The following is a 116,735-nucleotide window of genomic DNA, read 5'->3' as shown; positions in this document are numbered from 1 at the left end:
CTCCCTAATCCAGGTTCCCAGACACTTGCAATCATCTAATTTTCCTCCCTTCTCTTTTATTAATTCTGTCAACTTTTCCTTGACTTGTAGAACCTGTGTTCCTTTTTTCTTTTCCTTTAATAAATCTTCAGCTGCCTTTTTTGCATTACTTGTTTCCCCAAACTTACCCATTTTCCAGGCGCCCACATGTCATCATTAAGTTCTCTCTCAAACTCCCCATCCATGATTCACTTTTTACCTGACTTTCCCTTATTTCACTTCTTATTTACTTCTTAAATGTTTGCTTACCTGTTCCGTTGCTTTAATTTTGTTTCCGATACGTCCATCACTACTTCTCTCTCCAACACCAGGTATTTTGTTAACACCGCAAGGTTTCCGTACCTAGGTGAGGCTTTTCGTGACCCCAACACCAGTTCACTGAGATGTCGGGTGTCCTGAATTCCCCGGGACTCTCTCAACTAGCCGTCATGCCGGACCTATTATCTCGTCAGGCGATAGTGGGGTTGCCAAATCAAGGACACAAATACACTTATTTAAACCTTTATCTTATGTACTTCTTTAAACCTTTATTCTATACACTTTTTAAACCATTATCCTATACCTTTTAATTCACTGTCCAGTTTAATTTACAGATTATTACGGGTAGACACTGATAGTTACTAATTTAAAGTAGTCAATAGGCAGAATTTAATAATAGGTATCTGCTTACCTTTTGTTATGGCTGGCCAGCGTAACACCTGCGTCCACCGTAAGATCTAGGTTCTCGAATCAGGCTTCTCACCCGTTACATCGGTGTCACCAAATTGTCGCAGCGTATTTTTTTGATGCGTGGAGATAGTGGGTGCACTCTTCAAACCTTTAATGGACAGAAATCTCTGGAGATGTCTCTTCACAGCGCAGTGCGAGTGAGATCTGACAGACAGTTGTTACACACACACATATATCCTCCCTCGACTTCCTCTATTGATAAGCTGTAATTTTTAATATTTTACTTAATGATGTCAGCATATTTTCTGCTCAGGACGTTATTCCTGTTTTGCATTTTTGCCAATCGTTTGGACATAATCTCTGTAGTCAAACGGTGCCCTTCGGGGGTTTCCTATTTTCACCTTGTGACTGGGTTCATGTCCTTTTGATATAAGAATTGACCTTTCCTAAGCAAGTAAGCATGATATATATATTCTTTGGCAGCAAAGCATTTTTGCGAAATGTTTGGACATAATCTCTGTAATCAAACGGTGCCCTTCGGGGGTTTGCTATTTTCACCTTGTGACTGAGTTCATGTCCTTTTGATATAAGAATTGACCTTTCCTAAGCAAGCAAGCATGATATGTATATCCTTTGGCAGCAAAGCTATCTACTTATTCAAAATAACCATATAATTCCAACACTTGTCAGCCAAGGGAAGCATGAAGTGCGCTAAAATTTCCTGGTAGATGACTGCACTGACTTTGGACTTATAACACAGTGGACCAACACCAGCAGATGCCTTGGCTCCCTAAACCATCACTGATTGTGGAAACTTCACACTAGACTCAAGCAGCTTGGACTGTGTGCCTCTCCACACTTCCTCCAAACTCTGGGTTGATTTCCAAATGTAATGTAGAATTTACTTTATTCTGAAAACAATATCTGGACCACTGAGCAACAGTCCAGTCTTTTTTTCCCCTCGTAAGTCTCTGGGTCATGGTTGCCGGGCATTGCCTCTGTGTCATGAGTGGCTTGACACAACAAATGCAATAGTTGTAGTCCATGTCCTGGTTATGTCTGTGTGTGGTGGCTCTTAAAGCTCTGAATCCAGCATCCTGCCTCTCTATGTGAAGCTCCCCCAAAATTTTGGAATGACCTTTTTTTTTGACAATTCTTTCAAGGTTGCAGTTATCCCTTTTGCTTTTTCTACCACACATTTCCTTCCACTTAACTTTCCATTAATATACTTGGATACAGCAGGAGGGTGACTTGACATTTGACATACTGAACCAGACAAAGGGACATAAAGGCTTAGGAATCATTTGCAGGTGTTTTGTGTTGATTATTCAAATTTTCTGAAATAATGACGTGTTTTCATAGTAAGCCATAATCATCTACATTAAAAGAAATAAACGATTGAAATATATCACTCTGCTTGTAATTAATCTATATAATATATGTGCTTTACTTTTTTAATTGAATTAACTTTTTGATATTCTATTTTATTGAGATGCCCCTGTAATTTTGTTTGCTGTTAGCAAATGATTTAAAAATCTTTGTTAATCTGGGATTACAGGTCTCACTCTGTTTTAAATGTGCTGCACCACAAATCTGTACAAATTATAAAAGAATTCACTGCAGGAACTAAATTTCATAGAGTAAATATAATGTAATTTTACATTAATTGACACTGAGGGCATGGTAATTTCCTGTGTAATTTTCTATTTAATTTTAAAAAGTGTAAGGTGGTACTATCTTAGAGTACAGTACACTTATATCCATTTTTACTCATGAGAGTACATGAGCCAACTCTTATGCTATTCCAGTCCAGCTAGGTACCTTATAAAAAGCTAGGGCAAAGGCTAATACTTTTGGTAAAACAGATTAGGGCAAAAGAGTTACAGACAGTAGAAAAAAATAGAATCACATCTTTATTTAGTGTTGCCAATTTTATCACTTTAAACCTTTAAATAAGATATTGTCTGTTGTAAGCCTTCTAATGAGATTTGAACACGTTTTAGTGGCACAGCCAGCCCACTGTTGTTGACGTGACGTGTGCATGCTTCAGTATACATCAGGTTCAAATGTATTTGGGATGGAAAAAAACAAAAGAGTAAAACTTTGCCTTGTTATTAGCATAATAATACTGTGCAAACATGTCTGTTAACAGTAGATAATCTCTGTCTGATTAATCCGTACCATATAAAGAATTGAGAATCACCTAGGACGTCTAGAAGAATCAAAAGAAAAATTGATTCAGAAAAAAAAAAACATTTGTAAATCAGCAGTTTTTCTTACTTTTCTTCTTTCTTTTTTTATACCAAACACTGGGTAAACATATCCGTTATATTTTTTTAAATAATCTGTAACATTACTACATACGCAATTCTGATGATTATATGAGGCTTGAAACTACAACCTTACCAATATTAACTCTTAGCTAAATCCATTTTATATGTGTGCACATGATCACTTAGGAAATTATTATAATGAACCAACAATAAATGCATTTTGTGCTACTTTTAGACAGTGATATACCCATGGACATGGCCCAACCAGTCTGTTGGCAGTTTGTAATTAATTAAAGACATTGGCCATTATTGGCAGTGTCATGTTAGCTAAGGATAACTGAGACACTGTGCCTTTGTGGTGGTGCTACAGTTTGTGTCTTAATCACAACGTGATTAAATGGAAACACAACAAAATTAAATGGATATCAGTGATGTCATGGATGCCATTAGATCATTGAAGTGCAGTGTTTTTGGCTCAATTTCTTGGTTAGTGTTCCTTCTCTTCAATGCTTGCTTACTCAGATCACCTCTGGGCCTATCTCCCTTTTTCTTTCTCTACATGCCTCCCTTTAAATAGAGCAAAGGTTATTCTGTGACAATATGGCAGCAGAGGCAGTAAGCTGATAAGATGTTGCTAGAGTCTATTTTTGTCTTAAAGAATATCCCCTTAAAAATAGACCAAGAGATCAAGAAAGAAGAGAGGTCATTTGTGGTCAAGAAGAAAGTTACCCCCAAACCCCAAGGCCTTCAGTACTACACTCTCAGAAAAAAAGGAACGGTACAGGTACATTATTGTTCAGTAAATGTACAAACTGTGTAAATGTACCTGTAAAAGTTCAACTGTGGTTTTAAAAAGCAGTTGTGTTCTGTAAAGGTACATTAAATTCTCTTCTCCAGAAGGACAAATGAATATTTTTAATGTTAATGTTTTTGTTACAGAACTGTGGTAAATAAAAACATATACATCCTGTAGATTAAATTGGGAATATGAAATCAACACAATTTTTTAAATCTAAACTTATAATAGAACGAGGTAAATTTATGTTCCTTAACTAAAGGTACAGAATATGTAACCTTGGATACCACCACAGTGACAGTTTTTCTAACAGTATGTCAAGGTTACATATTCTCAGGAATGCAAATTTAATAAGAAATGTATAACAGTCAGCCAAAAAAACATTAAAATTATCTTGTTTTTTACACTCATTATCCATTTAATCAGCTCCACTTACCATAAATGTGTACTTTGTAGTTTTAAAATAAAAAATTATGATCATGTTGTTTTGTGTTCCTCAGTACCTGTAAATTATTGGTCTGGACTATTGAAGAACAATTGTAGACTATTGTGAAATGGGACTAACAAAGTATGCAGAGCAACGGATGCTTGACAGTCTTTAATTTTAGAACTGTAAACTGCACATTTATTGTAAGTGGAGATTAAATAATAAATGTAAAAACAACGAGTTTATTTTAATATTATCACTGATCGGTGTGTAACACTTAAGGTTAGAAATTAGGGGTGGATTTAATACACATAGCTAGTCTTACAATGTACAAAGATTTTTTTTCTCATTGATTTTGAAACTTAAACTGTACATATTCTAAGGCTAACATGCCCAAGCTTGTAAAAGTATTTAATATTTTTGATTTTTAAGAACCTAATGAAACATGTATATACACTAATAGAGCATAATACTCTACAACGCAAAACATATAATATTCAGATCTAAGATGAACCTACCTGCAAAAATTCTGAAACTATGTATAAGAATATAGTTTTTTTTTCTAAAATAAACTTGCAAATGTTGTAGTGACAAACTCAAGAACCAAAACTCTTTAATATAAAAGATAACATATAATTGCCATAGGATAAATGTAATTTTAAAAAAATTACCTTTACACTGTGTCAAATTGTAAAAATGACTGGACCAATAAAGCAGGCCCAGGATTGGTCCAACTGCAGAATGCTGCCCACCCATTTACCTTTAGTCCCCATTTGGATTAAAACATCAAAATATACATTCTTCCAAATAAATATGAATATGAATGTCTTATGCGTTTGCATGTAGTTTTTAAGGAAATATGGACCATAGGTACATACAGAAATGAAACTAGAAAAATGCAGGTATTGTTAGAATTGAATAAGTGTACAAATATTTTAAATTAAAAATTAGAAAGAAAGTTAGTAATACCATACACGTTTATTCAGGGCCTCTTATAGCTGAGCCTAGTGAAATCCTTCTTAATTGACTTAAACCTACATGGATGTTTGGCTACCTCTATATCTCCTCCTTCTTTCAGTTGCAGTTCATTTTTACTTCAGTTCCTTGGGGCTGCCAGCTTTCCTAAACTGGTGAAGGTAAGAATAAGATTTCTTTTCTCTGTTTTAGCTAAATTAACACCCTTGTAATGTAATGTTCATGCATTTTTAAGCTTTGATGTTTTTTGATTACCCAAAATAAAAAATTTTCAAGTATTTTTATGGATGATTTTCCCCATGAGATAGTTTCCGGGAAAAAAAAAATTGTTTTTAAAATCTTTTAACTTTTAATCATCCTTAAATAACTACATAGAAATAATGAACAAAAATAGTTGAGATATTATTAAATTAAATTAAATTAAATAATTTATTTATTTACTTAAAGTTAAATTTAAAGAGAGTAGCAGAAGCGTGGACCTGCGACTTGAAAGTCAAAGGTACTGAATTTTTTCTAGTTGGCATAAGCCTAATTCAAACATAGTAAGACCTAATCAAACTCATCTAATCTCTGGTCCAGCCATCCACCAAAAGATCATGGGAAACTCACAAAGTGGCGTGGTATCCAGGGAGGTCCTTGATGACCTGAAGGTGAGCACCAAATTCTCTGAGGTGGAGATCACACAGTGGTACGAGAACTTCCAGAAGCAGTGTCCCACTGGCCGAATCACACCAAAACAATTTGAGGAAATTTACAGCCGCTTCTTTCCTGAAAGTGATGCAAAGGCCTATGCCCAACATGTCTTCCGATCTTTTGACACAAATGATGATGGGACACTGGATTTTAAGGAATATATTGTGGCCCTACACATGACTTCCTCAGGCAAGATGGCCTTGAAGCTGGAGTGGGCCTTCTCACTATTTGATGTGGACAAGAATGGTTATATCACCAAGAATGAAGTATGTGAAATTTGCCAGGTAAGAGAAAGAAAACTATAGAAAAATGGCTTAATGTAGCTGTTCAAATTCCTTTTCCAATATGATGATTTTGCACTGTATCAAAGGACTCTGTTTTGTTGTGATACGATTTGAGAATGTGTTTATCTGTCTATCCATCTTTTTACCAATCCAAAAACACCTACAAATATTTAAAAAATTTGTAAAAGGCAACAATGAAATATGTTATTTTTTTATTTTCTCAAACATTTATGTAACTGAAAAAGAAACCCACTAGTAAATGTCCTTCTTTCCCGACCATTTTGGAGTGTGAAAAAATAAAATTCTCAGTTTTCAAATTCTCACGACTTACCTGCATTCAGCAACAGGAGCAATACTAATTCATTTTCCTGTAAAGAGCTGTCTGCAAGGCATTTACATTTAAAAAAAACCAAAGGGCAAAAATCCCATACTAAGTTGTAGGATTCTTGCTAATGCTTGACAGTTACCGGGGCAGTAAATACTTGACAAATGCATCCATAGCAAACTATGTTGTTGAATTTGAATACATAATGACTGTGGTTCCCAAAATGATGGGATCATTTGCAGGAGGAACACAACAAGACAAACAATGAGATATATAATGCATGTCACTTGTAATGTGTCCACTGTAACCCCAAAAACAAGTTCCAGGGTATTTTATAATTATTTTTTATGAATTATTTAACTATGATCCCAACCTTCTCCAATATCAGTATCTGACGTCACAATTTTTTTTTAATGAATGGCCACATATTCCAATAGGCACATGACAAAATCATGTGGAAAGCATTTCCAGAAGAGTGGATACTTTTAAAACCACAAAGGTGTTTGTGTGGGCTTAATGCCCATGCTTTTGGAAAAGAATGTCTGATGAGCTTTCAGTTTTGTTTATTTCACACAAATAAATGTCTTCTTATGCATTAATTTATATTTTAATTGATTTGGCTAACTAGACAGGCTAATATGGCTGGTTTATTCATCAAATTTTGATAATGTTGATATCATTTAACCAAGGGAGAAAATTATAAATACATTGTATGGCTGAAGTGCTTAGAATCAGGAATGCAATTTTTTAGTAAAATCTACTTAATACGTACATGGTTTCCAGTCTCAGGCATCAGGCATTAATCTTCCATCCCTAGGATCAGTGTAGATTCGAATCTGAATCTGTGCCTCAGCGTTAGCACATTTGCTGTTTGTCATGTACTGTAAACACCTATCAAGAGCATTTCATATCAAAGCTGATCAGTGTCTCAGTGAGGGTCACCATGCTTAAGCCTGGGCTCTGCATCAACAACCATTATCCGTGTGTGTGTGTGTGTGTGTGTTGGGGGGTGGGGGGGTGGGAGTGGTGTTGGCACTGGGTGGGTGGGTAAGTGAGAGTGCGATAAGCTCCTCAACTCAGTGTGCAATCATGGATTTAAGATAAGATCATCTCCACAGAATTATGTGATGACATCATAGTGCCCTAGACCTGTTTTAAGAAACAGGCCTTCCAACAGAAATTGTGAAGCAGACAATTTACTCACTGATATAACACCATCTGGATAGACATGCTTCACTATTCATCATTACTATTGGGAAAAATCCCTTTGTATTTCCATTTTTGTCCATTTTTAATTCTTGGTAAAATTGGAAAACACAAGTCTTCTGCCCATTACAAAATTTATTACGCAACTACCAACAGAAGTATTCCAACTTATCTGTATAATATATATACTGCAAATTATCTACTATAAAATATTGTGGGTGAACTTTCAGGTCATAAGATTTAAGAGGTTATATATGGCCCAGTCTAACGACTGCCTTTCATAGCTTCCAGCTGACACTAGTAAAGACGCTCTTGGCAGCTTGTCGTTGGATAATCTTTGGTTTAATAAGATGCCTCGATTCATCAAGTAAATGCACTGCCATGACCTGGCTCTCAAGTGGGTGTTGAGAGGCTGAGGTGGTAAATATAGCACATGGACTATAGCACTGAAATGGAGCTGAATGCGGATTACACAAGAATAAAAAGGATTTAAAGATGTGCCTTTAAACGTCTGTGACAAACCATGGAATAGTAAAAGCGGCTTCAGACATAAAAGCTAGTATTAAATTTATTTGAAATGCACAAGAGTCTTGTTTTCAAGTCTGTTAGCTGTCAATTAATTAATTAATTAGTTAATTATTTCTTTCATTCTACATACAAAGTAGTTGATACTCCAACAGAATCTTGTTGAGACTCCAGCACAGGCAGAAAGCTTCACAAGGGATGAGCAGGAATTTAAGGCATGTTCAGGGAGACATGTCGATATTGTACATTGGTCAAAACTGGATGGCTGTCAGGCAGCCATCTTACATACAATCTTACAAGCCATCTTTGTACAATCTTACAGCAAGGTGGAATCAAATAGGCAGACTCCACAGATATAGGAAATGTTTGGACCCCTTTTTCTGCACAATATATTTGCAAAGACATTCATACATATCTATTAATATAAAATATAATGGGTGGGTGCATTTGTAGACCCAAGAGGTTTAAGGGGGTCTGTTTAGTGATTTTACTTTTCTATGGGTTTGCTGCCTCAAGAAACCATCATAACCCCTTTCTTACTTTGATTTCTTATTGTTCATGTACTCTATAATTCAAATTTCTTTAAGCAATGTTTTCAAAAATTTTGTTTACAGGTTTATTTTACAGGTTTTACGCTTAATATGATAGTGTTCATATAATTTTGTTTGCCCGCACAATGGATGCAAAAAATCAAAATGTTATCAAAAATTACATTGTGTTACTTAAACTAAAATAAAAGATAATTTTGGGCTGATCTAATATTTTTATCTAGGTTAAGGCATTGCATATCACTTGCTTATATAATTTTTATTTCAGTGTGATTGTGAAAAAATACAAATATTCAGAAAATTTTAGCCTGAAGTGCTCATGTATAGTTGCTTAATAATTAAATACATTAATGATTACAGTTTTTAACACTTTTCAATTGGGAAAATGTGATTAGTTTTAAACACAAATTGGTTTTTAAATGCCTTAAAATTTTATCATAAATGTATACATTTAGAAAAGGTTTGTACTCAACTCTCATAAAATCTGTATGTACCTGCAGCAAAGTATTACACTGTCCAGATTTGGAAGGTCAGCTCCAATGACTAACTCCCAATACCACAAGATTATGCAGTGGGAAAGGATGCTCTCAATGTTGCTGCGATAGATGTTAATCAGTAGTTTCTGTGTTAGCTGACTTAGGAAGTTTAGTCTCTGATGTGCCCTTTTATACAGGAATGAGGTGTTAGGAGCCCAAGCTCATTTTTTATTTAGGTGAACACCAAGGAATACAACACTGTCCACACATTCCACCACATCTCCAGATATGTGAAGGTAGAGGTGGACTAACTTCTGTGTTCTCCTGAAATACACAATTGTCTTGGAGGTGTTAAGTACTAGACCATTGACCTTGCATCATTTACCAGGCCATCTCATTCCTGTAGGCACTTTCATCACCATCTGAAATGAGGTAAACAATTTTGTCATTTGCAAATTTGATTAATGTATTAGTGTGTTTGGGATACATTCATATGTAAACAGACTGAAGAGCATCTGACTTAATACACATTTTTGTGGAGTTCCTGTGTTTAGAATAATGGTGAAGGAGGTGTGATTGCCAATCCTAACACTCTGTGATCTGTTAGACAAGAAGTCCTTGACCCAGTAACAGATGGAGTTGCTCAGGCCTATACTCCCCAGGTATTGACCAGCTTGTGAGTTGTTATGATGTTAAAGGCAGAGCTTAAGTCCAGAAATAACATTCTCACGTAGGTGATTGGTTGCTCCATATGTGATAATGCTGTGTGGAGTGTCAGGGAGACTGCTTCTGCCATGGATTGTTTTTCTCTGTAGGCAAACTCTCAATGATCCAGGTAGGGAGGGAATGCTTGCTTTGACATGGGTCAGTACTAGCCTCTTAAAACACTTCATGACTATTGGCTTTAGGGCTACTGGACGATAGTCATTAGTCAATCAGTAGGATGACTGTTGTGGTTTTAAAGCATTTAGGGACCTCAGTCTGACCTAGAGAGATGTTGAATATGTCTGTGAACACTTCAGCTTGTTGCTTTGCACATACCTTCAGTGGCCAGTCCACCGACCAGCATGTGGTTTTGGACTGTGGGAGTAAACCCACACAAACACAGGAAGAACATACCAAACTCCTCAAAGAGAGTGACCACAGACAGAATTTGTACCTGCAACCTCAGGAGCTGTGTAACAGTGACACTACAACCAGAATTCCAGCTGCCCAGAATTCAACATCATTCATTCATTGTCAGTAACTGCTTATTCAGTTCAGGTTTGCAGTGGGTCTGGAACCTACTCTGAATCACTGGGCGGAAGGTGGGAACACACTCTGAAGGTGGCGCCAGTGTATCACAGGGAGACACACACAAACACTCACACCTCTATCACACATGATCTCCAGATAATTTCTAGAAACACTCCAGAGTATCTGGCCTGGAGATATCCCAGAAGGGTCATTCAAACATGCAGCTTACAGCGGGAGAAAAACGTCCATCATTATTCAGTGCTCACAGCATGGGTGACTTGTATATGTGTGAAGATGTCATTTATGTAGAGGCATATATTGAGATTTTATTGAGACATATACTGCCATATTGGTGTAGTTTGTGTCCAAAAACATGGACTTCCCAGGAAAATAACTCACCCTGTAGTCTCTCTAAAATCCCAATACACACTTGTGGTACATTCAAACATATGCAAGCCATATCTCACAGTTTCGTGATGGGTTCCCTTGCTTTGTCATTTGACGGCTTGAAGTTCATGCTTATTAAGCAGAGGTTTCTGGCCTAGCTCTACATGGACTCTGTATAATGTACAAAGATTTATCTTTCCTTTTTAGCTTTCTGACAATTTGCTCATGACATTTTGCACATGTGATAAAACACATCCTCATCTTCACCTTCAAGAGATGGGCTGTGCTTTTTAGTGGATGCATCTTTTATATAACTTTTATATTCTTCTGCTAATTTTGTAAAATTGTGTAAAGTTGAATATTCTATGAAATTTTTGTTCTAATTTTGCCCCATCCCAACATTTTTTAGTTTGGTGAAAGCATCAAACAAATTATAAATTTTTATTTACAAAATACATTGCTCAAAAAAATAAAGGGAACACTAAAATAACACATCTTAGATCTCAATGTATTAAATATTCCTGCTGAAAATCTATTCATTAGATAGTGGAATGCGTTGAGTACAAATTCACATAAAAATGATCACTGTAAATCAAAATAATTATCCCATGGAGGTCTGGATTTGGAATCATATTCAAAATAAAAGTGGAAAATCAAATTACAGACTGATCCAGTGGAAATTACTCAAGTCGAGTTAAAATGCCTGAATGAACTCATTACAATGCCTGGGCATGCTCCTGATGAGGTATCGGATGTTCTCCTGAGGGATCTCCTCCCAGACTTGGGTTAAAACATCAGTCAACTCCTGGACAGTCTGTAGTGCAACGTGGCATTGGTGGATGGAATGAGACTTGATGTCCCAGATGTGTTCGATTGGATTCAGATCTGGGGAATGGACAGGCCAGTCCATAGCATCAATGCCTTCATCATGCAGGAACTGCTGACACACTTCAGCCACATGAGGCCTAGCATTATTATGCCTCAGAAGGAACCCAGGGCCCACTGCACCAGCATATGTTCTCACAATGGGTCTGAGGATCTCATCCCGGTACCTAATGGCAGTCAGGGTACCTCTGGCTAGTACATGGAGGGCTGTGCAGCCCCCTAAAGAAATGCCTCCCCCTACCATTACTGACCCACTGCCAAACTGGTCATGCTGGAAGATGTTCCAGGCAGCAGAATGTTCTCCACGGTGTCTCCAAACTCTGTCACATGTGCTTAGTGTAAACCTGCTCTCATCCATGAAGAGCAAACGGCGCCAATGGTGAATCTGCCAATCTTTGTGTTCTCTGGCAAATGCCAGTCGCCCTGCATGGTGCTGGGCTGTAAGCACAAGCCCCACTTGTGGACGTCAGGCCCTCATACTGTTTTTGACAGTTTGCGCAGAAACATTGATATTAGTGGCCTGCTGGAGGTCATTTTGTAGGGCTCTGCCACTGCTTCTCCTGTTCCTCCTTGCACAAAGGAGGTAGCGGTCCTGCTGCTGGGTTGTTGCCCTCCTATGGCCCCCTTCACATCTTCACATCTGTACTGGCCTGTCTCCTGGTATCTCCTCCATGCTCTGGACACTGTACTGACAGATACAGCAAACCACCTTCCCACAGCTTGCATTGATGTTCCATCCTGGATCAGCTGCACTACCCGAGCAACTTCTGTGAGTTGTAGACCCCACCTCATGCTACCTCTAGGGGTAAGGGCGCTGAAAAAATGCAAAAGTGACCAAAACATCAGCCAGAAAGGATGAGAACAGAGGAATTGTCTGTGGTCACCAGCTACAGAACCACTGCAATTTACATAAAATTAGTCAGTCAAAATATTGTGAAAAGAGTTACAGAGGTTATAATTGTGTGAAATATATAATTTCATATTTCTTTAATTAATATTTTATATTTAGGCATTACTCTTTAGTGCTTTCAAATTAATAAAAGCACATATTTATGATGATAACAGTGATGATGGCGATGATGGTTATTGTTATTGTCCAAGTTCTTTGTCATCTGTAATATTTTTCATCTAATTTATTTATGAGGCTATAGAACTTTCTCAGTCTTTCTAAAATTCAGATCAGCAGTTTTTTTTCCATCTTGCAAAATTGCAGTTGTTTGGAATTATTGGCCTGCATTGGTCTTACTGCTTGATCATAGTTAATTAATAATCCACCAGCACTGGCTTCTTGTAAATAATTTTAGATTATAATGTATATTGATTTGAAACCTTTCTGTGGGATGTAATTACTTCTTGGTGACAATCAGGATTTGTGGATGGATGAGATAAGAACACAATGAATGCACCATTACTTTTTGCCCTCTGTCAATAACTGAAAGGATTTATTTTCTCACAGTAAAAATTATAGTTCCATCCCCAACTGTAGATATACTTTATTTGTTCCTAGTTTTTTTTTTAAATGTAATATATTTTTATATAATATATTTATAATAGGGGCGGCACGGTGGCGCAGCAGGTAGTGTCACACGGCTCCAGGGGCCTGGAGGTTGTGGGTTCGATTCCCACTCCGGGTGACTGTCTGTGAGGAGTTGGTGTGTTCTCCCCGTGTCCGCGTGGGTTTCCTCCGGGTGCTCCGGTTTCCTCTCACAGTCCAAAAACACACGTTGCAGGTGGATTGGCGACTCCAAAGTGTCCATAGGTGTGAGTGAATGTGTGTGTGTCTGTGTTGCCCTGTGAAGGACTGGCGTCCCCTCCAGGGTGTATTCCCGCCTTGCGCCCAATGATTCCAGGTAGGCTCTGGACCCCCCGCGACCCTAAATTGGATAAGCGGTTACAGATAATGGATCGATGGATATTTATAATATATTTTTTGCATGTTACAACACTTAATAGAAGATAATAATTATAAAGTATACAATTTTATTATCAAAGGTTACTGATAATTTTCTATTATTAATAACTTATTGATTTCAAACATTTTAACAGTAATATATAAATTGATGTTCTCAGCATATCCCAGTGACAAATCTGATTTTGTTTTCACTGCATATTATTTCTTATCAGGCTATTTTCAAAATGATCCCCAAGGAGAAGCAAGAGAAGTTGCCCAGTGATGAAAACACAGCTGAAAAAAGAGCAGATAAACTTTGGAGCTTCTTTGGTAAAACAGACAGTGGTGAGATTGCTAGTTGCTAATAGATTAGTCATCTGATGGAATACTCTCCCCAACATGGTTTAGGTACCTTTAGGGTGTATTTATAAGTTGTTGTTTTTTGTTTTTCAAAATTGTTTAAATTTACTCCTCAGTTCCTTAGATATCAAGGCTATGCGTAAGAAATTATAGAACAAGATGTAATGGCTCATATTTTATGCTGTGCAATCAGCTGGTTAAACTGTTAGACCGGTATAGAATATGTTTGGCTTGAGTTTTAAGATTTGGCTCTCATACCAGCTTGATCAACTTTGTTATACTGGTCATGCTGGCCTTCCATCTTGCTTGTGCTGGTTATGATGGTCATATATGTGATACAATTTGTCCAGTCACTGATGTGTCAGTGTGAAGGATAGCAAACACGCACACATGCACACAAACACACACACACACACAAATATATTATGGCAAGCCAAACAGGAAATATTTAATGAACTTTGATATCTATGGAATGAACATAGTAGTAATATGAAAAAGTTTGGGCACCCCTGATAATTATCATGATTTTACTTTATAAAACTGAAAGCACTTCATATAGCAGATGAACGCAGTGATATCTGAGAAGTGAAATGAAGTTTATAGGATTCACAGAAAGTGTGCAATAATTATTGAAAAATTTGGCAGGTACATAAATCTGGGTACCCTTGTTTTTTGTTGATTTGAATACATTTAGCACTACTTATTGGAACACAAATTTGTTTTGTAAGTGCTTTGACCCTTGACCTACATACACAGCTGAATCCAATTCTGAGAAAGGGTTAGAGTGGCCAGTTGCAAGTTTTTTTTCCTCTTTGCATCTTCTCTGAAGAGTGGCAACATGGGAGCCTCAAACCAACTCTCGAATGATCTGAAAACAACATTTTTTCAACATCATGGTTTAGGGGAAGAATACATAAAACTATCTCAGAGATTTCAGCTGTCAGTTTCCAATGTGAGGAACATGTGAGGAAATGGAAGACCACAAGCACAGTTCTAGTTAAGGCCTGAATTGACAGGCCAAGAAAAATCTCAGATAGAAGGATAATCAGAACAGTCATAGTCAACCCACACACCAGCTCCAAAGACCTACAACATCATCTTGCTGCAGATGGTGTCACTGTGTATCATTGAACTATTCAGCTCACTTTGCAAAAGGAGAGGCTGTATGGGAGAGTAATGCAGAAGAAGCCTTTTCTGCGCACACGCCACATACAGAGTCACTTGAGGTATGCAAGCACATTTGGACAAGCCAGCTTCTTTTTGGAATACGCTGCTGTGGATTGATGAAACTAAAATGTTAAAGTGGGGCTGTGTGGCCAGTGCAGGTACTGGGAATCTTGTTAAAGTTGAAGGTCGCATGGATTCCAGTCAGTATCAGCAGATTCTTGAGAACAATGTTCAAGAATCAGTGACAAAGTTGAAGTTGCGCCGGGGCTGGATACTTCAACAAGACAACGACCCTAAACACTGCTCAAAATCTCAATGCTCAAAAGGCATTCACGCAGAGGAACAAGTACAGTGTTCTGGAATGGCCAACTCAGTCCACAGACCTGAATATTGTCCATGCTCAGAAACCATCAAACCTGACTGAAAGGAGATGTTTTGTAAAGAAGAATGGCCCAAAAAACCTTCACCCAGAATCCAGATTCTCATTGGAAGCTTTCTGTGAAAGCAGGATCTACTATATTGATGCTATTTTTCTGTTGGGCTGCTCAAATTTATGCACCTGCCTAATTTTGTTTAAATAATTATTGCACACTTTCTGTAAATCCTATAAACTTCATTTCACTTCTCAGATATCACTTTGTTTGTCTGCTATATGTTATATTTAACTGAAATTGCTGATCCAAACAACCAATGATTTATAAAGGAAAATCCTGAAAATTAACAGGGGAGCCCAAAGTTTTCATACCTCTATATATGGAATGAACCTCCAGGGTGTGTTCCTGCCTTGCGCCCAGTGATTCTACGTAGGCTCTGGACCCACTGCTACCCTGAACTGGATAAGCAGTTGCAGACAATAAATGAATGCATGTGAATGCATTTAATGAATAAATATAAATTGTGCACTGCAAATATCTCTATTTATAATGTTGATGTTCATTCAATATATATTGTTCATTCCATATAGGTCAGGTTCATTCCATATATATTAGGTTTCATTCAATATATACAAAAGTTCATACCATATACATCGATGTTCATTAAATATTTCCTGCTTGGCTTGCCTTTATATATAATTTTTCTTGCTGATTTTAGGGAATAAAATTACTTAAATATAATTTTAGGTCATGTAGTTTTACATTAATCAGTACTTCACTGTAACCATTTTTTTTTCTGACACAGAGAGGGTTGCAGAAGGAGAATTCATCAAAGGAGTGTTGGACAATGAAGATGCCCTGCGTCTTATTCAGTGTGATCCTTCAAAGTAAATCACATCTGGAAACTTCTTGAACGTGTTCTTAAATTCCTGAAACGTAAAAACGTAAAATGTGAGTAAATTAATGTTAACAGTAATTCATTTTTAAAACAACAAATATAAGTAGATGAAGCAAATGATAGTTTAAAGTTTATCTAAAGTTTTAAAAATTATCATTTTGTTCAGTTACTATACTTATCAGCTATGAAACATTTGAAATGATTCCATTTGCATTTTGCATTGTGTTCGGCTTTCAAGATGATTGAACCAACAGAAATGGCCTAAATAAATTTGAAAAAAATTCTGCAACTTGGGAAGAGGGTTTTTTAAAATAATGTTATGATTTAAAAATGAAAATGAAAAACAACATACAAAAAATATTGGCATAGAAAAAGTGAAGATACTGATTACAAAAAAATGTTTATACAATACATTTAGGATCACATGCATTTCCTAAATACAGTAGCAAGAAATAAACATCATCAAGACCGATAAAAAACAGGCTTTGTTACTAAATAAGTCTGCCATCCAGACATTCTGCCTGCTCTGGGTGGGTCGGTGTTGAATGTGCTAGCCTTTATTCTATAGTCTGATATCATCATGTGATAGGGAGAGATGGGTGGAACTGATAATGACAAAAATTTGGGGTGAAATCCACATCAGACAAAAAAACCAACACAAAAGCCAGCACAATTATTTGCTTTTATTGGTGTACATTAAGACTTTGCCATCTTGGCTTTGTAAATATTTGTACAATGCAAACTACACATTTATTTAACATATTAATATATTTGGATGCGACATATTGTCCCCTTGAAAAATGCTTAAGAAACCTTTAGAACTGTAGCTACGTATATGTGTGGAGGTTATATATTAAATATAATTATTAATAATTAATTAAAATTGCACAAAGCAAGCATTTATTTGAATACATTTTCAGCTGTTTTGTGGTAGGCAAATATAGATACAGCAGTTTGAGTGTCATGAAAAAATAAAAACCACAACAACAAAACCTCAAGTGCCAAATAGGGCCTGTCTTTGAATGATTTCCTTAATGATACAACTTGAAAACAACTGATCAGTGTCATGATTATAGGTCATTACTTGCTTTGGTATGAACCCGGTTTATGAATGACAGTAGTTTATTATCCATATGATATCCTTTTGTTGTACATAAAATATGTATATAATATTTTGCCTATTTATACTGTACATTATCTGACCTATTTAATATGTAGATGTGACACATTTAATAAACACCCTAAAAATTCATCAAAAAATTTTGTTTCAGTTATTCCATTATCCTTCAATACACTGTGAAATGGTCTGAGGGTTTAACCTAAATTGCTCTTCATGAGGTAATAATCGGTTGAAGTGGTTTTATTCCACAATGTTTTATTCAACTGCAAAGTATAAGCATGATTTAAGTGAATAGCCTTTTTGTTCTTTTAAGTACAGTGAAAACATTGTCTCTGTTAAGTGACTATATGTTACAGATGTAATAGAATAGTTCATATCCTTCATTTGCCTTGGGTTTAACTTAGTTTATTTAGGCTTAGAATTAATGCAGTTTATTTATTTAAAATACTACCATTAAACAATGTCCATAATCCAAAAATGCCAAAAGCATATAGTAAATGTCAGCAACAAATGAGCCCTGCCAGAAATAACAAGATTCAGAAAGTATCCAGAAACACAGAGACTTTGCCCTAACAAACAGACAGGTTAATGTATGTGTTTACTGAATCCAGTATAAACTGCTTCTTAAGGTCCAAATAAGTGGGTAGAGCCAGGGAAGAGCCAGTGCTGGAGCAAACCATTGAACTCCCTAAGTGAGAATATTAAAATCCAGTGCCCAGTTGCATAAATCACCTTAGGATTTTCCCGTTAAGTATAAACCTTAAGTGAAGATTTTCCCTTAGCCAAGGGAGTTACTTAAATTGTGTTACATAAAACCCATCAGAGGTTTTCTTGCAGTAAAGTTCCACTGTTTCCATGATGACTTATCAACAACTAAACAAACATTAATTGAACACGGTTATATGAGGCTTGATTTGCAGATTTTTAAATTAACTAAATGGAAAATAATGGAGAAAAAAAGAAACGAAAACCAAACTGGACTGAGGTGTAAAAGTGTATTCCCTTGGAAGGATACAATAAAAGAAAGGAAATTTTGAAGAACAAATTCAACATTATCCAACATTATCTGCATAGATAATTATGAGTTAGATTTTGAAAAAGTGGTGTTTAAAATATATTGGCAGTCTTTTTATGGTTTTAAAGTTTATTTGAAGTGATCATTTATTTGAGGTGAAAGACTAAATAAAAATGGGCATTTTTTAAAGGTGGAATTTTTATTAATATGGTGGTCAAAATGTATAAGCTGTCTTTTTAAGCTGGTGGTATTTTAAAGTTAATATTGTGTTGATTGTTTTAAAAATTTAACCTCTATTAAGCAGTATATAAGTTAATGTTGCAAGAATGTTAGCAATATGTGACAAGCCAAATTCAAAGTTCATTCATGAATTTTCCCCTTCTAGATATTATTATTAATAAATAAATTAGATCTCTTATTCATATTCTCTTATTAACTGTTCATCACTCAGATGGTATAGGATTTTAAGGGATTACTTAAGGGATATTCAATACTTAAGGGAACATTTAAGGGGATATAACAATTTCTCTTAAGAAAGCCCTTAGGTATCACGTAAGGCATTTTTTTCTGCAACAAATTTAACTTTAAGGGACAGCTACTCCAACTGCAGTCCAGTCTTTGTGAATCTCCCCCACATTTTTGAATGGGTTTTGTTTGACTATGCTCCCCAGGGTGTGGTTACCCCTATTGCTTGTACACTTTTTTCAACCACATCTTTTCCTTCCCTTCGCCTCTTTATTAATGTGCTTGGACACAGAGCTCTGTGAACAGCCAGACTCTATAGCAATGACTGTTTGTGTCTTGCCCTGCTTGTGTAAGTTGTCAATGGTCGTCTTTTGGACAATTGTCAAGTCAGCAGTATTCCCCATGATTGTGTAGCCTACAGAACTAGACTGAGAGAGCGTTTAAAGGCCTTTGCAGGTGTTTTGAGTTAATTAGCTGATTAGAGTGTGGCACCAGGTGTCTTCAATATTGAACCTTTTCACAGTATTCTAATTTTCTGAGATACTGAATTTGGGGTTTCCATTAGTTGTCAGTTATAATCATCAAATTAAAAGAAATGAACACTTGAAATATATCAGTCTGTGTGTAGTGATCAACTATAATATTCAAGTTTCACTTTTAGAATGGAATTACTGGAATAAATCAACTTATTCATGATATTCTAATTTTATGACCAGTGCCTGTATACAATAAAATATATACAAGAATGAAAACTATGTACAGCTCGTTCAGACTCTGATAAAGAACTATGCTGGACATAATGGATGCAGGATGTCACTCAGACTCCATGTCCTTGATGCCCATCTTGATAAATAAAGAGAACTTATTAGAGGTTATTCAGAGGAGAAAAGCAAGCACTTTCACCAGGACATAATGAACTTTGAACACCGTTACCAAGGACAGTATAACAAGAACATGATGGGAGACTATATTTTGGGACTGGTTCATAAAAGGGATTTGCATTAAAGTTGTAAATCTCAGAAAACCACACACTTCTGAATGTTTTTTGGTTATTTTTGTAAATTTGTAAAGCATACTGTTCTTTGTTGATGGGAAGTGATTGGGGTATTTTAAAATGCTGTCATTTTTGGTGGGCCTTCAAGGCCTTTACACAATTTTTCCATGTTTTCTTTGCCTCTGGGACAGCTGGGATACACGTGCACACTACTGCAGAAAGAATTGGCCTTGTCAGAAAAAGTGATATATAGTACATTTACAAATCCAGAAAATATATTCATTTTCAAGCTTTAATACGCACCATTGATTGAGTTTCATAATTACTGCATATTTGTAGCCAATTTTTGATTGTTTCTATGATAAAACAAGCAAAACCCAAAATTTTGTGTTTTATCTCAATAAATACAAAACTAATGTAGGTGTTTGTCACACAATCAAAGTTCATGAGGAATGTTTTTTATTTCTTAAGGTTATATGTGAGCATTTGAAATATAATAGTTATAACCTGGGAACAAAAATTGTGTTACAAAGTGGTTTCTAGCATTATTTATATAAAAGAGCAACATGATGTGTGATAAATCTCAATACATACAAAAAAACACCTATTTTCACCCAGCCACCCATGTTCCCTCACCTCAGCTGACAAGTCAGCGTACTTCGGTTTCTTCCTTTTGAATACTTTGTTTATTGCATCCTGAAATAGAATGTTAACTCTAATAAATAGCCTATATATTTACTTTCAGAGTACAGCACCATGTCTGGCCTCAGTTTAATTAATGCAATGCACTTTGGGACCTGCAGTTTTTTACCTACATACACCAGCAATTTCTTATCTCATACTTCACCCCATCTTCCAATATTGCAGCTTGCACACACTCTCAAATGTGTTCCTTGTCACACACAAACCTAATCACTTTACTACTAAAAATAGGTTTACTACTACAAAAACCTTTAAGTGTTTACTATCCAATAAACATGTTAAAACCCTTATCACCTGATTATGTCTCCATGTATACCAAATGTGCGACAAACTAATCTTACAAGCTGATAGAATATGTTTCAGCATGCCAACCCCTGTACATAACCTACAACGAGGGACTTCCCCTACACACAGTCCAAGATTTTGCATTGTCCTAGCAAAACTAGGACTTGCCTCCATTGTCCACAACTCTTGCCAAGTGATCTTCCAATTCTCTAGATACTCCCAATGAAGCCACAGGCCTTGTTTTTCATGTAACGCTCCTATTGCATGCTATGCTTCCTCTTCCTGCTTTCCACAGTTAAATCTAGTCATCATTTCCCTTCTCTCTGGTGATGTTGTCTTTCTAAAAGCTTTCCATTACACACCTGACCCAAGGCATGCTCTTCTGCATTTCACTTGGCCAAACACATCCCTTAGTTCTAATGAGATCCTGTGCTGCCACTTGCGGATTCCAGTTCCTTCCTGCTTTAGTGATGGGAATGCTCATTTTACCACTGCAACCTTCGATCCTGACAAAATCATCTTGTGACTCACTGTTGCACATTTAAATTTTTTAACAAAACTTGAGTGGTAGTTCCAGTACCCCTCTCCCATAAAATGCCATACTACTTAAACACTGTGACAACCCTAGACACTTCCTTATGGCCTTGTTCATAACTCTTTCCATCCTTTCTACTTCTGTGATCAGAACTTTAAACTTCATTCATTCATTATCTGTAACCGCTTATCCAATTCAGGGTCGCGGTGGGTCCAGAGCCTACCTGGAATCATTGGGCGCAAGGCGGGAATACACCCTGGAGGGGGCGCCAGTCCTTGACAGGGCAACACAGACACACATTCACTCACACACTCACACCTATGGACACTTTTTTGAGTTGCCAATCCACCTACCAACGTGTGTTTTTGGACTGTGGGAGGAAACCGGAGCACCTGGAGGAAACCCACGCAGACACGGGGAGAACACATCAACTCCTCACAGACAGTCACCCGGAGCGGGAATCGAACCCACAACCTCCAGGTCCCTGGAGCTGTGTGACTGCGGCACTACCTGCTGCGCCACCGTGCCGCCCAACTTTAAACTTGTAGTCACTATTTCATTTGTAATTCACAGACAAAGAACAAACCTACAACATATATGACACAGATGTTTTAAAGGATCTTTTTCAAATAAATCAAATGTTTAAATTAAGAGCTTCAAGCTCTTTCACTCCCCCTCTTTGAATCTGTCTTTCTCTTTGTTTTCTGTCACTGTGTCTCTGGCTGAGAGATTATTGAAATAATCTTCTGTGCAGCATTTGAAAGCATCTGTCCTGACCTTCTTCTGTAACTCTCCTCTGTTGTAATCTCTTCATCATTTAGTTTATCTGGTCATGGACACATTTCTGTGCCTGTACAATATGAGGAAACAACCAGACAGCCTAGGTCCATGTCTAGTGGGATTAAAGACATAAGTCAGAATGTATAATTTTTTCTGAACAGCATTCTGCTAGTACAGACCATGCCTGTAAAAGGCTAGAATGGAGAGATGAACTCAGAAGGAGGAGTTCAGGGTGGCTTATGTATGTGTATGCAGCTGGACCCCAAAAATTACTGGAATGCTACATTAAGTGCTACAGAATGGACAGGTTGAGGTACTCTGGTTGAGGGTTTGGTGCATTGATTTGGTGCATTTGGTACAACGCAATGGAGTCAGAGTTGATCATCATGCCAGTGGAAATCAAATAAAATGTATTTATATGGTGCTTGGTACAACTGATGTTGTCACAAACAGCTTTACATAATTAGTATTAGAACAGGTTTTTTGAAACAAATCCTAGTGTGAGCAAGCTGAAGGCTACAGTGGCAAGGAAAAACTCCCTTGAGGCTGAAGGAAGAAAACTTGGGAGGAACCAGGACTCACAAAGTGGATCCATCCTCCTCTGATCAAACTACTAAATTTAAAGTATCACCAGCTAAGTGTCATTATGATAAAGTGTAATAATAATAATAAAAATAATAATAATTATTATAGCTTTTCCAGTGGCATGGAGGGAATTGAAACATGGAAGTGTTATATAGAGGGATGACAGGTGAGGTGAAATAATCTGCTCTTCATTTTCTGCCCTTAAAACCCAGCTAAAGATTTCTTCTCTCAGTCCTTCTGCACTCTGCAGGCATAAGTGTATTCCCTTTTTTTCCTCCTCTTTGTGTAAAGCGACCTTGGGTATTAGAAAGGCGCTATATCTAAATCTAACTTATTATTATTATTATTATAATTATTATTATTATAAGCCCCAAAAGGGTAGCTGACAGTGAGCACTGCAGGACAGAGAGAAGGCGGCTCATTGCAGCCAACTCTGAAAGAGAAAAATTCTGAAAGGTGCTAAGGAGCAAACATGCTGGCAAGGTAGAACGTTGACTCACGGATGGCAGAGATGCCCATAAGGCAAAAAGCAGGTGCCAGAGGAGAGGCAGTATGTGTGAGGGTGAATTGAATTTCAGCTGGCATCGGGTGTCTAGAGTGCCAGGCATGGGGCTGGTCCAAGGCATTGCCTAAGGAAAGCGCATGAGCTGGAAATTAGGGGCTAGGAGCAGTGTGATTGTAAATGGGGAGAGGTCATGTTGAAGGCCCACAACAGCTGGAGGAAACGGTGCAAACTGAACCATAGGAGGCAGGGTGTGGTGCGATTGCTGGAGGAGAGATATGGACAAATGTCTTCAGTGGCACAAGCTAGAAAGTTAGAAGCTGGGAGCAGCATGACTACAAATAGGAGAGGATGGAATGAAGAACCACAGCAGTACCTGGTACAGAGTGGGGGCTGAAAAAGTTTAGGTTGGGAGAAGCATAGCTGGAAAGAAGAGAGGGTGGGCCGAAGGTCTGTGGTAGGAGAAAGCGCAAGTTGCAAAGCTAGGGCTGGGAGAAGCGTAGCTACAAGCAGAGGGCAGGAAGAAGATCCAGCAAGAGAGTGCAAACTGGACAGTGAATGCAGGGCATATGGACGAGAACCCACCGCAGCTTCAGAGGAGAAGGCACAAGCTGTGAAGCTGGAGGCAGGGAGTGGTGCAGCTGCAAAGTGAGGGGTTGGGATGAAGATTCACATCAGGAGAGAGGGAGGGCTGTAAAGTAAGAGGCAGGGTGTAGGACAGCTGCAAAGGGAAGTTGATTAGAGTGAAGATCCATGGCAGCACCTGAAAAGAGAATGAGGTGCAAAGCTAGAGTGTGAGCAACACAACAGCAGAGGGGAGGGGTTGGGACAGCAGCAGCACCTGAATAGAGACAGCATGACCTGGAAGCTGGAGGGTGGGTGAAGCACAGCTGCATAGGGGTCGGGATGAGGGTCCATAGCAGCACCTGAATGGGAAGTTGTAGTTAGAGGCTGGGTATGGCACAGCCACAGGGGGAAGGGGTTGGGACGAACATCCACAAGGCACACAAGCTGTCAAGTTACGATGAAGAAGCTGTGCAGCGAGGAGATTGTGTTGAGTGCCCAGAGTGCTGGGAAGGAGGCAGGACTGCAGCAGCACCTATAGAGGGGATGTGAGCTGGAACGTTTGAGGCATGGAGCGGCAGCTGCCTCAGAGGGAGAAGGTGGGATGATAAGGGAGAGGTGGGACAATAAGATGAGAGCGAATCAGCAATGAGGATGTCATACAGTGAGGAGACTGCTTTGAGTGCCCAGAGTGCACCTCTGTGGTGGGGTGTGAGCTAGAAAGTTGGAGGCATGGATTGGTGGCTGCCACAGGAGTAGAAGTTGGGATGGTAAATGGGAGGAGGTTGGGATGATAAAAGGGAGGAGGTATATATATATATATATATATATATATATATATATATATATATATATATACACACACTGATAAAGAATTTCCTATTTATATTGTTTTTGATCACGTCATGTATCTGCATTTGCCAAATTAATAAAACATTACCATTATGTTGTTAGCTAGATTTTATGAATTTTATGAATCCCTGGAAGGAAATTAATTTGGCATAGCAGCCAGGTGCTTTTAAATACAGAGCTATAATACCTCAAATAGAGAAATGTATAAAAATAATTGGTGCAGATTGAGTCATAAAACATAGGTAACAGTTAATCTTTTCATGCTTATTCTGTTTGTTAATGTTTTGTATTCTGTATTTGCTCTGTTTTGTATATCTTTGAATTTGTTCTATGTATTGACTATTGTAAGCATCTTTGAGTTCTTGAAAAGTGCTATATATATATATAATTTATTATTATTATTATTATTATTATTATTTCAGTAATACCAACCAATACCCATGTATTTTCTGTTCATTTGAGCCTCTTGCTAAAATAGGAAAATTATTTTCACTACCAATGCAACAGTAGTATTATTTAACCTACCTGTACATGACCTACATGTGCAGGTTTGATGTTGGGCTTTTATAAGCTGCTATTTCTCTATTAAACAACTTACACTGCATTATAAAGAAAGGCAATTCCAGTAATGGGAGTAAATGTAATTAGTTACTTTCCACTTCTGGTCAGGGGTCATATTACAGGAGCAGGTTAATGGTGCAGCAGTGGACAAAAGGTCTTTCATATGGAGAGAGATTAGTTTCAAAATACTTTACAAATGCATAAATGTTAATCCACAAATCAAACACAAGTCACAAATATTTTTCAATACATCACAATTTGTGTCTCACGGTCTGCAATTAGTACAAATACAGTTACATTCATAAATACATGTTTTTGGTTTTCATATATATATCACAATTTTATGCAAAAATAAATACATTTGTTTAAATTTACATTGCAAATATTTGTAATGTCGAAGTCTTGAATTTAGAATGAGCGGGCAGTGGTTTACTTGATAATGTAACTTTATTCGGCTTGACAACTCATAACAGGACAGCGAGGCAGCAGGTGAAACACAGCAACAGTGAGCCTACGCTTTTCGTTCATGTCGTAAAACAATACAGTGTTGTAAAGTGTGGTACACAACAGCAGTTCACAGTACACTTACTCAAACCAATATATGACATTTAAAATTTATTTGTAAATTGTAGAATCTGCATTTTTTGTGACGTACATTTGTTCATTTCTTCTCACAGGTTTTTGGATTTTGAGACTTTCCTTTCGCATTTCACCTGATCCAAATACAAATGACTGATCCACAAATGTGGCCAGTAGGCAAACAACGCATTTGCGCAACAAATGTGGAAGTTCAAATAAAAAGCCCCCAAGCCGCTGAATTCAGCTTCATATCACAGACAGTTAGGAGGGCGATCACTGTGGAATGGTTTTGAAGGTGCCCTAAATTTAACTGCATTAAAATCCAGCGGAACTTCCCTAATTTCACTGCAGACTAGGGTTGTCTAATAAAATACGTTAAAATCATCCCGTATTTGGACTAAAAGCTTGTTGCATTTTAGGACTGATACGGGACTGATATGTTTCGTAATTTTAATATTGGATTGTTGAAACAGGTGATTTGTTTCAGACAGATGCTCTCCCTCAGCAGGAGGGAGGGGCAGAAACCCCATGACTCTGAAACAGAATATGCGCTTCTCATTGGTCATCACTTTTATTTAGCCAATCAGCAGCCAGAGTTAGCTGTCTATCATTTACTGCGCCAGCCAATGGAGTCATAGTCCTGCCTACAGGGGTTGTTTTGCTGCAGCCCTGACAGCAACAGGTCAGTCCTGAGACACTGGGGAAAACAAGTGCCACGGAGCGGTGGCTTGTTCACCTTCTGGCCACATTTGTGGATCAGGCTGTATTTGTATTTGGACCGTGAAGGGAAATGAACAAATGCACGTCACAGAAAACACGTGAGTGACGACGCACAAATGCAGATTCTACATTTTACAAATAAATTTTAAATTCAAATTTACCCATTTGTAAAGTATTTTGAAACTAATCTCTCTCCATACTTTCAAGTCAGTCTCAATTCATGAAGAAATACATCATGTTTTATGGGGCAGATCGGGAACAACATCTTGGTATTGTAACCATCTCTGTATTATTGAATACTGGAATTAAACTTGGGTGGTTGAAGGTGATGAATGTATATTCAGTGTTTGTCTTTCCTCTTTGGGTTATTGTCATTGTTACTGACAATGTGAAGTCATCTACTTTAAAATACACAATTACCCCGTTATAGACACAAATTGTTTGAACATTCATAGCTTATATAATCTCCACAGCAAAGCATAGAACCAAACAGACAATCATGAAACAAAAGTGGATTGTTAAGAAAAGTTTTATCTGAGCTTAAAGTGACCGTGCACCTTCCCAAATGTCAGTTATGGGGCTGATATTTAATACACTTGTGGTTGAATGCAATAAAATTCTCAAAAAAACTGTTTTTCTTGACTGACACCACCTCAGGAAAGGCCTTCTGTAATAGCTGTGTACGAGGAACATTATGAGGCATATTAGCTGAGTTTCTTCCAACTTATCTTTCCTGAACTAATAACATATGACCTGGTCTAGGTCAGGCTGTAACATTCATTCATTAAAAACGTAAACATCCATACACTTACAATTAATTATTTACAGTTATCTTACAATTAAAGATATTATTTTTCTAGCTAGATATATTATGTACTGTGAAAACCAACTTTTTAACTTAATAACATTTCCATGTATTTTTTTTAAATGCAAGTAGGTGTATCATGTACTAAATATGCAGTCAATACCATACCTAGATCTGGTATATCAGGCATCTGGTATATCCACTTTGAGGCTTGAGAGTTCTTGTAGCAGCATAATTAAGTGGTGGTCAAAAAACTGATTCAGTACTGGACGTTTCAATGCAGTGATGGATCATTTAAGTCCAACGTGCAAAGTGTGGAATGCCATAGAAAAATCCTAAACTAAAAAAAAAAATATATATATATATATATATATATATATATATATATATATATATATAACAAGAAAAACAAGTCAAACTTAACCAATCAAAGTTAATGGAAACTTAATATAATGTGCTTTCAAATATAGCAATAAGGTTTGCACTCCCAACATTGGTGGGAACACTGGACTACATGACTCATTAACCCCCTGTGCTTGGGTCTTTTGTCTCGCAGCAGGCTGCTGGCATGCTGGTAGAAAACAGGTGAGTTAAACTCTCATTTCAAACACACTGTGATGCAATTATTTCAGTTATATATGCATAGATAATGATTATAAAAAACAGAAATAATCTATACCATCAATTGGCCATCCCTGAATAGTGTGAGATAATTTTGGTAATTTGTGTTTGATTTTAGAGTCTGGAAAATGGGTGTGTTTGACCGGCTTCGCTGCAGTCACTTGTAGTTGAATAAACGAGTCTTTAAAAACATGTAAATTGTCCGTGTGTTTGTTCCTGATTAACCATTTGTAAATGTTCTCAGGATGGAATGGATGAGAGCTCCCATTACATTTTCTTCCCCTTATGGGTATGGCAAATGCCATCCAGTGCAAACTCTACATCTCCGTACTCCAATCAATGGGAGCCTAGCTTGCTGACCAGCCTATTCTGCATCCTCTGGAATGTGGGACAGGCAATCGGCTACCTGGTTTGTAGACCCAGTCTAATAGTGAATAGTAAACTTGAAAAGCTGCAGAGAAAGGTACCACAGTGTACGAGCATTTGAATCTTCAATGTTTGCCACTGCAGAGCCCAGTGATAAGTCTCCAACACAAAAGAGCTCCCCAGGAGATATCTCAGTGAGTGCAGTGCCCATTTGATGGATAGGCACACCTTTTCTACAGATGAGTACCTTTGCTGCCTTGGAAATATCTTGCGACTCAGTAAAGCAAGAGGCCTGTGCGATCCTTTCATCTCCTGAATCAACACAGCTCCCAAGCCAACACCTTAAGCATCAGTCTGCAGGACAAATTGCTGGTCAAAATCTTGGATCAGCAGAACAGGTTCACAAAACTGTGCACCCTTCAAGTTCTGGAACATCTCTTCACACTGCTTCATCTAGACAACTTTGTTGGGAGCTGTTGTCATGGTTAGATCTGTAACGCTCTTGCAGAAAAGTAAGTATAACCCTGCAATAACATCCCACCAACCTCAAAAATGATTTCCAGCTTTTCCAGCTGTGGAGATATGCCAATGGCCAATGCCAATGACAAATTTCAGGTAACTGATTTCTTTCTTTTCCAGGGCACATTTCTTGGGATTAAATCCTACATCTTTGATCTGTCTCAAACATACAGACAAACAATTAGAATATCATGAAAAAGTTGATTTATTTCAGTTATTCCATTCAAAACGTGAAACTGGTATATTATACTCATTCATTACATACAGACTGATATATTTCAAGTGTTCATTTCTTTTAATTTGATGATTATAATGGACAACTAATGAAAACCCCAAATTCAGTATCTCAGAAAATTAGAACATCAATTAAGACCAATACAAAAAAAGGATTTTTAGAAATACTGGCCAACTGATAAGTATGTACATGAAAAGTATGAGCATGTACAGCACTCAATACTTAGTTGGGGCTCCTTTGGCCTGAATTACTGCAGCAATGTGGCGTGGCATAGAGTTGGTCAGTCTGTGGCACTACTCAGGTGTTATGAGAGCCCAGGTTGCTCTGATAGTGGCCTTCAGCTCTTATCACAATACCCCATAGATTTTCTATGGGGTTAAGGTCAGGCGAGTTTGCTGGCCAATTAAGAACAGGGATACCATGGTCCTTAAACACAGTGGACCACAGTGGACCAACACCAGCAGATGACATGGAACCTCAAACCATCACTGACTGTGGAACCGTTACATTGGACCTCAAGCAACATGATTTCTGTGCCTCTCCTCTCTTCCTCCAGACTCTGAGACCTTGATTTCCAAAGGAAATGCTAAATTTACTTTCATTAGAGAACATACCTTTGGACGACTCAGCAGCTGTCCAGTCCTTTTTGGAAGCAAGACGCTTCTGACACTGTCTCTTGTTTAAGAATGGCTTGACACAAGGAATGCGAAAGCTGAAACACATGTCTTGCATATGTTTGTGCTTGGTGGTTCTTGAAACACTGACTCCAGCTGCAGTCTAGTCTTTGTGAATCTCCTGAAGATTTTTGAATAGGTGTTGTTTCACAATCCTCTCCAGGATGTGATTATCACTATTGCTTGTACACTTTTTTCTAAAACATCTTTGTTTAAAACATCTAAAACAAAGGGAAGGCCCTTTGCCTCTCTATTAATGTGCTTGGACAGAGCTCTGTGAAAAGCCAGCCTCTTTAGCAGTGACATTTTTTGTCTTGTCCTGCTTTTGTCAGGTGTCAATGGTTGTCTTTTGGACAACTGTCAAGTCAGCAGTCTTCGCCATGATTGTGTAGCCTACAGAACTAGACTGAGAGACCATTTAAAGGCCTTTGCAGGTTTTAAGTTAATTAGCTGATTAGAGTGTGGCACCAGGTATCTTCAATATGGAACATTTTCACAGTATTCTCATTTTCTGAGATACTGAATTTTGGGTTTTCATTAGTGGTCAGTTATAATCATCAAATTAAAAGAAATAAACACTTGAAATATATCAGTCTGATACAAGTTTCACTGTTTGAAAGGAATTAGTCAAATAAACAAACTTTTTCACAATAATTATATATATATATATATATATATATATATATATATATATATATATATATATATATATATATATATATATATATATATAAACTAATGATTCTTAACAAACTCTGACCCAATGAATGAATGACAAATCCGCTTTGTAGCAGTATCCACCTGCAAACCTGTTTAGAATTTAAGTAGCTATCTATGCTCTTAATCACAATGATAAGTATAATAGCAGAAATATAGCACAAAAACATATTTTAACAAAAAAATTTAATATATTGTACTGGGCTTTGGTCCTCCAGGACTATCAAAGAGCAATATTCCATGTTATCTAAAAAGTCATGCAAAAGCATCATGAAATCATACTGTGTTCAATAATATTGTGTATTTCTTTTGGGGTGGTGTGATGTGGATGATAATTCAACAGAACTTACTAATCTTATATTAATTTTTGTAACCTTTTTGAAACCTGTACTGTTATCCCTGAGGTCTACTTGAGATGTCAGTTTGATTATATATACCAAAACACTCATACTTCATTTTCACACTCCATTCTCGTTTATACTTTTGAATGAAATGGAAACAATGGTGTTTAGGTGACTTATGTAAATGACCTCCGTTTTGACTAATTGAAAGGGCAGTCCAAGCTGAAACACTCCAAATATGAATTCTCTAGCTTTATGTTAATCTACTGTTTTTGTATGTTCACAAAACAGTGATTTCAAAGTAAAAAAGAATGGTGGTGTCATTATTTATGTCCTTATCTACTGTGTGTTATTTACCATGTGTCTTTTACCTAATGCTCACTAGTGTTTCTCTGTTCAGTACCATGAAGGAGTTAAATGCAGAGAATCATGTTCTGCCAAAAGAATTAGTAAGGTAACTCTAAATCTAACTTAATGTAAATTTAAACTATTTCATTTTAAGAAATCAAGGAAATTATTTTTTTGCAATACAAGGTTTTTAATAAAACTTATAGAATGTGCTGGAAGGCAAGGTAACATGAATAAATGCTTTAACTATGCTAAAATTGTGTTATCTGACATCTTAGAATCAGTACTATCAATTTTATTGGGCTTGTGGAAATAAAATTACACCTTGTGTTTGGAACTCTGGTCCTAATATAGCTTATATCTCCTAATATATAACAATAAATGTATTAATTTCGTCATACATATTGTTTTTAACTGTGAAATAATTTTAAAAGTCTTATACAAAAAATTGTGCTTCTGTTGAAAAGCTTTTGAGAAAAAACACAATTAATAGAGTCAGAGTCACCAATTCTTTTAATTAGGATTATTCAAAATATTCAGAACCATTCAATTGTCCTTCATATTGTACAACAAAGAAAGAGCTGCAGAAAGGACCATGGTCAGAAGCAGTATATTTTGGCTTATATAAGACTTCATTAACAAAATAAGCTCGTTCTTTAGCTTTAATTTAATTTAATTTAATTTAATTTAATGGCTCAATAACTTACGGTAGTACAGTATGTGCTGCATAGCGCTGCTTACCTCGATTGTACTATTTCTAGGGATCATACTTAGACATGCATCAAAATTTTTAACATCATAGCACATTTCCAATTATTTTATTTAGTGAAAGTCATGATTTGCATAGTTTTTTTTTCTTTTTTTGATCCAAAACAATTCTGTTTAATTTCAATTCTAAACATTCAGATTCAATGAACAACTTTTAGGTTTGTCATATGACTTATTATTATATATTTGAATTCAGTTTAACAGAATTCTTTTTGTCCCATTTCTCTTGTCTTCCTTAACCTCTAGCTTCAATTGTTCCATACCATTGCTTCATATTTAGACTTCTCTTTTCAAGTTCATTGTTGTCTTGTCTATCTCTCAGCAAATTTCATCATCCCCCTGCCTGTCCTCTGTCTCAATAGCATCCTCCATCTCATCCATCTCTCTCTCACAGTCCTCACAGCCCTGTGTTCCACAGGCCCCCATAAGCACTAGTCCATGGGGGTTCACTCCATCCATCACGACTCCAGCTGGTTCCTCAACCCTGGAAGGCCAGGGGGTGTTGATTGGTGAACTCTTCTGACACTGCTGGAGCAAGCGGTTGACAGAGTAAACGCTGGTCCCAGTGCGAGCTGTGATGACTTCATCGTAGGGAGGGGCATGGCTGGCTGCACGAGCTTCTTCCAGACGAATTCGAGTGCGATGCTTCATCTCAATTACTGTCTTAGTGTAGGAGTTCAGTGTGAATACAGCAGCTGCCATGCAGCAGCTGAAAGATATCCAGGCCAAACTAGGAGGAATAGGAGCAAAAATTTAGTTTTACTGTTAACAACTGTAAATACAAATCTACAATTTAACCATACATTTGTATACACATGTATGTTTTGTTGAATGTGAAAATAAATATACATTTTTAAGAAACTCTTAAGAAAAAAAGGCACAAAACTGTCTTGTGGGTATCCCTTGTATCATTGGGACACTTCTCAAGTATCTTTTAATATGTTATACTTTCTTCAAATTTTGTAGGCAGGATTTGGGCATACTTAAACAAATGGCAGATTTTGTTATTTGTTTTAAGATAAATGGAAACCATAAATACAACCATTGTACCTAATCATACACAAATCAATATGTTCCCCACATACTAATGCACAGTTTCATAATATAAAATATCTTAAAAATTAACATCACCAATGCAGCCTGTGTTTGGAAACTAAGTGTCCGAAAGATATATTTTCTCAAATTTAAGCTAATCAGGCCTAAGACATTTTACCACTTAGGAACTGTCAGCTGAATCCAGTACACAAACTTTATTAATTCTCAGACTTTTCAAACCTTTGACTAAACATGAAATTTCATGAACTTCTCTAAGCAACAATCTAAAAATCTGAATACTAAAGTAATTTGCTGCTGCTGCCAGCTGCATTGGCAATACTGCATGGATAGAGGGGAAAATATATTACACTTTATATCAGCAAATCAGTGAAAACAAATGTCAAACCATCAGTTAACATGCTGAGCATGAAAATGAAGATGTTGACTTCTACACCAAGTTAAAGATCTCAATTTTTGTCAATTTTTAGTTTACTACATCATATATGTGGAACATAGCAGCTGTCCTTCATACTGTGTAAAAAAATCATGACGAATGGATCATTCCATTCATGAACCTTCCATTGAAGGTTAAGAGGGTGTTTTCCTTCTATAAAGTTACTAATTTAGAAATACATTGTTACTTTGGACAGCAACAACATACACAACTCGCTGTCCCCTCAACTAAACCTTACAGAATATATTATGGAAAAATGGGTAGACATTAAGCAAGCTGGGCATACAAGATGACCCAGATATTTCTCAGAACTAGATGTCTTTTGTACAGAATATTGGAAAAAACTCCATTTGTAAGAATTCAAAGACTTAGGTAGTGACAAAAAGAATTTGCAAGCTCTGAATTATATCTATTGGGTATCAGACAGCAATGATGATAGACAGAGGGACATTTGGATTAGCGTTAGTATTTCCCTAAAATATAGCTTTTATATATTTTTTGAAGTTGTCTGAACTCCCTCATAACACTATATGTTGTCATGAACAAAAGAAACATTCCTATCCTGTATGCAAAATGTAGTAGCCCAAACTCCACATAGAGCTAATGCCATCAAGATACAAAAATACCTTTTTGTAGCCTACATGATGTTAGCTGATAATTCTCACAGCAGGGGTTTTTGAACTTGATCAATGATCAAAAATCATCCAAACCTAAATTTACACCTTACATTCGTTTTAAGCTCAGTTTTCTATCTAATTAAATTGGCACAAATCCTAATTAGCAAAGATGTCCTCAATCACACAATACTACAACATGGGAGGGTCCGGGCAAGCATGTGAAACACTGTTCAATATGTTTTTAAAACCCAAACTGTCCAAATCTGTATCTGATGTCTAACATTCTGCAGATTAGGGGGGGTCAGACAAATTGTTCTGCCTTAGGCACCTGGCTTTAGATGTCTGAGGCATCAATGGCAACATTCCAGTAACATGTATAATGCTTAACCTGCTGAGCCACTTGGGAGACCCTTGTTTATTCATTCATTCATTCATTGTCTGTAACCGCATATTCAGTTCAGGGTCGTGGTGGTGTCCAGAGCCTACATGGAATCACTGGATGCAAGGCAGTAACACACCCTGGAAGGGGTGCCAGTCCTTCACAGAGCGACACACATTCACACCTATGAACACTTATGAGTCACCAGTCCACCCACCAACATGTTTTTGGACAGTGGGAGGAAACAGACACGAGAAGAACACACCAAACTCCTCACAGAAACTTATACAAAAAATTATATTTTCCTCTATACATAAAAGTAATTTTTTTACATACTATTTTCATCTCATTTCATATAAAAAGTATCTCAAACTCTTCTGCCAAATCTCATCTACCCTGCAACATTAGAACTGCATTAAAAAGAAAAGAATACAGAATATCAAAGCTTGTCTTACGCAAATGACCAGCCATAGTCCCAGGTCTGTGGTCTCCAGTCTTTTGGTCCAATGCTGACTGTTAGCTGGAATACAGTAGTATACATCATGTGTGCCACCATTCCCATCATTCCTGAAAAAGGGGCAACAATATGTAAATATGTAAAAAAGAATAGAACAGAAGGAAAGCAAATATTAGACATTTATTCACACTTCAGTTTAGAAACATATTAATCATAGAAAAATAGGAACCCTTTAATGCATGTTTTTTATAGAAATTTGACATATATTCTAAAGTTTAAATAACATGATAAAATGGTTCTTTTCCAATTACAACTACAAAATATTCAAGTTAAGATATTTTCAAGAACAAATATTTTTTAAATAATAATCATTAAAGTGTATATATGCTTTTTTTATTTTGCTTATGTCCAAGAGTAGCTCACCAGACAGGACAGTGCAAATGGCAGCAAAGGCATTAATCTTCAGTGCATACATCTCCTTATTCAAGCACAATAACAGCATCTCAACCAACATCATGATGAATCCCATGGCCAATAGAGTGATATACATGAACTCTGAGACTACTGAGAGCCAAAGAACCCCTATGGACACAGAAAAAGGAATAAAAAAACTTCCAAACATTTTATTAATAACAGTTTTGTTTTATTAACAAGAAGAAAATGTGAGATGTTAGCATTTACATGAAATCATATGTTTATCATATATACATTTATGTAGCATTCATCCTCCTATACCTTGTGTTTCCCCAGGTGTCAATTCAATGAAACTTCGACACTTCTCTCCTGAAATGGATAAATAAAAATTACTTTATGTCTTTATCTTATAACAGTTATCAAAATATGGAAATATGGTGTACTTCCAATATTTTGGGTACAACTTAAATTAATTTCAACTTTATATGTCATGGAAACTTGGACTAAATTTAGCAACATGCAATATGTGCATGTACATCCACTACAAGCATTGAACATAAACCAAAAAGTTCAGTGCACTATGAGTTTTCTCTGTTTGTTAAAGGAGGAAAGTCTAATGTACACTATATTGCCAAAAGTAATCACTCACCCATCCAAACAATTGAATTCAGGTGTTCCAATCACTTCCATGGCCACATTTGTATAAAACCAAGCACCAAGGCATACACACTGCTTCGACAAACATTTGTGAAAGAATGGGTTGCTTAGTGCATTACAGTGTGGTACCATGATACACAACATCAGTGTCTGACCTCACAAATGCGCTTCTCAAAGAATGGTAAAAAAATTCCCATAACACACTCCTGATGTATGTGGAAAGCCTTCCTAGAATAAGTTAAGCTGTTAGCAAAAGGTGGGCTGGCATCATATTACACCCTATGGATTAAGAATGGGATGTCACTCAATTTCATATGTGTGTGAAGGCAGATGAGTGTATATTTTTGGCAATATATTGTATTTAATGTATACTCAATTATATATATCTAGGGTGTATCATCTTTTTTTAAGGAGAGTAGTGCTGAAGCCAGTATATTCTCTTTGAGAAGTGGGCATTCCTGAATGCAGCTCTATTACAGTTTCGGCCTGAGACCCTGACATCTGTATGATCACATTACAGTCCAAAACCAGGTTGTCAGGTAAACACAATTGCTGACACAATTACTGTATTCTTTAGCTATAAAGTTATCAGCATACAAAGAAAATGTTAGATTTTAATACGCAGAAACCAACCAAATTCTGTCAACCACATAAATAGGTGATGATACTAGTTTTTAATCACGATGAATTCATTTATATTGTCCCACAATTATAATTGTAGCACCCATTGTTTTGCAATCTACAAAATTATAGTCTAGAAAATGTTACTAGTCATGTAACTCTGTATATCTCTGTGTATCTTAAGGAAAAAATGCCAGATGCCAGTAAGTTGTAAACAGATGTGTATTGCAGCCACCTGCTTTCTGGCTCAATCTTCTGCTAAGCTTTTACTCAAACGCTTATGTCAGTGTTGAAATAAGAAGATAATTTCAAGGTTCCTGGATCGGGGATTTAAGAGGCTTCCCAGACTTTGCAGCTTCCAGGTCACTTTATATTATATTTAACTTCTAAACCAAATAAACAAACATCTTTAAATCAGTTGTATAACTGGACTTTAACTAGTAGTAAACTATTTTAGTGCTTATGTAATGAAATCACTTCAGTATACACAGATCAACCATAACATTATGACTACTTCCTTGTTTCTACACTCACTATCCATTTTCTCAGCTCCACTGACACAATGTGAAGCAGTGTAATCAGTAAGCAGAAAAACAGTATCATTGAAACAATGCTCACTGTGCTGACTTTTTTGTAACTAGTTGAATTCGCTTTGTAAATTGATGAGGAAAGTGTTCCTACTTCTTACGTTGCTCTGGAGAAAGACATTTTTGCTTTTTCCCAATCGCAACAAGTAATGCACAAATCAATACAATTGTACAATTCAGTACAACTCACTCATGAGACTTTCAAATATATGTTCAACAAAATTTTCTATTCACAGCATTGTGTTTCAAATATTTTCATTTTAAGTATAAATACTATATCAATGAAAATACTTATCATTTTAAGTGGTATAAATACCACTTTAAAACAAGACTACACTTATACATATTTAAAAATGATTTAAAATGTGTTTTATAAATGGTTATTAATTAGGTTGTAATTAATAAATACAATAAATATATTAATAATTATTAGTAACACATGTAGAAAGGGCAACAGTGAACTGATGTTTGCTAAATAGTCAGTGTCAGATATCTTGTCAAATAAAATGTCAAAGAAAATAATAACCAGATGTCTGAGAATGTGTATATGTTAAGGTGCACCACATGATCAATATTGTCTAATATTGTAGATAACTCATCAAATTTGGTGTATAAATAGTTAAACTTATTAACAAATATGTGATAAAGCCAAAATGATTAATGTTGACAAGGTAAGTATCTGGCGAGGTCCAACAATGTATATGGATGTGGATTCATTATTTGGCAAACAAGTCACTCTTGCCATTCCTACCTATGTGTTATAACTTATTATGTTTTTACATTATTAATAACCACTAATAAACAGATTTTAAAACAGGTACAGATGTTTGCATGAGTAGTCTTATTCTAAAGTGGTACAAATATTTTTTAAAACATAACTTTTGAAAAACAACAATTCACATGTTCTTATAAATAAAAAAGTTCAAAATCAAAGTTCTTACCTTCTGCACCCTCATGATGTTTCTCACAAGAAAGCCAAAAGCCAGTGTGAAAATATCTAAGCATGTACTTGTCTTCTCCTGTTTCCCAAATGTAATGGACTGCATTGGCCAATTTCTTTGCTCTTATTAGGGCTTGTTCCTCCTTCTGTTTTGGGGACAATGTCACATTTGATACATACTTCTTGGGGTCTGGAGTCGGTGTCTCTGTGAATGTTTAGGTGACAGAAGTAAAAAAAAACAAGCAATTAACATTTGTGAGTATTATTATTTCCCACATGGAAGACACAAACAAACAAATAAGAGAATCCCAACTGAAAATTCATTATTCATACAGTCTTAGATATTGGCCCTCTGTTGCACAAGGAGACTGCCAGTGTGAGCAAACCCAATTTAAAGACTATAAAAATAATTTCTTTAATGATTGCAAGTGAGTATTTAAGATATATTACATGTAAGTTGTTTTTTCTTAAAGAAGCAATCAGTTGTTTTCTGTTTAAAATTCAAATCCTAAACAAGCTGGTCATTTGTTTGGAAATAAATACAGTTAATATAAGATCATACATGTGAATATATTATTTATGATATTTTGCTAACATATCAAATGTACAACTGAAGTAATAAAAGCAGCATAGGAAGAATAGCTGGCGATTGCATTGTCTAAAGAAATGTGGGAGGAAAGAATTAAGTATTATTTATATTGTCCATGTCCAAATAAAATTCAGTTCATTCATTTGTTGTCTGTATCTGCTTATCCACTTCAAGGTTGCGCTTACCCACCGCAACCTACCCGGAATCATTGGGCACAAGGCAGGAACACACACTGAAGTGGGTGCCAGTCATTTGCAGGGCAACACACACTCACGCATTCACTCACACATAGAAACATTTTTTTGAGTAGCCAGTCCATCTACCTGGACCATGGAAGGAAATCTGTGCATGTGGAATAAACCCACACATACACAGGAAGAACATACCAAGCTCGTCACCCAGAGCAAGCCTCAAACCCATAAACCCATGACCCTATGTGACAGTGATACTACCTACTGTGCCACTGTGCCGCCCAATTGAAAACATGTATCTTCCAAAATAGTAACTTTACTGGAGAAAGAAAAAACCTTCAAAATTTTCAGTGGAAGTGAATGTATTACAAGATTGTATTATAAGTAATTTTGGAGAATTTCTATTGGTCTCTTCATCATGAAATGTTCACATAATTTGATGGACATCTGCTGTGTTAAAATTACGCAGTAAAATTGAGATACGTGTGTTGTTTTGGAACGTGTTCATTTACATTACAATACCTTTTGTTAAAAGTGTGTTTATTGTGAAACCATAGAAGAACAACTTTTGGTTCTCAAAAGCAATAGTACCCCTTCTTTTTAGTCCTTGTTCCCTTATATGGATAGCAAATGCCACTGTGCTTTCGACCCACATCTTCCACAGTCAGCACTTACACTGAAGGACCAGAAACTTAATTTAGACTCCTAGTTTTTACTTTTGGAATCTTAGTGCCCTCAGTTTGCGGACAACAACTGTATGAAGCCTATCAGTTTCAACCTTCACGGAGACAAGACAAGCTCCCAATAATGAAAATATTCCAAGTGTATGTTACCAGACTGCTGCTTACCAGTGGTGTAGGGCTGGCTATTGTTTTGGCCACAGTTTTTCATCTTCACAGGAGACAGACAGAGTGGTTTCACTACTTTGTGGGTTCCCTCGCACCAGTAGGAAGTGCAAAACGCCAGCACAGAGAGTGTGAGAGCCAGAGAAGTCAGAGAGAGTGACAAAAGAGAACGACTACGTCGAGACATGCTCTCAAGCATGATGGAATGTTAGAGAGAGAGAGACACAAAGAGAAGGACAAAGGAAGAGAGAGAGTGTGTGTGTGTGTGTGTGGGGGTGTGGGGGGGGGGGGGGGGGCAGAAGGGACAAAACGTCCCTCTTACAATTTCCTTACATTTTCTTATGGTTTCTCATAAAATCTGAATGGAATATTTCTAGGCCTGAGAAAAAACATTGTACAAAATACGGGCTAGAGGTGCAGGAAGTAGAAAAGGAGTAGAGAGGAGAACAACTACATGAGATTCAATGAGCAATATAGTAAATTAAGCACATGTATTTGAGGCGAATTAGTGTGCTCCCAGGACCAGACTGAAGGATGGTTAACATCAGGAGGAGAATCTACTATCAGCAGAGTAATAAAAAGTGGAACTGAAAAAGCTCAGAAGCGAAGGTCATCAATGCTCTGAAGGTAGAATTGGGGATTTAAAGGAAGGGAAGGCAAGAAAAGGAATGGCACTAAACCACTGAACCCAGTTGGTTTCCAGTTTGAGAAAAAAACTTCTGTATAGGTTATTTAGGTTCTTGTCTAAAGGTTTTAATGATTACAGATACTGGGGCCTAAATATCCTCAACTGAAAATCTTCTTATCACCTCTTGAAGTCCACTCAAGAATAGTTGTATTTTTTTTTCATAAATTTAAAAAAAACCAGGCTTCAACAACTCAGGCCTGAGAGATTCTCAATACCAAATCCATTTGAAGAATATTCCTTATGGATAATGGTCTTAGTCAAGCTTGCATTTCCAAGAAGGAGTTCCTGAAAGATTTTGCCTTTTTGAAGATTGCTCTAAACAATTGCTCTGATCCTTCTTTTCACCTTGTATTTCTTCTGTGATTAGTGTCCTGGAGTGATTAGGATTTTTCCCATTTTTTTCTTTTTCTGTGCAGAAAGAAATCTTGCCGGGTTGTTTGTGTGTGTGGATATCTGTAATCCTTTATTCTCTATGTTAATCTCTTAGAGAAAGGTACATCTGTTCTGTCTCTTGATCCTTTCTCTTCAGCAGCTGGCCAAGACACCTGAACCAAGACATGAAGTAAGAGAGGTTTGTATTAAAACATCAATCTCTGTGTCTGAAGATTTGTCAGAAATTGAAATAAATTCCTCTGTAATATATATCTCTATGGTCAAAGGTTTGCAGAGGCTCAAAAAAAGAATGTTTTCCAGGTTAGGGAATTTGAGCCACAACCTTGCTACTGTAGCAGGATAATACCTCTACAAAAAAGTAATGCAATGTAATGTGCAGCTGTATGTGATTGTACAAGGTACAAAGATTTTTCTTCCACATTTAACCCATTTGTGGCATGGAATACACACACACACTAGTGCACTAGGGACTAGAGCCAGACATCAGCTCCGGTGCCAGGGGAAAGTTTGGGAGTTCAGTGCCTTGCTCAAGGGCACTTCCTCCATGGATGTCTCTGCCAGTCCTGGGGATTGAACCGCTAACATTCCAGTACTTCCATAAGTCTGGAACCTGGTCCTTTAACCATTAGGCCAAGTAATTAAATAATATGAGGTGTGTTGTCTACTTTTAAATTTCACAGTGATAACACACTTATGAATCACTTTATTTGATCAAAAGTGATCACTAAAGAATCAATTTAGATGCAAATGAGTCTACTGCAAATGCAAACATTTTGGATGTTTTAATCTGGATATTTGGAGAGAGCATAAATGGAACGAATAATGAACAGGGCAGTGGTAAATTCAAAATGATGATGATAACATTAAGGCAAATAACCCAGAATTTATGCATTATACTCATTTTGTCTATCACAGCTTTTCCTGTTCGACATACATAAATATAAATACATACACAAATAATACATTTCATTTCATACATTCCCCCACAGAAATAATAGAAAATGAATTATTTAAACTATTGACATTATATAAACAACAACGTTTTCAATAAATATAAAATGGTATATATGGCAAGTGATTAAGTAAAAAGTGCACAGACATTTTAAATAAAAGAAAATAAAAGACTTTTTAAAATATAGATATGGTTTATTGCAAAAGAGCTATCTTGCACAAGCAATACTTAAGGTGCCCATTGCTCATACACTGCTTTAACAGAAAACCTTACTGACCTAGATGCTGTATCATGGAATTTTTCCTTCCATTTCCACCTTTATTGTCTAAAAATCATACACCAATAATCAAGAGTAACTCACCTTTTAAGAACATTACCATTATATCCTCATGGTCCCATTCACCCTCTCTTTCTTTCCTTCTGTTTTCTTTAGAATGAGTTTCTATCACAAACCCACAGAGATTCCACTTAATCCGCCTAAGTCCATCTGTTCCTTCTCCTCCCTTTTCTCCCTATATCAGCTGAACCTTCCACATCCTTTTATTTTCTCTCTTTTCATTTCTCTCTGTTTTTCAAAATAAAAAAAACAATAAGCTTGTACCTAATTTCCACATTATTTAAATTAATTACATGAATTATATATAATGCTAATATGTGCACATCTGGTTAAATAACGTATTTAAATAATGAAGTCAAAAGGCATAATTACTGATGTGCCTTTAATTGACAGAATTGCAAATGTAATGTGCCAAATATTTTGGAGCTCCCCATTAGCTTTTCATAGAATCATTATTCATTCGTTGTCTGTAACCACTTACCCAGGTTAGGTCCAAAAGTGTCTGTAGGTGTGACTGTGTCTGTGTTGCCCAGTGAACTACTGGCGCCCCCTCCAGTGTGTATTCCTGCCATTCGCACAATCGTTCCAGGTAGGCTCTGGGCCCACCATGACCCTGAACTGGATAAGTGGTTAGAGATAATGGATGAATGAATGAAGGTATGTAATATATACAAGAGAGTTACAGCTGGTGGGGGGGGAATAGATATTATGTTAACATTCAGTTTGCATAAGCCTCTTAAAACCACCCCAACAAATAGCACTTGCCAAGTAGTACTAACAGTTTAGAGGCATTGTTAGAGTACCAAATGTGACACTGGTTCAAGCGAATGATTTGCAAGGTCTAATGGACAGAAATCAGATATAAAATATCAAAAAGTATTTCCCATACCTGTACTCTTGGTAATTCTTTATCTTGATGTTCATCCTAAAAAGCATGCTCTTTCTGAGACCTAGGTTGTCAGATGATTAAATTTAAGTGTCCAGAAAACTTGCTATAGCTTGAGACCACTCACAGCTCCTCCCCTGCAATCCCTCTTGAAAAATCACAAATGCTAAATATCTCAGAAATCTAATCTGTATGTTTCAAAAATGAACACCTATGAGTTCATATGCAAATGAGTTTCTAGTTGGATTAAGTTTGTACACTGAAAGTGGTTTTAGTATCATAAGAAACAAAGTTATTCAGTAATATAATTTACTGTAGAGTAGCAACACCTACTGGTCAACCTGGATATGAACTGTATTAATAGCACTTACAGTGTAATATATGGAAAAGAGCTAGAGCTAGAGGGACATTTAGAGCTATAGTTGTAGTAATTCAAGTAGAGATGAAGTCAAAATTCTCTGGTTGCATAAGTCACTTAAAACTACCCCAACAAATAGCACTTACCAAGTAGTACTGACAGGTTAGAGCTATTGTTAGAGTACCAAATGTGATACTGGTTCCAGTGAATGATTTGCAAAAGCTAAGAAATCAGATATATAAAAAAAGCCAAGAAATCAGATATAAAATATCAAAAAGTATTTCCCATACATGTACAATTATAACTTAACAAGAGAAAGTTGCTAAAGTTGGAGCACATTTCAGTCAGTTGTTCTAGCAATGCATTACAGCTCATTCTAAATGTCCAAACAATCTCTGCTTCTATTTCTCCAATAGTTGCCCCAACTTAAAAAGTGTCTGTAGGTGTGACTGTGTCCCACGTTTCCCCTGAAACTACCCCAAATAGAAGCACTTATTCTATGTAAGACATAAATAATGCTCCTATTTGTGGTTACCTCAAAGGATTGTGTAGTAGTGGTTTTAGTATCATAAAAAACAAAGTTATTCAGTAATATAATTTACTGTAGAGTAGCAACACCTACTGGGCAACCTGGATATGAACTGTGCAGTAGATAGTAAATATGAGGAAGAAGTGTTTCCCATGAAACTACCCCAAATAGAAGCACTTATTCTGTGTAAGATATAATTAATGCTCCTATTTGTGGTTACCTCAAAGGATTATCAGATGCCTTAGCTGTCCTTTCTTCAGTTGTTCTCTGGTCAAGTATATACCACAACTTGATAGCACTTTCTTATAACTTAACAAGAGAAAGATGCTAAAGTTGGAGCACATTTCAGTCAATTGTTCTAACAATGCATTACAGCTCATTCTAAATGTCCAAACAATCTCTGCTTCTATATTTCTCCAATAGTTTCCCCAACTTAATAGCACTTACAGTCTAATATATGGAAAAGAGCTAGAGCTAAAGCTAGGGGGACATTTAGAGCTATAGTTGTAGTAATTCATACAGAGATGAAGTCAAAATTCTCTGGTTGCATAAATCACTTAAAACTACCCCAACAAATAGCACTTACCAAGTAGTATTGACAGGTTAGAGCTATTGTTAGAGTACCAAATGTGACACTGGTTCTAGCGAATGATTTGCAAAAGTATAAAAAAGCCAAGAAATCAGATATAAAATATCAAAAAGTATTTCCCATACCTGTACTCTTGGTAATATTTTATCTTGATGTTCATCCTAACAAGCATGCTCTTTCTGAGAGCTAGGTTGTCAGATGTTTAAATTTAAGTGCCCAGAAAGGTTGCTATGGCTTGAGACCATTCACAGCTCCTCCCCTGCAATTCCTCTTGAAACATCACAAATGCTAACTAACCCAGACATCTAATCTGCATGTTTTAAAGATGAACACCTATGAATTCATATGCAAACGAGTTTCTAGTTGGATTAAGTTTGTACACTGAAAGTGGTTTTAGTATCATAAAAAAAAAAAGTTATTCAGTAATATAATTTACTGTAGAGTAGCAACACCTACTGGTCAACCTGGATATGAACTGTATTAATAGCACTTACAGTGTAATATATGGAAAAGAGCTAGAGCTAGAGGGACATTTAGAGCTATAGATGTAGTAATTCAAGTAGAGATGAAGTCAAAATTCTCTGGTTGCATAAGTCACTTAAAACTACCCCAACAAATAGCACTTACCAAGTAGTACTGACAGGTTAGAGCTATTGTTAGAGTACCAAATGTGATACTGGTTCCAGTGAATGATTTGCAAAAGCTAAGAAATCAGATATATAAAAAAAGCTAAGAAATCAGATGTAAAATATCAAAAAGTATTTCCCATACATGTACAATTATAACTTAACAAGAGAAAGTTGCTAAAGTTGGAGCACATTTCAGTCAGTTGTTCTTGCAATGCATTACAGCTCATTCTAAATGTCCAAACAATCTCTGCTTCTATTTCTCCAATAGTTGCCCCAACTTAAAAAGTGTCTGTAGGTGTGACTGTGTCCCACGTTCCCCCTGAAACTACCCCAAATAGAAGCACTTATTCTGTGTAAGACATAAATAATGCTCCTATTTGTGGTTATCTCAAAGGATTGTGTAGTAGTGGTTTTAGTATCATAAAAAACAAAGTTATTCAGTAATATAATTTACTGTAGAGTAGCAACACCTACTGGGCAACTTGGATATGAACTGTGCAGTAGATAGTAAATATGAGGAAGAAGTGTTTCCCATGAAACTACCCCAAATAGAAGCACTTATTCTGTGTAAGATATAGATAATGCTCCTATTTGTGGTTACCTCAAAGGATTATCAGATGCCTTAGCTGTCCTTTCTTCAGTTGTTCTTTGGTCAAGTATATACCACAACTTGATAGCACTTTCTTATAACTTAACAAGAGAAAGATGCTAAAGTTGGAGCACATTTCAGTCAGTTGTTCTAACAATGCATTACAGCTCATTCTAAATGTCCAAACAATCTCTGCTTCTATATTTCTCCAATAGTTTCCCCAACTTAATAGCACTTAGAGTCTAATATATGGAAAAGAGCTAGAGCTAAAGCTAGGGGGACATTTAGAGCTATAGTTGTAGTAATTCATACAGAGATGAAGTCAAAATTCTCTGGTTGCATAAATCACTTAAAACTACCCCAACAAATAGCACTTACCAAGTAGTATTGACAGGTTAGAGCTATTGTTAGAGTACCAAATGTGACACTGGTTCTAGCGAATGATTTGCAAAAGTATAAAAAAACTAAGAAATCAGATATAAAATATCAAAAAGTATTTCCCATACCTGTACTCTTGGTAATTCTTCATCTTGATGTTCATCCTAAAAAGCATGCACTTTCTGAGACCTAGGTTGTCAGATGTTTAAATTTAAGTGCCCAGAAAGGTTGCTATGGCTTGAGACCATTCACAGGTCCTCCATTGCAATTCCGGTTGAAACATCACAAATGCTAACTAACCCAGACATCTAATCTGCATGTTTTAAAGAAGAACACCTATGAGTTCATATGCAAATGAGTTTCTAGTTGGATTAAGTTTGTACACTGAAAGTGGTTTTAGTATCATAAAAAAACAAAGTTATTCAGTAATATAATTTACTGTAGAGTAGCAACACCTACTGGGCAACCTGGATATGAACTGTGCAGTAGATAGTAAATATGAGGAAGAAGTGTTTCCCATGAAACTACCCCAAATAGAAGCACTTATTCTGTGTAAGATATAAATAATGCTCCTATTTGTGGTTACCTCAAAGGAATATCAGACGCCTTAGCTGTCCTTTCTTCAGTTGTTCTCTGGTCAAGAATATACCCCAACTTGATAGCACTTTCTTATAACTTAACAAGAGAAAGATGCTAAAGTTGGAGCACATTTCAGTCAGTTGTTCTAACAATGCATTACAGCTCATTCTAAATGTCCAAACAATCTCTGCTTCTATATGTCTCCAATACTTGCCCCAACTTAATACCACTTACAGTCTAATATATGGAAAAGAGCTAGAGCTAAAGCTAGGGGGACATTTAGAGCTATAGTTGTAGTAATTCATATAGAGATGAAGTCAAAATTATCTGGTTGCATAAGTCACTTAAAACTACCCCAACAAATAGCACTTACCAAATAGTACTGACAGGTTAGAGCTATTGTTAGAGTACCAAATGTGACACTGGTTCCAGCGAATGATTTGCAAAAGCTACGAAATCAGATATATATAAAAAAGCTAAGAAATCAGATATAAAATATCAAAAAGTATTTCCCATACCTGTACTCTTGGTAATTCTTTATCTTGATGTTCATCCTAACAAGCATGCTCTTTCTGAGACATAGGTGGTCAGATGTTTAAATTTAAGTGCCCAGAAAGGTTGCTATGGCTTGAGACCATTCAAAGCTCCTTCCCTGCAATTCCGGTTGAAACATCAGAAATGCTAACTAACCCAGACATCTAATCTGCATGTTTTAAAGAAGAACACCTATGAGTTCATATGCAAATGAGTTTCTAGTTGGATTAAGTTTGTACACTGAAAGTGGTTTTAGTATCATAAAAAACAAAGTTATTCAGTAATATAATTTACTGTAGAGTAGCAACACCTACTGGGCAACCTGGATATGAACTGTGCAGTAGATAGTAAATATGAGGAAGAAGTGTTTCCAATGAAACTACCCCAAATAGAAGCACTTATTCTGTGTAAGATATAAATAATGCTCCTATTTGTGGTTACCTCAAAAGATTATCAGACGCCTTAGCTGTCCTTTCTTCAGTTGTTCTCTGGTCAAGATTATAACCCAACTTGATAGCACTTTCTTATAGCTTAACAAGAGAAAGATGCTAAAGTTGCAGCACATTCCAGTCAGTTGTTCTAACAATGCATTACAGCTCATTCTAACTGTCCAAACAATCTCTGCTTCTATATTTCTCCAATAGTTGCCCCAACTTAATAGCACTTACAGTCTAATATATGGAAAAGAGCTAGAGCTAAAGCTAGGGGGACATTTAGAGCTATAGTTGTAGTAATTCATATAGAGATGAAGTCAAAATTATCTGGTTGCATAAGTCACTTAAAACTACCCAAACAAATAGCACTTACCAAGTAGTACTGACAGGTTAGAGCTATTATTAGAGTACCAAATGTGACACTGGTTCCAGCGAATGATTTGCAAAAGCCACCAAATCAGATATATAACAAAAACCTAAGAAATCAGATATAAAATATCAAAAAGTATTTCCCATACCTGTACTCTTGGTAATTCTTTATCTTGATGTTGATCCTAAAAAGCATGCTCTTTCTGAGACCTAGGTTGTCAGATGTTTAAATTTAAGTGCCCAGAAAGGTTACTATGGCTTGAGACCATTCACAGCTCCTCCCTTGCAATTCCTGTTGAAACATCACAAATGCTAACTAACCCAGACATCTAATCTGCATGTTTTAAAGAAGAACACCTATGAGTTCATATGCAAATGAGTTTCTAGTTGGATTAAGTTTTTACACTGAAAGTGGTTTTAGTATCATAAAAAAACAAAGTTATTCAGTAATATCATTTACTGTAGAGTAGCAACACCTACTGGGCAACCTGGATATGAACTGTGCAGTAGATAGTAAATATGAGGAAGAAGTGTTTCCCATGAAACTACCCCAAATAGAAGCACTTATTCTGTGTAAGATATAAATAATGCTCCTATTTGTGGTTACCTCAAATGAATATCAGATGCCTTAGCTGTCCTTTCTTCAGTTGTTCTCTGGTCAAGAATATACCCCAACTTGATAGCACTTTCTTATAACTTAACAAGAGAAAGATGCTAAAGTTGGAGCACATTTCAGTCAGTTGTTCTAACAATGCATTACAGCTCATTCTAAATGTCCAAACAATCTCTGCTTCTATATTTCTCCAATAGTTGCCCCAACTTAATAGCACTTACAGTCTAATATATGGAAAAGAGCTAGAGCTAAAGCTAGGGGGACATTTAGAGCTATAGTTGTAGTAATTCATATAGAGATGAAGTCAAAATTATCTGGTTGCATAAGTCACTTAAAACTACCCCAACAAATAGCACTTACCAAGTAGTACTTACAGGTTAGAGCTATTGTTAGAGTACCAAATATGACACTGGTTCCAGCGAATGATTTGCAAAAGCCACCAAATCAGATATATAACAAAAAGCTAAGAAATCAGATATAAAATATCAAAAAGTATTTCCCATACCTGTACTCTTGGTAATTCTTTATCTTGATGTTCATCCTAACAAGCATGCTCTTTCTGAGACATAGGTGGTCAGATGTTTAAATTTAAGTGCCCAGAAAGGTTGCTATGGCTTGAGACCATTCAAAGCTCCTTCCCTGCAATTCCGGTTGAAACATCAGAAATGCTAACTAACCCAGACATCTAATCTGCATGTTTTAAAGAAGAACACCTATGAGTTCATATGCAAATGAGTTTCTAGTTGGATTAAGTTTGTACACTGAAAGTGGTTTTAGTATCATAAAAAACAAAGTTATTCAGTAATATAATTTACTGTAGAGTAGCAACACCTACTGGGCAACCTGGATATGAACTGTGCAGTAGATAGTAAATATGAGGAAGAAGTGTTTCCAATGAAACTACCCCAAATAGAAGCACTTATTCTGTGTAAGATATAAATAATGCTCCTATTTGTGGTTACCTCAAAAGATTATCAGACGCCTTAGCTGTCCTTTCTTCAGTTGTTCTCTGGTCAAGATTATAACCCAACTTGATAGCACTTTCTTATAGCTTAACAAGAGAAAGATGCTAAAGTTGGAGCACATTCCAGTCAGTTGTTCTAACAATGCATTACAGCTCATTCTAACTGTCCAAACAATCTCTGCTTCTATATTTCTCCAATAGTTGCCCCAACTTAATAGCACTTACAGTCTAATATATGGAAAAGAGCTAGAGCTAAAGCTAGGGGGACATTTAGAGCTATAGTTGTAGTAATTCATATAGAGATGAAGTCAAAATTATCTGGTTGCATAAGTCACTTAAAACTACCCCAACAAATAGCACTTACCAAATAGTACTGACAGGTTAGAGCTATTGTTAGAGTACCAAATGTGACACTGGTTCCAGCGAATGATTTGCAAAAGCTACGAAATCAGATATATATAAAAAAGCTAAGAAATCAGATATAAAATATCAAAAAGTATTTCCCATACCTGTACTCTTGGTAATTCTTTTATCTTGATGTTCATCCTAACAAGCATGCTCTTTCTGAGACATAGGTGGTCAGATGTTTAAATTTAAGTGCCCAGAAAGGTTGCTATGGCTTGAGACCATTCAAAGCTCCTTCCCTGCAATTCCGGTTGAAACATCAGAAATGCTAACTAACCCAGACATCTAATCTGCATGTTTTAAAGAAGAACACCTATGAGTTCATATGCAAATGAGTTTCTAGTTGGATTAAGTTTGTACACTGAAAGTGGTTTTAGTATCATAAAAAACAAAGTTATTCAGTAATATAATTTACTGTAGAGTAGCAACACCTACTGGGCAACCTGGATATGAACTGTGCAGTAGATAGTAAATATGAGGAAGAAGTGTTTCCAATGAAACTACCCCAAATAGAAGCACTTATTCTGTGTAAGATATAAATAATGCTCCTATTTGTGGTTACCTCAAAAGATTATCAGACGCCTTAGCTGTCCTTTCTTCAGTTGTTCTCTGGTCAAGATTATAACCCAACTTGATAGCACTTTCTTATAGCTTAACAAGAGAAAGATGCTAAAGTTGGAGCACATTCCAGTCAGTTGTTCTAACAATGCATTACAGCTCATTCTAACTGTCCAAACAATCTCTGCTTCTATATTTCTCCAATAGTTGCCCCAACTTAATAGCACTTACAGTCTAATATATGGAAAAGAGCTAGAGCTAAAGCTAGGGGGACATTTAGAGCTATAGTTGTAGTAATTCATATAGAGATGAAGTCAAAATTATCTGGTTGCATAAGTCACTTAAAACTACCCAAACAAATAGCACTTACCAAGTAGTACTGACAGGTTAGAGCTATTATTAGAGTACCAAATGTGACACTGGTTCCAGCGAATGATTTGCAAAAGCCACCAAATCAGATATATAACAAAAACCTAAGAAATCAGATATAAAATATCAAAAAGTATTTCCCATACCTGTACTCTTGGTAATTCTTTATCTTGATGTTGATCCTAAAAAGCATGCTCTTTCTGAGACCTAGGTTGTCAGATGTTTAAATTTAAGTGCCCAGAAAGGTTACTATGGCTTGAGACCATTCACAGCTCCTCCCTTGCAATTCCTGTTGAAACATCACAAATGCTAACTAACCCAGACATCTAATCTGCATGTTTTAAAGAAGAACACCTATGAGTTCATATGCAAATGAGTTTCTAGTTGGATTAAGTTTTTACACTGAAAGTGGTTTTAGTATCATAAAAAAACAAAGTTATTCAGTAATATCATTTACTGTAGAGTAGCAACACCTACTGGGCAACCTGGATATGAACTGTGCAGTAGATAGTAAATATGAGGAAGAAGTGTTTCCCATGAAACTACCCCAAATAGAAGCACTTATTCTGTGTAAGATATAAATAATGCTCCTATTTGTGGTTACCTCAAATGAATATCAGATGCCTTAGCTGTCCTTTCTTCAGTTGTTCTCTGGTCAAGAATATACCCCAACTTGATAGCACTTTCTTATAACTTAACAAGAGAAAGATGCTAAAGTTGGAGCACATTTCAGTCAGTTGTTCTAACAATGCATTACAGCTCATTCTAAATGTCCAAACAATCTCTGCTTCTATATTTCTCCAATAGTTGCCCCAACTTAATAGCACTTACAGTCTAATATATGGAAAAGAGCTAGAGCTAAAGCTAGGGGGACATTTAGAGCTATAGTTGTAGTAATTCATATAGAGATGAAGTCAAAATTATCTGGTTGCATAAGTCACTTAAAACTACCCCAACAAATAGCACTTACCAAGTAGTACTTACAGGTTAGAGCTATTGTTAGAGTACCAAATATGACACTGGTTCCAGCGAATGATTTGCAAAAGCCACCAAATCAGATATATAACAAAAAGCTAAGAAATCAGATATAAAATATCAAAAAGTATTTCCCATACCTGTACTCTTGGTAATTCTTTATCTTGATGTTCATCCTAACAAGCATGCTCTTTCTGAGACATAGGTGGTCAGATGTTTAAATTTACGTGCCCAGAAAGGTTGCTATGGCTTGAGACCATTCAAAGCTCCTTCCCTGCAATTCCGGTTGAAACATCAGAAATGCTAACTAACCCAGACATCTAATCTGCATGTTTTAAAGAAGAACACCTATGAGTTCATATGCAAATGAGTTTCTAGTTGGATTAAGTTTGTACACTGAAAGTGGTTTTAGTATCATAAAAAACAAAGTTATTCAGTAATATAATTTACTGTAGAGTAGCAACACCTACTGGGCAACCTGGATATGAACTGTGCAGTAGATAGTAAATATGAGGAAGAAGTGTTTCCAATGAAACTACCCCAAATAGAAGCACTTATTCTGTGTAAGATATAAATAATGCTCCTATTTGTGGTTACCTCAAAAGATTATCAGACGCCTTAGCTGTCCTTTCTTCAGTTGTTCTCTGGTCAAGATTATAACCCAACTTGATAGCACTTTCTTATAGCTTAACAAGAGAAAGATGCTAAAGTTGGAGCACATTCCAGTCAGTTGTTCTAACAATGCATTACAGCTCATTCTAACTGTCCAAACAATCTCTGCTTCTATATTTCTCCAATAGTTGCCCCAACTTAATAGCACTTACAGTCTAATATATGGAAAAGAGCTAGAGCTAAAGCTAGGGGGACATTTAGAGCTATAGTTGTAGTAATTCATATAGAGATGAAGTCAAAATTATCTGGTTGCATAAGTCACTTAAAACTACCCCAACAAATAGCACTTACCAAATAGTACTGACAGGTTAGAGCTATTGTTAGAGTACCAAATGTGACACTGGTTCCAGCGAATGATTTGCAAAAGCTACGAAATCAGATATATATAAAAAAGCTAAGAAATCAGATATAAAATATCAAAAAGTATTTCCCATACCTGTACTCTTGGTAATTCTTTATCTTGATGTTCATCCTAACAAGCATGCTCTTTCTGAGACATAGGTGGTCAGATGTTTAAATTTAAGTGCCCAGAAAGGTTGCTATGGCTTGAGACCATTCAAAGCTCCTTCCCTGCAATTCCGGTTGAAACATCAGAAATGCTAACTAACCCAGACATCTAATCTGCATGTTTTAAAGAAGAACACCTATGAGTTCATATGCAAATGAGTTTCTAGTTGGATTAAGTTTGTACACTGAAAGTGGTTTTAGTATCATAAAAAACAAAGTTATTCAGTAATATAATTTACTGTAGAGTAGCAACACCTACTGGGCAACCTGGATATGAACTGTGCAGTAGATAGTAAATATGAGGAAGAAGTGTTTCCAATGAAACTACCCCAAATAGAAGCACTTATTCTGTGTAAGATATAAATAATGCTCCTATTTGTGGTTACCTCAAAAGATTATCAGACGCCTTAGCTGTCCTTTCTTCAGTTGTTCTCTGGTCAAGATTATAACCCAACTTGATAGCACTTTCTTATAGCTTAACAAGAGAAAGATGCTAAAGTTGGAGCACATTCCAGTCAGTTGTTCTAACAATGCATTACAGCTCATTCTAACTGTCCAAACAATCTCTGCTTCTATATTTCTCCAATAGTTGCCCCAACTTAATAGCACTTACAGTCTAATATATGGAAAAGAGCTAGAGCTAAAGCTAGGGGGACATTTAGAGCTATAGTTGTAGTAATTCATATAGAGATGAAGTCAAAATTATCTGGTTGCATAAGTCACTTAAAACTACCCAAACAAATAGCACTTACCAAGTAGTACTGACAGGTTAGAGCTATTATTAGAGTACCAAATGTGACACTGGTTCCAGCGAATGATTTGCAAAAGCCACCAAATCAGATATATAACAAAAACCTAAGAAATCAGATATAAAATATCAAAAAGTATTTCCCATACCTGTACTCTTGGTAATTCTTTATCTTGATGTTGATCCTAAAAAGCATGCTCTTTCTGAGACCTAGGTTGTCAGATGTTTAAATTTAAGTGCCCAGAAAGGTTACTATGGCTTGAGACCATTCACAGCTCCTCCCTTGCAATTCCTGTTGAAACATCACAAATGCTAACTAACCCAGACATCTAATCTGCATGTTTTAAAGAAGAACACCTATGAGTTCATATGCAAATGAGTTTCTAGTTGGATTAAGTTTTTACACTGAAAGTGGTTTTAGTATCATAAAAAAACAAAGTTATTCAGTAATATCATTTACTGTAGAGTAGCAACACCTACTGGGCAACCTGGATATGAACTGTGCAGTAGATAGTAAATATGAGGAAGAAGTGTTTCCCATGAAACTACCCCAAATAGAAGCACTTATTCTGTGTAAGATATAAATAATGCTCCTATTTGTGGTTACCTCAAATGAATATCAGATGCCTTAGCTGTCCTTTCTTCAGTTGTTCTCTGGTCAAGAATATACCCCAACTTGATAGCACTTTCTTATAACTTAACAAAAGAAAGATGCTAAAGTTGGAGCACATTTCAGTCAGTTGTTCTAACAATGCATTACAGCTCATTCTAAATGTCCAAACAATCTCTGCTTCTATATTTCTCCAATAGTTGCCCCAACTTAATAGCACTTACAGTCTAATATATGGAAAAGAGCTAGAGCTAAAGCTAGGGGGACATTTAGAGCTATAGTTGTAGTAATTCATATAGAGATGAAGTCAAAATTATCTGGTTGCATAAGTCACTTAAAACTACCCCAACAAATAGCACTTACCAAGTAGTACTTACAGGTTAGAGCTATTGTTAGAGTACCAAATATGACACTGGTTCCAGCGAATGATTTGCAAAAGCCACCAAATCAGATATATAACAAAAAGCTAAGAAATCAGATATAAAATATCAAAAAGTATTTCCCATACCTGTACTCTTGGTAATTCTTTATCTTGATGTTCATCCTAACAAGCATGCTCTTTCTGAGACATAGGTGGTCAGATGTTTAAATTTAAGTGCCCAGAAAGGTTGCTATGGCTTGAGACCATTCAAAGCTCCTTCCCTGCAATTCCGGTTGAAACATCAGAAATGCTAACTAACCCAGACATCTAATCTGCATGTTTTAAAGAAGAACACCTATGAGTTTATATGCAAATGAGTTTCTAGTTGGATTAAGTTTGTACACTGAAAGTGGTTTTAGTATCATAAAAAACAAAGTTATTCAGTAATATAATTTACTGTAGAGTAGCAACACCTACTGGGCAACCTGGATATGAACTGTGCAGTAGATAGTAAATATGAGGAAGAAGTGTTTCCAATGAAACTACCCCAAATAGAAGCACTTATTCTGTGTAAGATATAAATAATGCTCCTATTTGTGGTTACCTCAAAAGATTATCAGACGCCTTAGCTGTCCTTTCTTCAGTTGTTCTCTGGTCAAGATTATAACCCAACTTGATAGCACTTTCTTATAGCTTAACAAGAGAAAGATGCTAAAGTTGGAGCACATTCCAGTCAGTTGTTCTAACAATGCATTACAGCTCATTCTAACTGTCCAAACAATCTCTGCTTCTATATTTCTCCAATAGTTGCCCCAACTTAATAGCACTTACAGTCTAATATATGGAAAAGAGCTAGAGCTAAAGCTAGGGGGACATTTAGAGCTATAGTTGTAGTAATTCATATAGAGATGAAGTCAAAATTATCTGGTTGCATAAGTCACTTAAAACTACCCAAACAAATAGCACTTACCAAGTAGTACTGACAGGTTAGAGCTATTATTAGAGTACCAAATGTGACACTGGTTCCAGCGAATGATTTGCAAAAGCCACCAAATCAGATATATAACAAAAACCTAAGAAATCAGATATAAAATATCAAAAAGTATTTCCCATACCTGTACTCTTGGTAATTCTTTATCTTGATGTTGATCCTAAAAAGCATGCTCTTTCTGAGACCTAGGTTGTCAGATGTTTAAATTTAAGTGCCCAGAAAGGTTACTATGGCTTGAGACCATTCACAGCTCCTCCCTTGCAATTCCTGTTGAAACATCACAAATGCTAACTAACCCAGACATCTAATCTGCATGTTTTAAAGAAGAACACCTATGAGTTCATATGCAAATGAGTTTCTAGTTGGATTAAGTTTTTACACTGAAAGTGGTTTTAGTATCATAAAAAAACAAAGTTATTCAGTAATATCATTTACTGTAGAGTAGCAACACCTACTGGGCAACCTGGATATGAACTGTGCAGTAGATAGTAAATATGAGGAAGAAGTGTTTCCCATGAAACTACCCCAAATAGAAGCACTTATTCTGTGTAAGATATAAATAATGCTCCTATTTGTGGTTACCTCAAATGAATATCAGATGCCTTAGCTGTCCTTTCTTCAGTTGTTCTCTGGTCAAGAATATACCCCAACTTGATAGCACTTTCTTATAACTTAACAAGAGAAAGATGCTAAAGTTGGAGCACATTTCAGTCAGTTGTTCTAACAATGCATTACAGCTCATTCTAAATGTCCAAACAATCTCTGCTTCTATATTTCTCCAATAGTTGCCCCAACTTAATAGCACTTACAGTCTAATATATGGAAAAGAGCTAGAGCTAAAGCTAGGGGGACATTTAGAGCTATAGTTGTAGTAATTCATATAGAGATGAAGTCAAAATTATCTGGTTGCATAAGTCACTTAAAACTACCCCAACAAATAGCACTTACCAAGTAGTACTTACAGGTTAGAGCTATTGTTAGAGTACCAAATATGACACTGGTTCCAGCGAATGATTTGCAAAAGCCACCAAATCAGATATATAACAAAAAGCTAAGAAATCAGATATAAAATATCAAAAAGTATTTCCCATACCTGTACTCTTGGTAATTCTTTATCTTGATGTTCATCCTAAAAAGCATGCTCTTTCTGAGACCTAGGTTGTCAGATGTTTAAATTTAAGTGCCCAGAAAGGTTACTAAGGCTTGAGACCATTCACAGCTCCTCCCCTGCAATTCCGGTTGAAACATCACAAATGCTAACTAACCCAGACATCTAATCTGCATGTTTTAAAGAAGAACACCTATGAGTTCATATGCAAATGAGTTTCTAGTTGGATTAAGTTTGTACACTGAAAGTGGTTTTAGTATCATAAAAAAACAAAGTTATTCAGTAATATAATTTACTGTAGAGTAGCAACACCTACTGGGCAACCTGGATATGAACTGTGCAGTAGATAGTAAATATGAGGAAGAAGTGTTTCCCATGAAACTACCCCAAATAGAAGCACTTATTCTGTGTAAGATATAAATAATGCTCCTATTTGTGGTTACCTCAAAGGAATATCAGACGCCTTAGCTGTCCTTTCTTCAGCTGTTCTCTGGTCAAGAATATACCCCAACTTGATAGCACTTTCTTATAACTTAACAAGAGAAAGATGCTAAAGTTGGAGCACATTTCAGTCAGTTGTTCTAACAATGCATTACAGCTCATTCTAAATGTCCAAACAATCTCTGCTTCTATATGTCTCCAATACTTGCCCCAACTTAATACCACTTACAGTCTAATATATGGAAAAGAGCTAGAGCTAAAGCTAGGGGGACATTTAGAGCTATAGTTGTAGTAATTCATATAGAGATGAAGTCAAAATTATCTGGTTGCATAAGTCACTTAAAACTACCCCAACAAATAGCACTTACCAAGTAGTACTGACAGGTTAGAGCTATTGTTAGAGTACCAAATGTGACACTGGTTCCAGCGAATGATTTGCAAAAGCTACGAAATCAGATATATAAAAAAAGCTAAGAAATCAGATATAAAATATCAAAAAGTATTTCCCATACCTGTACTCTTGGTAATTCTTTATCTTGATGTTCATCCTAACAAGCATGCTCTTTCTGAGACATAGGTGGTCAGATGTTTAAATTTAAGTGCCCAGAAAGGTTGTTATGGCTTGAGACCATTCAAAGCTCCTCCCTTGCAATTCCGGTTGAAACATCACAAATGCTAACTAACCCAGACATCTAATCTGCATGTTTTAAAGAAGAACACCTATGAGTTCATATGCAAATGAGTTTCTAGTTGGATTAAGTTTGTACACTGAAAGTGGTTTTAGTATCATAAAAAACAAAGTTATTCAGTAATATAATTTACTGTAGAGTAGCAACACCTACTGGTCAACCTGGATATGAACTGTATTAATAGCACTTACAGTGTAATATATGGAAAAGAGCTAGAGCTAGAGGGACATTTAGAGCTATAGATGTAGTAATTCAAGTAGAGATGAAGTCAAAATTCTCTGGTTGCATAAGTCACTTAAAACTACCCCAACAAATAGCACTTACCAAGTAGTACTGACAGGTTAGAGCTATTGTTAGAGTACCAAATGTGATACTGGTTCCAGTGAATGATTTGCAAAAGCTAAGAAATCAGATATATAAAAAAAGCTAAGAAATCAGATGTAAAATATCAAAAAGTATTTCCCATACATGTACAATTATAACTTAACAAGAGAAAGTTGCTAAAGTTGGAGCACATTTCAGTCAGTTGTTCTTGCAATGCATTGCAGCTCATTCTAAATGTCCAAACAATCTCTGCTTCTATTTCTCCAATAGTTGCCCCAACTTAAAAAGTGTCTGTAGGTGTGACTGTGTCCCACGTTCCCCCTGAAACTACCCCAAATAGAAGCACTTATTCTGTGTAAGACATAAATAATGCTCCTATTTGTGGTTATCTCAAATGATTGTGTAGTAGTGGTTTTAGTATCATAAAAAACAAAGTTATTCAGTAATATAATTTACTGTAGAGTAGCAACACCTACTGGGCAACTTGGATATGAACTGTGCAGTAGATAGTAAATATGAGGAAGAAGTGTTTCCCATGAAACTACCCCAAATAGAAGCACTTATTCTGTGTAAGATATAGATAATGCTCCTATTTGTGGTTACCTCAAAGGATTATCAGATGCCTTAGCTGTCCTTTCTTCAGTTGTTCTTTGGTCAAGTATATACCACAACTTGATAGCACTTTCTTATAACTTAACAAGAGAAAGATGCTAAAGTTGGAGCACATTTCAGTCAGTTGTTCTAACAATGCATTACAGCTCATTCTAAATGTCCAAACAATCTCTGCTTCTATATTTCTCCAATAGTTTCCCCAACTTAATAGCACTTAGAGTCTAATATATGGGAAAGAGCTAGAGCTAAAGCTAGGGGGACATTTAGAGCTATAGTTGTAGTAATTCATACAGAGATGAAGTCAAAATTCTCTGGTTGCATAAATCACTTAAAACTACCCCAACAAATAGCACTTACCAAATAGTATTGACAGGTTAGAGCTATTGTTAGAGTACCAAATGTGACACTGGTTCTAGCGAATGATTTGCAAAAGTATAAAAAAACTAAGAAATCAGATATAAAATATCAAAAAGTATTTCCCATACCTGTACTCTTGGTAATTCTTCATCTTGATGTTCATCCTAAAAAGCATGCACTTTCTGAGACCTAGGTTGTCAGATGTTTAAATTTAAGTGCCCAGAAAGGTTGCTATGGCTTGAGACCATTCACAGGTCCTCCATTGCAATTCCGGTTGAAACATCACAAATGCTAACTAACCCAGACATCTAATCTGCATGTTTTAAAGAAGAACACCTATGAGTTCATATGCAAATGAGTTTCTAGTTGGATTAAGTTTGTACACTGAAAGTGGTTTTAGTATCATAAAAAAACAAAGTTATTCAGTAATATAATTTACTGTAGAGTAGCAACACCTACTGGGCAACCTGGATATGAACTGTGCAGTAGATAGTAAATATGAGGAAGAAGTGTTTCCCATGAAACTACCCCAAATAGAAGCACTTATTCTGTGTAAGATATAAATAATGCTCCTATTTGTGGTTACCTCAAAGGAATATCAGACGCCTTAGCTGTCCTTTCTTCAGTTGTTCTCTGGTCAAGAATATACCCCAACTTGATAGCACTTTCTTATAACTTAACAAGAGAAAGATGCTAAAGTTGGAGCACATTTCAGTCAGTTGTTCTAACAATGCATTACAGCTCATTCTAAATGTCCAAACAATCTCTGCTTCTATATGTCTCCAATACTTGCCCCAACTTAATACCACTTACAGTCTAATATATGGAAAAGAGCTAGAGCTAAAGCTAGGGGGACATTTAGAGCTATAGTTGTAGTAATTCATATAGAGATGAAGTCAAAATTATCTGGTTGCATAAGTCACTTAAAACTACCCCAACAAATAGCACTTACCAAGTAGTACTGACAGGTTAGAGCTATTGTTAGAGTACCAAATGTGACACTGGTTCCAGCGAATGATTTGCAAAAGCTACGAAATCAGATATATATAAAAAAGCTAAGAAATCAGATATAAAATATCAAAAAGTATTTCCCATACCTGTACTCTTGGTAATTCTTTATCTTGATGTTCATCCTAACAAGCATGCTCTTTCTGAGACATAGGTGGTCAGATGTTTAAATTTAAGTGCCCAGAAAGGTTGCTATGGCTTGAGACCATTCAAAGCTCCTCCCTTGCACTTCCGGTTGAAACTTCACAAATGCTAACTAACCCAGGCATCTAATCTGCATGTTTTAAAGAAGAACACCTATGAGTTCATATGCAAATGAGTTTCTAGTTGGATTAAGTTTGTACACTGAAAGTGGTTTTAGTATCATAAAAAACAAAGTTATTCAGTAATATAATTTACTGTAGAGTAGCAACACCTACTGGGCAACCTGGATATGAACTGTGCAGTAGATAGTAAATATGAGGAAGAAGTGTTTCCCATGAAACTACCCCAAATAGAAGCACTTATTCTGTGTAAGATATAAATAATGCTCCTATTTGTGGTTACCTCAAAGGATTATCAGACGCCTTAGCTGTCCTTTCTTCAGTTGTTCTCTGGTCAAGAATATACCCCAACTTGATAGCACTTTCTTATAACTTAACAAGAGAAAAAATGTCCAAACAATCTCTGCTTCTATATTTCTCCAATAGTTGCCCTAACTTAATAGCACTTACAGTCTAATATATGGAAAAGAGCTAGAGCTAAAGCTAGGGGGACATTTAGAGCTATAGTTGTAGTAATTCATATAGAGATGAAGTCAAAATTATCTGGTTGCATAAGTCACTTAAAACTACCCCAACAAATAGCACTTACCAAGTAGTACTGACAGGTTAGAGCTATTGTTAGAGTACCAAATGTGACACTGGTTCCAGCGAATGATTTGCAAAAGCTACGAAATCAGATATATATAAAAAAGCTAAGAAATCAGATATAAAATATCAAAAAGTATTTCCCATACCTGTACTCTTGGTAATTCTTTATCTTGATGTTCATCCTAACAAGCATGCTCTTTCTGAGACATAGGTGGTCAGATGTTTAAATTTAAGTGCCCAGAAAGGTTGCTATGGCTTGAGACCATTCAAAACTCCTTCCCTGCAATTCCGGTTGAAACATCAGAAATGCTAACTAACCCAGACATCTAATCTGCATGTTTTAAAGAAGAACACCTATGAGTTCATATGCAAATGAGTTTCTAGTTGGATTAAGTTTGTACACTGAAAGTGGTTTTAGTATCATAAAAAACAAAGTTATTCAGTAATATAATTTACTGTAGAGTAGCAACACCTACTGGGCAACCTGGATATGAACTGTGCAGTAGATAGTAAATATGAGGAAGAAGTGTTTCCAATGAAACTACCCCAAATAGAAGCACTTATTCTGTGTACGATATAAATAATGCTCCTATTTGTGGTTACCTCAAAAGATTATCAGACGCCTTAGCTGTCCTTTCTTCAGTTGTTCTCTGGTCAAGAATATAACCCAACTTGATAGCACTTTCTTATAGCTTAACAAGAGAAAGATGCTAAAGTTGGAGCACATTCCAGTCAGTTGTTCTAACAATGCATTACAGCTCATTCTAAATGTCCAAACAATCTCTGCTTCTATATTTCTCCAATAGTTGCCCCAACTTAATAGCACTTACAGTCTAATATATGGAAAAGAGCTAGAGCTAAAGCTAGGGGGACATTTAGAGCTATAGTTGTAGTAATTCATATAGAGATGAAGTCAAAATTATCTGGTTGCATAAGTCACTTAAAACTACCCAAACAAATAGCACTTACCAAGTAGTACTGACAGGTTAGAGCTATTATTAGAGTACCAAATGTGACACTGGTTCCAGCGAATGATTTGCAAAAGCCACCAAATCAGATATATAACAAAAACCTAAGAAATCAGATATAAAATATCAAAAAGTATTTCCCATACCTGTACTCTTGGTAATTCTTTATCTTGATGTTGATCCTAAAAAGCATGCTCTTTCTGAGACCTAGGTTGTCAGATGTTTAAATTTAAGTGCCCAGAAAGGTTACTATGGCTTGAGACCATTCACAGCTCCTCCCTTGCAATTCCTGTTGAAACATCACAAATGCTAACTAACCCAGACATCTAATCTGCATGTTTTAAAGAAGAACACCTATGAGTTCATATGCAAATGAGTTTCTAGTTGGATTAAGTTTTTACACTGAAAGTGGTTTTAGTATCATAAAAAACAAGGTTATTCAGTAATATAATTTACTGTAGAGTAGCAACACCTACTGGGCAACCTGGATATGAACTGTGCAGTAGATAGTAAATATGAGGAAGAAGTGTTTCCCATGAAACTACCCCAAATAGAAGCACTTATTCTGTGTAAGATATAAATAATGCTCCTATTTGTGGTTACCTCAAAGGAATATCAGACGCCTTAGCTGTCCTTTCTTCAGTTGTTCTCTGGTCAAGAATATACCCCAACTTGATAGCACTTTCTTATAACTTAACAAGAGAAAGATGCTAAAGTTGGAGCACATTTCAGTCAGTTGTTCTAACAATGCATTACAGCTCATTCTAAATGTCCAAACAATCTCTGCTTCTATATGTCTCCAATACTTGCCCCAACTTAATACCACTTACAGTCTAATATATGGAAAAGAGCTAGAGCTAAAGCTAGGGGGACATTTAGAGCTATAGTTGTAGTAATTCATATAGAGATGAAGTCAAAATTATCTGGTTGCATAAGTCACTTAAAACTACCCCAACAAATAGCACTTACCAAGTAGTACTGACAGGTTAGAGCTATTGTTAGAGTACCAAATGTGACACTGGTTCCAGCGAATGATTTGCAAAAGCTACGAAATCAGATATATAAAAAAGCTAAGAAATCAGATATAAAATATCAAAAAGTATTTCCCATACCTGTACTCTTGGTAATTCTTTATCTTGATGTTCATCCTAACAAGCATGCTCTTTCTGAGACATAGGTGGTCAGATGTTTAAATTTAAGTGCCCAGAAAGGTTGTTATGGCTTGAGACCATTCAAAGCTCCTCCCTTGCAATTCCGGTTGAAACATCACAAATGCTAACTAACCCAGACATCTAATCTGCATGTTTTAAAGAAGAACACCTATGAGTTCATATGCAAATGAGTTTCTAGTTGGATTAAGTTTGTACACTGAAAGTGGTTTTAGTATCATAAAAACAAAGTTATTCAGTAATATAATTTACTGTAGAGTAGCAACACCTACTGGGCAACCTGGATATGAACTGTGCAGTAGATAGTAAATATGAGGAAGAAGTGTTTCCCATGAAACTACCCCAAATAGAAGCACTTTTTTCTGTGTAAGATATAAATAATGCTCCTATTTGTGGTTACCTCAAAGGATTATCAGACGCCTTAGCTGTCCTTTCTTCAGTTGTTCTCTGGTCAAGAATATACCCCAACTTGATAGCACTTTCTTATAGCTTAACAAGAGAAAGATGCTAAAGTTGGAGCACATACAAGTCAGTTGTTCTAACAATGCATTACAGCTCATTCTAAATGTCCAAACAATCTCTGCTTCTATATTTCTCCAATAGTTGCCCCAACTTAATAGCACTTACAGTCTAATATATGGAAAAGAGCTAGAGCTAAAGCTAGGGGGACATTTAGAGCTATAGTTGTAGTAATTCATATAGAGATGAAGTCAAAATTATCTGGTTGCATAAGTCACATAAAACTACCCAAACAAATAGCACTTACCAAGTAGTACTGACAGGTTAGAGCTATTGTTAGAGTACCAAATGTGACACTGGTTCCAGCGAATGATTTGCAAAAGCCACCAAATCAGATATATAACAAAAACCTAAGAAATCAGATATAAAATATCAAAAGGTATTTCCCATACCTGTACTCTTGGTAATTCTTTATCTTGATGTTCATCCTAAAAAGCATGCACTTTCTGAGACCTAGGTTGTCAGATGTTTAAATTTAAGTGCCCAGAAAGGTTACTATAGCTTGAGACCATTCACAGCTCCTCCCTTGCAATTCCGGTTGAAACATCACAAATGCTAACTAACCCAGACATCTAATCTGCATGTTTTAAAGAAGAACACCTATGAGTTCATATGCAAATGAGTTTCTAGTTGGATTAAGTTTGTACACTGAAAGTGGTTTTAGTATCATAAAAAAACAAAGTTATTCAGTAATATAATTTACTGTAGAGTAGCAACACCTACTGGGCAACCTGGATATGAACTGTGCAGTAGATAGTAAATATGAGGAAGAAGTGTTTCCCATGAAACTACCCCAAATAGAAGCACTTTTTTCTGTGTAAGATATAAATAATGCTCCTATTTGTGGTTACCTCAAAGGATTATCAGACGCCTTAGCTGTCCTTTCTTCAGTTGTTCTCTGGTCAAGAATATACCCCAACTTGATAGCACTTTCTTATAGCTTAACAAGAGAAAGATGCTAAAGTTGGAGCACATACAAGTCAGTTGTTCTAACAATGCATTACAGCTCATTCTAAATGTCCAAACAATCTCTGCTTCTATATTTCTCCAATAGTTGCCCCAACTTAATAGCACTTACAGTCTAATATATGGAAAAGAGCTAGAGCTAAAGCTAGGGGGACATTTAGAGCTATAGTTGTAGTAATTCATATAGAGATGAAGTCAAAATTATCTGGTTGCATAAGTCACATAAAACTACCCAAACAAATAGCACTTACCAAGTAGTACTGACAGGTTAGAGCTATTGTTAGAGTACCAAATGTGACACTGGTTCCAGCGAATGATCTGCAAAAGCCACCAAATCAGATATATAACAAAAACCTAAGAAATCAGATATAAAATATCAAAAGGTATTTCCCATACCTGTACTCTTGGTAATTCTTTATCTTGATGTTCATCCTAAAAAGCATGCACTTTCTGAGACCTAGGTTGTCAGATGTTTAAATTTAAGTGCCCAGAAAGGTTACTATAGCTTGAGACCATGCACAGCTCCTCCCTTGCAATTCCGGTTGAAACATCACAAATGCTAACTAACCCAGACATCTAATCTGCATGTTTTAAAGAAGAACACCTATGAGTTCATATGCAAATGAGTTTCTAGTTGGATTAAGTTTGTACACTGAAAGTGGTTTTAGTATCATAAAAAAACAAAGTTATTCAGTAATATAATTTACTGTAGAGTAGCAACACCTACTGGGCAACCTGGATATGAACTGTGCAGTAGATAGTAAATATGAGGAAGAAGTGTTTCCCATGAAACTACCCCAAATAGAAGCACTTATTCTGTGTAAGATATAAATAATGCTCCTATTTGTGGTTACCTCAAAGGAATATCAGACGCCTTAGCTGTCCTTTCTTCAGTTGTTCTCTGGTCAAGAATATACCCCAACTTGATAGCACTTTCTTATAACTTAACAAGAGAAAGATGCTAAAGTTGGAGCACATTTCAGTCAGTTGTTCTAACAATGCATTACAGCTCATTCTAAATGTCCAAACAATCTCTGCTTCTATATGTCTCCAATACTTGCCCCAACTTAATACCACTTACAGTCTAATATATGGAAAAGAGCTAGAGCTAAAGCTAGGGGGACATTTAGAGCTATAGTTGTAGTAATTCATATAGAGATGAAGTCAAAATTATCTGGTTGCATAAGTCACTTAAAACTACCCCAACAAATAGCACTTACCAAGTAGTACTGACAGGTTAGAGCTATTGTTAGAGTACCAAATGTGACACTGGTTCCAGCGAATGATTTGCAAAAGCTACGAAATCAGATATATAAAAAAGCTAAGAAATCAGATATAAAATATCAAAAAGTATTTCCCATACCTGTACTCTTGGTAATTCTTTATCTTGATGTTCATCCTAACAAGCATGCTCTTTCTGAGACATAGGTGGTCAGATGTTTAAATTTAAGTGCCCAGAAAGGTTGTTATGGCTTGAGACCATTCAAAGCTCCTCCCTTGCAATTCCGGTTGAAACATCACAAATGCTAACTAACCCAGACATCTAATCTGCATGTTTTAAAGAAGAACACCTATGAGTTCATATGCAAATGAGTTTCTAGTTGGATTAAGTTTGTACACTGAAAGTGGTTTTAGTATCATAAAAACAAAGTTATTCAGTAATATAATTTACTGTAGAGTAGCAACACCTACTGGGCAACCTGGATATGAACTGTGCAGTAGATAGTAAATATGAGGAAGAAGTGTTTCCCATGAAACTACCCCAAATAGAAGCACTTTTTTCTGTGTAAGATATAAATAATGCTCCTATTTGTGGTTACCTCAAAGGATTATCAGACGCCTTAGCTGTCCTTTCTTCAGTTGTTCTCTGGTCAAGAATATACCCCAACTTGATAGCACTTTCTTATAGCTTAACAAGAGAAAGATGCTAAAGTTGGAGCACATACAAGTCAGTTGTTCTAACAATGCATTACAGCTCATTCTAAATGTCCAAACAATCTCTGCTTCTATATTTCTCCAATAGTTGCCCCAACTTAATAGCACTTACAGTCTAATATATGGAAAAGAGCTAGAGCTAAAGCTAGGGGGACATTTAGAGCTATAGTTGTAGTAATTCATATAGAGATGAAGTCAAAATTATCTGGTTGCATAAGTCACATAAAACTACCCAAACAAATAGCACTTACCAAGTAGTACTGACAGGTTAGAGCTATTGTTAGAGTACCAAATGTGACACTGGTTCCAGCGAATGATTTGCAAAAGCCACCAAATCAGATATATAACAAAAACCTAAGAAATCAGATATAAAATATCAAAAGGTATTTCCCATACCTGTACTCTTGGTAATTCTTTATCTTGATGTTCATCATAAAAAGCATGCTCTTTCTGAGACCTAGGTTGTCAGATGTTTAAATTTAAGTGCCCAGAAAGGTTACTATAGCTTGAGACCATTCACAGCTCCTCCCTTGCAATTCCGGTTGAAACATCACAAATGCTAACTAACCCAGACATCTAATCTGCATGTTTTAAAGAAGAACACCTATGAGTTCATATGCAAATGAGTTTCTAGTTGGATTAAGTTTGTACACTGAAAGTGGTTTTAGTATCATAAAAACAAAGTTATTCAGTAATATAATTTACTGTAGAGTAGCAACACCTACTGGGCAACCTGGATATGAACTGTGCAGTAGATAGTAAATATGAGGAAGAAGTGTTTCCCATGAAACTACCCCAAAGAGAAGCACTTTTTTCTGTGTAAGATATAAATAATGCTCCTATTTGTGGTTACCTCAAAGGATTATCAGACGCCTTAGCTGTCCTTTCTTCAGTTGTTCTCTGGTCAAGAATATACCCCAACTTGATAGCACTTTCTTATAGCTTAACAAGAGAAAGATGCTAAAGTTGGAGCACATACAAGTCAGTTGTTCTAACAATGCATTACAGCTCATTCTAAATGTCCAAACAATCTCTGCTTCTATATTTCTCCAATAGTTGCCCCAACTTAATAGCACTTACAGTCTAATATATGGAAAAGAGCTAGAGCTAAAGCTAGGGGGACATTTAGAGCTATAGTTGTAGTAATTCATATAGAGATGAAGTCAAAATTATCTGGTTGCATAAGTCACATAAAACTACCCAAACAAATAGCACTTACCAAGTAGTACTGACAGGTTAGAGCTATTGTTAGAGTACCAAATGTGACACTGGTTCCAGCGAATGATCTGCAAAAGCCACCAAATCAGATATATAACAAAAACCTAAGAAATCAGATATAAAATATCAAAATGTATTTCCCATACCTGTACTCTTGGTAATTCTTTATCTTGATGTTCATCCTAAAAAGCATGCACTTTCTGAGACCTAGGTTGTCAGATGTTTAAATTTAAGTGCCCAGAAAGGTTACTATAGCTTGAGACCATTCACAGCTCCTCCCTTGCAATTCCGGTTGAAACATCACAAATGCTAACTAACCCAGACATCTAATCTGCATGTTTTAAAGAAGAACACCTATGAGTTCATATGCAAATGAGTTTCTAGTTGGATTAAGTTTGTACACTGAAAGTGGTTTTAGTATCATAAAAAAACAAAGTTATTCAGTAATATAATTTACTGTAGAGTAGCAACACCTACTGGGCAACCTGGATATGAACTGTGCAGTAGATAGTAAATATGAGGAAGAAGTGTTTCCCATGAAACTACCCCAAATAGAAGCACTTATTCTGTGTAAGATATAAATAATGCTCCTATTTGTGGTTACCTCAAAGGAATATCAGACGCCTTAGCTGTCCTTTCTTCAGTTGTTCTCTGGTCAAGAATATACCCCAACTTGATAGCACTTTCTTATAACTTAACAAGAGAAAGATGCTAAAGTTGGAGCACATACAAGTCAGTTGTTCTAACAATGCATTACAGCTCATTCTAAATGTCCAAACAATCTCTGCTTCTATATGTCTCCAATACTTGCCCCAACTTAATACCACTTACAGTCTAATATATGGAAAAGAGCTAGAGCTAAAGCTAGGGGGACATTTAGAGCTATAGTTGTAGTAATTCATATAGAGATGAAGTCAAAATTATCTGGTTGCATAAGTCACTTAAAACTACCCCAACAAATAGCACTTACCAAGTAGTACTGACAGGTTAGAGCTATTGTTAGAGTACCAAATGTGACACTGGTTCCAGCGAATGATTTGCAAAAGCTACGAAATCAGATATATAAAAAAGCTAAGAAATCAGATATAAAATATCAAAAAGTATTTCCCATACCTGTACTCTTGGTAATTCTTTATCTTGATGTTCATCCTAACAAGCATGCTCTTTCTGAGACATAGGTGGTCAGATGTTTAAATTTAAGTGCCCAGAAAGGTTGTTATGGCTTGAGACCATTCAAAGCTCCTCCCTTGCAATTCCGGTTGAAACATCACAAATGCTAACTAACCCAGACATCTAATCTGCATGTTTTAAAGAAGAACACCTATGAGTTCATATGCAAATGAGTTTCTAGTTGGATTAAGTTTGTACACTGAAAGTGGTTTTAGTATCATAAAAACAAAGTTATTCAGTAATATAATTTACTGTAGAGTAGCAACACCTACTGGGCAACCTGGATATGAACTGTGCAGTAGATAGTAAATATGAGGAAGAAGTGTTTCCCATGAAACTACCCCAAATAGAAGCACTTTTTTCTGTGTAAGATATAAATAATGCTCCTATTTGTGGTTACCTCAAAGGATTATCAGACGCCTTAGCTGTCCTTTCTTCAGTTGTTCTCTGGTCAAGAATATACCCCAACTTGATAGCACTTTCTTATAGCTTAACAAGAGAAAGATGCTAAAGTTGGAGCACATACAAGTCAGTTGTTCTAACAATGCATTACAGCTCATTCTAAATGTCCAAACAATCTCTGCTTCTATATTTCTCCAATAGTTGCCCCAACTTAATAGCACTTACAGTCTAATATATGGAAAAGAGCTAGAGCTAAAGCTAGGGGGACATTTAGAGCTATAGTTGTAGTAATTCATATAGAGATGAAGTCAAAATTATCTGGTTGCATAAGTCACATAAAACTACCCAAACAAATAGCACTTACCAAGTAGTACTGACAGGTTAGAGCTATTGTTAGAGTACCAAATGTGACACTGGTTCCAGCGAATGATTTGCAAAAGCCACCAAATCAGATATATAACAAAAACCTAAGAAATCAGATATAAAATATCAAAAGGTATTTCCCATACCTGTACTCTTGGTAATTCTTTATCTTGATGTTCATCCTAAAAAGCATGCTCTTTCTGAGACCTAGGTTGTCAGATGTTTGAATTTAAGTGCCCAGAAAGGTTACTATAGCTTGAGACCATTCACAGCTCCTCCCTTGCAATTCCGGTTGAAACATCACAAATGCTAACTAACCCAGACATCTAATCTGCATGTTTTAAAGAAGAACACCTATGAGTTCATATGCAAATGAGTTTCTAGTTGGATTAAGTTTGTACACTGAAAGTGGTTTTAGTATCATAAAAACAAAGTTATTCAGTAATATAATTTACTGTAGAGTAGCAACACCTACTGGGCAACCTGGATATGAACTGTGCAGTAGATAGTAAATATGAGGAAGAAGTGTTTCCCATGAAACTACCCCAAATAGAAGCACTTTTTTCTGTGTAAGATATAAATAATGCTCCTATTTGTGGTTACCTCAAAGGATTATCAGACGCCTTAGCTGTCCTTTCTTCAGTTGTTCTCTGGTCAAGAATATACCCCAACTTGATAGCACTTTCTTATAGCTTAACAAGAGAAAGATGCTAAAGTTGGAGCACATACAAGTCAGTTGTTCTAACAATGCATTACAGCTCATTCTAAATGTCCAAACAATCTCTGCTTCTATATTTCTCCAATAGTTGCCCCAACTTAATAGCACTTACAGTCTAATATATGGAAAAGAGCTAGAGCTAAAGCTAGGGGGACATTTAGAGCTATAGTTGTAGTAATTCATATAGAGATGAAGTCAAAATTATCTGGTTGCATAAGTCACATAAAACTACCCAAACAAATAGCACTTACCAAGTAGTACTGACAGGTTAGAGCTATTGTTAGAGTACCAAATGTGACACTGGTTCCAGCGAATGATTTGCAAAAGCCACCAAATCAGATATATAACAAAAACCTAAGAAATCAGATATAAAATATCAAAAGGTATTTCCCATACCTGTACTCTTGGTAATTCTTTATCTTGATGTTCATCCTAAAAAGCATGCACTTTCTGAGACCTAGGTTGTCAGATGTTTAAATTTAAGTGCCCAGAAAGGTTACTATAGCTTGAGACCATTCACAGCTCCTCCCTTGCAATTCCGGTTGAAACATCACAAATGCTAACTAACCCAGACATCTAATCTGCATGTTTTAAAGAAGAACACCTATGAGTTCATATGCAAATGAGTTTCTAGTTGGATTAAGTTTGTACACTGAAAGTGGTTTTAGTATCATAAAAAAACAAAGTTATTCAGTAATATAATTTACTGTAGAGTAGCAACACCTACTGGGCAACCTGGATATGAACTGTGCAGTAGATAGTAAATATGAGGAAGAAGTGTTTCCCATGAAACTACCCCAAATAGAAGCACTTATTCTGTGTAAGATATAAATAATGCTCCTATTTGTGGTTACCTCAAAGGAATATCAGACGCCTTAGCTGTCCTTTCTTCAGTTGTTCTCTGGTCAAGAATATACCCCAACTTGATAGCACTTTCTTATAACTTAACAAGAGAAAGATGCTAAAGTTGGAGCACATTTCAGTCAGTTGTTCTAACAATGCATTACAGCTCATTCTAAATGTCCAAACAATCTCTGCTTCTATATGTCTCCAATACTTGCCCCAACTTAATACCACTTACAGTCTAATATATGGAAAAGAGCTAGAGCTAAAGCTAGGGGGACATTTAGAGCTATAGTTGTAGTAATTCATATAGAGATGAAGTCAAAATTATCTGGTTGCACAAGTCACTTAAAACTACCCCAACAAATAGCACTTACCAAGTAGTACTGACAGGTTAGAGCTATTGTTAGAGTACCAAATGTGACACTGGTTCCAGCGAATGATTTGCAAAAGCTACGAAATCAGATATATAAAAAAAGCTAAGAAATCAGATATAAAATATCAAAAAGTATTTCCCATACCTGTACTCTTGGTAATTCTTTATCTTGATGTTCATCCTAACAAGCATGCTCTTTCTGAGACATAGGTGGTCAGATGTTTAAATTTAAGTGCCCAGAAAGGTTGCTATTGCTTGAGACCATTCAAAGCTCCTCCCTTGCAATTCCGGTTGAAACATCACGAATGCTAACTAACCCAGACATCTAATCTGCATGTTTTAAAGAAGAACACCTATGAGTTCATATGCAAATGAGTTTCTAGTTGGATTAAGTTTGCACACTGAAAGTGGTTTTAGTATCATAAAAAACAAAGTTATTCAGTAATATAATTTACTGTAGAGTAGCAACACCTACTGGGCAACCTGGATATGAACTGTGCAGTAGATAGTAAATATGAGGAAGAAGTGTTTCCCATGAAACTACCCCAAATAGAAGCACTTTTTTCTGTGTAAGATATAAATAATGCTCCTATTTGTGGTTACCTCAAAGGATTATCAGACGCCTTAGCTGTCCTTTCTTCAGTTGTTCTCTGGTCAAGAATATACCCCAACTTGATAGCACTTTCTTATAGCTTAACAAGAGAAAGATGCTAAAGTTGGAGCACATTCCAGTCAGTTGTTCTAACAATGCATTACAGCTCATTCTAAATGTCCAAACAATCTCTGCTTCTATATTTCTCCAATAGTTGCCCCAACTTAATAGCACTTACAGTCTAATATATGGAAAAGAGCTAGAGCTAAAGCTAGGGGGACATTTAGAGCTATAGTTGTAGTAATTCATATAGAGATGAAGTCAAAATTATCTGGTTGCATAAGTCACATAAAACTACCCAAACAAATAGCACTTACCAAGTAGTACTGACAGGTTAGAGCTATTGTTAGAGTACCAAATGTGACACTGGTTCCAGCGAATGATTTGCAAAAGCCACCAAATCAGATATATAACAAAAACCTAAGAAATCAGATATAAAATATCAAAAGGTATTTCCCATACCTGTACTCTTGGTAATTCTTTATCTTGATGTTCATCCTAAAAAGCATGCTCTTTCTGAGACCTAGGTTGTCAGATGTTTAAATTTAAGTGCCCAGAAAGGTTACTATAGCTTGAGACCATTCACAGCTCCTCCCTTGCAATTCCGGTTGAAACATCACAAATGCTAACTAACCCAGACATCTAATCTGCATGTTTTAAAGAAGAACACCTATGAGATCATATGCAAATGAGTTTCTAGTTGGATTAAGTTTGTACACTGAAAGTGGTTTTAGTATCATAAAAAACAAAGTTATTCAGTAATATAATTTACTGTAGAGTAGCAACACCTACTGGGCAACCTGGATATGAACTGTGCAGTAGATAGTAAATATGAGGAAGAAGTGTTTCCCATGAAACTACCCCAAATAGAAGCACTTATTCTGTGTAAGATATAAATAATGCTCCTATTTGTGGTTACCTCAAAGGAATATCAGACGCCTTAGCTGTCCTTTCTTCAGTTGTTCTCTGGTCAAGAATATACCCCAACTTGATAGCACTTTCTTATAACTTAACAAGAGAAAGATGCTAAAGTTGGAGCACATTTCAGTCAGTTGTTCTAACAATGCATTACAGCTCATTCTAAATGTCCAAACAATCTCTGCTTCTATATTTCTCCAATAGTTGCCCCAACTTAATAGCACTTACAGTCTAATATATGGAAAAGAGCTAGAGCTAAAGCTAGGGGGACATTTAGAGCTATAGTTGTAGTAATTCATATAGAGATGAAGTCAAATTTATCTGGTTGCATAAGTCACTTAAAACTACCCCAACAAATAGCACTTACCAAGTAGTACTGACAGGTTAGAGCTATTGTTAGAGTACCAAATATGACACTGGTTCCAGCGAATGATTTGCAAAAGCCACCAACTCAGATATATAACAAAAACCTAAGAAATCAGATATAAAATATCAAAAAGTATTTCCCATACCTGTACTCATGGTAATTCTTTATCTTGATGTTCATCCTAAAAAGCATGCTCTTTCTGAGACCTAGGTTGTCAGATGTTTAAATTTAAGTGCCCAGAAAGGTTACTAAGGCTTGAGACCATTCACAGCTCCTCCCTTGCAATTCCGGTTGAAACATCACAAATGCTAACTAACCCAGACATCTAATCTGCATGTTTTAAAGAAGAACACCTATGAGTTCATATGCAAATGAGTTTCTAGTTGGATTAAGTTTGTACACTGAAAGTGGTTTTAGTATCATAAAAAAACAAAGTTATTCAGTAATATAATTTACTTTAGAGTAGCAACACCTACTGGGCAACCTGGATATGAACTGTGCAGTAGATAGTAAATATGAGGAAGAAGTGTTTCCCATGAAACTACCCCAAATAGAAGCACTTATTCTGTGTAAGATATAAATAATGCTCCTATTTGTGGTTACCTCAAAGGAATATCAGACGCCTTAGCTGTCCTTTCTTCAGTTGTTCTCTGGTCAAGAATATACCCCAACTTGATAGCACTTTCTTATAACTTAACAAGAGAAAAAATGTCCAAACAATCTCTGCTTCTATATTTCTCCAATAGTTGCCCCAACTTAATAGCACTTACAGTCTAATATATGGAAAAGAGCTAGAGCTAAAGCTAGGGGGACATTTAGAGCTATAGTTGTAGTAATTCATATAGAGATGAAGTCAAAATTCTCTGGTTGCATAAGTCACTTAAAACTACCCCAACAAATAGCACTTACCAAGTAGTACTGACAGGTTAGAGCTATTGTTAGAGTACCAAATGTGACACTGGTTCCAGCGAATGATTTGCAAAAGCTACGAAATCAGATATATAAAAAAAAGCTAAGAAATCAGATATAAAATATCAAAAAGTATTTCCCATACCTGTACTCTTGGTAATTCTTTATCTTGATGTTCATCCTAACAAGCATGCTCTTTCTGAGACATAGGTGGTCAGATGTTTAAATTTAAGTGCCCAGAAAGGTTGCCATGGCTTGATACCATTCAAAGCTCCTCCCCTGCAATTCCGGTTGAAACATCACAAATGCTAACTAACCCAGACATCTAATCTGCATGTTTTAAAGAAGAACACTTATGAGTTCATATGCAAATGAGTTTCTAGTTGGATTAAGTTTGTACACTGAAAGTGGTTTTAGTATCATAAAAAACAAAGTTATTCAGTAATATAATTTACTGTAGAGTAGCAACACCTACTGGGCAACCTGGATATGAACTGTGCAGTAGATAGTAAATATGAGGAAGAAGTGTTTCCCATGAAACTACCCCAAATAGAAGCACTTATTCTGTGTAAGATATAAATAATGCTCCTATTTGTGGTTACCTCAAAGGAATATCAGACGCCTTAGCTGTCCTTTCTTCAGTTGTTCTCTGGTCAAGAATATACCCCAACTTGATAGCACTTTCTTATAACTTAACAAGAGAAAAAATGTCCAAACAATCTCTGCTTCTATATTTCTCCAATAGTTGCCCCAACTTAATAGCACTTACAGTCTAATATATGGAAAAGAGCTAGAGCTAAAGCTAGGGGGACATTTAGAGCTATAGTTGTAGTAATTCATATAGAGATGAAGTCAAAATTCTCTGGTTGCATAAGTCACTTAAAACTACCCCAACAAATAGCACTTACCAAGTAGTACTGACAGGTTAGAGCTATTGTTAGAGTACCAAATGTGACACTGGTTCCAGCGAATGATTTGCAAAAGCTACGAAATCAGATATATAAAAAAAAGCTAAGAAATCAGATATAAAATATCAAAAAGTATTTCCCATACCTGTACTCTTGGTAATTCTTTATCTTGATGTTCATCCTAACAAGCATGCTCTTTCTGAGACATAGGTGGTCAGATGTTTAAATTTAAGTGCCCAGAAAGGTTGCCATGGCTTGATACCATTCAAAGCTCCTCCCCTGCAATTCCGGTTGAAACATCACAAATGCTAACTAACCCAGACATCTAATCTGCATGTTTTAAAGAAGAACACCTATGAGTTCATATGCAAATGAGTTTCTAGTTGGATTAAGTTTGTACACTGAAAGTGGTTTTAGTATCATAAAAAACAAAGTTATTCAGTAATATAATTTACTGTAGAGTAGCAACACCTACTGGGCAACCTGGATATGAACTGTGCAGTAGATAGTAAATATGAGGAAGAAGTGTTTCCCATGAAACTACCCCAAATAGAAGCACTTATTCTGTGTAAGATATAAATAATGCTCCTATTTGTGGTTACCTCAAAGGAATATCAGACGCCTTAGCTGTCCTTTCTTCAGTTGTTCTCTGGTCAAGAATATACCCCAACTTGATAGCACTTTCTTATAACTTAATAAGAGAAAAAATGTCCAAACAATCTCTGCTTCTATATTTCTCCAATAGTTGCCCCAACTTAATAGCACTTACAGTCTAATATATGGAAAAGAGCTAGAGCTAAAGCTAGGGGGACATTTAGAGCTATAGTTGTAGTAATTCATATAGAGATGAAGTCAAAATTCTCTGGTTGCATAAGTCACTTAAAACTACCCCAAAAAATAGCACTTACCAAGTAGTACTGACAGGTTAGAGCTATTGTTAGAGTACCAAATGTGACACTGGTTCCAGCGAATGATTTGCAAAAGCTACGAAATCAGATATATAAAAAAAAGCTAAGAAATCAGATATAAAATATCAAAAAGTATTTCCCATACCTGTACTCTTGGTAATTCTTTATCTTGATGTTCATCCTAACAAGCATGCTCTTTCTGAGACATAGGTGGTCAGATGTTTAAATTTAAGTGCCCAGAAAGGTTGCCATGGCTTGATACCATTCAAAGCTCCTCCCCTGCAATTCCGGTTGAAACATCACAAATGCTAACTAACCCAGACATCTAATCTGCATGTTTTAAAGAAGAACACCTATGAGTTCATATGCAAATGAGTTTCTAGTTGGATTAAGTTTGTACACTGAAAGTGGTTTTAGTATCATAAAAAACAAAGTTATTCAGTAATATAATTTACTGTAGAGTAGCAACACCTACTGGGCAACCTGGATATGAACTGTGCAGTAGATAGTAAATATGAGGAAGAAGTGTTTCCCATGAAACTACCCCAAATAGAAGCACTTATTCTGTGTAAGATATAAATAATGCTCCTATTTGTGGTTACCTCAAAGGAATATCAGACGCCTTAGCTGTCCTTTCTTCAGTTGTTCTCTGGTCAAGAATATACCCCAACTTGATAGCACTTTCTTATAACTTAACAAGAGAAAGATGCTAAAGTTGGAGCACATTTCAGTCAGTTGTTCTAACAATGCATTACAGCTCATTCTAAATGTCCAAACAATCTCTGCTTCTATATTTCTCCAATAGTTGCCCCAACTTAATAGCACTTACAGTCTAATATATGGAAAAGAGCTAGAGCTAAAGCTAGGGGGACATTTAGAGCTATAGTTGTAGTAATTCATACAGAGATGAAGTCAAAATTATCTGGTTGCATAAGTCACTTAAAACTACCCCAACAAATAGCACTTACCAAGTAGTACTGACAGGTTAGAGCTATTGTTAGAGTACCAAATATGACACTGGTTCCGGCGAATGATTTGCAAAAGCCACCAAATAAGATATATATATAAAAAAGCTAAGAAATCAGATATAAAATATCAAAAAGTATTTCCCATACCTGTACTCTTGGTAATTCTTTATCTTGATGTTCATCCTAAAAAGCATGCTCTTTCTGAGACCTAGGTTGTCAGATGTTTAAATATATGTGCCCAGAAAGGTTGCTATGGCTTGAGACCATTCACAGCTCCTCCCCTGCAATTCCTGTTGAAACATCACAAATGCTAACTAACCCAGACATCTAATCTGCATGTTTTAAAGAAGAACACCTATGAGTTCATATGCAAATGAGTTTCTAGTTGGATTAAGTTTGTACACTGAAAGTGGTTTTAGTATCATAAAAAACAAAGTTATTCAGTAATTTAATTTACTGTAGAGTAGCAACACCTACTGGGCAACCTGAATATGAACTGTGCAGTAGATAGTAAATATGAGGAAGAAGTGTTTCCCATGAAACTACCCCAAATAGAAGCACTTATTCTGTGTAAGATATAAATAATGCTCCTGTTTGTGGTTACCTCAAAGGAATATCAGACGCCTTAGCTGTCCTTTCTTCAGTTGTTCTCTGGTCAAGAATATACCCCAACTTGATAGCACTTTCTTATAAATTAACAAGAGAAAGATGCTAAAGTTGGAGCACATTTCAGTCAGTTGTTCTAACAATGCAATACAGCTCATTCTAAATGTCCAAACAATCTCTACCTTTATATTTCTCCAGTAGTTGCCCAAACTTAATAGCACTTACAGTCTAATATATGGAAAAGAGCTAGAGCTAAAGCTAGGGGGACATTTAGAGCTATAGTTGTAGTGATTCATATAGAGATGAAGTCAAAATTATCTGGTTGCATAAGTCACTTAAAACTACCCCAACAAATAGCACTTACCAAGTAGTACTGACAGGTTAGAGCTATTGTTAGAGTACCAAATATGACACTGGTTCCAGCGAATGATTTGCAAAAGCCACCAAATCAGATATATAACAAAAACCTAAGAAATCAGATATAAAATATCAAAAAGTATTTCCCATACCTGTACTCTTGGTAATTCTTAATCTTGATGTTCATCCTAAAAAGCATGCTCTTTCTGAGACCTAGGTTGTCAGATGTTTAAATTTAAGTGCCCAGAAAGGTTGCTATGGCTTGAGACCATTCACAGCTCCTCCCCTGCAATTCCTGTTGAAACATCACAAATGCTAACTAACCCAGACATCTAATCTGCATGTTTTAAAGAAGAACACCTATGAATTCATATGCAAATGAGTTTCTAGTTGGATTAAGTTTGTACACTGAAAGTGGTTTTAGTATCATAAAAAACAAGGTTATTCAGTAATATAATTTACTGTAGAGTAGCAACACCTACTGGGCAACCTGGATATGAACTGTGCAGTAGATAGTAAATATGAGGAAGAAGTGTTTCCCATGAAACTACCCCAAATAGAAGCACTTATTCTGTGTACGATATAAATAATGCTCCCATTTGTGGTTATCTCAAAGGATTATCAGACGCCTTAGCTGTCCTTTCTTCAGTTGTTCTCTGGTCAAGAATATACCCCAACTTGATAGCACTTTCTTGTAACTTAACAAGAGAAAGATGCTAAATTTGGAGCACATTTCAGTCAGTTGTTCTAACAATGCATTACAGCTCATTCTAAATGTCCAAACAATCTCTGCTTCTATATGTCTCCAATACTTGCCCCAACTTAATACCACTTACAGTCTAATATATGGAAAAGAGCTAGAGCTAAAGCTAGTGGGACATTTAGAGCTATAGTTGTAGTAATTCATATAGAGATGAAGTCAAAATTCTCTGGTAGCATAAGTCACTTAAAACTACCCCAACAAATAGCACTTACCAAGTAGTACTGACAGGTTAGAGTTATTATTAGAGTACCAAACGTGACACTGGTTCCAGCGATTGATTTGCAAAAGCTACAAAATCAGATATATAAAAAAAAAGCTAAGAAATCAGATATAAAATATCAAAAAGTATTTCCCATACCTGTACTCTTGGAAATTATTCATCTTGATGTTCATCCTAACAAGCATGCTCTTTCTGAGACCTAGGCTGTCAGATGTTTAAATTTAAGTGCCCAGAAAGGTTGCTATGGCTTGAGACCATTCACAGCTCCTCCCCTGCAATTCCTGTTGAAACATCACAAATGCTAACTAACCCAGACATCTAATCTGCATGTTTTAAAGAAGAACACCTATGAATTCATATGCAAATGAGTTTCTAGTTGGATTAAGTTTGTACACTGAAAGTGGTTTTAGTATCATAAAAAACAAAGTTATTCAGTAATATAATTTACTGTAGAGTAGCAACACCTACTGGGCAACCTGGATATGAACTGTGCAGTAGATAGTAAATATGAGGAAGAAGTGTTTCCCATGAAACTACCCCAAATAGAAGCACTTATTCTGTTTAAGATATAAATAATGCTCCTATTTGTGGTTACCTCAAAAGATTATCAGACGCCTTAGCTGTCCTTTCTTCAGTTGTTCTCTGGTCAAGAATATACCCCAACTTGATAGCACTTTCTTATAGCTTAACAAGAGAAAGATGCTAAAGTTGGAGCACATTTCAGTCAGTTGTTCTAACAATGCATTACAGCTCATTTTAAATGTCCAAACAATCTCTGCTTCTATATTTCTCCAATAGTTGCCCCAACTTAATACCACTTACAGTCTAATATATGGAAAAGAGCTAGAGCTAAAGCTAGTGGGACATTTAGAGCTATAGTTGTAGTAATTCATATAGAGATGAAGTCAAAATTCTCTGGTAGCATAAGTCACTTAAAACTACCCCAACAAATAGCACTTACCAAGTAGTACTGACAGGTTAGAGCTATTGTTAGAGTACCAAATGTGACACTGGTTCCAGCGAATGATTTGCAAAAGCTACCAAATCAGATATATAAAAAAAAAGCTAAGTAATCAGATATAAAATATCAAAAAGTATTTCCCATACCTGTACTCTTGGTAATTCTTAATCTTGATGTTCATCCTAAAAAGCATGCTCTTTCTGACACCTAGGTTGTCAGATGTTTAAATATATGTGCCCAGAAAGGTTGCTATGGCTTGAGACCATTCACAGCTCCTCCCCTGCAATTCCTGTTGAAACATCACAAATGCTAACTAACCCAGACATCTAATCTGCATGTTTTAAAGAAGAACACCTATGAATTCATATGCAAATGAGTTTCTAGTTGGATTAAGTTTGTACACTGAAAGTGGTTTTAGTATCATAAAAAACAAAGTTATTCAGTAATATAATTTACTGTAGAGTAGCAACACCTACTGGGCAACCTGGATATGAACTGTGCAGTAGATAGTAAATATGAGGAAGAAGTGTTTCCCATGAAACTACCCCAAAAAGAAGCACTTATTCTGTGTAAGATATAAATAATGCTCCTGTTTGTGGTTACCTCAAAGGAATATCAGACGCCTTAGCTGTCCTTTCTTCAGTTGTTCTCTGGTCAAGAATATACCCAACTCGATAGCACTTTCTTATAACTTAACAAGAGAAAGATGCTAAAGTTGGAGCACATTTCAGTTAGTTGTTCTAACAATGCATTACAGCTCATTCTAAATGTCCAAACAATCTCTGCTTCTATATTTCTCCAATAGTTGCCCCAACTTAATAGCACGTACAGTCTAATATATGGAAAAGAGCTAGAGCTAAAGCTAGGGGGACATTTAGAGCTATAGTTGTAGTAATTCATATAGAGATGAAGTCAAAATTATCTGGTTGCATAAGTCACTTAAAACTACCCAAACAAATAGCACTTACCAAGTAGTACTGACAGGTTAGAGCTATTGTTAGAGTACCAAATGTGACACTGGTTCCAGCGAATGATTTGCAAAAGCCACCAAATCAGATATATAACAAAAACCTAAGAAATCAAATATAAAACATCAAAAAGTATTTCCCATACCTGTACTCTTGGTAATTCTTTATCTTGATGTTCATCCTAAAAAGCATGCTCTTTCTGAGACCTAGGTTGTCAGATGTTTAAATTTAAGTGCCCAGAAAGGTTGCTATGGCTTGAGACCATTCCCAGCTCCTCCCTTGCAATTCCGGTTGAAACATCACAAATGCTAACTAACCCAGACATCTAATCTGCATGTTTTAAAGAAGAACACCTATGAGTTCATATGCAAATGAGTTTCTAGTTGGATTAAGTTTGTACACTGAAAGTTGTTTTAGTATCATAAAAAACAAATTTATTCAGTAATATAATTTACTGTAGAGTAGCAACACCTACTGGGCAACCTGGATATGAACTGTGCAGTAGATAGTAAATATGAGGAAGAAGTGTTTCCCATGAAACTACCCCAAATAGAAGCACTTATTCTCTGTATGATAAAAAAATGCTCCCATTTGTAGTTATCTCAAAGGATTATCAGACACCTTAGCTGTCCTTTCTTCAGTTGTTCTCTGGTCAAGAATATACCCCAACTTGATAGCACTTTCTTGTAACTTAACAAGAGAAAGATGCTAAAGTTGGAGCACATTTCAGTCAGTTGTTCTAACAATGCATTACAGCTCATTCTAAATGTCCAAACAATCTCTGCTTCTATATGTCTCCAATAGTTGCCCCAACTTAATACCACGTACAGTCTAATATATGGAAAAGAGCTAGAGCTAAAGCTAGGGGGACATTTAGAGCTATAGTTGTAGTAATTCATATAGAGATGAAGTCAAAATTATCTGGTTGCATAAGTCACTTAAAACTACCCAAACAAATAGCACTTACCAAGTAGTACTGACAGGTTAGAGCTATTGTTAGAGTACCAAATGTGACACTGGTTCCAGCGAATGATTTGCAAAAGCCACCAAATCAGATATATAACAAAAACCTAAGAAATCAAATATAAAACATCAAAAAGCATTTCCCATACCTGTACTCTTGGTAATTCTTTATCTTGATGTTCATCCTAAAAAGCATGCTCTTTCTGAGACCTAGGTTGTCAGATGTTTAAATTTAAGTGCCCAGAAAGGTTGCTATGGCTTGAGACCATTCCCAGCTCCTCCCTTGCAATTCCGGTTGAAACATCACAAATGCTAACTAACCCAGACATCTAATCTGCATGTTTTAAAGAAGAACACCTATGAGTTCATATGCAAATGAGTTTCTAGTTGGATTAAGTTTGTACACTGAAAGTTGTTTTAGTATCATAAAAAACACATTTATTCAGTAATATAATTTACTGTAGAGTAGCAACACCTACTGGGCAACCTGGATATGAACTGTGCAGTAGATAGTAAATATGAGGAAGAAGTGTTTCCCATGAAACTACCCCAAATAGAAGCACTTATTCTCTGTAAGATAAAAAAAATGCTCCCATTTGTGGTTATCTCAAAGGATTATCAGACACCTTAGCTGTCCTTTCTTCAATTGTTCTCTGGTCAAGAATATACCCCAACTTGATAGCACTTTCTTGTAACTTAACAAGAGAAAGATGCTAAGGTTGGAGCACATTTCAGTCAGTTGTTCTAACAATGCATTACAGCTCATTCTAAATGTCCAAACAATCTCTGCTTCTATATGTCTCCAATAGTTGCCCCAACTTAATACCACTTACAGTCTAATATATGGAAAAGAGCTAGAGCTAAAGCTAGTGGGGCATTTAGAGCTATAGTTGTAGTAATTCATATAGAGATGAAGTCAAAATTCTCTGGTAGCATAAGTCACTTAAAACTACCCCAACAAATAGCACTTACCAAGTAGTACTGACAGGTTAGAGCTATTGTTAGAGTACCAAATGTGACACTGGTTCCAGCGAATGATTTGCAAAAGCTACTAAATCAGATATATATAAAAAAAAAAGCTAAGAAATCAGATATAAAATATCAAAAAGTATTTCCCATACCTGTACTCTTGGTAATTCTTAATCTTGATGTTCATCCTAAAAAGCATGCTCTTTCTGACACCTAGGTTGTCAGATGTTTAAATATATGTGCCCAGAAAGGTTGCTATGGCTTGAGACCATTCACAGCTCCTCCCCTGCAATTCCTGTTGAAACATCACAAATGCTAACTAACCCAGACATCTAATCTGCATGTTTTAAAGAAGAACACCTATGAATTCATATGCAAATGAGTTTCTAGTTGGATTAAGTTTGTACACTGAAAGTGGTTTTAGTATCATAAAAAACAAAGTTATTCAGTAATATAATTTACTGTAGAGTAGCAACACCTACTGGGCAACCTGGATATGAACTGTGCAGTAGATAGTAAATATGAGGAAGAAGTGTTTCCCATGAAACTACCCCAAAAAGAAGCACTTACTCTGTGTAAGATATAAATAATGCTCCTGTTTGTGGTTACCTCAAAGGAATATCAGACGCCTTAGCTGTCCTTTCTTCAGTTGTTCTCTGGTCAAGAATATACCCAACTCGATAGCACTTTCTTATAACTTAACAAGAGAAAGATGCTAAAGTTGGAGCACATTTCAGTTAGTTGTTCTAACAATGCATTACAGCTCATTCTAAATGTCCAAACAATCTCTGCTTCTATATTTCTCCAATAGTTGCCCCAACTTAATAGCACGTACAGTCTAATATATGGAAAAGAGCTAGAGCTAAAGCTAGGGGGACATTTAGAGCTATAGTTGTAGTAATTCATATAGAGATGAAGTCAAAATTATCTGGTTGCATAAGTCACTTAAAACTACCCAAACAAATAGCACTTACCAAGTAGTACTGACAGGTTAGAGCTATTGTTAGAGTACCAAATGTGACACTGGTTCCAGCGAATGATTTGCAAAAGCCACCAAATCAGATATATAACAAAAACCTAAGAAATCAAATATAAAACATCAAAAAGTATTTCCCATACCTGTACTCTTGGTAATTCTTTATCTTGATGTTCATCCTAAAAACCATGCTCTTTCTGAGACCTAGGTTGTCAGATGTTTAAATTTAAGTGCCCAGAAAGGTTGCTATGGCTTGAGACCATTCCCAGCTCCTCCCTTGCAATTCCGGTTGAAACATCACAAATGCTAACTAACCCAGACATCTAATCTGCATGTTTTAAAGAAGAACACCTATGAGTTCATATGCAAATGAGTTTCTAGTTGGATTAAGTTTGTACACTGAAAGTTGTTTTAGTATCATAAAAAACAAATTTATTCAGTAATATAATTTACTGTAGAGTAGCAACACCTACTGGGCAACCTGGATATGAACTGTGCAGTAGATAGTAAATATGAGGAAGAAGTGTTTCCCATGAAACTACCCCAAATAGAAGCACTTATTCTCTGTATGATAAAAAAATGCTCCCATTTGTAGTTATCTCAAAGGATTATCAGACACCTTAGCTGTCCTTTCTTCAGTTGTTCTCTGGTCAAGAATATACCCCAACTTGATAGCACTTTCTTGTAACTTAACAAGAGAAAGATGCTAAAGTTGGAGCACATTTCAGTCAGTTGTTCTAACAATGCATTACAGCTCATTCTAAATGTCCAAACAATCTCTGCTTCTATATGTCTCCAATAGTTGCCCCAACTTAATACCACGTACAGTCTAATATATGGAAAAGAGCTAGAGCTAAAGCTAGGGGGACATTTAGAGCTATAGTTGTAGTAATTCATATAGAGATGAAGTCAAAATTATCTGGTTGCATAAGTCACTTAAAACTACCCAAACAAATAGCACTTACCAAGTAGTACTGACAGGTTAGAGCTATTGTTAGAGTACCAAATGTGACACTGGTTCCAGCGAATGATTTGCAAAAGCCACCAAATCAGATATATAACAAAAACCTAAGAAATCAAATATAAAACATCAAAAAGCATTTCCCATACCTGTACTCTTGGTAATTCTTTATCTTGATGTTCATCCTAAAAAGCATGCTCTTTCTGAGACCTAGGTTGTCAGATGTTTAAATTTAAGTGCCCAGAAAGGTTGCTATGGCTTGAGACCATTCCCAGCTCCTCCCTTGCAATTCCGGTTGAAACATCACAAATGCTAACTAACCCAGACATCTAATCTGCATGTTTTAAAGAAGAACACCTATGAGTTCATATGCAAATGAGTTTCTAGTTGGATTAAGTTTGTACACTGAAAGTTGTTTTAGTATCATAAAAAACACATTTATTCAGTAATATAATTTACTGTAGAGTAGCAACACCTACTGGGCAACCTGGATATGAACTGTGCAGTAGATAGTAAATATGAGGAAGAAGTGTTTCCCATGAAACTACCCCAAATAGAAGCACTTATTCTCTGTAAGATAAAAAAAATGCTCCCATTTGTGGTTATCTCAAAGGATTATCAGACACCTTAGCTGTCCTTTCTTCAATTGTTCTCTGGTCAAGAATATACCCCAACTTGATAGCACTTTCTTGTAACTTAACAAGAGAAAGATGCTAAGGTTGGAGCACATTTCAGTCAGTTGTTCTAACAATGCATTACAGCTCATTCTAAATGTCCAAACAATCTCTGCTTCTATATGTCTCCAATAGTTGCCCCAACTTAATACCACTTACAGTCTAATATATGGAAAAGAGCTAGAGCTAAAGCTAGTGGGGCATTTAGAGCTATAGTTGTAGTAATTCATATAGAGATGAAGTCAAAATTCTCTGGTAGCATAAGTCACTTAAAACTACCCCAACAAATAGCACTTACCAAGTAGTACTGACAGGTTAGAGCTATTGTTAGAGTACCAAATGTGACACTGGTTCCAGCGAATGATTTGCAAAAGCTACTAAATCAGATATATATAAAAAAAAGCTAAGAAATCAGATATAAAATATCAAAAAGTATTTCCCATACCTGTACTCTTGGTAATTCTTAATCTTGATGTTCATCCTAAAAAGCATGCTCTTTCTGAGACCTAGGTTGTCAGATGTTTAAATATATGTGCCCAGAAAGGTTGCTATGGCTTGAGACCATTCACAGCTCCTCCCCTGCAATTCCTGTTGAAACATCACAAATGCTAACTAACCCAGACATCTAATCTGCATGTTTTAAAGAAGAACACCTATGAATTCATATGCAAATGAGTTTCTAGTTGGATTAAGTTTGTACACTGAAAGTGGTTTTAGTATCATAAAAAACAAGGTTATTCAGTAATATAATTTACTGTAGAGTAGCAACACCTACTGGGCAACCTGGATATGAACTGTGCAGTAGATAGTAAATATGAGGAAGAAGTGTTTCCCATGAAACTACCCCAAATAGAAGCACTTATTCTGTGTAAGATATAAATAATGCTCCTATTTGTGGTTACCTCAAAAGATTATCAGACGCCTTAGCTGTCCTTTCTTCAGTTGTTCTCTGGTCAAGAATATACCCCAACTTGATAGCACTTTCTTATAGCTTAACAAGAGAAAGATGCTAAAGTTGGAGCACATTTCAGTCAGTTGTTCTAACAATGCATTACAGCTCATTTTAAATGTCCAAACAATCTCTGCTTCTATATTTCTCCAATAGTTGCCCCAACTTAATACCACTTACAGTCTAATATATGGAAAAGAGCTAGAGCTAAAGCTAGTGGGACATTTAGAGCTATAGTTGTAGTAATTCATATAGAGATGAAGTCAAAATTCTCTGGTAGCATAAGTCACTTAAAACTACCCCAACAAATAGCACTTACCAAGTAGTACTGACAGGTTAGAGCTATTGTTAGAGTACCAAATGTTACACTGGTTCCAGCGAATGATTTGCAAAAGCTACCAAATCAGATATATAAAAAAAAAGCTAAGAAATCAGATATAAAATATCAAAAAGTATTTCCCATACCTGTACTCTTGGTAATTCTTAATCTTGATGTTCATCCTAAAAAGCATGCTCTTTCTGAGACCTAGGTTGTCAGATGTTTAAATATATGTGCCCAGAAAGGTTGCTATGGCTTGAGACCATTCACAGCTCCTCCCCTGCAATTCCTGTTGAAACATCACAAATGCTAACTAACCCAGACATCTAATCTGCATGTTTTAAAGAAGAACACCTATGAGTTCATATGCAAATGAGTTTCTAGTTGGATTAAGTTTGTACACTGAAAGTGGTTTTAGTATCATAAAAAACAAAGTTATTCAGTAATATAATTTACTGTAGAGTAGCAACACCTACTGGGCAACCTGGATATGAACTGTGCAGTAGATAGTAAATATGAGGAAGAAGTGTTTCCCATGAAACTACCCCAAATAGAAGCACTTATTCTGTGTAAGATATAAATAATGCTCCTGTTTGTGGTTACCTCAAAGGAATATCAGACGCCTTAGCTGTCCTTTCTTCAGTTGTTCTCTGGTCAAGAATATACCCAACTCGATAGCACTTTCTTATAACTTAACAAGAGAAAGATGCTAAAGTTGGAGCACATTTCAGTTAGTTGTTCTAACAATGCATTACAGCTCATTCTAAATGTCCAAACAATCTCTGCTTCTATATGTCTCCAATAGTTGCCCCAACTTTATACCACTTACAGTCTAATATATGGAAAAGAGCTAGAGCTAAAGCTAGTGGGGCATTTAGAGCTATAGTTGTAGTAATTCATATAGAGATGAAGTCAAAATTCTCTGGTAGCATAAGTCACTTAAAACTACCCCAACAAATAGCACTTACCAAGTAGTACTGACAGGTTAGAGCTATTGTTAGAGTACCAAATGTGACACTGGTTCCAGCGAATGATTTGCAAAAGCTACGAAATCAGATATATAAAAAAAAAGCTAAGAAATCAGATATAAAATATCAAAAAGTATTTCCCATACCTGTACTCTTGGTAATTCTTAATCTTGATGTTCATCCTAAAAAGCATGCTCTTTCTGAGACCTAGGTTGTCAGATGTTTAAATATATGTGCCCAGAAAGGTTGCTATGGCTTGAGACCATTCACAGCTCCTCCCCTGCAATTCCTGTTGAAACATCACAAATGCTAACTAACCCAGACATCTAATCTGCATGTTTTAAAGAAGAACACCTATGAGTTCATATGCAAATGAGTTTCTAGTTGGATTAAGTTTGTACACTGAAAGTTGTTTTAGTATCATAAAAAACAAATTTATTCAGTAATATAATTTACTGTAGAGTAGCAACACCTACTGGGCAACCTGGATATGAACTGTGCAGTAGATAGTAAATATGAGGAAGAAGTGTTTCCCATGAAACTACCCCAAATAGAAGCACTTATTCTGTGTAAGATATAAATAATGCTCCTATTTGTGGTTACCTCAAAAGATTATCAGACGCCTTAGCTGTCCTTTCTTCAGTTTTTCTCTGGTCAAGAATATACCCCAACTCGATAGCACTTTCTTATAACTTAACAAGAGAAAGATGCTAAAGTTGGAGCACATTTCAGTTAGTTGTTCTAACAATGCATTACAGCTCATTCTAAATGTCCAAACAATCTCTGCTTCTATATGTCTCCAATAGTTGCCCCAACTTAATACCACGTACAGTCTAATATATGGAAAAGAGCTAGAGCTAAAGCTAGGGGGACATTTAGAGCTATAGTTGTAGTAATTCATATAGAGATGAAGTCAAAATTATCTGGTTGCATAAGTCACTTAAAACTACCCAAACAAATAGCACTTACCAAGTAGTACTGACAGGTTAGAGCTATTGTTAGAGTACCAAATGTGACACTGGTTCCAGCGAATGATTTGCAAAAGCCACCAAATCAGATATATAACAAAAACCTAAGAAATCAAATATAAAACATCAAAAAGCATTTCCCATACCTGTACTCTTGGTAATTCTTTATCTTGATGTTCATCCTAAAAAGCATGCTCTTTCTGAGACCTAGGTTGTCAGATGTTTAAATTTAAGTGCCCAGAAAGGTTGCTATGGCTTGAGACCATTCCCAGCTCCTCCCTTGCAATTCCGGTTGAAACATCACAAATGCTAACTAACCCAGACATCTAATCTGCATGTTTTAAAGAAGAACACCTATGAATTCATATGCAAATGAGTTTCTAGTTGGATTAAGTTTGTACACTGAAAGTTGTTTTAGTATCATAAAAAACACATTTATTCAGTAATATAATTTACTGTAGAGTAGCAACACCTACTGGGCAACCTGGATATGAACTGTGCAGTAGATAGTAAATATGAGGAAGAAGTGTTTCCCATGAAACTACCCCAAATAGAAGCACTTATTCTCTGTAAGATAAAAAAAATGCTCCCATTTGTGGTTATCTCAAAGGATTATCAGACACCTTAGCTGTCCTTTCTTCAATTGTTCTCTGGTCAAGAATATACCCCAACTTGATAGCACTTTCTTGTAACTTAACAAGAGAAAGATGCTAAGGTTGGAGCACATTTCAGTCAGTTGTTCTAACAATGCATTACAGCTCATTCTAAATGTCCAAACAATCTCTGCTTCTATATGTCTCCAATAGTTGCCCCAACTTAATACCACTTACAGTCTAATATATGGAAAAGAGCTAGAGCTAAAGCTAGTGGGGCATTTAGAGCTATAGTTGTAGTAATTCATATAGAGATGAAGTCAAAATTCTCTGGTAGCATAAGTCACTTAAAACTACCCCAACAAATAGCACTTACCAAGTAGTACTGACAGGTTAGAGCTATTGTTAGAGTACCAAATGTGACACTGGTTCCAGCGAATGATTTGCAAAAGCTACTAAATCAGATATAAAATATCAAAAAGTATTTCCCATACCTGTACTCTTGGTAATTCTTAATCTTGATGTTCATCCTAAAAAGCATGCTCTTTCTGAGACCTAGGTTGTCAGATGTTTAAATATATGTGCCCAGAAAGGTTGCTATGGCTTGAGACCATTCACAGCTCCTCCCCTGCAATTCCTGTTGAAACATCACAAATGCTAACTAACCCAGACATCTAATCTGCATGTTTTAAAGAAGAACACCTATGAATTCATATGCAAATGAGTTTCTAGTTGGATTAAGTTTGTACACTGAAAGTGGTTTTAGTATCATAAAAAACAAGGTTATTCAGTAATATAATTTACTGTAGAGTAGCAACACCTACTGGGCAACCTGGATATGAACTGTGCAGTAGATAGTAAATATGAGGAAGAAGTGTTTCCCATGAAACTACCCCAAATAGAAGCACTTATTCTGTGTAAGATATAAATAATGCTCCTATTTGTGGTTACCTCAAAAGATTATCAGACGCCTTAGCTGTCCTTTCTTCAGTTGTTCTCTGGTCAAGAATATACCCCAACTTGATAGCACTTTCTTATAGCTTAACAAGAGAAAGATGCTAAAGTTGGAGCACATTTCAGTCAGTTGTTCTAACAATGCATTACAGCTCATTTTAAATGTCCAAACAATCTCTGCTTCTATATTTCTCCAATAGTTGCCCCAACTTAATACCACTTACAGTCTAATATATGGAAAAGAGCTAGAGCTAAAGCTAGTGGGACATTTAGAGCTATAGTTGTAGTAATTCATATAGAGATGAAGTCAAAATTCTCTGGTAGCATAAGTCACTTAAAACTACCCCAACAAATAGCACTTACCAAGTAGTACTGACAGGTTAGAGCTATTGTTAGAGTACCAAATGTGACACTGGTTCCAGCGAATGATTTGCAAAAGCTACCAAATCAGATATATAAAAAAAAAGCTAAGAAATCAGATATAAAATATCAAAAAGTATTTCCCATACCTGTACTCTTGGTAATTCTTAATCTTGATGTTCATCCTAAAAAGCATGCTCTTTCTGAGACCTAGGTTGTCAGATGTTTAAATATATGTGCCCAGAAAGGTTGCTATGGCTTGAGACCATTCACAGCTCCTCCCCTGCAATTCCTGTTGAAACATCACAAATGCTAACTAACCCAGACATCTAATCTGCATGTTTTAAAGAAGAACACCTATGAGTTCATATGCAAATGAGTTTCTAGTTGGATTAAGTTTGTACACTGAAAGTGGTTTTAGTATCATAAAAAACAAGGTTATTCAGTAATATAATTTACTGTAGAGTAGCAACACCTACTGGGCAACCTGGATATGAACTGTGCAGTAGATAGTAAATATGAGGAAGAAGTGTTTCCCATGAAACTACCCCAAATAGAAGCACTTATTCTGTGTAAGATATAAATAATGCTCCTGTTTGTGGTTACCTCAAAGGAATATCAGACGCCTTAGCTGTCCTTTCTTCAGTTGTTCTCTGGTCAAGAATATACCCAACTCGATAGCACTTTCTTATAACTTAACAAGAGAAAGATGCTAAAGTTGGAGCACATTTCAGTTAGTTGTTCTAACAATGCATTACAGCTCATTCTAAATGTCCAAACAATCTCTGCTCCTATGTTTCTCCAATAGTTGCCCCAACTTAATAGCACGTACAGTCTAATATATGGAAAAGAGCTAGAGCTAAAGCTAGGGGGACATTTAGAGCTATAGTTGTAGTAATTCATATAGAGATGAAGTCAAAATTATCTGGTTGCATAAGTCACTTAAAACTACCCAAACAAATAGCACTTACCAAGTAGTACTGACAGGTTAGAGCTATTGTTAGAGTACCAAATGTGACACTGGTTCCAGGGAATGATTTGCAAAAGCCACCAAATCAGATATATAACAAAAACCTAAGAAATCAAATATAAAACATCAAAAAGTATTTCCCATACCTGTACTCTTGGTAATTCTTTATCTTGATGTTCATCCTAAAAAGCATGCTCTTTCTGAGACCTAGGTTGTCAGATGTTTAAATTTAAGTGCCCAGAAAGGTTGCTATGGCTTGAGACCATTCCCAGCTCCTCCCTTGCAATTCCGGTTGAAACATCACAAATGCTAACTAACCCAGACATCTAATCTGCATGTTTTAAAGAAGAACACCTATGAGTTCATATGCAAATGAGTTTCTAGTTGGATTAAGTTTGTACACTGAAAGTTGTTTTAGTATCATAAAAAACAAATTTATTCAGTAATATAATTTACTGTAGAGTAGCAACACCTACTGGGCAACCTGGATATGAACTGTGCAGTAGATAGTAAATATGAGGAAGAAGTGTTTCCCATGAAACTACCCCAAATAGAAGCACTTATTCTCTGTATGATAAAAAAATGCTCCCATTTGTGGTTATCTCAAAGGATTATCAGACACCTTAGCTGTCCTTTCTTCAGTTGTTCTCTGGTCAAGAATATACCCCAACTTGATAGCACTTTCTTGTAACTTAACAAGAGAAAGATGCTAAAGTTGGAGCACATTTCAGTCAGTTGTTCTAACAATGCATTACAGCTCATTCTAAATGTCCAAACAATCTCTGCTTCTATATGTCTCCAATAGTTGCCCCAACTTAATACCACTTACAGTCTAATATATGGAAAAGAGCTAGAGCTAAAGCTAGTGGGGCATTTAGAGCTATAGTTGTAGTAATTCATATAGAGATGAAGTCAAAATTCTCTGGTAGCATAAGTCACTTAAAACTACCCCAACAAATAGCACTTACCAAGTAGTACTGACAGGTTAGAGCTATTGTTAGAGTACCAAATGTGACACTGGTTCCAGCGAATGATTTGCAAAAGCTACGAAATCAGATATATAAAAAAAAAAGCTAAGAAATCAGATATAAAATATCAAAAAGTATTTCCCATACCTGTACTCTTGGTAATTCTTAATCTTGATGTTCATCCTAAAAAGCATGCTCTTTCTGAGACCTAGGTTGTCAGATGTTTAAATATATGTGCCCAGAAAGGTTGCTATGGCTTGAGACCATTCACAGCTCCTCCCCTGCAATTCCTGTTGAAACATCACAAATGCTAACTAACCCAGACATTTAATCTGCATATTTTAAAGAAGAACACCTATGAGTTCATATGCAAATGAGTTTCTAGTTGGATTAAGTTTGTACACTGAAAGTGGATTTAGTATCATAAAAAACAAAGTTATTCAGTAATATAATTTACTGTAGAGTAGCAACACCTACTGGGCAACCTGGATATGAACTGTGCAGTAGATAGTAAATATGAGGAAGAAGTGTTTCCCATGAAACTACCCCAAATAGAAGCACTTATTCTGTGTAAGATATAAATAATGCTCCTATTTGTGGTTAACTCAAAAGATTATCAGACGCCTTAGCTGTCCTTTCTTCAGTTTTTCTCTGGTCAAGAATATACCCCAACTCGATAGCACTTTCTTATAACTTAACAAAAGAAAGATGCTAAAGTTGGAGCACATTTCAGTTAGTTGTTCTAACAATGCATTACAGCTCATTCTAAATGTCCAAACAATCTCTGCTTCTATGTTTCTCCAATAGTTGCCCCAACTTAATAGCACGTACAGTCTAATATATGGAAAAGAGCTAGAGCTAAAGCTAGGGGGACATTTAGAGCTATAGTTGTAGTAATTCATATAGAGATGAAGTCAAAATTATCTGGTTGCATAAGTCACTTAAAACTACCCAAACAAATAGCACTTACCAAGTAGTACTGACAGGTTAGAGCTATTGTTAGAGTACCAAATGTGACACTGGTTCCAGCGAATGATTTGCAAAAGCTACCAAATCAGATATATAAAAAAAAAGCTAAGAAATCAGATATAAAATATCAAAAAGTATTTCCCATACCTGTACTCTTGGTAATTCTTAATCTTGATGTTCATCCTAAAAAGCATGCTCTTTCTGAGACCTAGGTTGTCAGATGTTTAAATATATGTGCCCAGAAAGGTTGCTATGGCTTGAGACCATTCACAGCTCCTCCCCTGCAATTCCTGTTGAAACATCACAAATGCTAACTAACCCAGACATCTAATCTGCACGTTTTAAAGAAGAACACCTATGAGTTCATATGCAAATGAGTTTCTAGTTGGATTAAGTTTGTACACTGAAAGTGGTTTTAGTATCATAAAAAACAAAGTTATTCAGTAATATAATTTACTGTAGAGTAGCAACACCTACTGGGCAACCTGGATATGAACTGTGCAGTAGATAGTAAATATGAGGAAGAAGTGTTTCCCATGAAACTACCCCAAATAGAAGCACTTATTCTGTGTAAGATATAAATAATGCTCCTGTTTGTGGTTACCTCAAAGGAATATCAGACGCCTTAGCTGTCCTTTCTTCAGTTGTTCTCTGGTCAAGAATATACCCAACTCGATAGCACTTTCTTATAACTTAACAAGAGAAAGATGCTAAAGTTGGAGCACATTTCAGTTAGTTGTTCTAACAATGCATTACAGCTCATTCTAAATGTCCAAACAATCTCTGCTTCTATGTTTCTCCAATAGTTGCCCCAACTTAATAGCACGTACAGTCTAATATATGGAAAAGAGCTAGAGCTAAAGCTAGGGGGACATTTAGAGCTATAGTTGTAGTAATTCATATAGAGATGAAGTTAAAATTATCTGGTTGCATAAGTCACTTAAAACTACCCAAACAAATAGCACTTACCAAGTAGTACTGACAGGTTAGAGCTATTGTTAGAGTACCAAATGTGACACTGGTTCCAGCGAATGATTTGCAAAAGCCACCAAATCAGATATATAACAAAAACCTAAGAAATCAAATATAAAACATCAAAAAGTATTTCCCATACCTGTACTCTTGGTAATTCTTTATCTTGATGTTCATCCTAAAAAGCATGCTCTTTCTGAGACCTAGGTTGTCAGATGTTTAAATTTAAGTGCCCAGAAAGGTTGCTATGGCTTGAGACCATTCCCAGCTCCTCCCTTGCAATTCCGGTTGAAACATCACAAATGCTAACTAACCCAGACATCTAATCTGCATGTTTTAAAGAAGAACACCTATGAGTTCATATGCAAATGAGTTTCTAGTTGGATTAAGTTTGTACACTGAAAGTTGTTTTAGTATCATAAAAAACAAATTTATTCAGTAATATAATTTACTGTAGAGTAGCAACACCTACTGGGCAACCTGGATATGAACTGTGCAGTAGATAGTAAATATGAGGAAGAAGTGTTTCCCATGAAACTACCCCAAATAGAAGCACTTATTCTCTGTATGATAAAAAAAATGCTCCCATTTGTGGTTATCTCAAAGGATTATCAGACACCTTAGCTGTCCTTTCTTCAGTTGTTCTCTGGTCAAGAATATACCCCAACTTGATAGCACTTTCTTGTAACTTAACAAGAGAAAGATGCTAAAGTTGGAGCACATTTCAGTCAGTTGTTCTAACAATGCATTACAGCTCATTCTAAATGTCCAAACAATCTCTGCTTCTATATGTCTCCAATAGTTGCCCCAACTTAATACCACTTACAGTCTAATATATGGAAAAAAGCTAGAGCTAAAGCTAGTGGGGCATTTAGAGCTATAGTTGTAGTAATTCATATAGAGATGAAGTCAAAATTCTCTGGTAGCATAAGTCACTTAAAACTACCCCAACAAATAGCACTTACCAAGTAGTACTGACAGGTTAGAGCTATTGTTAGAGTACCAAATGTGACACTGGTTCCAGCGAATGATTTGCAAAAGCTACGAAATCAGATATATAAAAAAAAAAGCTAAGAAATCAGATATAAAATATCAAAAAGTATTTCCCATACCTGTACTCTTGGTAATTCTTAATCTTGATGTTCATCCTAAAAAGCATGCTCTTTCTGAGACCTAGGTTGTCAGATGTTTAAATATATGTGCCCAGAAAGGTTGCTATGGCTTGAGACCATTCACAGCTCCTCCCCTGCAATTCCTGTTGAAACATCACAAATGCTAACTAACCCAGACATCTAATCTGCATGTTTTAAAGAAGAACACCTATGAGTTCATATGCAAATGAGTTTCTAGTTGGATTAAGTTTGTACACTGAAAGTGGTTTTAGTATCATAAAAAACAAAGTTATTCAGTAATATAATTTACTGTAGAGTAGCAACACCTACTGGGCAACCTGGATATGAACTGTGCAGTAGATAGTAAATATGAGGAAGAAGTGTTTCCCATGAAACTACCCCAAATAGAAGCACTTATTCTGTGTAAGATATAAATAATGCTCCTGTTTGTGGTTACCTCAAAGGAATATCAGACGCCTTAGCTGTCCTTTCTTCAGTTGTTCTCTGGTCAAGAATATACCCAACTCGATAGCACTTTCTTATAACTTAACAAGAGAAAGATGCTAAAGTTGGAGCACATTTCAGTTAGTTGTTCTAACAATGCATTACAGCTCATTCTAAATGTCCAAACAATCTCTGCTTCTATGTTTCTCCAATAGTTGCCCCAACTTAATAGCACGTACAGTCTAATATATGGAAAAGAGCTAGAGCTAAAGCTAGGGGGACATTTAGAGCTATAGTTGTAGTAATTCATATAGAGATGAAGTCAAAATTATCTGGTTGCATAAGTCACTTAAAACTACCCAAACAAATAGCACTTACCAAGTAGTACTGACAGGTTAGAGCTATTATTAGAGTACCAAATGTGACACTGGTTCCAGCGAATGATTTGCAAAAGCCACCAAATCAGATATATAACAAAAACTTAAGAAATCAGATATAAAATATCAAAAAGTATTTCCCATACCTGTACTCTTGGTAATTCTTAATCTTGATGTTCATCCTAAAAAGCATGCTCTTTCTGAGACCTAGGTTGTCAGATGTTTAAATTTAAGTGCCCAGAAAGGTTGCTATGGCTTGAGACAGTTCACAGCTCCTCCCCTGCAATTCCTGTTGAAACATCACAAATGCTAACTAACCCAGACATCTAATCTGCATGTTTTAAAGAAGAACACCTATGAATTCATATGCAAATGAGTTTCTAGTTGGATTAAGTTTGTACACTGAAAGTGGTTTTAGTATCATAAAAAACAAAGTTATTCAGTAATATAATTTACTGTAGAGTAGCAACACCTACTGGGCAACCTGGATATGAACTGTGCAGTAGATAGTAAATATGAGGAAGAAGTGTTTCCCATGAAACTACCCCAAATAGAAGCACTTATTCTGTGTAAGATATAAATAATGCTCCTGTTTGTGGTTACCTCAAAGGAATATCAGACGCCTTAGCTGTCCTTTCTTCAGTTGTTCTCTGGTCAAGAATAAACCCAACTCGATAGCACTTTCTTATAACTTAACAAGAGAAAGATGCTAAAGTTGGAGCACATTTCAGTTAGTTGTTCTAACAATGCATTACAGCTCATTCTAAATGTCCAAACAATCTCTGCTTCTATGTTTCTCCAATAGTTGCCCCAACTTAATAGCACGTACAGTCTAATATATGGAAAAGAGCTAGAGCTAAAGCTAGGGGGACATTTAGAGCTATAGCTGTAGTAATTCATATAGAGATGAAGTCAAAATTATCTGGTTGCATAAGTCACTTAAAACTACCCAAACAAATAGCACTTACCAAGTAGTACTGACAGGTTAGAGCTATTGTTAGAGTACCAAATGTGACACTGGTTCCAGCGAATGATTTGCAAAAGCTACCAAATCAGATATATTAAAAAAAAGCTAAGAAATCAGATATAAAATATCAAAAAGTATTTCCCATACCTGTACACTTGGTAATTCTTAATCTTGATGTTCATCCTAAAAAGCATGCTCTTTCTGAGACCTAGGTTGTCAGATGTTAAAATTTATCAAATCAAATCTAATTTAATTATATAGCGCTTTTCACAACTGATGTTGTCACAAAGCAGCTTCACAGAATTCAAGTAAGACAAGATTTGACATGAAATGTAAAGACAAATGTAAAACCCTCAAGTGAGCAAGCCAGGGGGGACAGTGGCAAGGAAAAACTCCCCCAGCTGAGGAAGAAACCTTGGGAGGAACCAAGGCTCACAAGGGGTGACCCATCCTCCTCTGGTCAATCTACTGGTGATGATACTTAGTAGTCCATGAGAACTAAATTTAAGTGCGCAGAAAGGTTGCTATGGCTTGAGACCTTTCACAGCTCCTCCCCTACAAGTCCTGTTGAATTATCACAAGTGCTAACTAACCCAGACTTCTAATCTGCATGTTTTAAAGAAGAACACCTATGAATTCATATGCAAATGAGTTTCTAGTTGTATTAAGTTTGTACACTGAAAGTGGTTTTAGTATCATAAAAACAAGGTTATTCAGTAATATAATTTACTGTAGAGTAGCAACACCTACTGGGCAACCTGGATATGAACTGTGCAGTAGATAGTAAATATGAGGAAGAAGTGTTTCCCATGAAACTACCCCAAATAGAAGCACTTATTCTCTGTAAGATATAAATAATGCTCCTATTTGTGGTTATCTCAAAGGATTATCAGACGCATTAGCTGTCCTTTCTTCAGTTGTTCTCTGGTCAAGAATATACCCCAACTTGATAGCACTTTCTTATAGCTTAACAAGAGAAAGATGCTAAAGTTGTTGCACATTTCAGTCCGTTGTTCTAACAATGCATTACAGCTCATTTTAAATGTCCAAACAATCTCTGCTTCTATATTTCTCCAATAGTTGCCCCAACTTAATACCACTTACAGTCTAATATATGGAAAAGAGCTAGAGCTAAAGCTAGTGGGACATTTAGAGCTATAGTTGTAGTAATTCATATAGAGATGAAGTCAAAATTCTCTGGTAGCATAAGTCACTTAAAACTACCCCAACAAATAGCACTTACCAAGTAGTACTGACAGGTTAGAGCTATTGTTAGAGTACCAAATGTGACACTGGTTCCAGTGAATGATTTGCAAAAGCTACAAAATCAGATATATATAAAAAAGCTAAGAAATCAGTTATAAAATATCAAAAAGTATTTCCCATACCTGTACTCTTGGTAATTCTTAATCTTGATGTTCATCCTAAAAAGCATGCTCTTTCTGAGACCTTGGTTGTCAGATGTTTAAATATATGTGCCCAGAAAGGTTGCTATGGCTTGAGACCATTCACAGCTCCTCCCCTGCAATTCCTGTTGAAACATCACAAATGCTAACTAACCCAGACATCTAATCTGCATGTTTTAAAGAAGAACACCTATGAATTCATATGCAAATGAGTTTCTAGTTGGATTAAGTTTGTACACTGAAAGTGGTTTTAGTATCATAAAAACAAGGTTATTCAGTAATATAATTTACTGTAGAATAGCAACACCTACTGGACAACCTGGATATGAACTGTGCAGTAGATAGTAAATATGAGGAAGAAGTGTTTCCCATGAAACTACCCCAAATAGAAGCACTTATTCTGTGTAAGATATAAATAATGCTCCCATTTGTGGTTATCTCAAAGGATTATAAGACGCCTTAGCTGTCCTTTCTTCAGTTGTTCTCTGGTCAAGAATATACCCCAACTTGATAGAACTTTCTTATGATTTAAAAAGAGAAAGATGCTAAAGTTGGAGCACATTTCAGTCAGTTGTTCTAACAATGCATTACAGCTCATTTTAAATGTCCAAACAATCTCTGCTTCTATATTTCTCCAATAGTTGCCCCAACTTAATACCACTTACAGTCTAATATATGGAAAAGAGCTAGAGCTAAAGCTAGTGGGACATTTAGAGCTATAGTTGTAGTAATTCATATAGAGATGAAGTCAAAATTCTCTGGTAGCATAAGTCACTTAAAACTACCCCAACAAATAGCACTTACCAAGTAGTACTGACAGGTTAGAGCTATTGTTAGAGTAGCAACACCTACTGGGCAACCTGGATATGAACTGTGCAGTAGATAGTAAATATGAGGAAGAAGTGTTTCCCATGAAACTACCCCAAATAGAAGCACTTATTCTGTGTAAGATATAAATAATGCTCCTGTTTGTGGTTACCTCAAAGGAATATCAGACGCCTTAGCTGTCCTTTCTAAAAGCTAAGAAATCAGATATAAAATATCAAAAAGTATTTCCCATACCTGTACTCTTGGTAATTCTTAATCTTGATGTTCATCCTAAAAAGCATGCTCTTTCTGAGACCTAGGTTGTCAGATGTTTAAATTTAAGTGCCCAGAAAGGTTGCTATGTCTTGAGACCATTCACAGCTCCTCCCCTGCAATTCCTGTTGAAACATCACAAATGCTAACTAACCCAGACATCTAATCTGCATGTTTTAAAGAAGAACACCTATGAATTCATATGCAAATGAGTTTCTAGTTGGATTAAGTTTGTACACTGAAAGTGGTTTTAGCATCATAAAAACAAGGTTATTCAGTAATATAATTTACTGTAGAGTAGCAACACCTACTGGGCAACCTGGATATGAACTGTGCAGTAGATAGTAAATATGAGGAAGAAGTGTTTCCCATGAAACTACCCCAAATAGAAGCACTTATTCTCTGTAAGATATAAATAATGCTCCTATTTGTGGTTATCTCAAAGGATTATCAGACGCATTAGCTGTCCTTTCTTCAGTTGTTCTCTGGTCAAGAATATACCCCAACTTGATAGCACTTTCTTATAGCTTAACAAGAGAAAGATGCTAAAGTTGTTGCACATTTCAGTCCGTTGTTCTAACAATGCATTACAGCTCATTTTAAATGTCCAAACAATCTCTGCTTCTATATTTCTCCAATAGTTGCCCCAACTTAATACCACTTACAGTCTAATATATGGAAAAGAGCTAGAGCTAAAGCTAGTGGGACATTTAGAGCTATAGTTGTAGTAATTCATATAGAGATGAAGTCAAAATTCTCTGGTAGCATAAGTCACTTAAAACTACCCCAACAAATAGCACTTACCAAGTAGTACTGACAGGTTAGAGCTATTGTTAGAGTACCAAATGTGACACTGGTTCCAGTGAATGATTTGCAAAAGCTACGAAATCAGATATATATAAAAAAGCTAAGAAATCAGATATAAAATATCAAAAAGTATTTCCCATACCTGTACTTTTGGTAATTCTTAATCTTGATGTTCATCCTAAAAAGCATGTTCTTTCTGAGACCTAGGTTGTCAGATGTTTAAATTTAAGTGCCCAGAAAGGTTGCTATGGCTTGAGACCATTCACAGCTCCTCCCCTGCAATTCCTGTTGAATTATCACAAGTGCTAACTAACCCAGACTTCTAATCTGCATGTTTTAAAGAAGAACACCTATGAATTCATATGCAAATGAGTTTCTAGTTGGATTAAGTTTGTACACTGAAAGTGGTTTTAGCATCATAAAAACAAGGTTATTCAGTAATATAATTTACTGTAGAGTAGCAACACCTACTGGGCAGCCTGGATATGAACTGTGCAGTAGATAGTAAATATGAGGAAGAAGTGTTTCCCATGAAACTACCCCAAATAGAAGCACTTATTCTCTGTAAGATAAAAAAAATGCTCCCATTTGTGGTTATCTCAAAGGATTATCAGACGCCTTAGCTGTCCTTTCCTCAGTTGTTCTCTGGTCAAGAATATACCCCAACTTGATAGCACTTTCTTATAATTTAAAAAGAGAAAGATGCTAAAGTTGGAGCACATTTCAGTCAGTTGTTCTAACAATGCATTACAGCTCATTTTAAATGTCCAAACAATCTCTGCTTCTATATTTCTCCAATAGTTGCCCCAACTTAATACCACTTACAGTCTAATATATGGAAAAGAGCTAGAGCTAAAGCTAGTGGGACATTTAGAGCTATAGTTGTAGTAATTCATATAGAGATGAAGTCAAAATTCTCTGGTAGCATAAGTCACTTAAAACTACCCCAACAAATAGCACTTACCAAGTAGTACTGACAGGTTAGAGCTATTGTTAGAGTACCAAATGTGACACTGGTTCCAGTGAATGATTTGCAAAAGCTACGAAATCAGATATATATAAAAAAAAGCTAAGAAATCAGTTATAAAATATCAAAAAGTATTTCCCATACCTGTACTCTTGGTAATTCTTAATCTTGATGTTCATCCTAAAAAGCATGCTCTTTCTGAGACCTTGGTTGTCAGATGTTTAAATATATGTGCCCAGAAAGGTTGCTATGGCTTGAGACCATTCACAGCTCCTCCCCTGCAATTCCTGTTGAATTATCACAAGTGCTAACTAACCCAGACTTCTAATCTGCATGTTTTAAAGAAGAACACCTATGAATTCATATGCAAATGAGTTTCTAGTTGGATTAAGTTTGTACACTGAAAGTGGTTTTAGTATCATAAAAACAAGGTTATTCAGTAATATAATTTACTGTAGAGTAGCAACACCTACTGGACAACCTGGATATGAACTGTGCAGTAGATAGTAAATATGAGGAAGAAGTGTTTCCCATGAAACTACCCCAAATAGAAGCACTTATTCTGTGTAAGATATAAATAATGCTCCCATTTGTGGTTATCTCAAAGGATTATAAGACGCCTTAGCTGTCCTTTCTTCAGTTGTTCTCTGGTCAAGAATATACCCCAACTTGATAGAACTTTCTTATGATTTAAAAAGAGAAAGATGCTAAAGTTGGAGCACATTTCAGTCAGTTGTTCTAACAATGCATTACAGCTCATTTTAAATGTCCAAACAATCTCTGCTTCTATATTTCTCCAATAGTTGCCCCAACTTAATACCACTTACAGTCTAATATATGGAAAAGAGCTAGAGCTAAAGCTAGTGGGACATTTAGAGCTATAGTTGTAGTAATTCATATAGAGATGAAGTCAAAATTCTCTGGTAGCATAAGTCACTTAAAACTACCCCAACAAATAGCACTTACCAAGTAGTACTGACAGGTTAGAGCTATTGTTAGAGTACCAAATGTGACACTGGTTCCAGCGAATGATTTGCAAAAGCTACGAAATCAGATATATATAAAAAAGCTAAGAAATCAGATATAAAATATCAAAAAGTATTTCCCACACCTGTACTCTTGGTAATTCTTAATCTTGATGTTCATCCTAAAAAGCATGCTCTTTCTGAGACCAAGGTTGTCATATGTTTAAATTTAAGTGCCCAGAAAGGTTGCTATGGCTTGAGACCATTCACAGCTCCTCCCCTACAAGTCCTGTTGAATTATCACAAGTGCTAACTGACCCAGACTTCTAATCTGCATGTTTTAAAGGAGAACACCTATGAATTCATATGCAAATGAGTTTCTAGTTGGATTAAGTTTGTACACTGAAAGTGGTTTTAGCATCATAAAAACAAGGTTATTCAGTAATATAATTTACTGTAGAGTAGCAACACCTACTGGGCAACCTGGATATGAACTGTGCAGTAGATAGTAAATATGAGGAAGAAGTGTTTCCCATGAAACTACCCCAAATAGAAGCACTTATTCTCTGTAAGATTAAAAAAATGCTCCCATTTGTGGTTATCTCAAAGGATTATCAGACGCCTTAGCTGTCCTTTCCTCAGTTGTTCTCTGGTCAAGAATATACCCCAACTTGGTAGCACTTTCTTATAATTTAAAAAGAGAAAGATGCTAAAGTTGGAGCACATTTCATTCAGTTGTTCTAACAATACATTACAGCTCATTTTAAATGTCCAAACAATCTCTGCTTCTATATTTCTCCAATAGTTGCCCCAACTTAATACCACTTACAGTCTAATATATGGAAAAGAGCTAGAGCTAAAGCTAGTGGGACATTTAGAGCTATAGTTGTAGTAATTCATATAGAGATGAAGTCAAAATTCTCTGGTAGCATAAGTCACTTAAAACTACCCCAACAAATAGCACTTACCAAGTAGTACTGACAGGTTAGAGCTATTGTTAGAGTACCAAATGTGACACTGGTTCCAGCGAATGATTTGCAAAAGCTACGAAATCAGATATATATAAAAAAAGCTAAGAAATCAGATATAAAATATCAAAAAGTATTTCCCATACCTGTACTCTTGGTAATTCTTAATCTTGATGTTCATCCTAAAAAGCATGCTCTTTCTGAGACCTAGGTTGTCAGATGTTTAAATTTAAGTGCCCAGAAAGGTTGCTATGTCTTGAGACCATTCACAGCTCCTCCCCTGCAATTCCTGTTGAAACATCACAAATGCTAACTAACCCAGACATCTAATCTGCATGTTTTAAAGAAGAACACCTATGAATTCATATGCAAATGAGTTTCTAGTTGGATTAAGTTTGTACACTGAAAGTGGTTTTAGCATCATAAAAACAAGGTTATTCAGTAATGTAATTTACTGTAGAGTAGCAACACCTACTGGGCAACCTGGATATGAACTGTGCAGTAGATAGTAAATATGAGGAAGAAGTGTTTCCCATGAAACTACCCCAAATAGAAGCACTTATTCTCTGTAAGATATAAATAATGCTCCTATTTGTGGTTATCTCAAAGGATTATCAGACGCATTAGCTGTCCTTTCTTCAGTTGTTCTCTGGTCAAGAATATACCCCAACTTGATAGCACTTTCTTATAATTTAAAAAGAGAAAGATGCTAAAGTTGGAGCACATTTCAGTCAGTTGTTCTAACAATGCATTACAGCTCATTTTAAATGTCCAAACAATCTCTGCTTCTATATTTCTCCAATAGTTGCCCCAACTTAATACCACTTACAGTCTAATATATGGAAAAGAGCTAGAGCTAAAGCTAGTGGGACATTTAGAGCTATAGTTGTAGTAATTCATATAGAGATGAAGTCAAAATTCTCTGGTAGCATAAGTCACTTAAAACTACCCCAACAAATAGCACTTACCAAGTAGTACTGACAGGTTAGAGCTATTGTTAGAGTACCAAATGTGACACTGGTTCCAGTGAATGATTTGCAAAAGCTACGAAATCAGATATATATAAAAAAAAGCTAAGAAATCAGTTATAAAATATCAAAAAGTATTTCCCATACCTGTACTCTTGGTAATTCTTAATCTTGATGTTCATCCTAAAAAGCATGCTCTTTCTGAGACCTTGGTTGTCAGATGTTTAAATATATGTGCCCAGAAAGGTTGCTATGGCTTGAGACCATTCACAGCTCCTCCCCTGCAATTCCTGTTGAATTATCACAAGTGCTAACTAACCCAGACTTCTAATCTGCATGTTTTAAAGAAGAACACCTATGAATTCATATGCAAATGAGTTTCTAGTTGGATTAAGTTTGTACACTGAAAGTGGTTTTAGTATCATAAAAACAAGGTTATTCAGTAATATAATTTACTGTAGAGTAGCAACACCTACTGGACAACCTGGATATGAACTGTGCAGTAGATAGTAAATATGAGGAAGAAGTGTTTCCCATGAAACTACCCCAAATAGAAGCACTTATTCTGTGTAAGATATAAATAATGCTCCCATTTGTGGTTATCTCAAAGGATTATAAGACGCCTTAGCTGTCCTTTCTTCAGTTGTTCTCTGGTCAAGAATATACCCCAACTTGATAGAACTTTCTTATGATTTAAAAAGAGAAAGATGCTAAAGTTGGAGCACATTTCAGTCAGTTGTTCTAACAATGCATTACAGCTCATTTTAAATGTCCAAACAATCTCTGCTTCTATATTTCTCCAATAGTTGCCCCAACTTAATACCACTTACAGTCTAATATATGGAAAAGAGCTAGAGCTAAAGCTAGTGGGACATTTAGAGCTATAGTTGTAGTAATTCATATAGAGATGAAGTCAAAATTCTCTGGTAGCATAAGTCACTTAAAACTACCCCAACAAATAGCACTTACCAAGTAGTACTGACAGGTTAGAGCTATTTTTAGAGTACCAAATGTGACACTGGTTCCAGCGAATGATTTGCAAAAGCTACGAAATCAGATATATATAAAAAAGCTAAGAAATCAGATATAAAATATCAAAAAGTATTTCCCACACCTGTACTCTTGGTAATTCTTAATCTTGATGTTCATCCTAAAAAGCATGCTCTTTCTGAGACCTAGGTTGTCATATGTTTAAATTTAAGTGCCCAGAAAGGTTGCTATGGCTTGAGACCATTCACAGCTCCTCCCCTACAAGTCCTGTTGAATTATCACAAGTGCTAACTGACCCAGACTTCTAATCTGCATGTTTTAAAGGAGAACACCTATGAATTCATATGCAAATGAGTTTCTAGTTGGATTAAGTTTGTACACTGAAAGTGGTTTTAGCATCATAAAAACAAGGTTATTCAGTAATATAATTTACTGTAGAGTAGCAACACCTACTGGGCAACCTGGATATGAACTGTGCAGTAGATAGTAAATATGAGGAAGAAGTGTTTCCCATGAAACTACCCCAAATAGAAGCACTTATTCTCTGTAAGATTAAAAAAATGCTCCCATTTGTGGTTATCTCAAAGGATTATCAGACGCCTTAGCTGTCCTTTCCTCAGTTGTTCTCTGGTCAAGAATATACCCCAACTTGGTAGCACTTTCTTATAATTTAAAAAGAGAAAGATGCTAAAGTTGGAGCACATTTCATTCAGTTGTTCTAACAATACATTACAGCTCATTTTAAATGTCCAAACAATCTCTGCTTCTATATTTCTCCAATAGTTGCCCCAACTTAATACCACTTACAGTCTAATATATGGAAAAGAGCTAGAGCTAAAGCTAGTGGGACATTTAGAGCTATAGTTGTAGTAATTCATATAGAGATGAAGTCAAAATTCTCTGGTAGCATAAGTCACTTAAAACTACCCCAACAAATAGCACTTACCAAGTAGTACTGACAGGTTAGAGCTATTGTTAGAGTACCAAATGTGACACTGGTTCCAGCGAATGATTTGCAAAAGCTACGAAATCAGATATATATAAAAAAAGCTAAGAAATCAGATATAAAATATCAAAAAGTATTTCCCATACCTGTACTCTTGGTAATTCTTAATCTTGATGTTCATCCTAAAAAGCATGCTCTTTCTGAGACCTAGGTTGTCAGATGTTTAAATTTAAGTGCCCAGAAAGGTTGCTATGTCTTGAGACCATTCACAGCTCCTCCCCTGCAATTCCTGTTGAAACATCACAAATGCTAACTAACCCAGACATCTAATCTGCATGTTTTAAAGAAGAACACCTATGAATTCATATGCAAATGAGTTTCTAGTTGGATTAAGTTTGTACACTGAAAGTGGTTTTAGCATCATAAAAACAAGGTTATTCAGTAATGTAATTTACTGTAGAGTAGCAACACCTACTGGGCAACCTGGATATGAACTGTGCAGTAGATAGTAAATATGAGGAAGAAGTGTTTCCCATGAAACTACCCCAAATAGAAGCACTTATTCTCTGTAAGATATAAATAATGCTCCTATTTGTGGTTATCTCAAAGGATTATCAGACGCATTAGCTGTCCTTTCTTCAGTTGTTCTCTGGTCAAGAATATACCCCAACTTGATAGCACTTTCTTATAGCTTAACAAGAGAAAGATGCTAAAGTTGTTGCACATTTCAGTCCGTTGTTCTAACAATGCATTACAGCTCATTTTAAATGTCCAAACAATCTCTGCTTCTATATTTCTCCAATAGTTGCCCCAACTTAATACCACTTACAGTCTAATATATGGAAAAGAGCTAGAGCTAAAGCTAGTGGGACATTTAGAGCTATAGTTGTAGTAATTCATATAGAGATGAAGTCAAAATTCTCTGGTAGCATAAGTCACTTAAAACTACCCCAACAAATAGCACTTACCAAGTAGTACTGACAGGTTAGAGCTATTGTTAGAGTACCAAATGTGACACTGGTTCCAGTGAATGATTTGCAAAAGCTACGAAATCAGATATATATAAAAAAGCTAAGAAATCAGATATAAAATATCAAAAAGTATTTCCCATACCTGTACTTTTGGTAATTCTTAATCTTGATGTTCATCCTAAAAAGCATGTTCTTTCTGAGACCTAGGTTGTCAGATGTTTAAATTTATCAAATCAAATCTACTTTAATTATATAGCGCTTTTCACAACTGATGTTGTCACAAAGCAGCTTCACAGAATTCAAGTAAGACAAGATTTGACATGAAATGTAAAGACAAATGTAAAACCCTCAAGTGAGCAAGCCAGGGGCGACAGTGGCAAGGAAAAACTCCCCCAGCTGAGGAAGAAACCTTGGGAGGAACCAAGGCTCACAAGGGGTGACCCATCCTCCTCTGGTCAATCTACTGGTGATGATACTTAGTAGTCCATGAGAACTAAATTTAAGTGCCCAGAAAGGTTGCTATGGCTTGAGACCTTTCACAGCTCCTCCCCTACAAGTCCTGTTGAATTATCACAAGTGCTAACTAACCCAGACTTCTAATCTGCATGTTTTAAAGAAGAACACCTATGAATTCATATGCAAATGAGTTTCTAGTTGGATTAAGTTTGTACACTGAAAGTGGTTTTAGCATCATAAAAAACAAGGTTATTCAGTAATATAATTTACTGTAGAGTAGCAACACCTACTGGGCAACCTGGATATGAACTGTGCAGTAGATAGTAAATATGAGGAAGAAGTGTTTCCCATGAAACTACCCCAAATAGAAGCACTTATTCTCTGTAAGATAAAAAAAATGCTCCCATTTGTGGTTATCTCAAAGGATTATCAGACGCCTTAGCTGTCCTTTCCTCAGTTGTTCTCTGGTCAAGAATATACCCCAACTTGATAGCACTTTCTTATAATTTAAAAAGAGAAAGATGCTAAAGTTGGAGCACATTTCAGTCAGTTGTTCTAACAATGCATTACAGCTCATTTTAAATGTCCAAACAATCTCTGCTTCTATATTTCTCCAATAGTTGCCCCAACTTAATACCACTTACAGTCTAATATATGGAAAAGAGCTAGAGCTAAAGCTAGTGGGACATTTAGAGCTATAGTTGTAGTAATTCATATAGAGATGAAGTCAAAATTCTCTGGTAGCATAAGTCACTTAAAACTACCCCAACAAATAGCACTTACCAAGTAGTACTGACAGGTTAGAGCTATTGTTAGAGTACCAAATGTGACACTGGTTCCAGCGAATGATTTGCAAAAGCTACGAAATCAGATATATATAAAAAAGCTAAGAAATCAGATATAAAATATCAAAAAGTATTTCCCACACCTGTACTCTTGGTAATTCTTAATCTTGATGTTCATCCTAAAAAGCATGCTCTTTCTGAGACCTAGGTTGTCATATGTTTAAATTTAAGTGCCCAGAAAGGTTGCTATGGCTTGAGACCATTCACAGCTCCTCCCCTACAAGTCCTGTTGAATTATCACAAGTGCTAACTGACCCAGACTTCTAATCTGCATGTTTTAAAGAAGAACACCTATGAATTCATATGCAAATGAGTTTCTAGTTGGATTAAGTTTGTACACTGAAAGTGGTTTTAGCATCATAAAAACAAGGTTATTCAGTAATATAATTTACTGTAGAGTAGCAACACCTACTGGGCAACCTGGATATGAACTGTGCAGTAGATAGTAAATATGAGGAAGAAGTGTTTCCCATGAAACTACCCCAAATAGAAGCACTTATTCTCTGTAAGATATAAATAATGCTCCTGTTTGTGGTTACCTCAAAGGAATATCAGACGCCTTAGCTGTCCTTTCTTCAGTTGTTCTCTGGTCAAGAATATACCCAACTCGATAGCACTTTCTTATAACTTAACAAGAGAAAGATGCTAAAGTTGGAGCACATTTCAGTTAGTTGTTCTAACAATGCATTACAGCTCATTCTAAATGTCCAAACAATCTCTGCTTCTATGTTTCTCCAATAGTTGCCCCAACTTAATAGCACGTACAGTCTAATATATGGAAAAGAGCTAGAGCTAAAGCTAGTGGGACATTTAGAGCTATAGTTGTAGTAATTCATATAGAGATGAAGTCAAAATTATCTGGTTGCATAAGTCACTTAAAACTACCCAAACAAATAGCACTTACCAAGTAGTACTGACAGGTTAGAGCTATTGTTAGAGTACCAAATGTGACACTGGTTCCAGCGAATGATTTGCAAAAGCTACGAAATCAGATATATTAAAAAAAAGCTAAGAAATCAGATATAAAATATCAAAAAGTATTTCCCATACCTGTACTCTTGGTAATTCTTAATCTTGATGTTCATCCTAAAAAGCATGCTCTTTCTGAGACCTAGGTTGTCAGATGTTTAAATTTATCAAATCAAATCTACTTTAATTATATAGCGCTTTTCACAACTGATGTTGTCACAAAGCAGCTTCACAGAATTCAAGTAAGACAAGATTTGACATGAAATGTAAAGACAAATGTAAAACCCTCAAGTGAGCAAGCCAGGGGCGACAGTGGCAAGGAAAAACTCCCCCAGCTGAGGAAGAAACCTTGGGAGGAACCAAGGCTCACAAGGGGTGACCCATCCTCCTCTGGTCAATCTACTGGTGATGATACTTAGTAGTCCATGAGAACTAAATTTAAGTGCCCAGAAAGGTTGCTATGGCTTGAGACCTTTCACAGCTCCTCCCCTACAAGTCCTGTTGAATTATCACAAGTGCTAACTAACCCAGACTTCTAATCTGCATGTTTTAAAGAAGAACACCTATGAATTCATATGCAAATGAGTTTCTAGTTGGATTAAGTTTGTACACTGAAAGTGGTTTTAGCATCATAAAAAACAAGGTTATTCAGTAATATAATTTACTGTAGAGTAGCAACACCTACTGGGCAACCTGGATATGAACTGTGCAGTAGATAGTAAATACGAGGAAGAAGTGTTTCCCATGAAACTACCCCAAATAGAAGCACTTATTCTCTGTAAGATAAAAAAAATGCTCCCATTTGTGGTTATCTCAAAGGATTATTAGACGTCTTAGCTGTCCTTTCCTCAGTTGTTCTCTGGTCAAGAATATACCCCAACTTGATAGCACTTTCTTATAATTTAAAAAGAGAAAGATGCTAAAGTTGGAGCACATTTCAGTCAGTTGTTCTAACAATGCATTACAGCTCATTTTAAATGTCCAAACAATCTCTGCTTCTATATTTCTCCAATAGTTGCCCCAACTTAATACCACTTACAGTCTAATATATGGAAAAGAGCTAGAGCTAAAGCTAGTGGGACATTTAGAGCTATAGTTGTAGTAATTCATATAGAGATGAAGTCAAAATTCTCTGGTAGCATAAGTCACTTAAAACTACCCCAACAAATAGCACTTACCAAGTAGTACTGACAGGTTAGAGCTATTGTTAGAGTACCAAATGTGACACTGGTTCCAGCGAATGATTTGCAAAAGCTACAAAATCAGATATATATAAAAAAGCTAAGAAATCAGATATAAAATATCAAAAAGTATTTCCCACACCTGTACTCTTGGTAATTCTTAATCTTGATGTTCATCCTAAAAAGCATGCTCTTTCTGAGACCTAGGTTGTCATATGTTTAAATTTAAGTGCCCAGAAAGGTTGCTATGGCTTGAGACCATTCACAGCTCCTCCCCTACAAGTCCTGTTGAATTATCACAAGTGCTAACTGACCCAGACTTCTAATCTGCATGTTTTAAAGAAGAACACCTATGAATTCATATGCAAATGAGTTTCTAGTTGGATTAAGTTTGTACACTGAAAGTGGTTTTAGCATCATAAAAACAAGGTTATTCAGTAATATAATTTACTGTAGAGTAGCAACACCTACAGGGCAACCTGGATATGAACTGTGCAGTAGATAGTAAATAAGAGGAAGAAGTGTTTCCCATGAAACTACCCCAAATAGAAGCACTTATTCTCTGTAAGATATAAATAATGCTCCTATTTGTGGTTATCTCAAAGGATTATCAGACGCCTTAGCTGTCCCTTCTTCAGTTGTTCTCTGGTCAAGAATATACCCCAACTTGATAGCACTTTCTTATAGCTTAACAAGAGAAAGATGCTAAAGTTGGAGCACATTTCAGTCCGTTGTTCTAACAATGCATTACAGCTCATTTTAAATGTCCAAACAATCTCTGCTTCTATATTTCTCCAATAGTTGCCCCAACTTAATACCACTTACAGTCTAATATATGGAAAAGAGCTAGAGCTAAAGCTAGTGGGACATTTAGAGCTATAGTTGTAGTAATTCATATAGAGATGAAGTCAAAATTCTCTGGTAGCATAAGTCACTTAAAACTACCCCAACAAATAGCACTTACCAAGTAGTACTGACAGGTTAGAGCTATTGTTAGAGTACCAAATGTGACACTGGTTCCAGCGAATGATTTGCAAAAGCTACGAAATCAGATATATATAAAAAAAAAGCTAAGAAATCAGATATAAAATATCAAAAAGTATTTCCCATACCTGTACTCTTGGTAATTCTTAATCTTGATGTTCATCCTAAAAAGCATGCTCTTTCTGAGACCTAGGTTGTCAGATGTTTAAATTTAAGTGCCCAGAAAGGTTGCTATGTCTTGAGACCATTCACAGCTCCTCCCCTGCAATTCCTGTTGAAACATCACAAATGCTAACTAACCCAGACATCTGCATGTTTTAAAGAAGAACACCTATGAATTCATATGCAAATGAGTTTCTAGTTGGATTAAGTTTGTACACTGAAAGTGGTTTTAGCATCATAAAAAACAAGGTTATTCAGTAATATAATTTACTGTAGAGTAGCAACACCTACTGGGCAACCTGGATATGAACTGTGCAGTAGATAGTAAATATGAGGAAGAAGTGTTTCCCATGAAACTACCCCAAATAGAAGCACTTATTCTCTGTAAGATAAAAAAAATGCTCCCATTTGTGGTTATCTCAAAGGATTATCAGACGCCTTAGCTGTCCTTTCCTCAGTTGTTCTCTGGTCAAGAATATACCCCAACTTGATAGCACTTTCTTATAATTTAAAAAGAGAAAGATGCTAAAGTTGGAGCACATTTCAGTCAGTTGTTCTAACAATGCATTACAGCTCATTTTAAATGTCCAAACAATCTCTGCTTCTATATTTCTCCAATAGTTGCCCCAACTTAATACCACTTACAGTCTAATATATGGAAAAGAGCTAGAGCTAAAGCTAGTGGGACATTTAGAGCTATAGTTGTAGTAATTCATATAGAGATGAAGTCAAAATTCTCTGGTAGCATAAGTCACTTAAAACTACCCCAACAAATAGCACTTACCAAGTAGTACTGACAGGTTAGAGCTATTGTTAGAGTACCAAATGTGACACTGGTTCCAGCGAATGATTTGCAAAAGCTACGAAATCAGATATATATAAAAAAGCTAAGAAATCAGATATAAAATATCAAAAAGTATTTCCCACACCTGTACTCTTGGTAATTCTTAATCTTGATGTTCATCCTAAAAAGCATGCTCTTTCTGAGACCTAGGTTGTCATATGTTTAAATTTAAGTGCCCAGAAAGGTTGCTATGGCTTGAGACCATTCACAGCTCCTCCCCTACAAGTCCTGTTGAATTATCACAAGTGCTAACTGACCCAGACTTCTAATCTGCATGTTTTAAAGAAGAACACCTATGAATTCATATGCAAATGAGTTTCTAGTTGGATTAAGTTTGTACACTGAAAGTGGTTTTAGCATCATAAAAACAAGGTTATTCAGTAATATAATTTACTGTAGAGTAGCAACACCTACTGGGCAACCTGGATATGAACTGTGCAGTAGATAGTAAATATGAGGAAGAAGTGTTTCCCATGAAACTACCCCAAATAGAAGCACTTATTCTCTGTAAGATATAAATAATGCTCCTGTTTGTGGTTACCTCAAAGGAATATCAGACGCCTTAGCTGTCCTTTCTTCAGTTGTTCTCTGGTCAAGAATATACCCAACTCGATAGCACTTTCTTATAACTTAACAAGAGAAAGATGCTAAAGTTGGAGCACATTTCAGTTAGTTGTTCTAACAATGCATTACAGCTCATTCTAAATGTCCAAACAATCTCTGCTTCTATGTTTCTCCAATAGTTGCCCCAACTTAATAGCACGTACAGTCTAATATATGGAAAAGAGCTAGAGCTAAAGCTAGTGGGACATTTAGAGCTATAGTTGTAGTAATTCATATAGAGATGAAGTCAAAATTATCTGGTTGCATAAGTCACTTAAAACTACCCAAACAAATAGCACTTACCAAGTAGTACTGACAGGTTAGAGCTATTGTTAGAGTACCAAATGTGACACTGGTTCCAGCGAATGATTTGCAAAAGCTACGAAATCAGATATATTAAAAAAAGCTAAGAAATCAGATATAAAATATCAAAAAGTATTTCCCATACCTGTACTCTTGGTAATTCTTAATCTTGATGTTCATCCTAAAAAGCATGCTCTTTCTGAGACCTAGGTTGTCAGATGTTTAAATTTATCAAATCAAATCTACTTTAATTATATAGCGCTTTTCACAACTGATGTTGTCACAAAGCAGCTTCACAGAATTCAAGTAAGACAAGATTTGACATGAAATGTAAAGACAAATGTAAAACCCTCAAGTGAGCAAGCCAGGGGCGACAGTGGCAAGGAAAAACTCCCCCAGCTGAGGAAGAAACCTTGGGAGGAACCAAGGCTCACAAGGGGTGACCCATCCTCCTCTGGTCAATCTACTGGTGATGATACTTAGTAGTCCATGAGAACTAAATTTAAGTGCCCAGAAAGGTTGCTATGGCTTGAGACCTTTCACAGCTCCTCCCCTACAAGTCCTGTTGAATTATCACAAGTGCTAACTAACCCAGACTTCTAATCTGCATGTTTTAAAGAAGAACACCTATGAATTCATATGCAAATGAGTTTCTAGTTGGATTAAGTTTGTACACTGAAAGTGGTTTTAGCATCATAAAAAACAAGGTTATTCAGTAATATAATTTACTGTAGAGTAGCAACACCTACTGGGCAACCTGGATATGAACTGTGCAGTAGATAGTAAATACGAGGAAGAAGTGTTTCCCATGAAACTACCCCAAATAGAAGCACTTATTCTCTGTAAGATAAAAAAAATGCTCCCATTTGTGGTTATCTCAAAGGATTATCAGACGTCTTAGCTGTCCTTTCCTCAGTTGTTCTCTGGTCAAGAATATACCCCAACTTGATAGCACTTTCTTATAATTTAAAAAGAGAAAGATGCTAAAGTTGGAGCACATTTCAGTCAGTTGTTCTAACAATGCATTACAGCTCATTTTAAATGTCCAAACAATCTCTGCTTCTATATTTCTCCAATAGTTGCCCCAACTTAATACCACTTACAGTCTAATATATGGAAAAGAGCTAGAGCTAAAGCTAGTGGGACATTTAGAGCTATAGTTGTAGTAATTCATATAGAGATGAAGTCAAAATTCTCTGGTAGCATAAGTCACTTAAAACTACCCCAACAAATAGCACTTACCAAGTAGTACTGACAGGTTAGAGCTATTGTTAGAGTACCAAATGTGACACTGGTTCCAGCGAATGATTTGCAAAAGCTACAAAATCAGATATATATAAAAAAGCTAAGAAATCAGATATAAAATATCAAAAAGTATTTCCCACACCTGTACTCTTGGTAATTCTTAATCTTGATGTTCATCCTAAAAAGCATGCTCTTTCTGAGACCTAGGTTGTCATATGTTTAAATTTAAGTGCCCAGAAAGGTTGCTATGGCTTGAGACCATTCACAGCTCCTCCCCTACAAGTCCTGTTGGATTATCACAAGTGCTAACTGACCCAGACTTCTAATCTGCATGTTTTAAAGAAGAACACCTATGAATTCATATGCAAATGAGTTTCTAGTTGGATTAAGTTTGTACACTGAAAGTGGTTTTAGCATCATAAAAACAAGGTTATTCAGTAATATAATTTACTGTAGAGTAGCAACACCTACAGGGCAACCTGGATATGAACTGTGCAGTAGATAGTAAATAAGAGGAAGAAGTGTTTCCCATGAAACTACCCCAAATAGAAGCACTTATTCTCTGTAAGATATAAATAATGCTCCTATTTGTGGTTATCTCAAAGGATTATCAGACGCCTTAGCTGTCCCTTCTTCAGTTGTTCTCTGGTCAAGAATATACCCCAACTTGATAGCACTTTCTTATAGCTTAACAAGAGAAAGATGCTAAAGTTGGAGCACATTTCAGTCCGTTGTTCTAACAATGCATTACAGCTCATTTTAAATGTCCAAACAATCTCTGCTTCTATATTTCTCCAATAGTTGCCCCAACTTAATACCACTTACAGTCTAATATATGGAAAAGAGCTAGAGCTAAAGCTAGTGGGACATTTAGAGCTATAGTTGTAGTAATTCATATAGAGATGAAGTCAAAATTCTCTGGTAGCATAAGTCACTTAAAACTACCCCAACAAATAGCACTTACCAAGTAGTACTGACAGGTTAGAGCTATTGTTAGAGTACCAAATGTGACACTGGTTCCAGCGAATGATTTGCAAAAGCTACGAAATCAGATATATATAAAAAAAAAGCTAAGAAATCAGATATAAAATATCAAAAAGTATTTCCCATACCTGTACTCTTGGTAATTCTTAATCTTGATGTTCATCCTAAAAAGCATGCTCTTTCTGAGACCTAGGTTGTCAGATGTTTAAATTTAAGTGCCCAGAAA

At 36.0% G+C, this 116,735-nt stretch overlaps 2 protein-coding genes across 2 annotated transcripts; one reads left to right on the top strand and one right to left on the bottom strand.

The window, feature by feature from the left end:
- The first annotated feature begins 3,711 nt into the window (after positions 1-3,711).
- On the top strand, positions 3,712-16,466 carry rcvrn3 (recoverin 3). The gene is made up of 5 exons (XM_066675201.1): positions 3,712-3,765; positions 5,283-5,340; positions 5,759-6,156; positions 13,869-13,980; positions 16,342-16,466. The coding sequence occupies exons 3-5, from the start codon at positions 5,776-5,778 to the stop codon at positions 16,425-16,427; spliced, it is 579 nt and encodes a 192-aa protein (XP_066531298.1). The 5' UTR covers positions 3,712-3,765; positions 5,283-5,340; positions 5,759-5,775; the 3' UTR covers positions 16,428-16,466.
- A 15,939-nt stretch (positions 16,467-32,405) lies between these two features.
- On the bottom strand, positions 32,406-40,072 carry si:ch211-232m10.6. Its single transcript, XM_066675846.1, has 6 exons — positions 39,877-40,072; positions 38,259-38,453; positions 35,765-35,812; positions 35,453-35,611; positions 35,028-35,139; positions 32,406-32,817 (listed from the first exon to the last, which is right to left on the bottom strand). The coding sequence occupies exons 1-6, from the start codon at positions 40,070-40,072 to the stop codon at positions 32,406-32,408; spliced, it is 1,122 nt and encodes a 373-aa protein (XP_066531943.1).
- Positions 40,073-116,735: the final 76,663 nt, after the last annotated feature.

The sequence above is a fragment of the Hoplias malabaricus genome, chromosome 6 (assembly GCF_029633855.1).
Source record: "Hoplias malabaricus isolate fHopMal1 chromosome 6, fHopMal1.hap1, whole genome shotgun sequence".
NCBI lineage: Eukaryota > Metazoa > Chordata > Actinopteri > Characiformes > Erythrinidae > Hoplias > Hoplias malabaricus.
The sequence above is the reverse complement of the archived record's forward strand: the minus strand, read 5'-3'. Positions and strand labels throughout refer to the sequence as shown.

Coding starts and splice junctions, on each gene's coding strand:
- rcvrn3 (XM_066675201.1), top strand. CDS start 5,776: ATGGGAAACTCACAAAGTGGCGTGGTATCCAGGGAGGTCCTTGATGAC. Junction 6,157..13,868: donor AAGTATGTGAAATTTGCCAG/GTAAGAGAAAGA, acceptor ATTTCTTATCAG/GCTATTTTCAAAATGATCCC. Junction 13,981..16,341: donor CTTTGGTAAAACAGACAGTG/GTGAGATTGCTA, acceptor TTTCTGACACAG/AGAGGGTTGCAGAAGGAGAA.
- si:ch211-232m10.6 (XM_066675846.1), bottom strand. CDS start 40,072: ATGCTTGAGAGCATGTCTCGACGTAGTCGTTCTCTTTTGTCACTCTCT. Junction 38,454..39,876: donor TAGCCAGCCCTACACCACTG/GTAAGCAGCAGT, acceptor AAACATTCACAG/AGACACCGACTCCAGACCCC. Junction 35,612..35,764: donor GACACCTGGGGAAACACAAG/GTATAGGAGGAT, acceptor CTGTGTCCATAG/GGGTTCTTTGGCTCTCAGTA.